The sequence below is a fragment of the Lissotriton vulgaris genome, chromosome 8, assembly GCF_964263255.1.
Source record: "Lissotriton vulgaris chromosome 8, aLisVul1.2, whole genome shotgun sequence".
NCBI classification, from domain to species: Eukaryota; Metazoa; Chordata; class Amphibia; order Caudata; family Salamandridae; genus Lissotriton; species Lissotriton vulgaris.
This window is the reverse complement of record NC_141696.1, coordinates 454,119,798-454,263,976: the sequence shown is the minus strand read 5'-3', so window position 1 is coordinate 454,263,976 and position 144,179 is coordinate 454,119,798. Positions and strand designations below refer to the sequence as shown.

General features: G+C 45.4%; 1 protein-coding gene across 1 annotated transcript; it reads left to right on the top strand.

The window, feature by feature from the left end:
* Positions 1-56,551: 56,551 nt before the first annotated feature.
* Positions 56,552-138,609, top strand: LOC147697172 (lysozyme g-like). Its single transcript, XM_086936114.1, has 4 exons — positions 56,552-56,636; positions 93,991-94,187; positions 94,317-94,455; positions 138,479-138,609. Exons 1-4 carry the CDS (start codon positions 56,552-56,554, stop codon positions 138,607-138,609), a joined length of 552 nt encoding a protein of 183 aa, XP_086792240.1.
* Positions 138,610-144,179: the final 5,570 nt, after the last annotated feature.

Below are 144,179 nucleotides of genomic sequence, written 5' to 3'. Positions count from 1 at the left end.
GTTTATCTGCGATAAAAATCGCCGATGTGCAGCGATAATTTTTGTCTCTAAACAAGTTAGAGACAAAAATTATCGCTAGTTGTTGATAATATGCCCCTAAACATTTACCGCAGCGCTGCAGCGATTTCTTCCGCAAATAAACCTTGGTATTAATGAGGTTTAACGCAAATGCGGTAAAAAACGTTGCAAAGCATAAGTATCACAAAAAAATCAGGATTATTCATAGATAGCGACCTAATGCTATTAGCCATGTTATCCACCCCCCATTGGATAACATAGCTAAGAACTACTCAGGGCAAGTCTTAGCTTTTAGAAATATTCCTGCTTAGCGCAAATATCTCCAAAAGCTAGTAATAAAATATAACGATGTTAAAGACTATTTTTAGTCGCTAACATCTTGGCAAGCCCACTTTGTATCTCATTAGATATAAATGCAACTGACATGCAAAGTGCGGCCCAAAATGTTCACTATCTTCTACTAAGTGTTGCTAACTGGTGTTAGCAGCAGCTAGGTAATAGAGAGATAATTTTATCTCTGCTTTCTTGACGTTTAAAGTTAAAAAAACACAGATAAACACCTTTCATAATATACCTCTATATTCAAATTGAAGTAGGCGTAGGTCTTCACGCAGCAATCACATGTACAGTTTTGAAAGAATATGGCCCAGAAAGTCACTGAGTAAAATCTCATAAATGACAGTCAACCAATTTCAATACGTATTAGTTCAGAAGAACAGTTCTTTATGATACAGGGCTCTAGAATGACAGACATATCTCGTCTTTATAAAAACCCTTCAGGTTTTTTTAACAGCTGTTAAATGGTTCCATACTCATCACAAACCTGCTCCATCGTGAACATTGCCTGATCTGTCCTCAGGACGAACAACATTTGTGATGAACTTGCCGCTATACATGCAAAACACTAACATTGTGCTTCCTTAACACGTTCTATTCACTAAGCAGAACCATGACGAAACCACTCTATCATAAACATATCTGAACCATGGCTCATAAAAGGAGTACCTCAATCATGACCATGCAAGTCCCACTAAGCCCCCCAGCCCCCTAATCTTGAGTCAAAATTGGAACTACAACACAGGATTTAAAGTCCTCCAAAGAACACCATGTAACATTTAATACCATATACACCATCGTTTTCATATATCACTTTTCCTAAACTCACTCAGTGAAATATCGCTCATTTTATTTAATCACTTTTAAACCATACCTTCTAACAATGCACCCAATCCTATGTGGAAGTGTTCAATATAAAAGATGACATTTTTTTAAGAAGGATAGAGAAATAAATAACACAATGTTGTAAAAATTTCTTTATTATATATACTTACCTAATAAAAAGAAAAAAAAATGAAATGTCTTATAAAAACGTAGCACCTGTGGAACGAAATTAAAAATAAAATTATAAAGTATATTATTTATAGAAAAAACAATACGAAACAATAAGACAGATGCAAACAAAACTGTCAGATACTATTAATTAAACTTATCTTATAAATATAATATCTGTGGAGGAGAGTAAAAAAAATCTGTTATAATACATATTTCTGAATGCAATGTAGCAAAATAAGTAAACAAACTATATTAAATGATTTATTTTTGCTGTCCTCAGAAAACATTGATTTTCACTATCAAGAGTGATTTCAACATTAATCATCATATAACAGCGGGAAAAAAAACCACAATCAAAATGATTGTGTTTAAAAAACCCATACAAAATCTTCATACATATTATAAATACTTGAAAAAAACATGTCTTTAATGTTTTCCTCAAATTCGCAATTTCTTGAGTAAGCACACTACATCTTCCACAGTTACAACCTAATTAAAATATACCACTTATTTTTCAAGATATCTCAACAAAATCCTGTGCAGCAATCTCCTATAAAAAATGTATTTGAAAGACACAGTTTCTTCTCTCATACCTTTCCGCGTGGCCAAATTGTATAAGCTAACTCATTATCTTTTAAATACCTCTCCCAAACACTTACGTCCATATAAGTTTCTAAATAATTCTCAAAAGTACTCATTTTCTTCTCTCATATTTTTCCACGTGGCCAAATACTATGAGTTAAGTAGTTTTTTTCTGAAATTTTGTAATCTTAGTCTCATCTATTATTTTCTGTACTTTTACAATCAAAATTTGTACCATATTTTATACCATCAAACATTAAGTAAATTTGTACCTGATGTTATCAATATGCAAAACACAAATTTCATGTATAGATTTGTACACCCTTATTTACATGATATTTCTAAACTAGTAAGTTTCAGATCTTGATAGTATACATATTCATACAGCAAACCACTCTACTGAAATTTGGGTTCCAAAAATAACAAATAAGAGTTACTTAAGGCAAAAGGCAAACGTTTTTTAAAAGTCAATTGGCTATCATTGCAAAATGTCCAGCCAGTAGCACACTTCAAATAAGCAGTATAATCTCCTGATGATGTAGAATGCCCTTCATGATAAATAATGGCTACAGTTACAAATGTTCTTCTAGAAATAGAAACTTGAGAAGCCACAACATTTTTAATTAAAGTGGATAATTTACTCCCATCAGCTCTGCATCGTTGAAACATTAAAATTACATATTGTCCGTATCTATGGATAAATAAAGTTGATAACATTTCAGACTTGCATTGAGAACAGACCATATTTTGATGCGCATCTTTAACTAGTTTATTAAAAGGCACTTCTTTGCAGTCTGGTAATGTCAAATATAAAAATCTTTCACTGGGTATCTCAGTACTACTTAAAAATGAGCAATTATCACACTTATGTTCCCATTTATAAGAAAGCCCAAAAAGACTATCAATATCTACACCTTCATCTTCCAAAGCTGTAAACATATACATAATAAATTCCTGACAATCTTGCTGTATATTCTGAGAAAACTTATTTACTTCTACACATATATCTAAAACATTCCTTAATTCCGAAACACTTCCTATTTCATTATCACCACTACTACACGTTTCAAATATAGAATTTAAAGAATGACAAAAGGTATGCTCCTGATTTTCTATAATCTGTTCCTTAACATTTTTCAAAAAGAAAACAACATTAACTACTACATTTGCATAGCAGTTGACACCACACCTATTTTCCAACTTAAATCCAACACTCTTCAATACTAACAGTTTTCCTAGAGCTACCAACAACAGCTACATCTTTTTTTCGTCGTTTCTGGACTACTTCAGCACATTTGTCCTCATTTTTCCTTTTCTGACCAACTATATGCCTTTCAATTAAAGGATATTGAGGTAAACTTGGAGCATATTCTCTTCTTAACCTATTGTACTCCTTCACACAATTTAAATCTGCACTAATCTTTGTCTCATCATAATCAATTAGATAAAGTCCACATAAAGTTCTAACACGCGACAGAGCAACATACACCATACCCTCTTTGAATACAGTACTTCCAATATTTACCAAAGCACAATCTACACTTAAACCTTGAGATTTATGTATAGTCACTGCATATGCCAAATAAATTGGAAATTGCTTATGACGGACATATAAGTCTTTCACAAGCAAAAAACGAGTTGAACATCGACTAATTTGTTGAACTTCATCAATCCCATCAAATATTATCCTCAAAAATTCAATCTCATCTCTATTGGTATAATTCACAAAACCAACAACATTACCCATTGCTCCATTTACCAATCCTCTTTCTACATGTAAATTTCTTCTTAAAATTATCCGACAATTTAAACATACATACAGATTTTTCTCTAAACCAGCAGTTTTAGATATAGTTTTTTGAATAGAATCCAATTTCAATTTCAACTTTTCAGACAAAACAATAGTACTACCTTCATGCTCTATTCTATCTTTAGCTTCCAGTTTCTTAATTTCTTGCTTTTCTAAATTCAACATTTTCTCATTAAAAACTGAACATTCTTTCAGAGTTGGCATCAAGCATATCACTGACTTATCTACAACCTCTTTACTATATATTCTCTCAGGAACATTATCTTCATTAGGAAACAGCTTGGAAAGTAATCGCGTTCGTAGAGTCTGTTTCGCATCTTCAGTTAATTTTCCAATCCTAATATCTTGAAGAATACTTCCATATTTAGTATCCTTTGCCTGTCGCATATTTTGAATCAGTTCAGTATATTTGAAATGTGACCATATATTTACATTTCCAATACTGCCCAGGCACTTTCTGGTCTCCTCATGTGTAACAGTTTCAAATACAGGTTGTCCTTTGACAGGAGTCAGCTGGAGTAGATCTCCAAAAACTATGACATGTTTACCTCCAAATAACACATCATACTCTGTCTTTAGTGTCTGTTGCATTCTTAAATGCACAAAAGCAAGCATTAAATTAGAGACCATGCTTACTTCATCAATAATAAGAAGTTTCATTTTTTTAAGGACTCTAGAAACTTCAAAACAAGCTTCTCCAGAAAGCTTCTGATATTGTAATTTATGTTCATGTTCAACTGGCAGCATCAGCAAACGATGTAGAGTTACACCTTTTATATTATGTGCTGCCAATCCAGTTGGAGCAGTAACAACACACGACAGTGTTGACTGAGTTGTTTGCTGTAAATATGTAGTAATTCCTTTAAATAGGAAACTTTTACCAGTCCCAGCTTCTCCACTTACATATAATCGAATAGGCTCAAATGGCATACATGAGCAATCTTTTCTCTCATGACGAAAGCCATGCTCAATGTGCTCTGTCACTTCATCATATATCTGTCTTTGCTCAACATTAAACTGCTTCTTTAATTCTTCTAAGTCGATTACTTCCTCTTGACCTTGCTGCATTGCGCTTTCCACCTCATCCATGGCGGTGGCTGCTTCATTTTGAATAATTGGTTGTCCCAGTGGATCTTGACTTAATGATGCCGAACTTTGACTATCTTGTAAACTATCTCTAGCAATCTCTGCTGCAATTGTTGCTTCTTGCTCTATTTCGTCATTCAACATTTGGAGATAATTGCTGAAAACAGGACATTCAATACTACTTTTAGATGCGTTGAATGATTCTTCATAACTATCAAAGTCTCCAAGTAGTTCCTCTTCTCTACGCCATGGTTTAAAGAGTTGCCAAAGAGCAAAATAGTAAAATTTCACAACTCAGTTTCCGATGATTTATCAAGTGTCTTTTTCTTTGTTTTACTAGACATCCTTCATGTCCAATTACAGCATGTACACCTTTATCAATATTCTCGGTAACATTTCTCTTAAAAGTATAATTTTGAAGTATTTCATACAGACAAATGTTTTCAAGCAGAGTACTTCTATTTGGATAGTATGTATCCAACATATTTGTTTTCAAAATGTCTGTACTGTTTGGTTCTTTCTGGGCTAAGTACTCAATTTCTTGCACAGGTTTTAGAACACGGTTTCGTGTTTCTGCTAGGCCCAAACTCACCCAGAGAATAGTCCTTGACTTCGCATAAAGACTTGCTGATGATATTCTATCACAACATTCATATGCTCCAATTTCTCGATGAGACAGCATCTTCAAACTGTACGTATATAATTTCTTGCTCAGGCTCTTTTCATGAGAAATGTCTTCCCACATCTCCTTCAGTTCTGTCTTTTCAGATTTCGTGATGTAAGACGTTACATATCGAGCCACAGCAATAGAGTTGTCTGCAACATATTGTATGTCCATGTTAGCATTCCACATGGACAAAATGACTGGATTATAGTCATTAATATATTTCGATTCTTCACCTCTTCTTAAATTGTACGTATTTTTAGGTGACCTCCTTCTGATATTATGTCGCAAACATGACATCAAATTGTTGACTCTTCCTTTTGAAAGTACCGGTCGTGCAAATCCAAAGCGACATTTGGTATAAAATTTGCTCTTTGATTTGAATTTTCGCCGACAATATTTTCCACAGCGATGACTTTGGAAACGTAACACTTTTCCTCTCAAGTCCTTATCAGTGGTACTGTTAGGTATGTCACAAGTGGCATACTGTTCAATAAAAGACAGTACAGTCTTATCCGAGTCTATTCCAAATTTAGGAGCATCCTTGATCCATAGTAGCATATGGATATGAGGAGCACCTCTTGCTTGATATTCTTTTCTCCAAAAGAAATCCAATACTTCACCAAGAGGCGGATTTTTCTTGTTAGTAATAAAAGACATCATAGCTTCAAATCTATGATTAAAATACCTGCAAACATTAACTGGATCTAATGAACACAGTTCTACAGGTGTCTTGTAGTTTATATTTTCTATATTTGCATTCGCCTCCCGAAGAAATTCAATTAAATCTTCCCAAGCATACTCTGCACAGCTTAGAGTTAAAAACCATGTTGGTGCTCCTAAGTTTCTAAGCATACACTTTAAATCGCCATGACGACGGTACCAATACTCATTAGTACCCCGCTGACAAGCCATTAAATTAATTAAATGAGAATCCAAAACACTATCTTTCTGATGCACTCTATCCATAAATTCCTTTGCTGAAATATTTTGCAGATGTACACCACTTTTTAAGATATGATTTACTGCATAAGACAGACCAGATAAGTCACTCTCAAACAAAAGATGAAACAGATATGGAATACATTGCCGAAACCTTGGATCTTCTGCATATAATCTAGTTGTCCGGTACTCAGATGCAGGAATCTGCATAGGTCGATCATCATATCGTGTACCTTCACCTGTAGGAAATAACTGTGGGAAACAACGACCTTCCAAACTTTCTTCCCAGACACTAATAGGATTTCCTTTCGCCTTTCTCATCTGAAATAATTCAATAGCATTCCCTATTGCTTCTTTGGAATGCAGTGGATGAACACTGTAATGTTCATAAATTTCTTCAGATCTAGATACATCAACTTTTTCAATTTGTCCACTACACAAATCACTATCCTCTTCTTCACTTACATCTTCTTGTTCTACGTATACATCTTTATAGTGCTTATTATTTTCCACTAAATACAACGGTGCCTTTTTCACTTTCCCAACATCCACTAAATCTTGCCAGATTTTCTTACTCTTTGTGGGTACACCATTCACTAGAATAACTAGAGGTTCCTCTTCTACATTTTCAACACCAATTGTTTCCATATTTTTTTTAAGATCAAGAGGCAAATACACAACTCTACCCTTTAATCCTCTTAGTAAATCTGAAGGATTTAATTTACCAGTCTTAGGCTCCATTCGAACAATAGCCTGAAAAGGATGTACACATTGAATCAGAATCGTCTCATAAGTATTTAAATTCATCAATTCAGATGGAATATTTACCAACTCTAAATTATTGTGAACAGCTCTAGCAGGCATTCTATTTTCATCTAATTTATTATAACAATATTTACAAACACGTTGCTCAAAACCCAAATCAAAATAGTTTTCCACCAACAAATAAGTCATTCCATTGACCATTATTTTCATCTTCACTTTTTAAATATAAATCAACTAACCTCGTTTGACTTTTGTAATGAATTCGTCGACAACAGACCCAAGAAAAATTTGGTTTCTCACCTGCAATTACCTTAAACTTTATTATTTCTTGTTCAAAGTTTTCAATATTTACATTCCTAACATTTTCTAACACATTTCCTTCTATAATTATATCACCTTCTGCATTATCTTCCTCGGGACCAAAATAACTTACCTCAATTTCTGCACAAATCTTCTTAACATCTAATTCACATCCATACAAAAGAGCACTATTTAACTGTTTAAGTTTAAGTGCTGGACTTTTTGCATAGTACAACTTTCTCACTAATTTTCTCATTTTAGTGTGATGCACTGCTAACATCCGGAAGTGATGAAATACACTCTGACATATTTTTTTAGAGAGACAAGCCAGAGAATGGCCTTGCAGACCTATTTTCTCACGCACTCTGCATTCATCTAATTCTTGCAACATTTTAATTTTTTTCTTTAGACTTTCTTTAGTGTACTTACGTAAGAAATTGCGAAAGAAATCAATTGAATCCTGTCGTACACTACAAATGCTACTACAATTCCAACTGTAAACAGGAGCATTAGGACGTCCCTGTAAAGCTTCTCTAACCATAACATCTTCTGCATTTCTAACCACAATTTTCTCTTTCTCAATAACACAACCATCCTTCACCTCATACGCTCGACCAGTGGTGTCAACTGCATGCAACAGATCGTTACTTTGAAAGTAACTCTCGTCATTAAAAAATGGCTCAGAAGTTGAAGTATGCATCCACTTCCCAGAAAACACTTTACAAAAATTACTCCTATTTATATGTCTCTTCCATTTACTTTTACTTTTGAAAACTCGAATCGCCTTATTTAAAATATTTATTCTATTAAGTATTAAAATAAATAACTTTCGTTTTTTCTCAAATGCGCGCTCAACAAAAGCCTCTATATATCGTTTTTTTTTAAGAAAAACAGATCTTTTTTTAGAAACTTTTTCCTTTTGTAATAAATTCGCAACAACTCTGTTGTAAAACATACGCTTCCTGATTTGGCTAAATTGATTGGTCCGAGTTTTACTGTACTGACTTTCATCTTTCCTAATTGCAGTAATACTAGTTTGTTTAACTCCAGATGTCTTTTTAGATGATGAAATCGTTTTCTCCTTCTGAACTTCAACAGTTACATTTTTCCTCCCCAAAATACTTTTCACAAACTTTTTAGTTTGCTTACCAGGAGTACTCTTCTTTGTAACCGTCCTCTCAGTCTTTGAAAATAATTCTGTAGATTTCTTCTATAAACTGTACGTCCGCTTGTAGAGTTTCTTTTTTTCAATTCTGGTCGGCATCTTAATTTAAAATTTTGATGAGATTGTGAACCTGTAAGACACAAAAATAACAAATATTATAGTTCAGTACTACCATATACCGTACAAATTAAAACCACACATTAATTTTCTAATAAAATACACTTAATAACAGAAAATCTCTGAACAAAGTTGTAAATCCTGTAGTGAATTTTCCTTCTAAATTTATCACACTGTATATGTCTTTAAACTTCATAGACAATTTAAAAAAAAAAAATTTAAAGCATACAAACAGTACACTTTTTTCAAAAACTATCGATCATCATAACTGTTTTAATCTTTTTTTCTACAATCTCTTTTACACTTCATGAGAACATATCTTATCACTCTCATGAAGCACTTCATCGACGAATATATCAAGAAAACTATCATCACGAATGGTATGCTATCACTTTTTTTTATTTATTTAAAAGTTCATAATTTAAAAGAACTTCTAACATCAGTTCATCAGAGACTTCGTCAAGTCCATTGTCCTCCTCTTCTATCAGCTCTAAATATGCTGAATCTAATGAAATGTCCATAAAATAGTCATTTTCATCTTCTTCCTCTCCAACAACCGCGTCTAATATTTCCTCCATCAGTTCATTTATAATTTCAAAATGCACTTCATTTTCTTCGAAAAAAAATTCCATTGCATTTTTTTCTATAAATTCTTCTTTTTCCTTTTAAAAAAATATAAAGACTAAATTATATCTTTGTCCACTAGTGTACAATTGAAAACTACTTTTACTAATTTTTAAACTACAGAAAATTTTATAATCTCTAACTTATTAACTCTATAATTTGTAAGATACCACATTCCTCTTGTTTTGAAAAATAAATTGGCAATAAACTCTAACCATTGACACTGTTTTTTTTTTTAATTAAATAATTACTGTTGATAAAATACATTTCACTGTAAAATTTATTTTTATATTTTCTACACATTTGAAATATTTATTACCTGTATAATAATTTTTAGAGACCCATTTCTTTTATTTCATCACTACAAAGTGCAATATAAATATATGCACTCTAAACAAAAGGATGACACTATACAAACCATTTCATTCACTTTACAGATGACTACTTCCCACAGAGACAGTTCCATTTATATTACAACAGTATACTCACCATATTAATGTCTTAGCATATTCAAAATGTCATACTTACCATGAACAACCACCTCATAATAAAACTCTACATTAATATTTAAAAAAGTGCCTATACATAGTATATTCACAGATATGCAGGAAAATGAGCATTAAATTTAGATCCATATCATAATACCTCTCTCTAATTAAAAATGGAACACTGCCAAACATAATACAACAAGATTTTAAAAATAATGAGCACTTCACAAGTATTACTAAAACAAACCTGAAAGAATTATAGTCCAATGATTTCTAAATCTCAACTCCTTGTAAAACATCACATATCCCAAACTCATTAAAACCTAATTTGAACTGTCAATGGAGAACATCTCAAAAAACATATGTACTATAAGCAGATAGAACCACATGTAAAAAATTTGAGATAAAATCATATTCAAAACATTTACAAATTACTCTTTATTATTTTCATCACCACCCACAGAAATTGCCAAACCATAAAAAGAAACTCACCTGAAAAAAAGAATATATATTCTCAATATATAACTTCGACAGGTTAATCCTTACAGGCACCAAACACTCTAAAAATAGAAAAAATAAAATTTTATTAACTTATAACAAACTTATTTCCTACACAATATACAATCATTATAGCATTGAACAAGCATAAGTAATAAGATTCCCAAAATACTCTCCATTAAAAATAAATACAAAATTTCTCATTTATAAAAGCATTCTGCCACAGATATGTCACTTTTTTCTTATGTTAAAATTCATGCACCTACAACAGTAGGCTTTGAAAAGTAAAAGGCCAACTCACAAAACAAAAAAAGCCTTATTAATGAAACATTGCGTCGCCACTGCATCACTTTTAGCATGGGAAAAGTGACGCACTAGTAACGCAAGGCCGTCATAAATAAAGCCACATATCCATACAGAAAAACTACAGGGCCAGCATTATACACATGCAAGCAATACACTTGCACAGAACCACAAAACACCAGGAGCCACCATGTTAATATATATCCTTAATATAATAAACCTCTGAGAATGGATATATATTTCCGTGGAAAATTCCTTAGCAATATATAAGTGACTAGACTCCTAGAAAATTTATCAAGTCATTATGCTCCTCTCCACTGCATAGCCGGCGACCTAATTCTGTGGAGTTCCTATACGACCGGCAATACTGCGCCATTTCCTTTACCACCTTGGTAAATTCAAAATGGATATGCCTCCTGCCTTCGCAAACGAGTAAGACCACATACAACTATTTTGACAGAGAATGCTTCTGTACTACGGCACCTTAACACTCTCATCTTTGAATACTTCATATCGATTATCATTTCCATATTCGTATTTCACTTGTGTGCACCCTGTATTTCATTGCTTCAGCTGTGATTTCACATGGGCCCTGCATTTATGTCTCAGCAATTTGTGAGCATATTATCAAGCCTGTGCGCTAAAATTATCGCCGCTTTATCGGCCGAAAACGGCCGATAAAGCGGCGATAATGGGCTTGATAATATGCTCTGTGGAATTCCAATCGAAGCCCATGTTAGATGTCTTCACATCTAACATGTGCTTCGATTGGAATTCCATAGAGCATATTATCAAGCCCATTATCGCCGCTTTATCGGCCGTTTTCGGCCGATAAAGCGGCGATAATTTTAGCGCACAGGCTTGATAATATGCCCCTAAGTTCCTCCTGAACCGAATTACAATCACCTCATAAATCCATTACTTGATCATGAACAGCTTTGTTACAACGGAGGGTTTATGGCCTTTGCAGCGATACAAGGAATTCTGGGTCATTGGAATATATTCGCAGCGGCGCAAGATTTCCTAACAGAGAGCTACATCGAAAACCCCCCGAGCTGCCCTATGATGGTAAAAGACGCTCCAATAATGACAGATCATGAATACTCCTTTCATCTTCTCAATTGGATGGCTGACATGTTTTCAGATGATAACAGTGATTTCTTGTTACAACCACTTGCTGCCTATTTTGCCTACACAATGGACGGTTAACTCTTTCCGAACAGCGAGCTACATCGAAAACCCACCAACCTGCCCTCTGAAAATATAAGAGGCTCCGATTTTAACAGATCATGAGTACTGCTTTATTCTTTTCCATTGGATAGCTGACATACTTTCAAATGATAAAACTGATTTCCTATTACAAGCAGAAGCTACCTATTTTGCCTAAACAATGCTTCAATAACTCAAATATAAGCCATTGACGTCCTCATTTCCTTTTGGCTCCCTATATTCTTCATGTTCTTTTCCATATTTTCTTTTAAAGAACAGACCTATTGGCTTTACTGACAGTAGGCATTATGATTTCGTACTGGCTAAATTTTGATCTTTTATATGAACTACATTTGTTTCTTCACCTACTCGATTTTCAACTTTATTTTTTTACAGTGTAATCTCAATAATTCTATTGCATATCTTATCTAACGTTATTTCAAACATACTCGATGCAAAACTCGCTAATATATGCTACATGTGCCCTAATTAATGTGTACATTTTAAACGAGTTTTTTATAACTGTAAACGCCATTTCGCATCTCAACTACTTATTTCCGCCTTACATGCCTCTGCTCCTTTAATTTCCTATAAAATTATATTTTTAAAAAACTTTACAGAAAAATATGTTCTTTCAACAAAATTTCCATTATTACTAGTGCTGTATTTTAAATGCAATACTGCAACCTTCAAAAGATATCTCAATACAGTAGTTCTCCTCAATAGTGATTTCCGCAGCATCCAACAGATTACAAACATGCACCTCTCGCCATTTTGTCGCTTTTGGCGCCTTTTTTTCCCCCCTCACATACATTCACCTCTTGCCATTTTGTCGCTTTTGGCGCCTTTTTTACCCCTCACATACATGCACCTCTCGCCATTTTGTCGCTTTTGGCGCCTTTTTTTCACCTCACACAGTAACATAACACAAACTTGATAGTGCTTCGTATGTAGACATCTGATTCATAAAGTAATGATGTATAACAACTTGCATTTTCATATATCCTTCCTAAACTAAAAGACCAGAGACCTTCTTCCGCTTATTAAAATATAATATACTTCCTTATTAGAGTGTACAATGTTTTTTTCCAACTATATTCATTTTTCTTCAACTATAGCGTTTGTATTCCATGTACTACTGACAACACCAATTACTGTGTTTTTTGCAATTTCTGTACTCATGTTACATAATGATTTACCTTTAAAACAGTACATTTCCAAATAAACATTTCAAATATTCACGGTTTCTCTTTTAATCCATAATCTCAACTGAAATGATTTCATATTGAAAAACTATTCATGGGTTCCACATAACCTTAACTGTAGACACTGAGGACCTTATTTATGAAGACCTTCCGCCGCCGGTGCCTCATTTTTTAAAATGGGAAACAGTGACGCACCGGTGGCGCAAAGCCTTCATAAATAAAGTCCTGAATGTTTTCTTTTCTCGACCTCACTTACTGATACTAGAACCTGCAAGCCAATTACGGCCCGTGAACTCTTTCTTAGTAGGTCGCGCACCGTAAAGACAGTTATACCACTGTTAACATTTTTTTTTTACTGTTACCAAGCACCGACACAGTTCCGCTTCACTCAGAGTTAATCACTGCTCCCACGCTTCTACAGGCCAGACGCTATGTCGTATTTCTCTCCTTATCACCCTTTCATCTCCACAATAACAAACAGATCTCCGCCACCCACCAGAGAACAGACTCAGATGCAGAGGCACCAAAGAGTGAAATACGACATACCCTCTGCTCTGAGAAAGCAACCAAGCGGTACTTGAGAACGAAAACATTCAATAGCGCTTTAAAAATACCAATGCGATGATATAATTATTTTTTTTAAAACGTTCCAATCACTTTAATAGGACTATCTGTGTGTGCCTCCACAGCAAACTTCCTCAGGCCGGATTGAAGGCAAACACACAGACAATAAGATAACACAGGGCAACGGAGATGCAAAACAAAAGGGACATGAAGATGGAGTCAAACAGCAGAACTGAGAGAGATATTTTTATGCTCCGTTTCCAACCTCAATGTACGAACACATTTACTACACAAATCTCTATACAACCTCATGGTCAAAACTTTTCATTTTATTTCACTCGACCACCTCCCTCACCCCACCAGTGCAAACGACGACCAGAAACCACACTATAATTTTGACGTCTAACAGAAACTTTGTGAATACCTTAATCATTACCACTTTAGCCCCCTTCCCCGTCCCTCTCGCCCCACCCCCACCAGTGCAGGCCACGGCCACCAACCAGCCTGAAATGTTCTCGATTGACAAAAAGTTTACGAATTCATTAACCATTAGCATTTTTTGATGACGGTATCACTAGTAATTTACCATTTCTCTCTCTTTCTGCATTGTCTGTGTCTCTGCTAATATAATTTCTTCATATCCTCAACAACTTCTCTCATTATATATAAACGCTTCAAAATTACAAAAATAATTACTCTATATTAAAAATATTTTTTACTGCGTATTCAACATTTAAATGGAAGAAATTACTATTACAAATACAACACATTACGACAGCCATAAATTGGTTTTCACATGGAAAATCAATGATTGTTTCTGATTAAACTATATTATAGGGTACATGACAAAACAAACAGTTACGCACTTACCTTTACCAATGCGTTGAACGATGTAGAACAGTGAAAGTCACAAAACAGATATTCGTTAGCGGAACTCTGAATATTGCTTCTATCACTGCAACCAAAATTCAATGGCACAGATATCCAGTCAATACACACTCATATAACTCTCTTCAACCAATCACATTTCCTGACACAAAATTGTAAAATCAAATTTACATTTCAATTGGTTGTCCTTCACAATATTTTCAGACTCACGTGAGAGACACCCATCACCAACTGCCATCTCCGGCTGTTTCCATGGTAACACCTCATTCTGCACCTTGCTGAAGGCACAGGTCAAAAGTTCATATCTCAACGTTCTACAACAAACTAAGAAGACTGTTTTCCCTCCAGAAACACCTGCCAATCCACAACTCAGTTACATGTCTTTTTTTCACACCCAATAATACTTTTCGTTTAACATAAACATTAACATGCAACATACTCTTCAATCTCCACTTATTATAATCAACCAATCATTTTTATTTTATTAACCACACCCAGCCTCTTCCTTTTTTTTTATTTAGAATTTCAACTTGTAACTACCATTCCACTTCCAGAACCGATCGGACGACGACTACAAATCCATTAAAAATGAAGGTCTGGCTAATAGGACACAGTTATATTCACTAGAGTGAAAAAAATGCAGTAAGCAGATACCACATGCAAGACGTCTATAGGAGAGACGGTGTTCATTTCACGAATAAGGGAAACACAATCTTCCTCTGCAACATCAGGCTCTGCATTGATACTTACTTATAAATGCAGAAAACACTCAATTAACACAAGGGCTCTTTTCAGAGCCACTTTATATCTAAGCACTCAAACTTCTAATTTATCTCCATTTTCACACTCTTGTGAATAGGTGTGCGCGACCAGGTACGCGCACCCCGTTATTTTTTTCCGGAAAAAAAAATATTTTTTCGCGTTTAAGGGCCTTACTACACAGCCCGAGAAAACCTACGCAGCAAGACAATCTCTGCCTTCTCCCCTTTCCATGTTTCAACGCTTTGAAATGAACAATATATTTACTCGCAGTGACAAAATGGCGGACAAAACTTCCTGATTTCCTTCGAATCGAACGTTAACAGACGTCACGCAGCAAAAAATAATTCCGCTCACGCGCAGCCGCTTGGGTGCGCACACGTGTGCGCGCCTATAGATATATAATTGACTTTAACTTTAATTTTCTTAACAACTACTGAACGGATTTACACCATTCCAAAAAAAGCGTAATCTGCGAACAGGACTCTACAGTTTTGCCAAATTTCTTATAAATCCATTCAGCCGTTCAACCTGTAGCCGAGTCTAAAGGTCCTATAAAAAATAACATGGAGAAAACACGTTTTGGGACCCCCTTTTATCTCAGCCCCCACTTGACCAATCCCCCCCAAACTTTCAGGAAATGAGCGCAGCGGACCGAGCCATCTTCTTTGAGAAATTCACAAAAATTCATCCACCAGGGCCAAAGTTATTACAAATAGAATGTTGAGGATTTCCTATGGAAAACAATCCTAACTATAACTACCTACTGGCGACCGCCAGTAGGTAATATATATATATATATATATATATATATATATATTTATGTATATATATATATATATTCACTGAAAAAACCATAGGTTTCACACCAGTTATGGGCAGCTGGAAATTTTACTGACATAAAACCATTGAAATTCCCACGTTATAGTTAGTTGGACTCACTACAACTCGTGCGCCTGCAATGCACTGCTGATGATGTCACATATTACATCACTCATGGCATGGTCAGTGACATCACTCATGACATCACTGATGATTCCATCCTTGTGAGAAAGTGACAGACATCCTTTCAGTGTAATGTAACCCTTGAAACACATATTCAAAAATAGAAACTAACATAGTCAAATAAAATGGAGATACCCATACCAGTTACAAGAAGCAATTCAGTAATTCCACCATCTATATACACATCCACTCATTCACCAACAGTTCTATATAGTCACTCATACATATACTCACTCATCATATGTAGTGATACACCAATACATCCTGTTACACACCGACAGTCATCCAAAGGTTACTCACACATGCAAATAAACTATTGAACATCCATTTATTTGCATATACAACTATACACACACTACCACCTTACTTCTAAGGAAACTTACACATACTTACTCTCTTAAACAATCACTTATAGAAACACATACTTATTTAAACAGGAACTCCTACAATCTCTCACTCTCATAAATGCTCACTTATATACATCAATACCCACATATACTAGATCAAAACATATCTTGTTACTGATAAAGACAGTGTGAGACAGTCATTCACTGACTAACACACACAAATACACACTCATCCACCCATACAGTCCTGCACATATGCTGTCTTCAAAACACATACAAACAGTGAGTCAGTCACCAACCTATGCAGCCACTTATACACAAAGTGAAATACTGATACATATATTTCAATATTTAAAAGTTACTCGCTAATATATGTATTCACTAAGATACACTTAATAAGGCAGTAAACCAATCAATTTATTTTTAAAAAAACATCCATTTACACACTTATTTAACCATTTATTCTTCCATCGACCTTTACAAATACATACATAAAATATATTTATTTTTCAGAAAGACACACATTCACTGGATGGTGTCATCAATGATGTCATGAGTGATGTCACTGACCATGTCATGAGTGATGTAATATGTGACGTCATCAGCAGTGCATTGCAGGCGCGCAAGTTATAGTGAGTCAAACTAACTATAACGCGGGAATTTCAATGGTTTTATGTCAGTAAAATTTCCAGCTAACTATAACTGGTGTGAAACCTATGGTTTTTTTCAGTGAATTTAATAAGTTTTTTTATGCTAATTCCTAACTATAACTGGTGTGAAACCTCTGTTTTTTTCAGTGAATTTCAAAGGTTTTTTAATAGCAAATCTCTATAGGTATGAAATGTAATATTTTTTATAACGAATTTTATATTGTATAATTATGTAATATTTTTTTTGCCCGGAGCGCTCCCGGGGTGTGTACCGATGCGCTCACCGGTAAGCGCAGTGCTTCGGCGCGCCCCGGGGCGCGTACCGGTGAGCGTCCCGTTAGCACTATTCCCGCGAACAGAAACAACATCGTGACGTATCGCGTAGCCGAGTGAAGCACCCGAGCGCATACGATCGCGCAACGTAAGCGCCGCCGGGCGCGCCCCGGGGCACGACTACGGGCACGCACCGGGGCGCGTAGCGTAAGCGCGTCCGGTCATGTGACCTGAAAATAACACTTTTGATTGGTTCAGAACATTTTTAGTTTCCAAATAATGAGAAAGCCCAGGTCATGAGACCTGAAATTAACACTTTTGATTGGTTCACAACAGTTTAGTTTTCCAAATGATGAAAGACCCCACCTTTTTCCCTCATTTTCACTTTGTTGTTTAAGTGAAGAAGACCTGCATTCATTCTGTGAGAAATGGCTTCACTAGTAGCAGCTGCAGGTGCATCTGCACCACCACCACAAGGACCACCACAAGACCACATTGGTGGTCAGGAAGAAGAGGAGGATGAAGCGGAGCAGGAGGAGAGGCAAAATCTGCCTGAGGACAATCCCCCATACAGACCCAAGGAACATTTTATTTGGGAGTTTTTCAAAATGCCAAGGGGTGCCAAAAAAGTGAATGCAGCTAAGTCACCAAGAACTGTCAAGAGGGAACCCAAACAAAAAATATTCTTTTGGGAACCACACTATGATTATGCATATGCAGAGAGAGCACCCGAACAATTATTCGAGAGCAGAGGTCGGGAAACTGACCAAGAACCCTCCCCATCCTTCTTCTTTAAGCACCTCCAATCAACCCACTCCATCGGGTGCAGAGGCTAGGGAGATGGTCCCTAATGTCCAAACCAAGTTTGCAAAATTTAAATTTGTTTGCATATATTGCAACAAAACAATATCATATGGTGAGCGAGCATCACTTTACTCAATCGAGCTGCAGACAACCATCACTGCAGCAAGCAACTTTAATTTTTTTCTATTTTTTTTGCTCCAGTTGAGAAGTTTGCAGTTCCCTGTGTTTTGTTTGACCCCAGAAAAACTACAAAAAATATATAAAATTGTTCAGAAAATCCCCAAAAAATAAAAAATGTTTAAAAAAAACCAATAAAAACAATTAAAAAAATATAAAACAACAAAAAGAATAAAAAAACAGTTCTTTTCAGAACTACCTCCAATTTATATAAAAATGCTACATTTTTAAAAAACTGTCTTTCTTTTTTTCTCATGGTACGCTCCCCGGTGCGCTTCCCGGTGCGCGTACCGGGCGCACCGCCAGCAAAAATCCCAAAATTGGGCCCTTTTCTGGCCCCCACATCAAACCTGGGGGGTCAGGGGGGTCTACCCTGCCCCCTTTTGGTCATTTCCCCCTTTGTTTTTGCCACCTCTTGTGTCTCAATCCTACCGAGACACAAGATGATGGCCGCTACGGACTGTTTCGAATGTTTACAGACACCAGAGAGCCAATCAGCTTTACGTGCGCAAGTCGCGTAGCGCGCCCGGTGCGCTCCCCGGTGCGCGTCCCGGGGCGCGGCCATAGATATATATATATTTTTGAACCTAAATTACTCAAAATCCACTGGAGCATATATCTTGAGACATAGCAAAGGCAAATCGGGCTACCAGTCCCTACAATTTTGCCAAGTTTGGTGAAAATCCATTTAGCCGTTCAGGCTAAAAGTGAGGTCGACTGCCCTATGGAAATTAACATGGGGAAAACATGTTTTGGGACCCCCCTTTTATATCGGCCCCCGCTTGACGAATCACCCCCAAACTTTAAAGGAAGGACCGGAGCTCCGCGAGGCAAATTTGAGGAAAGTTTCAAGCTGATTCGTCAACCGGCGCCAAAGTTAGTCACAATAGAATTTTGAGATTTTGCATTGAAAAAAATCCTAACTTTAACTACCTACTGGCGACCGCCAGTAGGTAATATATGTATATATATATATATATATATATATATATATATATATATATATATATATATATATATATATATATATATATATATATATATATATATATATATTTCAGCACCCTCTCAAAAGAGAAAATGAGTCGCAAACTCAACGCGGTCAGTTTCAGCTGATTTATTTACCAATTTGCTCCGTTGTACTTCCTAATGCATTTCAACCGATCCTTCGGTCTTCTTCAGAGGAGGAGCAGACACATCGTTAGGCAACGTCTCAAACTAGCAGGGCCATATCGGTGCTTCATTTTAATAGTCCAGCCCATCATGGGCGTTTCATTTGACAGCGAGCATCCTGGTTCCTGTAGTCGGTCTGATGCCAGCAATGTTTTCCCTTAGTTGGGTAATTTTTCTGCATAATCATTTTAGTTGCTCCTCGTTGCCCTCGCAATTCTTTTCCGAGATTGTAATGGCCAATCCACAATCCTGTCCGTGGCGGCAGCCACTGCCCTATGCCTTACGGCGGAGTTCATTGACGGTCTGATTCGGGCAGATGCGGCGCTCGTTGTTTGGAGGTGCGTCGTTCCACGGCAAGACCACGCCGTCTCATATTCCAGCACCCTCTCAAAAGAGAAAATGAGTCGCACACTCCACATATATATATATATATATATATATATATATATATATATATATATATATATATATATACGCAATATTCACACCTCCTTCGGCGCAGAAATCAAGCTCTCCAGCCGAACGTTTAGAGGAAACCAATTTTAATCAGCAGGTAAATGCATGACCGGTTTCGACCCCATCGGGTTTTTATCATATGCAGCATGGGGGACTCAGACACGCCGGGTTTAAGTGCATTTAATTTTCAAAAAACAGTGAGGAAGGACTAAAAAGCGGTTGCACATATTAGTCTGTTAAGTGAGTTCATGTATCTTTGCTCCTTCGTGTTGTAATTGAAAACCCTTTGCCTTTCACGACCTTTCTTGTGTTATTCTTGGCAACTGTTCCGATATTGAAGAAAATATTCGAAGGTCTCATTCAGGTTTAATTACACGCATTCCTGGACTGCAAGGTCCATCATCCATTGCAAGTTTTAATAAAATGCCCCGCATGTCGCTTCTTTCACTGAAATTATTTTGGCTTTTAGCTAACCTTAGGCGCTCTGTTCCTCCAAGTCCTCACTGTCTTGATAAACAGTGTGGCGCCCGCTGATTCTTTGTCCTCGACGCCCGGCCGTGTGGGAATACACTCTCCCACAAATCTTGACTGCTCACAAATGCAGCAGGATACCATTGGCCCGCGGACCTTCCAAAGACCGGTGGCCGTGCCTCCCGCATTCCTCAGTCGAGCTGCTCGGCTCTGTATATCCAACCAACTCTGTATGCAGCTGTATATATATATAAACATAATATTAATAAAAAATGTACAATATTTTTACTGTAGGATAACGGGAGGGTAACATTTACTATTACCACTTCAGTGAGTGCAACAGTAGGGAAAACGTTGGATAGCGTAGGGTAAAAATTACTATTCCCACTCCAGTGAGTGAAACAGTAGGCAAAGCGTTGGATAGCGTAGGGGTAAAAATTACTATTCCCACTCTAGTGAGTGCAACAGTAGAGAAAGTGTTGGATAGCGGGAGGGTTAAAATTACTATTCCAACTTCAGTGAGGGCAACTTTAGGGAAAGCGTTGGATAGCGGGAGGGTAAAAATTACTATTCCCACTCTAGCGTATTTAACAGTAGGGAAAGTATTAATTTAATATATTAATAAAAATAAATTAAATATCAATACCAATTAAACATTAATTAAAATTAATTGCCAATTTAATATTATGTCATAATTAATCAATTATAAATACAAATAAATATTAGTTATTAACATTAATTACCTATTAATAATTAATTAACAACTAATTATTTTCAATAACAAAAAATTTATTAATAATATGAATTAATACCAATTATTAAAATTAATGACCTATTCATAATTAATTTTCAATAACAACAACTAATTAATAATACAAATGAATACCAATTAATAAATATTAACAGTAAATTAATTATCAATACACAAAAAGTATTTTTAATACGTAATTAATTACAATTAAATTAATTCCCGCCATATTCCCTTATAAACCCACAACCCGCTACAGAAAATAAATTGATATAATTATCATAATTATCAATTAATGAATAATACAAATTAATTACCAATTGATACAAACTAATTACCGATTAACTATTAATTAACAACAAATAAAAAATCAATACCAATAAATAAATACAAATTATTTACTTAATTACAATTAAATTACTTCCCACCCTATTCCCCTATAAACCCACAACCCGCTACAGAAAATAAATTAATACTATTAACATAATTATCAATTAATCAGTTTTAAAAATATTTACCAATTAAAAATTAACATTTAATTTAAAATGAATACCAATAAATAAATAAAATATTTAATTAATTACAATTAAATTACTTCCCACCCTATTCCCCTATAAACTCACAAACCGCTACAGAACTAAAACGCTAAATTTAATTAAAAATAATTCGTAATTTCTAAAACGTAATATTTAATTTAATATATTTAAATTACTTCCCACCCTATTCCCCTATAAACCCACAACCTGCTACAGAATTAAAATATGCAAAAATTAAATAACATAAAATGCATTACTAAAATGAATAACAAAAATAATATACACTTTTCACTTCTATACTAACATACAAAACACTTTAAAAAATTCGATATTAATAAAAATTCGATATATTTTAAAAACTATAATATATACTTCGATATTTTGAAAAAAAATGATATTATATTACTTACCTACAATTGAATTTTTTTCATCACTATATTCTATCCATTCAATATTTTGACTTCGATATTTTGGTGATTCTATATTTTGAATTCGATATTTAATCTTGTTACCATAAACAATATATGTATTTATTTGAAACACATCCCTCTAGTCTCTTTATGAGTCTAAAGGCAAAAGTACATTCAGTAAACTTATTTAGCACATAATAAATTAGCACAATATATCAGCCCGAGGGGCTTCACAAACCATATACCAAGAAAGTGGTATAAGAACCACGACTGACAAATATACAAGGCCTAGACCTTTAGAACCGCTGGGGCCACCAGGAACCACCCAAGGTAGTGACACAGGGGACCCACGGGGGCGCGTACAGTGTTTAAACACAGCCACGAATCACCATTAACTTCTATGAGGAAAGTCGCGTTTTTCTAATTCCTATATTTATATCCCCTCCCTCCTACGAATTCTCGCTACGAATTCTCGCAACATTGTTTTTGTGTACTGTACCTTACTATGCTCTTATAACTGATGTAACTTTTAATGCAACGATCCTAAATGTAAATCGCTCTGATACCCTCATGGGTCAAGTTTGCGCTATATAAAACTTTATGAATAAATAAAAGGCTGCTGGGTTTTCTGTGAGAGGGTGCCCATGCATGAGCAGAGCCCCTCTGCAGCCTTCAGAATCTACTCTCTGGGGTTGTTCTGTGATGCAGCCATACCATATACTCTTAAGTGCATTATAACCTCGCGTAAATGCAAATTTTAAAATGGCTGCACAGAAACCTGTCATGTTTGGTGTCAAACACCTCGGAATCATACCTCCACACCAGAAACTGGTGTGGGAGGTATGATTCCTCCTTCCTAGAGTGAGAAATATGATTACACCAGTACACCCGGTACCAGCTTTATAGAACTCTGGCATCCCAAGATGGATACTGCCAGCCACAAACATGAGTCTGCCCTCCAACTGATGGATGACACTCTGGCAGGGGAGGCTGGTGTTCTGACATACGGAGGTGTAACCACATCCCAGACATGCTTTAGTGTACTGGGGATGGGTGGGTGCATTTTGAGAGTGCTTTGATGTCTGCACTGGGGGCACATTTTAGGGCCAATTCAGGTAAAATCCCCCACAAATCGCTGTACGGTCCATTTTTCGCATACGGTTCATACACCTACAACATCCCTGTACGTACGATGAAGTACGATCCTAACCCAAAGCATATCAACATACAAATTGTACCAAACACCATACAAACAAAAAATACATACGATACATATCCGGGTCGCGCTCTACGCGCCGTCCGTACGTAAACAGGCAGCAGTTTTCGCACAGCAAGTAAGATTCATCCAGGCTTTCGGGATAATCCACGCCGGACTGCACAGCTCATGAGCAAACTGTCCGGATTCAGGGACAACGCTTTTGTTCTATTTGAGGGACTTATATATTTCCTTCGAGCTGAAAGGGGACTTGACGACGCAACACACCATTGGCTACACTTTGTCCACCAACAGTACGAGGTTCACTGCGCGATTACGTGTATCTTTGTCCTAAGTTGATCCAGCCTTAAGATCCGAATATTGAAAAACCAGGCAGTCGCTTTATTGACATTTGAATCCTGGTTATTAAAAGGAGTTTTGAAGTAACGGTGAATACTGATTGGTTTCCCCATCACTGCATATACATCAAAAGACTATCTACTCTTGGAATTTAGTTCTACCTATACACTGCCCTGAGGAAGCTCTCCGCATGGGAGAGAAACGCGTTGGCTGATCCTGTTTACAACGATGAACTTTTCTATGAATTTCAACAAATAAAGAAGAAATATTTTGAACACAAACCATATTCGTTTTGACTTTGTTTTTGTGCGCCCCCACCGAATCTAAAAAGCAAGCTGAAAACTACCGTAAAAGCAGAGTCCGGCCCGAACCGCACCCCAGTATGCGACAGACTCACCATGAACCCTGTTGACCGTGTCATCCCAGTCCTGTATGCCTACGAATTGGTGCACAGAAACCGAAAATGGCGCATACGGAGAGAACAACGTACCGCAACAACGGAAGTTTACATGTACGGTGCATCACACGCTCGCGTATATTACCATTGCAAAAGTGATACGAGCCGCACAGACGCCGTGAATGTTGGGGTACGGTGCGTCACACGCTCGCGTATATCACAATTGCAATAGTGATATGAGCCGCACACATGCCGTGAATGTTGGGTTACGGTGCGTAACACGCTCGCGTATACCATCATTACAATAGTGATACGAGCCGTATAGACGCCGTGAATGTTGGGGTACGGTGCGTCACACGCTCACGTATATCACCATTGCAATAGTGATACGAGCCACACACATGCCGTGAATGTTGGGGTACGGTGAGTAACACGCTCGTGTATACCATCATTGCAATAGTGATACGAGCCAGCCGCACAGACATCGTGAATGTTGGGGTACGGTGCGTCACAGGCTCGCGTATATCACCATTGCAATAGTGATATGAGCGGCACACACACCATTTATGTTGGGGTAGGGTGCGTCACATCTGAGGGGTCTTTGGATATCACTCCGAGCAGTGCCCAGACATTGGAAGGGGGTGTGAATATGACTCCCAGCAGTGCCCAGACATAGGAGGGGGGTGTGCACAGGACTCTCAGCAGTGCCCAGACATATGAGGGGTGGGTGTATAAGACTCCCAGCATAGGCCAACAGTATGGGGGTGGGTGGATATGACTCCCAGCAGTGGCCAACACTATGGGGGTAGGTGGATATGACTCCCAGCAGTGGCCAACAGTATGGGGTGGGTATGACTCCCAGCAGTGGCCAACAGTATGGGGGTGGGTGTATATGACTCCCAGCATAGGCCAACAGTATGGGGGTGGGTTGATATGACTCCCAGCATAGGCCAACAGTATGGGGGTGGGTGGATATGACTCCCAGCAGTGTCCAGACATATGAGGGGTGGGTGTATATGTAGAGGTGGGTGTAGAGGGCTCTGAGTCTTGCGGACTGTGTCGGTGGCTGCTTGTTTGCCGTCTGACCCCAGTCCCTGTTGGTGTGTCTGCATCCCGCTTGAGATTGGGTGCCTGGAGATCTGCGCCTAGACTTCTGTGGTGGTGTGCTGGTTGGCTCTGTTGGTGTGCGTGATCTAGTGTGACTGTGTGTTCTGTGGACAGGTATGGGAGAGGGGTTTGTGGATGGGTCTGAAGGAGTGGGGGGGACGATCCGCTGCAGGAGGGCAAGTGCTGCCGTCAGTGAGGAGTCTATGGACAATAGACTCCGACGTTGGTCAGACATGTTAGCTGACATGCCCTCGATGAATGACAACAACTGTGTCAGTATCTGAGTTTGGCCTTGGAGGACAGTCATCATTCATGCCTGACCAACATGAATCTGCCGGAGTAGGTCCAGAGACTCAGCACTGAGGGCAGCAGGGGAGACAGGGGCAGGTGTTGCGGTGCCGGGGACAAAGGAGGCATGGGGGAAGCACGGACAGAAGGGACCCTAGCAACTGGGAGGGTGGAGATGGGTCTGGAGGAGGTGGGGACAGACACAGTGGTGGAAGAAGCTGTTGCTGCGTATTCCCCCTCCTCCTGGGAGTCAGAAGCTGATCCGTCCGCATGATACAAAGTGTTGCCTTCCATAGGTCCGGCCGACTGACTCCCCTCACCCTCAGTGCCACTGGCTCCATCCAACTCCTCAGTGCTGGTGGCACTGCGGCTGGGTCCCCCCTCATGGTCCGTTCTTATGTCTCCTCCTGTGTCGGTTGATGATGCTGTTGGCAAGGAGAATAAACAAAAATGCATCAGTCGCCTGTACACATCTGACACATGAACAAAAATGTATTTGGGCACATTGCAAATCATGGCATGCATCATGAGTGACAGCAGCATAACTCAGCACATATTAAAGACTAGTACGGCACAGTTGGTATAGACACAATGCTACTTGAGCATAAGGTTCCAAATAACAGACCAGGCCACAACTTGAGTGAGAGTCACACAGAGGAGGTTCTGTTTGTTTACATCAGATCCGATCTATACAATGAAGTTATGTCACCTCAAGTTCACAAAGAAATAAACAGTTGTGTTTCCCCTCAGGGCAAAGTAACACACCTCACTCCACAGGTTACACCACTCCCAGAGCCCAGGAAGTAGTGTTTGGTGAAAAGTAATGGCTTAAAATCTTAGCATCTTCGGACTCTGCATACTTCACAAACTCAACTTGTATAGTATCTGCAAAATATCCATCTTGTGAACATAACACGTATGTGCCTGCATGAAAGATCTCTCACAAGGAAATGCACACAAACAACATAGACACATTTATTGAGACAGATTTCACACTTCAAGATGAAACACAGTTAGTAACAAATGGTGTGGACCTTATACCATATACATGGTCCAACAGAGGTCTTGATGGATTGACACACATTAGTATGTACAATTGACAGCAAAGGAGTCTCAAGCACTCAAGACCACTGTGGGGACATGTCTATGTCGATCAAGGCACACCATTAACCACTAACACTGGCCTCATTCAAAACCTGCCTGCTTACTCAAAAACATTGCACATGTTGTGTGGTGTGTACTACCTTGTGAGACAACTATAATGCAGACACATAAGTGTAACCTACACATTTTGTCATATGAACACATTCCAAACATTAACAACTCTCAACAAGTATTGGGAGTGCCTAGGGACAATCACAATGTGACATCACTTCAAATGTGTCACTCCTCACAGGGGCATCTATCACCATATCATACAGTTGTTAGCACATAACTCACACTGTCATGTGAAGTGGCCCACATGTCCCAAATCAGGACAATGCTTAAGCTAATGTGCCTGCAATTGTGAAGATGAACATCATTGCTGCATAGAAAGACACACCATTAACCACATGGGAAATGTGAACACTGTAGTGTGCGCACTAGGACAAAACAGCGTAGCACCACAACTACATACATTTTGTAAAAATCTTTGAGGCACAATATTCTCTGTAAGTAAACAACATAGCCTGTAAAGCCCCCAATGGCAGCACTGTCCAGCATCACAGGGGAAGTGCATGGTGATAACTCTAACTCACAAATGACATCCACATTTTACAACTGAGAAGGCCAAACAGGCAGGCCCATCACACCTCTCCTGCACAAGACCCCCATCACTCCATTACTGTGATTGAAACAGCTCAAGAAGGTAAAAATCAGAATCAGGGTATCAAAAACTGTGCAGCAGCTTTGGAAAATGTACAGCAAGGTCACCTCCTGTGGCTGGCAATCCATATTAGTCACAAACAATCAGCAAAAGATTCTTGAGATTAGGCACACAGGCAATGCCCAGTGTGAGTATTAAGCATGGGCTGAAAATTCGTTCCGCTCGCGGAATTTGCGGATTTTCTGCGATTTCGCGATCCCCGAATCTCGCAAAATCGCGGTAAAATCCGCGAATTAGCGGGGATGAATTTTCAGCCAAGCACTTACAGGGTTACAGCAGCAGGTGCAAAAGTTGTAGCTAATTTTTTGTAACCTTTTACAAAAGGGTTACAAAGAAATTAACTTCAACTTGGGCATCTGCTGCTGTAAGCTTGTAAGTGCTTCCTGGCGCCTCGCTGCCTACTTGCAACTGTTCTCTGACCCTGCTCTGACCCTTGAAGCAGGATCAGAGAATAGTTACAAGTAGACAATGAGGCGCCTGTCACGAAAATTAAACCTCAACAGGAAGCACTGACAGATATAAAAACAAGCATTTGCAATGCAATAGGTCTCGCATTAGGAAAGTTAGAGCTATTGGTCTTGTAAATGACAATTTTCTTTATTTATGTGTTGGTTTTGAAAATAGCTAAATTAATAGCTTTGTCATTTACAATGCCAACATGTTTTGTATTTACGTGACTTAGAAGTATTGATATTACAAATTACAATGGCTTTTAATTTTTTTAAATAATTAATACTTAAATAAAAGTGATTTTAATTTATAATGGCAACAGCTTAAACTTTTGTAAATAACTTTTGTGAAGATTATGTTCAGTGTATTTTATTGTGACGAAAATCCAAGAACAGAAGTAAAATATTAACATCTTTTTGCAACATTTGTAATAAAGCTTGAAACATTGAGAGAACATATTTGAACCAGTTGTTGTTGATTGGTTGTGCCGATTGATGCTCCTGGGTGGCGCTGAGTGGTGCTGTGGTGGTGCTGAGTGGTGCTGTAGTGGTGCTGAGTGATAATGTGGTGGCGCTGAGTGATGCTGTGGTGGCGCTGAGTGATGCTGTGGTGGCGCTGAGTGGTGCTGTGGTGGTGCTGAGTGGTGCTGTGGTGGTGCTGAGTGATGCTGTGGTGATGCTGAGTGGTGCTGTGGTGTTGTTGAGTGATGCTGTGGTGGTGCTGAGTGATGCTGTGGTGGTGCTGAGTGATGATGTGGTGGCACTGAGTGGTGCTGTGGTGGTGCTGAGTGATGCTGTGGTGGTGCTGAGTGGTGCTGTGGTGGTGCTGAGTGATGCTGTGCTGGTTCTGAGTGGTGCTGTGGTGGTGCTGAGTGATGATGTGGTGGTGCTGATTGATAATGTGTGGTTCTGAGTGATGCTGGGGTAGCGCTGAGTGATGATGTGGTGATGCAGAGGGCAGAAAGGCACAAAAAGCAGTCTAACAAAGGGTAGAAGGGCAGAAAAACAAGGGAAAAACGAGTCTAACAGAGGGCAGAAGGGCACAAAAAACCAGACTAACAGAGGACAGAAGGGCAGAAAAACAAGGGAAAAACGAGTCTAACAGAGGGCAGAAGGGCACAAAAAACGAGTCTAACAGGGGACAGAAAGGCACAAAAACGAGTCTAACATAGAGCTGAAGGGCAAAAAAACAATTCTAACAGAGGACATAAGGGCACAAAACCAAGGGAATAGCAGAGGGCAGAAGGGCACAAAAAACGAGTCTAACAGAGGGCAGAAGAGCACAAAAACAAGGAAAAATGCGTCTAACAGAGGGCAGAAGGGCACAAAAAACGAGTCTAACATGGGGAAGAAGGGCAAAAAAACAAGGGAAAAACGAGTTTAACAGAGGGCAGAAGGGCAGAAAAACAAGTGAAAAATGAGTCTAACAGAGGGCAGAAGGGAACAAAAAATGAGTCTAACAGGGGGCAGAATGAATCCCGCCCTGCGTGTTTGTCCACGAAGAAGCCACTTTTTTGTGCAATAACTCTACTCAGCTGGAGTACTTTCTACTGTCTAATCAGTAAGTGCTACCTCGTTGGCTAAATGCATAGGGGCAGATTTATAATAACTGGCGCATCCCCAGGGATGCTCCAGTTATTGTGCGCCGCAGCTCCGCCACCCATGGTGCACCGCATTTACAATGTGGGGCACCATGTGGCAAAAACAGCACAGATGCCGTAAAAGCAGCGCATTGCTGGAGCTACGTCGCAAGAACGACGCAGCTCCAGCAATGCTCTGGGGGGCCCTATCTCCCCAATGCTGCGTCAAGCCTTGCGCCTGCTTCAAGCAGGCGCAGGGTTTTGACGCAGCATTGGCCTAAAAGTGACTGAGTGAAATCTTGTAGATTTCACTCAGCCACTTTTAGGAGGCGTTCCTGCGCAGGAACGCCCTCCCCTGCGCCGGAACGCCTCCTGATGGCGCAGGGCTTTACAATGTGACGCTTCTCTCAGTTGCGTCACGTTGTTAATACCCAGCCCCATGGCGCATCTTTTGTGCGGCGCAAAAGAGGCGCAAGCGGCTTGTAAATCTGCCCCATAGTGCTTTTACTGCACTGTAGCTGCGAAAAGGGCCAGAAGATGTTTCTCCAGTGACCATGTGTGCCTGTGCCTGTTTTACAGGCACACATGGTCACTGGAGACACATCTTCTGGCCCTTTACGCAGCTGCAGTTTAGTAAAAGCACTATACATTCTGGATTAGTCAGTAGAAAGTACTCCAGGGCAAATCGCAAAAAAATCTGCGATTTCGCAGTAAAATTCGCAAATTCGCTGATTTTTTTTGTGATTTCGCAGGGAAATCCGCAAATTCACGAAACACGAATTTGCAAATTTCGCCCATGCTTAGTGAGTATGCACAAGCTAAATCTTGTATCCATGGACAGTGTGAAAATGTAGCTAACACATGATAAATACAAAGTATGGCGGGACCGATGCCACTGAGGCACACCCATGCTGAACCCACATAGAATGGGCACAGTGTTGGATGACACACATGATTAGGAGGCCAGGGTGTTTCAGGGTACTGTGGTGGGCACACAGATCTGTGGGTCAAGAAATTGCTGACTGTCTAATGAATAACCGTCATGTCACTATGCTTATATTGCAAATGATGTACTTCATGTATGAGCATGCAACATGGCTCATGCATGCTGGTAGGTTGTGAATCATATAAATTGCACTCCTATGTTGATGCTCATGATCAGTGCAAACAAATATGAATGCCAAACACAGTGCACAGGTCGTGGCACAGGCAAGGTAACAACACATGTCACAGACCTCCCTCCCACATGATGCGCAAATCAATGTGCTGTCTAATTACCTTGCACCCTAGAAGTACATGTGCAAAATTGGAAAAACACAAACCAGGGGTCACATGTGGAAGAGGGGAAGGGATGGAAAAGAGCAGCAGATGAATATGGTGAATTTAAACTACAATGCACAAATAGCCTGTCTGACCAGACCCCCCAACTGTGGGAGTGTTCACAGGTTTCAGAGCACCTCAAGTGCCATGTGACACACAACACTACAAACAGACATATACCTACCCCCTCCTTGCTGCTGTCCGTCCTTCAACTGCCTATGGAGGTCTGGAAAGACCACTTCCAGGACCCGGAGCATGTGGGGGGTGAGGTGACGGCTGTTGCCATGCCGCGTGGAGCTTCCAGGTTCAGCTGGACCCGGGCAATACACCGGGTCCAGCACCGGATGTCCTGCCACCTCTTCCTGATGTTGATCAGCCGACAGCGAGGGCCCCCCACAGACCTGACAGCCCTGACAATGTCGGACCAGATCTCCCCCTTCTCATAGGCAGTTACCTGTCAGGAAGACAAAGTGAATCAACATCACTACACCTGCTCCATGTCCCAGAAACACACACTTGCACTACATTGCACGACATTGATGATGTGAACAGGGCATAGGATGCTGACAGGATTTACATCATTGTCCATCTGAATTTTCCCAGTGGGGAAACACAAATGCACAAAACATAAGAGTGTCAGAGGGTCTACAAAAACTATGTGTGGTTCATTAAACTAACATAACAGTGTCAACTCATCTAACAGTTGTAGAAAAGCATTGGTGGATACCAGTGATCACTAACAGGATATCCATCAGGCACCACTCAGAACCGCCCTTCATCATTTGGTATTCCTGTTGGCCACAAAAATTGGTACACCACTGGTTCAGATGGGGGGTCAGATGGTATAACCTCCTGAGAACCTAGTAGTGGCCAATGGTGGTAGAGTGTCACAAACTACCAATCAATTGAATTAGTCGGTGACTGATTTGCAGTGCTGTGAAAAAGGGGTGTGATAAGTGAGTGAAAAAATGTATACATTTGGGTGAGGGAGCAGAAATAAGACTAACTTTATTCGGTTATATGCTCGCTCCACCAACATTAAAAGAGCAGCATAAGTAGATTTAACAAATATCTACTTAGATGGAGAATTGGTCAACATGTTTCAGCAATATACTAGGGACTGTAGAGTCCATTGCTTTCATCAGGACCGGATTATATCAAAATGCTACTGCAAAAAGTGAGGTGACAGATTAAAACAGTGACAGAATATTGACATTGCTGCAACATGAAAAAACATCACCTGGTTTTATAGGTGTATTCTTTTGTTCGCAGAAGATGTGTTTGTCACATTATAGTTGGAGAAAATGGCCCCACCCCGCCTGGCAACGGCTCAGGACACGAGGGAAGCACCACTCTCTCCGTCGTTACTCCGTCACCACCATCTGAGCCAGTTGGCCTCCCCAACCGGCTCAGATGGTGGTGAAGGAGTACCGACGGAGAGAGCGGTGCTTCCCTCGTGTCCTGAGCCATTGCCAGGCAGGGTGGGGCCATTTGCTCCAACTATAATGTGACAAATACATCTTCTGCGAACAAAAGAATACACCTATAAAACCAGGTGATCTTTTTTCATGTTGCACTTGCAGCAATGTCAATATTCTGTCACTGTTTTAATCTGTCACCTCACTTTTTGCAGTAGCATTGTGATATAATCCGGTCCTGATGAAAGCAATGGACTCTACAGTCCCTAGTATATTGCTGAAACATGTTGACCAATTCTCCATCTAAGTAGATATTTGTTAAATCTACTTATGCTGCTCTTTTAATGTTGGTGGAGCGAGCATAGAACCGAATAAAGTTAGTCATATGGTTTATACCAGAGAAGGCAAAATAATTTTTTTGTCCTAATCCAAATAGTGCTACCACAAACAGACCAATATATGTATTTTTCGAAGCTCAAAAAGGCACATATCACAGCGTACCTTTGACTCAGAATCAAAGAAGGATACAGGAATTCAAACGTAATCTTGAGATCTATTCTTCTGGTTGAATCAATAAAAATGACTCTGTCTACTGACAGGAGCGGCTAACTAGGGAAACAAGATAACACTATGCTATAAAGGGAGACCACTTGTTGGTGAGTCTTCAATGCAAAGCGTATACTGAACTGGAAAAGAAATTTAAATAAACGCTCCTTCGGTTATATTTTAGTCAAGATGTATCATAGATTCAGCATGTCGTTATGGGGAACTCGTCTCCCGACGTTGCAGTTTTAAAATCCGCCTTATCACGAAAATCACTGTGTACGGACCCCTTAATATGTAGTAAATATATAATTAAATAAATAACCAATGGTATTTATTTAATTATATATATTTAAACAGAAAATGACTTGTTTCTGTTTCTTCCTTTATTTTTAAGTTACGGACATGTACTCGGCTTGAATACGCTAGCCCGCTGAAGTTTTTTGGTTTGGCCCATTGCGACAGCAAACACGGCCTTTTCACCGCCTTAATAATAGACACTACGAGATTCTAAGTAAGTCCTTTTTCACATTTAACCACTAATTTGGGGCATTTATGAATACTGATAACTAATACGATGTATTACTACATATTTAGGGGTCCATACACAGTGATTTTCGTGATAAGGCGGATTTTAAAACTGCAACGTCGGGAGACGAGTTCCTCGTAAAGACATGCTGAATCTATGATACATCTTGACTAAAATATAACCGAAGGTGCGTTTATTTAAATTTCCTTTCCAGTTCGGTATACGCTTTGCATTGAAGACTCACCAACAAGTGGTCTCCCTTTACAGCATAGTGTTATCTTGTTTCCCTAGTTAGCCGCTCCTGTCATTAGACAGAGTCGTTTTTATTGATTCGACCAGAAGAATAGATCTCAAGATTACGTTTGAATTCCTGTATCCTTCTTTGATTCTGATTCAAAGGTACGTTGTGGTGTGTGCCTTTTTGAGCTTCGAAAAATACATATATTGGTCTGTTTATGGTAGCACTATTTGGATTAGGACAAAAAAATGTTTTTGCCTTCTCTGGTATAAACCATATGATACTTGATCTAGGGTGTCATTTATCTCTATGGAACAGTGTGTGTAAAGCAAAGAGGTCATTATCCTGTTAGCCTTAAATATTCAAAAAAAGCTCCATATATTATGTACCTATCTGAAACACGATCATTTAAGAGCTTTCTTTTGCCTTATTCAAATGTATTATTCAGTATGAATGCACTGATTTATGAACTGTAAATAATGATGAAGTAAGGAATGTACTGTATTTGTATTTATATCTGTCTGGTTAAATGTGACAATGAATTGTATATATTTGTTTGTTAAATTGTAGCCATGCAATAATGGGATCTGATATGAGATCTTGGGCCACGTAACAGTATATACTGTTTAGTAGTCCAATGTCTGTGATATATGTGTGATATATTTGTTGTGAATAAGGATGTGTAGCAATGATACTTAGGCCCTGATTAAAGTAAATTAACTATGCTTGTCTGGCTTAATGTATAAACATATTTTATATGTATATATTTATTAATATTACAGATTTTAATGGGATGGTTATATATTTCTTGAAGAAGGTGACGATATCTTTGTGGCTCACCGAAACACGTCGATGCTAAAAGGAAAAACACAAAACATCTTGAGAGATAACAGTTTTTTGACACTAAGCTTAACTGTGCTCATCAATCTGCTGTGCTTCCTTCTTTACCAATAGGAACTAGACTTTTCCTTATATTTCTGTCCCGTTCTAATGCGTTTTTATGATTAAATTGTATTTTTTAATGGAATATATTTCCATATTTCCAATTTCCATATTGGTCATTTTTATTGTCTGCCTTGTTTAATAAATGTGTGACACACATTGTTTGTATTTTACCTTTTTGCATGGCCTTATTGTGATTGCTGCATATATATCTAGTGATTTGTGTTGTGTAAGTTGTTTGGGTATTTTTCCTTGATAGTTATATGCCCAAGGGGACTTCTATTTTTTGGCAGTACGGTTAACACAAGGATGTCTATCAAGTTCTTGTCATTGCATACTTACATGAGCATGCCCTACCATATGCGCAACTCCTGCAGATAAAAGGCATAGTTTCTAACAAAGATGAATGCAAGATACAAATGAAAAACACCCTTGACAGACTGAAAGCAAGAGGACATCCTACACCCATATTGGATCTCGCCATGGCAAGATGTGATAAAAAAAGCAGGTCTGCCTTGTTGCAACCAAAACCTAAAGACAAAACAGAACGTTTGGTTGTTGTATCCAAATATTCTAAAACATCTAACCGCTTTCAGGCCATTATCCGAAAACACTGGTCCATCCTTACCCTGGAACCAGATTTCAGGGGCTTGTTCAACAGACCTCCCATCTTCGCATTCACACGGGGCAGGAATTTAAAAGAAATCCTATCGAAACCCAACAAGGACGATATACAGATGGCATACAAAGGACTCAGACCTTGTTCCAACTGTTCCAACTGTAACAACTGCATCACTGGCAATGTCATTAGCCACCCTATGAAAGGGCATCCCATCAAACTTAAAGTGAATGCCACATGCAACTCGAACAACGTCATTTATCTTCTGAAGTGTCCGTGTGGCAAATGTTATGTGGGGCACACTGAAAGAAAAATCCGCACTCGGATTTTAGAACATAAAAGCAACATTCGTACTAACAATATGAAATCCACCGTAGCTTCCCACTTTGCTGAATCCAGACATACTGTAGCCCAACTCAAATTCCAGATTTTGGAACAAGTACCAGTAACCCACAACAACAAGAACACTTTACTGAAACGCGAGAACTTTTGGATCCGTTTCCTATCCACGATGGCGCCCAACGGGCTGAACGATCGAATTGAATTTCTCTGTTACTTATGATTATGTTTTGTCTTTATATGCATATATCTCCTTCCTATCCACCCTCATGCACTGTTTTTGTCTCTTTCACCATGGCGATTTATTTTCCACTCATTTGCCATCAGCTTATCTTTCACGTCTTGGTCCCTTTTCACTGTTCACTAATCCTCCACACGGAGTCCCTTGTCTGTTTCCTGTAATGTTTGTATACCCGCGTTAGACTCTCCCGTCACTGTATCTACATTCTGGCATGCCGCGAGGCACCCGGTAAACCTCTTCACGTGAGTAATTGCGGGAGCACCATCCATGGCACTGTGGCACGCTCGCGTGTCTCTTTACTTCAACACGGGCTTGAAACGGCTTAAGACGCCTCATTCTTAACGCTGGTTATCACTGTTTGTTTTTCGCTACACCTTGACTCCGTTTTTTACTTTGGATTCTTTGTCCCACTTTCTTAGTTACCGCCGCATGGTGTATTGCAATTCACTACACGGTTTCAGTTTTAGTTTATCATGCCCTAGGTGTGCCAGGCACTAATATAGCACAGGATATCAGTTCATGTTGCACAATTGATGTGTGATGACCTGTTGACACATGTGATGTGTGATGGGGCACTATGTGGTACACATCACCTTTCCCCTTGTCCCGTTGGTATCATCAGCACATGTTGTCATGCACATAAACACTGGGATGGCACAGTCATCACTTCCGGAACCTGTCTCATGATGCCAGGAACCGCTGCACTTTCTCACTTGACAATTTGATGCTAATCAGGTCCCTATGTAACAATGTAATGTGTGTGTAATTTTGAAGATTAAATTTGCAGTTTGGGTTCCGTATAATGCATCTGCTGTTGGTGCATCTATAATGGGTCTGTGTTGTGACTGAAATGGTTTTGCATGTACGCACACCATGGCACATGTGCTTTTTCAATGGCTTTTGGGTCTGATGGCATCATACACCATTGATTCCCATGCATACATGTCTGCATCGTGACAATTGCTGTGGTGTTGCGTTGTCACATACACACCTCATTAGCAAGTTGTATGATATGTCCAATAGATATTCCATGTGACCTGGGTCTGTGCCTTGCAGTCAGCTGTCTGTATGGGATGACAACCTTCTAATGCAGGTCTGGTGATGTGTTTCACTCCAGTGATATTTTGCTCTGCTCACTCAGAGCAGCCCAGCAGTTTTTTTGTGTGCCTGTAATGTTTTTTTTAAAAACTACGGATGTATCTTTTTTTTTTGAAGTGCCAGGAAGCTGGCATATGTGTCCCGGATGTATTGCTTACACTAGAGCCCATAATGCCTTGATGTGTAGTAGCAGTGTTGCATGTGCTATGTACATTGGAATAGTTTTTGGCTGACAGTTGTTCTCCATTCTTCCTAAATGTGTCCTGCAGGGCACCACCTCTACGAAGGCCTTTTCCTGACTTGGAGACCATGAGGGAACGTGATTGCATCCGACGTTACAGATTCACTCGAGATTTGATTCAGAACTTGACGGACAGGCTGGAACCACATCTCCAACCACGACACAGGTATCCAACTGCGCTGAAACCAAATCTAAAGGTGATGGCAGCCCTACATTATTTTGCCACAGGTACGTTCAATTTACCATTGCAGATGTGGGGGGTATGTCCGAAACCATGTTCAGCTGTGTCCTACGTGATGTCTTAGCTGCCATGTTAGAGCACACTGATGAATTAACCAAATTTCAGAAACCTGAAGAGTTGAGAGATGTCAAGGGTGAATTCTTTGCCCTGGGAGGGATGCCATATGTCATTGGGTCCATTGATAGTGCATATGTGGCTTTGGTACCACCAAATGCTCAGGAGCAGGCCTACTGCGATAGGAAACATTATCACTCAATAAATGCCCTTGTGGTGTGTCTTGCTAACATGCTGATTTCCCATGTTTGTGCACGTTTTCCAGGATCATGCCATGATGCATTCTTCACGAGGCGTAGCAGGGTACCACAGATGATGCTGCAGCTCCGCAACGATCGGGCATGTCTTGTTGGTGGGTATACTCTGTTTGTCCTGTATGTTAAATTTTTTGTTTGCTCTGACGGAATTGCATTACCCAAATTTCAACACGCTGTATATTTGTAGGAGACGCAGGATATCCCAACATGCCGTGGCTCATGACAGCGCTCCGCAACCCAAGGACAGCTTCAGACCAGTACAACAATGCACACGGGCAGACCAGGAGTGTGATTAGGCAAACGTTTGGACTCCTGAAGAGCCGATTCCAGTGCCTTGATAAGACCGGCGGATCCCTCCCATACACCCCGGTCAAGGTGTATAACATCGTCATTGTGTGCTGCATGCTGCACAACATGGCAGTTGAGAAGGCCGTGCCACTCATCCTGGATCCTGATGAGCTGGAACATCCACCCGTTGAGGATGAAGGGCCTGGGCATGATGAAAGTGATGAGGAGGAGGAGGATGATATCTGGAGTCAGCTCATTCGCAACTTCTTCTCTGAATGTTGCGTGTCTGGGTAGTCGTGTGCAAGCTTGTGGCATGAAGTGGCATGTGTTGCATACTGTGTGCCCAGCTGACTGTATGCGAAAACAATTTGATGTTTGTTGTGATGTGTGACACAAGTGATGATGTCATGACACACGCATATGTGCAATGAGTGAAATTGTAATTTACATGTGTACTACATTGTGATGCATTTTCACATGCCCATGTCTGTATGCAATTCTTATTAATGTGTCCCCTTGTGTGCCTGTCTTTCCCAGTTCGCTCCGCCAGTTGTCTGTTTGTGTCATCTTGGTACTCCTGCTATTGATCCTGATGATTGCAACGTGTGTCGAATCAGCGTTCCATGCACAGACATGTGGAAATGTCAGTTTGGGTAAGATATCTAAACATGCTTTTTTGAGTTGGTATGCTTTGGGAATGTGTGGGAACTATTTCTGTGCATGTTGTTGAAGCATACATACATGTGTCATTAACATGGATCAAGACCTGTTGCAACACTCCCATGACTGTACAGTCACCCTTCTTGTCAGTCATCTGTTGTTTATTGATGACTCTGGTGAAAGCATCAATGTGTGTAAACCTTGGTCCAGACACATTGCGGATGTCACCGGTTATATTGTGTGTGACATCACAACCACAGGCTCTGTGTGGAATTGCAAACTCACTGTGTGCAGCAGGATTTGTTTGGCTCATCACATTTATGTTTTGGGCCAGTACAGTTTGGTTTACCTAATGACATGTTGTGAAGGTGTGGACCAGCGTATGTCTCACATGTTATGACACCTGTCCAGTGAGTCTGTTCGTACGGATGCATTGCCCCCTGTGCCAGTATGTAATGTCACTGTCAGGTCGCTACATCAGTGCAGGTGGAAAACACTGCTTTGCAAGTCTTCTTGGTAACTTTATGTCAACTTTCTATTCCCATGATTCCAGGAATTTTGCACTGATGGCATAGCAACGTAGTGGTGTTGCTAATGTAAACACTTCTGTTACACCAGTCCGTTGACGGTAATCGCAGCAAACTCTTGTGCCGTGCTGCATATCCTGGTCACGGTAGGGGTGGTTTACTGGCTTTGTTCCTCATTACTCTCTGTAGAATTTAGTCACACCTGCTTTTCATGTTTGACATTGTAAGGCAAAGTTTGAAGAGCCAATGAGTGGCTCTTGCTAGGCTTCCTTGTGTTTAAATAATCCCCTTCCTCGTTGCATTAGCTAAGTATGGCTCTAGCGGAAGATGTGTATCTTACATTCATGACCCTCACTGATTCCCAGGGCTGACTACAGTTATTTTATTTGTGTGAGTAGCATTGCTACACATTCAATTCACTGTATTTTTTTTAGCCACATTCATACACTGTGAGTAACTTTGTGAGTGCATGATTCTAATTGCATTGAAGCAGCCTGGTGAGCGTTAGACCCCCTTCATTTAGGAGACAAACTCTGCTACCTTTTATGTGTCCCTGTTAAAAACTCAGATGTAGTATCATTTCAAAACCTGTGCTGACAAATTGGAAACAGTGGTTGTGGTTAAAGTACACAGGTGTAACTGTTACAGTGTACGTCATGAGTATAATGTGATTCAGTGCCATGAAGTGTTGAATAGTTATGCTTGTTTACCTTTGTTTCAGATCTCCCTCCATGCTGTTCCCATCCTCTCCTTCCCTCGCCTGATCACCCTTTAGAGTCTGTCATTCATACTCAGACCAAGGGGCTATCTGGACATGGACCCCTTTCAGCATCACACAAATCTTAGGATCAAAGGTACAAACAGACCCTGGCAGTCGTGTGGAGATAGTTTCAGCAGCATTACAGGTACCCTCATTGTATGACAGTTATTTCCTTCTGAGCAATGCCACTGGCTAAAGCAGCATGGCCTCAGAACAAACTTGAACCATTTCTGTTGTAAAAGTATTCCTAAGTGTACATTGTGCCCCATTACTGTCACCGCAGATGTCTTTCCAGTGTGCATGCCTCATCTATGGCATACTATACAATGATTGTGTTTATATGGTTATGTGTACTGGGTGAACATGCATGGTGTTTGTAATACGTCATGGTCCATTATGTGATTGACATACATGCTTGTGTATGTATTGTTTTAGCTTAATACCCACAACAGTCATGCAACATATGCTGACGCTGTTTGTCCTCTGCCCCGCTTGGCCTTTTGGTGCCTGATCCTGTGGCCGTCATATTTTGTGATTGTTCACCGATTTTCTAGCTGTGACCCATGAGTAACCAGACACTCCTTTCTTTCCATACACATGCAACATGCTGCTATGCAAATATCCTTATCTTTGTGTGCCACTTTTCCATGGTGTCTCACACCTTCTGCCATCATGTGTTCAGACATTCTTGACGCTGCATCCCCAGTGACACCGCAACACCCAGTGGCCAGATTCTGCGACACACACGCCTCCAATATGCTCCACCATCCATCAGTCCATTCTTTTTTTTTTTTTTATATCCTCATATGCCACCTAGGTTCTGATTGTGCATCTTGCCGATATACAAACACCCTGCTGGCTCAGTTCTTTTGACTGGTGGGGAGTATAAGGACGGAACGGGGCCTTCATCCCACAGCAATAGTGTATAGACCAGCTTTGCACACACAGAAAACCATATGGAGATCCCAGGAGTGCAGCCAAGAAAAAATGCTAGGGTAACATTAGTGTCCGGCTATGCCCAGTGATGGGGTTGATGGCTTAATCATTGGTCCTGGGGAAAAAAAAATAAAACCCAGGCTGTCAATGGTCCCACCTCAGAAGATACCAAAATGATCTTTTGTCGCTGTTCCCAGCTATAGCCAAGTCTAACCTGGAGACCTGTAGTACAGAAGTGTACCAATCATTAACTGAGGGAGGAAGAGAGTCTTTCCACTTCTTACAAATCTCTCTCCTAGCAAGCAGAATAGTGTAAATCAACTTCCTTGCCGCTGCCGGAACACTGTCCACAATGCCAAAGATTACAGAGGTGAAGTCTAGAACAATGTTAGTGCCAAGTGATATTAAGAGGGTCTTACTTATGTCTTCCCAAAACAAAGAAAGATGAGGACACTCGAAAAACAAATGTATGTCTGCTGCGGCTAACAACCCACATCTTGCACAAGTCACCCTATTTCCCTGATTGAATTTGGAAAGTCGTTTGGGCGAAAAATAAGCTCGATGGATGGTGAAGATATGGTTTCTACGTAGCCATGCTGGTTTGACAATGTCCCACATCATACCGCATGATGTAGTCCAAAGGTCTTGGAAGTTGGGGGTAGTTAAATGCGGTAACCAAAGCTTTTCCGGAAGCGAGAATTCACCATTCAGTTCTTCCAGGATTAGTTTATACCAAAATGAAACCTCTTTCTTAGTGGGAGATTTGTCAACTAGAAGAGTGAGAAGGTTACTATGTTTACCTAGTGGAAACATAGTTCCTCGAGATGGTAAAGCTTTATATGCACTGGACCAATTTGATATTTGCGTGTATTTAAATCTAGACAAGTTTGGGCCAATTTTGTTTCTTAAACAGTCCCAGGGTAGCAGAGTGCCATCATCGAATAGTTCTCCCCATACCAGAAGTCCAGCATCTCTAATACATTGAGCCAGTGTATCTCCCAACCACGCCGGACATTCTGGAAGCCCCCACAGAGGCGTTCTACTACCATAGTACCCTATTTTGATACCTTTTGATAACTGGGCCCAAATTCTTGCCATACCCCGTAAAACTTTCAGTTTGACTTTTTTTAAAAACGTAGGATCTCCAAATTTAAAAAGAAAACCTGACAGGCTCACCCCCTCTGCCTCCAATAAAGTAGTAAAAATAGAACCAACTCCATGATCTGATGGATTCTTTAATAAAATCCTAGCATGAGACAGCTGGAAAGCCCAAGCATAGATCTGCAGGTCCGGGGCTACCAGCCCACCCTTATCTCTGCGTCTCCTGATTTTCTTCCAAGAAATTCTCACAAGGTGATTATTCCAAATGAAAGTATTAATGTCAGCCTGTAATTTTTTAATAGGAAGAGGTTCAAAGAATAAAGGAATAATATTAAATAAGAAAGTAATCTTCGGTAGAATAGACATCTTAACAAGATTATTTCTACCTAACAAAGACAGCGGGAGATGGGACCAATTCTGGAACAACTTGCGACATTCTTTAGCTACTTTCGAGAAATTTTTAGTAGCAATCTGGTCTATATCACCAACAACATCAAGGCCTAGGTATCTCATCTCCTTACCTGGCCGAATACCTGCAGTAAAGGAGCTCTGATCAATGTTCCAGGTCATCATCTCAGTTTTTAATGTGTTGATCTCGTATCCGGACATCTCCCCAAACTCCGATGCCAGTTTAAAAATTGCAGGAAGGGCCAGGTGAGGTGCGGATGTAAAGATGAGGATATCGTCCGCATATAGGGCCACCTTTCTCTCCCAACCCCCACATGTGAACCCTTTGATATCAACACTATCCCTCAAACTCTGGGCAAATGGTTCAGCATATAAGTCAAAAGGAAGTGGGGAGAGAGTGCAGCCCTGCTGAGTTCCCCAAGAAATGTCAATAGGGTCAGATAATACCCCATTTACCAGAACACTGGCCTTAGGATTCCTGTATAAAAGCTCGATAGCACGACGGAATCTACCTCCCACGTTCAACTTTGCCAAGGCCTCCGACAGGTACAACCAGTTGACCCTGTCGAAGGCCTTGGTGGCATCCAACGTTAGAGCCGCGAGTGGAAGAGACTTCATAAGCGCCAGATCTATAGCTCCTATTAAGTCGTGTGTCAGTTGGAATAGTTGACACCCCTTGACGAACCCCTTCTGATCCGGATGTAAAATGAAGGGTGCAACTACGGCTAATCTATTTGCAAGTATGGATGAGAATATCTTGTAATCTCCGTTTAAAATAGAGATTGGTCTATAAGAGCCACAAGCCGTTGATGGCTTCCCAGGTTTTAATATTACAGTGATAGAGGCGTTGTCCCATGACACCGGAGGAGGCGCCCCATACATAGGAATCTGGTTAAACAGGGTTGCCAAAAAGGGGGCAAGCTCCTGCTCCAATGATCTATAAATTTCTGCTGACAGGCCATCTGGGCCAGATGCCTTTCCTTTCTTAGCATTCTGGAGAGCTCTCCTCACTTCATCTACTGAAATTTCGGTCTCTAACTTCTCACTCTGGCTTGTGGATAGACATGGGAGGGAAATTTTACCAAGCCAATCCCTAATGGTAACAGGATCCAATATTTTGTCCTCCCGATATATGGCTTGGAAGTTTTCTTTGAACGCTGCTCTAATATCAGCATCCAATGTTAAGGGGCGGTCATTAATTTTAATCAGGTCAATGTTGTTACGTGCCTGATCCGTTTTTGCTTTCCATGCCAGTCATTTTCCTCCCCATACTGGAAATGTGCCAGCTTACTGGCCTCCCATCTTTCTTGTAATCTCAGGTTGAGAGTTGAGGCTAATTGGCCCTTTAAGGAGAGTAATCTCTCACGCAAAGGTATCAAGACATCATCCGAGGAACTAGCCTTGGAATCAATCTCCAGCTGGACCATGGCTATATTCGCCTCCACAGAGGCGACGGCCTCTCTATACTCCTTTCTTCTATAGGCCACTTTAGCTGTAATTAGGCCTCTCAGAAATGCTTTAAGAGAGTCCCAGACAACTCCAATATCAGCAGAGCCAACATTTGCACTCAAGAAATGCACTACCTCAGTTTTTATAAATAGTATATCATCAGAATGGGAAACCTTTGGCGTTGCAGACTGTTGCTGCCTGCATCTGCATCGGATCTTTGGCCCCTGCAAATCACTCCACGACTGGCGGAACCCGCTTCGCGGGTCCCGCTGCGCCCCAGAGGACAAGGGCAATTTGTGTGACACCTGTGTGGGAGGACCAGGGCTGCGAGCAAGCGGGGCAGGACTTCCATTCCCAGAAGTCCCTGCGCACCGCGCCTCTGACCAGCTGGCCGCTCTCCCTGGCCATCACCGCGCCCCGCCTTCAATCCCTTAAAGGGCGGATTTTGACTCCTCGACGTGGGAAACCTTTGGCGTTGCAGACTGTTGCTGCCTGCATCTGCATCGGATCTTTGGCCCCTGCAAATCACTCCACGACTGGCGGAACCCGCTTCGCGGGTCCCGCTGCGCCCCAGAGGACAAGGGCAATTTGTGTGACACCTGTGTGGGAGGACCAGGGCTGCGAGCAAGCGGGGCAGGACTTCCATTCCCAGAAGTCCCTGCGCACCGCGCCTCTGACCAGCTGGCCGCTCTCCCTGGCCATCACCGCGCCCCGCCTTCAATCCCTTAAAGGGCGGATTTTGACTCCTCGACGTGGGAAACCTTTGGCGTTGCAGACTGTTGCTGCCTGCATCTGCATCGGATCTTTGGCCCCTGCAAATCACTCCACGACTGGCGGAACCCGCTTCGCGGGTCCCGCTGCGCCCCAGAGGACAAGGGCAATTTGTGTGACACCTGTGTGGGAGGACCAGGGCTGCGAGCAAGCGGGGCAGGACTTCCATTCCCAGAAGTCCCTGCGCACCGCGCCTCTGACCAGCTGGCCGCTCTCCCTGGCCATCACCGCGCCCCGCCTTCAATCCCTTAAAGGGCGGATTTTGACTCCTCGACGTGGGAAACCTTTGGCGTTGCAGACTGTTGCTGCCTGCATCTGCATCGGATCTTTGGCCCCTGCAAATCACTCCACGACTGGCGGAACCCGCTTCGCGGGTCCCGCTGCGCCCCAGAGGACAAGGGCAATTTGTGTGACACCTGTGTGGGAGGACCAGGGCTGCGAGCAAGCGGGGCAGGACTTCCATTCCCAGAAGTCCCTGCGCACCGCGCCTCTGACCAGCTGGCCGCTCTCCCTGGCCATCACCGCGCCCCGCCTTCAATCCCTTAAAGGGCGGATTTTGACTCCTCGACGTGGGAAACCTTTGGCGTTGCAGACTGTTGCTGCCTGCATCTGCATCGGATCTTTGGCCCCTGCAAATCACTCCACGACTGGCGGAACCCGCTTCGCGGGTCCCGCTGCGCCCCAGAGGACAAGGGCAATTTGTGTGACACCTGTGTGGGAGGACCAGGGCTGCGAGCAAGCGGGGCAGGACTTCCATTCCCAGAAGTCCCTGCGCACCGCGCCTCTGACCAGCTGGCCGCTCTCCCTGGCCATCACCGCGCCCCGCCTTCAATCCCTTAAAGGGCGGATTTTGACTCCTCGACGTGGGAAACCTTTGGCGTTGCAGACTGTTGCTGCCTGCATCTGCATCGGATCTTTGGCCCCTGCAAATCACTCCACGACTGGCGGAACCCGCTTCGCGGGTCCCGCTGCGCCCCAGAGGACAAGGGCAATTTGTGTGACACCTGTGTGGGAGGACCAGGGCTGCGAGCAAGCGGGGCAGGACTTCCATTCCCAGAAGTCCCTGCGCACCGCGCCTCTGACCAGCTGGCCGCTCTCCCTGGCCATCACCGCGCCCCGCCTTCAATCCCTTAAAGGGCGGATTTTGACTCCTCGACGTGGGAAACCTTTGGCGTTGCAGACTGTTGCTGCCTGCATCTGCATCGGATCTTTGGCCCCTGCAAATCACTCCACGACTGGCGGAACCCGCTTCGCGGGTCCCGCTGCGCCCCAGAGGACAAGGGCAATTTGTGTGACACCTGTGTGGGAGGACCAGGGCTGCGAGCAAGCGGGGCAGGACTTCCATTCCCAGAAGTCCCTGCGCACCGCGCCTCTGACCAGCTGGCCGCTCTCCCTGGCCATCACCGCGCCCCGCCTTCAATCCCTTAAAGGGCGGATTTTGACTCCTCGACGTGGGAAACCTTTGGCGTTGCAGACTGTTGCTGCCTGCATCTGCATCGGATCTTTGGCCCCTGCAAATCACTCCACGACTGGCGGAACCCGCTTCGCGGGTCCCGCTGCGCCCCAGAGGACAAGGGCAATTTGTGTGACACCTGTGTGGGAGGACCAGGGCTGCGAGCAAGCGGGGCAGGACTTCCATTCCCAGAAGTCCCTGCGCACCGCGCCTCTGACCAGCTGGCCGCTCTCCCTGGCCATCACCGCGCCCCGCCTTTAATCCTATGGACTTCCTACATAAACGAAGGTAACTACCCGCTACGCGGGAGCGTGCGGGAGCGTCCCGGGAGAAGCCCGGGACAAGGGCGGGACCGTCTGTGGCCGTCCGGGGCCGGAGGAGGCCGGGCTGGGCCTCACTATTAATATTTCCCTCCTGACATTATTTGTATTGTTAACGTTTATAGTGTCGTTAAAGTCCCTTTTACTGTACATTTAAACTTTTCGTCTTGTGTGGCTTTATCGCCTATTAGGGTTGGTCATATTCATACCTATTATAACCTGGTAAGGTTAACAAAAATGACTTTGCGATCTGGTAAGGAGAGGCAGGTTCAGGTCTCCACCTCTAATGGTACTTTTACTGGTACAATCGACCAATTTTTTAAACGTTCAACAGCCATTTTAGAGAAGGAGATCGCTTTAGTTGAAAAACGCCTCTCGCTTGATATTATCACCGGCAAGCGTTCTTCACTAGGTAAAATAAGCGAGGCTATCTCCCCTGTCCCACTCTCCACGCTGAATATGGATAGCAATGTAGATGTGATGTTAGCTCCTGTTATTGAGACTCAAAACGAGGAGATTACGAATACCAACCAGGAAAATGTTTTTAATACTGCACATGAGAACCTACCCAACAGTGGGACCATCTGTCTAGATCAGACTGGGGATAATTCTGGTCTCTCAGATTCTCCAAAACTTAACATTAGCAATGATCCTATCGATTCTCCTTCTGTATTAGAACTGACACCGACTCAGAATCCTGGGAAACGTAAGAGGGTTGCCTCACCAGACTTGGAGGAACAAACAGAGGGGATGGTTAATGCTACAGTTTCGCCCCCACAGCTACCCAATATTAACGTTTCTAGCCAGCAAGGGGGGGGCGAGACTATGACTATGATTAGCATAACAGAAGAAATATTTTTGGCTAAAATTGAGTTGCTATTCAAATCTCTTCTTTTACCCCTCTTTGAAAGGACAAGGTTGTTAAATACAAAATTGGACACCTTAGACCTGTTAGTAAAGGAAAATATAGCGACTATGGATAGAACTCTCTCCAGCTTAGCAAGAGCTGCTTTGTCCCCACCCGTCCTGTCCAATCCAAAACCCACGGTTGTGACAAATAGTAATAAAGCGGGGGGTAATAATTCACAAGTGGGAGCCTCTTTATCAAAGGCCCCGCAAAAAACAGGACCCGCTCTCAAGAAAATAGCCTCCACAGAGAATCCTGCAAGGCCTAAGCCCATTAAAAACCAGCAGGCACAGAACAATCCAATACCAGCCAGGGACAAAAACACCACTCATCAGCCCATTGGTAAACCTATCCCAAAGAAACAGTGTGTGAACCTTCCACCGGAGTCAGTGCCATATACAATTGTTTTAACTGGCGTGGCTCCACTCGTAGATGGCAAGAGGGAAACACACAAGGATCTTTATAATAAGGTCACATTTTGGCTTAACAAAAATCGGCCACTCCCTCCTAATTTAAACCCTGAAATACTTAACGTTAGGAGGGTGGATTGGATAGGTTATGGTAAGAAAGATCTAGAGGGGGATTGTGTGGTGGTTAGCTTTAGAGAGCCCTGGGTTGCCGAATATATTGGCAGAGAACCAAGATTTGGCAGAGTTGGGGACGTACAAACTTTACTATTGTATTATTTCTATCCAGCATTACATGCCAATAGATCACACACTCCGTTCCAACATTCTAGAAGGGACAGGCACAGAGGGAGATTTCACTTTGACACCCCGCTCTATCCAATGTTCTATCCTCACCTTGCAAACCGGTTTGCTCCCCTCTCCGGTCTGGAAGGAGTGGATTGACTTGATGTAGAACAACAGAATATTGGGAGTGCTAGCGCTATGCCAACTTGTTCTCCAAAAAATATGTGTAACTTAGGGGTAGAGATAGTTTCCATACCTAGTACAAAACCTGAGATGGTGAAAAAAAGGGAAACTCTCATGCCAGGTAACTCCAGGCAGAAAAACACTAAGGCGTTCGCCAACCCATCTGCTTTTATGGCAGAGAAAACATCATACACACTTGTAGTCTTGTCTTGGAACATAGCGGGATTGAAGGGGAAAATGTCAGAGGCCGCTTGGGGTTCCTATGTGGATACACATGATGTAATCATCCTGCAGGAAAGTTGGTCCACAGAAGCTATCTATCGGGTTGGCTATCTTAACTACTATAAACCAGCCACTAAAGGACCGAAGGGCCGCCCGTCAGGGGGTTTAGTCATTTGGATTAGACAATCATTAGCCATTACCATCACTGAACTCCCTACTCTGAGTAATGATATCCTAGCATTGAAATTAACAGACAACAATAATAAGACCTCTTTTCTGTTTAATATATATGCCAGAGGTATGCCAGGTGGGAAGCCTGCGGGAGTGGTAGCTGAACTCGACTCTCTACTGAACGATATTAGCAGAGATAGCTGTGTCATGGTGGCAGGTGATTTCAACTGCTGCTTTGAACCTTTTCCCAACCTTGATGGTGGGGGATATGGGGAAATAGATCAGATCTGGAATATTCCCCCTTTGACTGTCGCCCCTATCAAAAAAGTTACGGAGGCAGTTATGCAATGGTTGGGTTTCTGTCTTGAATGGGACCTACGTGCAGTAAACGGCAGGACTAAATCAGACCCAATGGGAAAAGTTACATTTGATAACTCCATAAACTCAAGTCGCATTGATTATTTTCTACTTAAGATAGACTTCTGGAAAATGATGGTGGACATGGAAGTTGTTAATAGATCTGAGAGTGATCATAATCCCCTGGTGATAACATTATCAGTATCTGAGGGTCTCTGTATGAACCCTGTTACAAACATTGAAACTGCAGATGCTGGCCTTACAAATGACTGCAGAAGGGTAAAATGGGCTGGCCTCCAAGAGAACACTGTTACTATTAGTAAAATTGCCATGGAGGTCTCAGCGGCCACAAAACAGATGGCACACATTCTTGAGGCTGGTACTCCACTGGATCAAATCGGGACAATTCATGAGACTCTTTTTAATAATATTAAGTCTTTTTTTATTAAAACTGTCAAGGGAGGAGGTAAAAAAGCCCAAGCACATCCTAGGTTGAAATGGTACGACAAGACCTGTGGTATTGCCCACAGCTCTTTATTAAGTGCCATCAAATCTAAATCTTGCGAGGATATAAGGTTAGCGAGGGTGAACTACAAGAAGGCTTTAAAAGATGCAAAAAGCAAATGGGATGACCAGCGATGGTTAGATTTATACGAGGCAAGTACCTCATCTAACCAACAAAGATTTTGGGAGGTTGTGAAATGGGGAATCTCGGGGGAATTACACACTCCGGTAAACCATGTTTCAGCAGAACAATGGGTCAAACATTATGAGTCGCAGTTCAGCCACACGGAACGGATCTCCCTTACTATTGTAAGGGAAGATGCCAGTGTGCAGTCTGAACAGTCCTCATTTGATCACGTTGTTTTTACCGAAACTGAAGCTATCTCTGCTCTCAAACTAGTGCAGAATGGCAAAGACCCCGGAATGGATTGCATCCCCGCGGACCTCTTTAAATATGATCAAAAACACTGGGTCCCGTATATATTAATTTTAGCAAACGCCATAGCTAGGGGCACAAGGATACCAAATTCCTGGAAAGGGGCCGAAATTTTGCCAGTGCATAAGAAAGGGGATAAATCTGATGCGGGAAACTACCGCCCCATCAGCCTCATCGACGCCCTCCAAAAAGTAATAGCCAGAATGTTGTTGGGGAAAATTCATTCGTGGATGATAGAAGTAGATATTTTGTCTCCAATGCAGGCTGGGTTCAGGGCACATATTAGTACAGTTGATCAGATCCTAAGATTTGTCATGATCTACTGGAAAACTGTGTCATTGAGAGACGGGAAGATCTTCGCTGCATTTGTGGATCTCAAATCAGCGTTTGACCTGGTCCCTAGGGGGAAGATGTGGGCTGCATTAAAAAGGATGGGGGTTCCTTCTGCACTTTTAGATTTCACCATTAAGATGCATGAGGGTAACTTTGCAAGAGTCAGATGGGGTCGTCAGGGCCAGGTTACTGAATCCTTCCCCGTGACCCGTGGTGTGAGGCAGGGTTGTGTCCTGGCCCCCACCCTATTTGTGCTCTTTATCAATCAGGTGGTAAAGTTCCTTTCAGATACCCCCACTGATGCTCCTTCACTGGGTGGGTCAAAATTCCCTCTTTTAATCTTTGCAGACGATACACTCATATTGGCCAAAACGCAGAAGGGTTTACAGGCTGCAATAAACAAATTTATGGATTTTTGTAACATAAATGATCTTGAGATTAATATTAATAAAACCAAGTTTATGGTCTTTTCCAAGAAAAAGCCTTTGAGGGGCAATATTTTAATGAATGGCTCCAGATTGGAACAGGTCAATGTGATGACTTATCTCGGTGTAACTTTGGATTTCAGGCTAAAATGGAAAGAGCAAATAGAGGCACTTTGTTTGAAATTTGCCCGCTTGACTGGTTGCCTAGTAAAAGAGCAACGGCGCTCGCTGACCAAAAGAGTGCTGCCTGCGCTTAAAATCTATAGTACTAAAATCAGCTCAGCGATATTGTATGGGGCAGATATTTGGGGTTGTGTGGATCTGGCTGTCCTGGATAGGATACAGAATAAATTTCTCCGCAACCTAGTTAGTCTCCCCCCATCAACACCAGTCCTTCCACTTTTGATGGACATGGGCATGCATACCATCAAACATCAGGCACAGTACAGGACGGTGGCTCTATGGAGACGCATATGGTCAACCCCTGAACTGGCCATGTTTGCCCGTGAACTTCAAGATGTGAGATTGCAACAGGGGGCTGGCAGTATACCATGGCTAAAGCAAATTAAGAACACTCTCATTGAAATGGGCCTACCTTTGCTATGGTCAGAACCGGGTTCTCATACCTTTCCTACTAAAGATGAATTTAAAACCCTTTTCTGGTCCATGGTAAAAACGGAACATGTTGCACTCTCTGAGAAAGTGAACCTGACAGGCCAGTTTTTGCTCCACAAAGTAATTCCTAATAAAGAAATATACTGGGATGTTATTCTAAAAACACTTGATAGGAAACTATATCACCAGTTTCGTGTGGGCACGCTGCCAGTGAGGGCCTTTACCAGCGGCTGGCAGAGGCTTGAGTCAAGCCTCTGTCCTTGTTGTGCCGTTTGCGAAGAAACAGTAGGCCATTTCTTATTTGTCTGTACTGCCTATTGTAAACCTCGTAACAAGTGGTTGAAACCTGTATGTATTAGACTAAATACCCGAGTGAGCAGTGAAGCATTGCACATCTTGAAAATGAATACTTCCGAATGGCTAACCATAGGATTGGCGAAATTCCTCGGGTGGGCTTGGCTGATAAGATCTAGGTCAATTAGCTCATAAATCAAGATCTAAACAAACTGTATTCCACGTTTTCTGATTGTTTTATGGTCTATGAATTTGATAGTATTGATGATCTGCTAATTTTAAACATGTCTAAATGATTTTACTAGTACTTTGGACGTCTTTATACGTAGGCTTAATTGCGATCTTACCCTTATATGTTCCTTTTTAATGATTTAGTTTAGTTCTTCATTTTCTCTGTTTTGGTCCTCATATGTATTTAAATATCTTTAATATCATTGTTATGACTTTTTTGTATCAATTGTAGATAATGTATTATTTGTTTTGTATATATGTGTCTTTTATGATGAATAATCGAAATAAAGACGTTAAAAACTGAAACTGAACTGATATCATCAGAATGAGAGAGTAGTGAACGGTCAAAAGACCAGATCCTTGGCGGCGCAGTCAAAGGAGTTGTGAGTTCCAATTGCACGGCCAAATGGTCTGATAGATGTAGTGGAAGGTATTTAATGATCTTAACAGCATCTACCAACGACTGGTTAAATAAAATATAATCTATTCTTGATTGGTGGTGGTGATACTTATAATTCCTAAATGAAATGCTGTTGGCCTACCCTTAACCTCCAGATATCCACATATCCATATTGCTTCATTGCATTTATCAAAAAGGATCTTGACTTCGACGGGACTTTGGACCTGTTATTAGGAGTTTTATCCAATATAGGGTCCAGAACAATGTTAAAGTCCCCTGCCAATATTGCCGGTTCTGGGAAAGACAAAAGATGGAAAAAGATAGTTCTCAAGACAGATGGATCATCTTGATTAGGCCCATAATACCCCACTACTGTTAGTTGGAAGCATAGAATAGATAAAGAAGCAATAACTCATCTACCATCTGGGTCCACTTTTGAGTCTAAGAGCTTAATTTTAAGATGTTTCTTAAAAATAATTGATACACCTCTAGAGGTCAGAGACTGAGAAGTAGAGATCGCAAAGTCAATCCATTTATTAGCCTTGACCAGTTCATCGATTTCAGCCTGAACCAGATGCGTCTCTTGGAGGATGATAATTTGAGTGTCTGTGTCACGAAGATACTGCAGAAGTGTTCTAGCTCTACGTTTAGTACATAAGCCATTAACGTTCCAAGAAATTATCTTTAGTTTAGTCATCATAACTGTTCCAAAGACCTCCCCATCTCAACTCAAAATAAGAGTCAGCACTAAACTGAACCTCCCTTTCAAAGGTTATCAACACATCCCCAAAAAATATATAACTGACTAAATATAATACATCGTAATATCGGCAAATGAGAAATTTTCTAATTATTTTTAACCCCCCTCACCCCTGTGTCCTCTCCACCCTCCACCCTCCCTCCCATGGAGAACCCGTGCTGTATCTAACCGGATCGAGTCCAGTAGATGGCACCCCTACCTCAGGTTGCCGCTCCCCCTACCGCCCCTGGAAAAAACAAAGAAAATCCCTATCTTAAAGTGATTATGTGTGAGTATGTGTGAAAAACAGATACTAAAGAGGAATAAGGCGCTAGACTTTACAGTAATTTCTCTTACCCTCTCATTTCTCCCATTTTCCCCTCCTAGTTTTTTTTTTTTACCCTTTTCCCCTTCTTCCCGTTTTTGTCTTTTTTTTTCCATTCTCTTTATATATTTTATATCTATATACATAAATACATAGATTATTCTACTTTTTTTTTTTTACGTTTTTAGTGTTTAGTATTTAGTGTTTAGTGTTTAGTGTTTTTTTTTTTTTAATATCATGCATTTACTTATTGCATACTTATTGCATATAGACATAAACACCAGATCCTCCTACCAGGGTTAATCTATATCACTAGAAGATCCGGGTCTTATTTATCTGCTCGCTTGTTTCATAAGTCTAAAAGGAGCTCATCAGCAGCTTGGACAGACCTGATGTTCATCATCTTATTGTTATACATAACTCTTAATGAGGCAGGGAATAAAAGCTGAGCTGTTGCACCTAGTTTCTTAAAGGCGTCTAAGCGCTTACCAAACTCCCATTGCTTTTCCAGCGTGACCCTACATAAGTCTGATCTTATAAGAAAGGTAAAGCCTTTACCAGGTAATGATTTTTGCTTTAAAGCCAAATTTAGAATCTGCTCCTTAAGGGCGTAGGTGTGGAAATTGACCAAAATTTTACGAGGTTTCGACCTTTGTGGATTTAGTTTAAAGGGGTCCCTGTGGACCCTCTGAATATCAGTAGCCAAGACCTCTAGAGATTGATCCAAGGAAAGAGATTCTTTTAGTAGAGGAACAATGAACTTCTTAATATCTGATCCTTCTGCTCCTTCTGGAATATTAAGAATGCGGATGTTACCCCTTCTAGTATTGTTCTCCAACACCTCCATTCTGTCTATTAAAGTCTGATCCTCTTTCTTTAGTTTGCCAATATCTTCCATTGCCTTATCCAGGTGTAGCAACATCACCCCAACAGTCTCTTCCAACACACCAGTTCTGGATGTTAGCCAGTCTATTTTGTTGTCCAGGGACACACAATAGTTCCGAATCTCTCGCTGTATAGATGCAGACTCTTCAAAACCCCTTTTAATATCACGAGATAGGGTGGAAAACATTAGTGATAGAGAGGCTGCTGTGATGCCTCCATCCTCCAGGGAAAAAACATTATCAGGGTCTAGGTCTGAAAACTGCCGCTGGTCCAAGTCTAAGTCAGAACCTCTAATTAGCGGGTCTGGCCCTCCTGCTGCCTCCATACCCACATTTGCTGCGGTCACAGTTGCCTCCAAAAGAGAGGGAAAGGGGTCGCTCGGTCTACCTCCTGCCCCCAAATGTGCACCCAAATGTGCACCAGAAGCGTTTTTTAACTCATCGGCCCCCAAGGCGTTAATAGCAATATCTATAGTAGCCTGAGCTAGATTGATCAGAGGGTCGGTTGGAGAAATATGATCTGACTGAGGCATGGCTGTATAGACAGAGGGCTCATCTACACCCAGTGCAGCAATTGGAGTAATAGAGGTCTGCCCATCTGCCTGACTGTCAGCCAGAGGGGACTGGTCGGAAGGGTTTGGGGGAAATGCAAGATTATCAGTAGATGACATATCTGATACTGAAAGTATTGGTTTACCCTGAGACTCAGTTAGGCTCAATACTTGTGATATCGCCTTGAAGTATGAGCGCAGCGAAGGAGTGATTTTAGAACTTAAATCAGACGAAGTGGCGGGATTACGTTTAGTTTGTGCTTTTCTTCTGACTTTCCCTCTATTGCCCTTTGTTTTAATTTCAATTGAAAGGTACGAAGAGGGTTTCTTACCTACGGGGGGCGATGCAGCAGGGTTAGTGCTTATGTTAGTGCTGGTGCTGGAAGGAGGCTCCCCTGATTGTATTTTGGCCGACATCTTGCCCCTTCTATAAGTTTTTTCTCCCCTTACCTTTAGGCTGTAACTGCTGATGCTGGTTGTGCTGTGTACAAAAAGACGAACCTTCATCGAATTTTTTAAACACCCCGGAGATATTTTGCTCTTCAGACTCATTGATAGCGTCGTCTGACTCTCCCATAGCGTCAGAGGCATCCACTTCAGGTCGTGTGCAGGGTCTTGTGGGTCGAGCCGCCAAAACGCCAACCTCGGCGCATGAAGCGCGCAACAAACTGCGAGCCTTTCTCCCGCGCTGCAGCTCCAGGGCTGCCGCAGACCACCTCCGCAAGGTTGGAGGGGTTGTCAGGGGGGTGGAAGCTGTGAGAATAAGCAGCGTGCAGCCTCCGTCTACTCCGCTCGCTCCTTCAGCCCTGGACACGCCGACAAGCAGCCCCGTCATGGAGATTGAAAGCAGACTTTCCTTTTCGGTAAAAAGTATGCCGCACAAAACATCACACAAGTCTTCTCAATTACAATCTAAATTAAAGCAGAGGTTATGCGCCAGAGAGTCCATTAAAATCTGTCAATTTCTCCAGGCTTAGGTAGAGTAAAACGGCAACCTGATTACAGAGCACCGCGGCAGCTCAGCCGTCTGCCGCCATGTTCCATCAGTCCATTCTTAAGGAAGACCGCAGACTGGCAGTGCCACAGTTGCACCACATCCATGACAAAGGCAGGCCTGTCAGTAACTGCAATGTGCACAGTGCAAGGCCCTTTGGTCATTCAATGACACAGGTTACACTACAGACTCATGCTCCTGCCACCCTCAACACAGTGAACACCAGACAATCATGCACCTGGTATCAGGCAACCCCTAAGAGCACACATGAAAGCTTTGCAGGATGTGTGTGCAACTCATACTCTAAACCCCGCACTGCCACACATAACAGTGCATGTCCGTACAAGCAGGTCATGTGCTTCGTTCTGCGCACATGCTACTTACACCAGCACAACATTGGACTCTGTTACTTCATCAACACAACAGCACAACACAAAACCATCATTACTGTGACCTGGTTGTACGTAAGCCCCGCACACTACTTCTACATTGCCATCACAGATGGATACTAGACCACCTGCAAGGACAACACCTACTTTCCAGGAGTATGATTGTCAAAACTTCGTGAGGTACACCCCTAGAGTGACATACAACACCAAGGACCAATTGTGGTGATGCTCAAAAATTGCAGCTCTGACTGGATTTTAGTTGATTAGAATGAGAAGATCCTCAGCATATGATATCATTTAGACTCCAGACATGGCAATCGATTCAGCCAGCGTGGTAAAGTAAATATTTCCAAAGTCTACGTGCTCTGAGCAGAGCCCTGCGGCATACCCCACTTCTGTGTTTTGACTAAGGAGTCGATGTTGTAGGTGCGGACCTGATGTGTGCAATCAGATAGTTAGGACAATATCCAGTTTAGCACTAAGGACCACACACCTATAGTCTTCATGTGGTTCTGAAGAATGTGATGGTCTACGATGTCAAATGCTGTAAACATGTCTAACAGCACCATTGCCGCCTTGGAACCTCCGTCTACCTCCCAGCGTGTAGAGTCTGCCATTTGTATGAGGGCCACCTGTGTACTATGGGTGGAATGGAAGCTGGATTGCGAGTCATGAAGGAGGCTAATATCTTCAACAAAGTGCATCAGTTGCTTCCATGAAAATTTCACATAAATCTTTGCCAGGACTGATAGATAGATCTTGGTGTATGATTGGAAGCTTAACCAGGATCTGTGTTACCTTTACTCAAGATGTGCAGGAGGAACGTGTGTCTCCACACTTCCGGGTTAGAGACCAATCTGAGGTAAGGGTTCCACATGCCGTTTCAGTGTTGATAGTGAATCTTTGCAAGGATGTTGTAGTGGTTTGTGTGCAGGGGGTCAGTTGGGGAAGTGGATTAACATATGCTAATTGAGCTGAGATGCTTCCACATAAATTGTGTCAAAATCTGAAACCACTGGGCTGCTATACCCCTTTCCTGATTGCTCCTCAGACATTGGACTAGTACTTCAGCACACAGGCCCACAGCTAAACAGGAAAAAAATGTGTCAGTTGTAGAGCAACTCCTGCCTGGGGGACAAACACACCACTATCCTGCATTGGTACATCAATGTTTGCATCTAGTTCACAAAATCCATTCCAGCGCTAACTCATGATGCAAGTCCATCCACATGCTGGAACAGACCTTCAGATAGACCCACTCCTAGTCAAGACGGACAGCCACCCAGGTCCACAACAGCAGCCGGCTCAACTACGTCAGCAACCTCTACTGCACTTTCCCCTGTGATTTGTAACTTGTATTTTCTTTCTCCTCCGTGTACGCTGTGCTCTCTTTTTCCATTGTAGCTGCTAAGGCATGCTCATGCAGTTTTTTACCCTCCCCCTTGCTTTTGCGCACCCCTTCCTGCCGCTGCCCATGCGGCAATGCCCCCTCGCCACCACGCTCCATTTCCCAGCTGCGCCTTTCTCCCCGCTTTAAAATGGCGGCTGCACAGCGGCTGCACAGCGGACGTACACAGCAGGTGCACCTCTGGAGCACCGAAGGTGCGCCAAAGGCAAGCCCATCTGCAGCGGTCCACGCATGGACCGTGCCCAGTGCCAGAACCCCTGGACCCCATAGCCACTACAACACCAACCTGCACTACGACTCCAGCACCCTCCATGCACGCAATCCCGGAAACGATAACTCCTTCTATCGGGCTAACCCAAAGCACACCCAAGGGACCTTCACCTGCCGGAACTGCAGCTTCAAAAGCATCCGGCCCGCCAAACCATCAAATAGAGAACCCACTACCTCCAATGCATCCTCCTCAACACCCGCTCCACTTGCAAGGACGCCATCAATTTCTGGGACCTCTTAGACTCAACCACCCCCGACATCGCCTTTCTGACGGAGACCTGGCTGAATGTCACCTCAGCACCAGACATCGCATTTGCCATCCAAGAGGGGTACAAAATCTCCCGCAAAGACCACACCAACAGAGTGGGAGGGGGAAGCGCCATCATCCACAAGGACTCCCCCAGAGTTACAAAAAACACCAAAGACACCCGCACGACCGCCAAGCATATGCACTTCCAAATCCACACTGACCCCAACACCACCCTCAGAGTGACTCTTGTCTACAGACCACCCGGACCCCCACCACAGTTCAGCGACCCCATTGCCAACCTCATCAGCACCCACGCCCTCACATCCACAGACTACATCCTCCTCGGGGACCTGAACTTCCACCTCAAAAACAACAACAACGCCAACTCCACTGCCCTGATCACCAACCTCGCCTACCTCGGACTCAAACAGCTCGTGACAACACCAACACACACCACTGGACACACACTGGACCCCATGTTGTCCGCAAGTCCCCACGTCTCCGTCAACCACACCACCAAACATTACTGGACTGACCACAGATGGGTCCACTTCACCTTCAGGAAGCCCACCAAACACCACCGCACCCAACAGTTGCCACGCCGCTGCTGGGACAAAGTCACCAAGGACCAAGTGACCACCACCCTTGCCCTGGGACCACCCACCACACCCACCGACCCCAACACCACCATCATCAACATCATACAGTGAATCAAAAAACTGTGCCGATACCCTTGCCCCACTCAAGACCTCCACAACCAATCACACCAACAAGAAAGCCACTTGGTTCACCAAAGACCTCCGGGCCTCCAGACGCATCTGTCGGAAACTGGAGAAACACTGGCTCTGCAATTGAAAACCAGACAGCAACACAACCCACAAGAACGCCACCCACAAACACCACCAACTCATCAGGACTACCAAGAGGACCGCCTTCAAGGACCGCCTATAAAACAACGCACACAACACCAAAGAGCTCTTCAATATTGTGAAAGACCTCTACAACCCCAGCTCCAACACTAAGGACATTCCACCATCAAAAGACCTGTGCAAATCACTGGCCATCTTCTTTCACTGCAAGATCACTGGAATCCACGACAGCTTCAACACCGACTCCCCCTCATCCACCACCAAGACCACCACCCCTGCGACCCCCACCCACACCAGTCACCTGACCACCTGGTACAACATCGGCGACGAAGACACAATCAAGACCATGAACTCCATCCATTCCGGATCCCCATCTGACCCATGCCCTCACCACGTTTTCAACAAAGCAAGCACAGCCATCGCACACCATCTCCAAAAAACAATCAACATCTCCTTCAAGACAGCAACCTTTGCGGAGAGCTGGAAGCACGCCGAGATCAACACCCTACTGAAGAAACACAAGGCTGACCCCAATGACCTAAAGAACTTCCGGCCCATCTCCTTGCTCACTTTCCCTTCAAGAGTCACAGAGAAGATTGTCAACAGACAGCTGACCCGCTACCTAGAAGACAACAACATCCTGGACCCATACCAGTCCGGCTTTCGCAGCAACCACAACACTGAGACCGCCCTCATCGCCACCACCAACGACATCTGGATCCTGATGGACAGATGAGAACCAGACACACTCATCCTTCTGGACCTATTAGCAGCCTTCGACTGGGTCTACCACTGCACCCTAACAGCACACCTCCATGATGCTGGAATCCAAGAGATGGCCCTGGCCTGGACCACATCCTTCCTCTCCGGTAGTGCCCCGAGTGTCCACCTCCCACCCTTCCCCTCCTCGACCACCAAGATCATCTACGGCGTCCCTCAGGGATCATCCCTCAGCCCGGCACAGTTCAATATCTACTTGGTACCACTCGCCCACGTCGCTCGACAAAACAGCCTCAACATCATCTCCTACGCCAACGACACCCAACTGATCATATCCCTCACCAGAGACCCCCACACCACCAAAGCAAACTTCCACAGGGGAATGAAGGCCTTTGCAGAATGGATGATGGACAGCAGGCTGAAGCAGAATAAAGACAAGACGCAACTTTAAACCACTCACCATTTGATCTGTGTTCCCCGCGCAGGCGACTTAACGCTGCTGCGGCAGGAAATCTAACAAATCCACCTCTTGACGCCATTCCGGCAAGCGCCGAGGCCATGCCGCTTCTCAGTGTCCACGCCCCCAACCGCTGCCTTGCCCACCATAAATCATGTGCCTCTTTCGGACGCGCAGCGGGCGCGAGGATTGCACGCCGAAGGCGCGCCTAAGGCAAGCCCGTCTGCGCCCGTCCGCGACCGACCGGGCCTAGGGCCACCCCACCATGCCCTAACGAGACAATACTCGTCTGCGCAACTATATGGACTTCAGAGCCCGTGGCCGATCGATGACTCCATGACCAACCACATCGACAGTTTGGGACTGACTGCCTCAAGCCCTTCTCCTTCTCTCCCCTCCCTGCCCCACCCTCCCCCTCTCCCCCTTACATCTCTTTCCGATCCCCCTGCTGCACCCAAACCCACTTCCCTCTCCATTTACTATCTCAACACGCGTTCTGCAGTCAAGCACTGCCACGTACTCTCTGTTCTACTTGACCTGCACACACCTGATCTCTTATTCCTTACAGAGACCTGGTTCCGTGATAGCTCCCTCCCTTCTTTACTAGCAGCTCTTCCTGCCACTTACTATGAGCTGCGCACCGACCGACCCTCCGGCAAATCGGGCTGGGGTGTCGCCTTGATCGCCCGCAAAGAACTTCCCTTTCAGCCTCTTACTTTCCCCCCTATCGGCACATCAGATCTCTTAGTTGTCCGCTCCCTTTCCCTTAAAGTCCCTCTTACCTGCTTACTTATGTATCGTCCCCCCAACCCTCCCAAGTCTTCCTTGCTGGGTTTCAAGAGCTCGTGGCCACCCTGGTGGTTAACAACTCCTCCATCATGGTGCTAGCCGACTTCAACTTTTGGCCCTCTGACCCAGCAGAATGCTCCACCTCCAAAGAATTTTCGGACACCCTTCGTTCTCTCAACTTCGACTCTCATGTCCACACCCCTACTCACATTCAGGCCACATCCTTGACCAGATCTGGCCCTCAACTGTCTTATAGTATCCCTCTCCACCTCCCCCTGCTCTTGGTCCGACCACTCCCTGATTTCTTTTTCCCTACAACTTGGCCCAGCCACCAAGCCCTCGCTTCCCAAAAACATCTGGGCACGCTCTTGGGGCCGGGTGGATGCTGCCTCACTGGCCACCACACTCTCTCCCTCCAGCCCAGATTTACTCGGTCTGCCTATTTTAGCACAAGCAGACTCCATCAACTCCTGGGTACTGTCAGGCTGCGACTCGATCGCCCCTCTCAGACGAGTTTCCTCCAGATGGGCGAACGATTCCAACCGCTGGTTTAACGAGGAACTGAAGGCCCTAAAACTTACAGTCCGCCACGCCGAACGAGCCTGGAGACGACATTACTGTCCCAACCTCAAAGCCCAGTACACCTCCCTCCTGTCGTAATATAAAAAAACTATCTTGAAAACCAAAACGGACTACTTCTCCTCGAAAATCTTAGCCGCCAAGAACCAGCCCAGAGAAATCTTCTCTATAGTCCACAATCTTGCTTACTCCGACAGAACCACCCTCAAACCTCCCTCATCACAGTCTCTATGCAACTCCCTGAACACCTATTTCTTGGACAAGATCGCAAAAATCAAAGCCAATATCCCTCCCCCTTCTCCCTCTTTTCTCAACCCCTCTTGTCCTCCTACAGAGGCTCGTCTTGACTCGTTCCCCCTCCTAACGGAAGAATCCTTTCTCTCCCATCTCCCCAAATCAGGATCCCTCTAGACCCATGCCCTGCTTACATCCTCAGGCACATTTTCACAACCTGTGTGCTACCCCCTCTTACCTTTCTCAACAGCTCCCTCTCTCAGGGCGTTGTTACCCCAACTCATAAAACAGCCATCATTCTTCCCATCCTTAAAAAACCTGGTGCTGACCCCTCTGCTCCCGTCAACTATTGTCCCATCTCTCTACTACCCTTCTTAGGGAGAGTACTGGAACGACATGTGACCAGAGCGCTCACCGCCTACGTGGAAGAAAACCGAGTATTAGCCCCCCATCAGGCCAGATTTCGCCCCGCTCACTCCACCAAGTCTGTGGTGTTATCGGTCCTCGACAACCTTAGAGAAGGCATGGACACCAACCTTCCCCAGGCCTTGGTCCTCCTCGACCTCTCCGCCGCCTTTGACACGGTGGACCACTCCATCTTACTCTCCCGTGTCAGGGCGACTGGGGTCGGCGGTTCGGCCCTGGTCTGGCTGTCCTCCTTCCTGAGGGACCGCACCCAAGCGGTGTGCCTGGGCGACTTCTCCGCTGATCCACCGAAGGTATTATGTGGGGTCTCTCAGGGCTCCTCCCTTTCCCCACTACTGTTCAATCTGTACATAGCCCCCCTCATCTTTGCTCTTCAGCAAATGGAGGTCTCCATATATAACTATGCGGATGACCTCCAGCTTATATTTTCCCTATCTCAATCCCCTGACTCCATGTCTAACTTTCAATCTACTATTATCTTCATCCGGCACTGAATGAATTACAACCACCTGAAATTAAACCCAGACAAAACCGAACTGGTTTTAACAGGTAGTTGCACCAGTCCCTGTTCCCCCCGCTTTTGGCCCCCCTCCCTTGGTCCCTTCCATCCCCCTCTTCCTCCGTCAAAACGCTCGGTATCAAGCTTAACGATCAACTAACTCTGCACTCCCAGGTGAGCTCAGTGGTGTCCTCTTCCTTCCTTTCACTTCGCACTATCCTCAAGGTCTCCCGCTTCTTTTCCTTCTGTGCCCTAAACCTTATTGCACTAGCTATGGTCATCTCTCGATTAGACTACGGCAACGCTCTATACTGCGGCATGCCCGCATACAACGTACGACGACTACAGCTGGTTCAGAACCAGGCCGCCCGTCTAGTCTACAACTTGGCCAAATCCCATCACGTCACCCCACTTCTAAAATCCCTGCACTGGCTCCCTATCCGTGAAAGTTCCCAGTTCAAGATGGGTTGTATCACTTTTCAGGCTCAGCAAGGCTCTGCCCCTGCCTTTATCTCCTCGGAGATTAAAGCCTATGCCCCTGCAAGGGAACTGCGCTCATCTTCCCAACATCTGCTGACAGTTCCCCGCTTTCGGCGTAAAAAGTGGGGAGGCTCAAAATTCTCCACACTAGCCCCCACCTTCTGGAATTCTCTCCCGGCCCACCTCAGATCCTCCACCCAATACTCTCACTTCCGAAAGGCACTTAAAACCTTTCTCTTTCTACAAGCTTTCCCACAATAATTTTCCCTATGCCCCCCGGACCTCCCCGTTCTCTGAGGCTCAGTAAACCACAGCGCCATGAAACCGCCAGGTGTACGCGCGCTTTAGAAATAATTTAAATTCAAAATCAAACTCAACATCGCTAGGAACAGGCCCAGCACAAACCAACCAAAACACACAACCTGGGGTTCATCCTCGACTCCGCCCTCTCCATGACCAAGCAAGTCAACACCGTCTACGCGTCATGCTTCAACACCCTGCGAAAGCTCCGCCGTATCTTCAAATGTATCCCCGCCAACACAAAAAAAACTGTCACCCAGGCCCTCGTCACCAGCAGACTGGACTGCGGGAACACCCTCTATGCAGGAACAACAACCAAGCTCCTGAGATGGCTGCAATGCATTCACAATGCCTCGGCACGACTGAGCCTCAATGCCCCCCAACGCAGTCACATCACACCCCACCTGAGAGGCCTGCATTGGCTCCCCGTCAACAAGAGGATCACCTTCAAACTCATCAATCAAGCACACAAAGCCATACACAACGACGTACCAGCATACCTCAATGATCTACTCGGCTTCTACACCCCCACCCGCAGCCTCCGGTCTGCTAACCTCGCCCTCGCCACTGTTCGACGCATCCAGAAAACCACCGCCGGCGGCAGACCCTTCTCCCACCTCGCCACCAATACCTGGTACACTCTCCCAACCAACCTACGTCAGACCCAGGAGCTGTTGCCCTTTACCAAACTTCTCAATACCTGGCTCTATGATCAGTAGCAGCCCCCTACCCTCCACCCACTGCCTTGAAACCATCACGGGTATGTAGCGCACTTTACAAATATCCTGTTTGATTGATTGTTTTAGAGTCCCACTGTCAACTGCAGGTAGACCTTTATACTCCTCATCCACACTCAGTAGGCACTCCACAACCACAGCCCAAAAATCAAATATGGACGTCTCCCATCTAACACCCCGTTGCCTGTAGTCCGACCGGCCACCCTTGTCCTGGTCAACATTCATCACTTCCACAGTACAAATGCATGCAGGTGATAGTTATCCCACATCAAGAAACAGACCTGCTAGTCCTTCCCTGGACACCGACACATTACCCATGACCTGTACACCTTCATGAGACTCTTCCGTGACTGTCTGTCAGAGCAGTATGGCAACCCACCCCCTCAGTAGATGGCAACCATCACGTGTGAGTATTTACCTCAATGGATGTAGTTGATTATACATTGTGACCTATGTGTGACCACAACCAGACTCAGATCCCAGTGTATGGATGGCTTGAGTTTGTAAAACACTCTGGCATATTTTGACACTTCCCGACACGCATGTTGTTGACTCCGGGAAAAAATACTTCAACATCAATACGTATTGTGTTTTTATTTTTTATTCCCCATCTTGTGAGTCTAATGTGAGTAGGTGTTAGGTGCTGTACCAAAATGTGGGGAATCCAAAGTTCATAGAGGGAGATGTGATGCCTTGCAGTTTTAGTCAACAGAGTCTAGAGCACAGTGTTTGACATCATTGGTGTCACTGCGACCAGCAAGTCCAAGTGGGAGAGTGTGACAGTCAATAAGGTGATGCTGTTGCACACAAAGGCAAGAAGCCAGATCAGGTGACCTAGGAGATGCGCATGGCCCTCTGCCTCTCAACGTCTTCTCCGTGGACGATCTACCTTCCTTGGGGGACCCTCATATGCAGGCCTTGACGATGCCTGGGACTCTCCGTCAGATGATTCCACCTCCTCCTCCCTCCCTGTTCCTGTTGGCAGTCTTTGCCTGGATGTTTCTGGCCTAGTGACACAGGGAGGGTGCTGCATGTTGTCAGCAATCCGACAGACTGAATGGCTTATGTCCCTCTGCACCACCAAGAGCTCAGCCAGTCTTGCCTCCATCCGTCCTTGGTGTCGTCATTGACTGGCGTGTTGCTCGGCCTGCTGTTTTTTTTAAAGCAATGAGGGCCCCTTCTCCCTGGCTGAACTCCCTGGTGTAGTGCCGGTATCCCTCCATGATGTTTCTGAGTTCAGACATACCGGGGCCCGTCAGCTTGCTGGTCAGGTTCTCACCTCCAACTTGTGCCACTCCCACCACCCTTGCACAAACAAGCCCAGCCTGCTGTTGTGGGCACATCGGGTCGACGGGACCCCGAGGGTTGACAGTGGTGGTGTTGCCTGCCTCCTCCTGAGTGTCCGACGAACCTTGTCCCTCATTGTCAGACTGGCTCCATTGTGGATTTTGGGCAGGGCTCCGAGCTGTCTGATGGGATGCGGCAGGAATGGGATTGGTGGTTGGCGCAGATGCCCCTGATCCAGCTGCTGCACGGGATTGGGATCCAGAGGTGGCAGGTTGGTCGGTGTCATCATGGAGTGGTGAGAGGCGTCGCTGTTGGTGGGATCCGGGTCCTGTGGAGCCTGGGACTGTGATCCTTCTCCCCCAGGTTTGGGGTAGATTGTGCACGCTGCCCTGTGGGTGTGAGAGACAGACGATGTTAATGCCATTTGTTGCAAAAACTATTTTTCATATACATTGTTGTTATCACTGTTACACCTGCTTTGGATTTTTCACACTGTTCACTTGTGGTGTCAGATTGATCTGTGTTCAGGACACATTTTAATGTGAGAGTCTATTTACAATGAATTACACAGCCAGGCATATCAGCAGTGACTTGTCAGTAATTGTGCACCACACCTATGCCAGCATGGATGCAACACTTTAACACTGTGGATCACCATAGTGTTATAACAGTACAGCAGCGTCAGGCATCTGTGCCATTGAAGTGGCACATTGCTTGAGTTGTGTCGCTGGTGAAACGCAGATCCAGCAATGCTCTGTGTGGCTCTATCTGCACAATGCTGTGTCAATCTTTACGTCAGCTTCAGGCACGCACAGTGTTTTGAGGCAGCATGCGCATAAAAGTGGCTCAGTGAAATGTTTAAGATTTCACTCAGCCACTTTTGGGAGGTGTTGCTGTGCCGTGACGGGTAGCCACCGCACACCACACCACGACCACACCATGACCAGTCCACATACTTCTGCCGCAGGGCTTTAGAAAGTGACACAACTCCCAGGTGCATCACCTTGTCAATACCCGTCACCATTGCAGTAATATTTGTGCATCCGCTGCGTCAGTAAGGTGTAGCTACGTCATCGTGGTATAAGTGCAAGTGACATGTGAATCAGGCCTGTGCATTTTTTGCTTGAATGCTTCATCAGATCGGTATTTGTAGTGTTACATGACGGTTGTGACAGAGGGCCACTACATTGCCTGTCCCAGCTGGCTATGTTTATGTAAGGGGTATGTGGGATAGGCCGTGCTGGAGGTTGAAGTGTGTGTTGGAACTGGGCCTCACTCATGGTGTGGTTGTCCCCCCATGAGCATACTGCCATGACCGTGGTTGTGAGTTCCGGTTTAAGATATCTGACCTTGTTCTCCTGATGTTAGTGTTTGCACTGGTCACAGGATGACCTTGTGCGGCGTACACCATGGCCCAGTGTCATCTATGTTGTCAGTACTTTCTCAATCCCTGTACATTGCGCATGGCCCATTGGTGTGTACCTGGACCATATGGGATGCTTGTAATTGGGCTTGTGTGTACACAGTAGTGGTGATAGGGTTGTCCAAACTTTAACCTTCTTCACCATCCCCCTTGCACCCTCCTACCATCCCCCTTGCAGCCTTCTGGCCCTAAGACTTGCACCCACCCTCATGCTGTTGACCACTGGTAGGAGTCATATCCACCCAGCCCTCATATGTCTGGCCAGTGCTGGGAGTCCTATCCAAACACCCCTCCTATGTCTGGCCAGTGCTGGGAGTCCTGTGCACCTAACCCTTCTATGTCTGGGCATTGCTGGGAGTGCTGTGCAATCCCTCCTATGTCAGGGCAGTGCTGGGAGTCCTGTGCACCCACCCCTCCTATGTCTTGGCACTGCTGGGAGTGCTGTGCACACACCCCTCCTAAGTCTGAGCACTGCTGGGAGTCCTGTGCACCCACCCCTCCTTTGTCTTGGCACTGCTGGGAGTGCTGTGCACACACCCCTCCTAAGTCTGAGCACTGCTGGGAGTCCTGTGCACCCACCCCTCCTATGTCTGGGCACTGCTGGGAGTAATATCCACACCCCTCCTATGTCTGGGAACTGTTGGGAGTCATATCCACACACCCCTCCTATGTCTGGGCAATGCTGGGAGTCCTGTGCACCCACCCCTCCTATGTCTGGGCACTGCTGTGAGTCATATCCACACACCCCTCCTATGGCTGGGCACTGCTGGGAGTCCTGTGCACCCACCCCTCCTATGTTTGGGCACTGCTGGGAGTCATATCCACACATCCACCTATGTCTGGGCACTGCTGGGAGTCTAGTGCACCCACCCCACCTATGTCTTGGCACTGCTTGGAGTGCTGTGCACCCACCCCTCCTATGTTTGGGCACTGCTGGGAGTCATATCCACACACCCTCCTATGTCTGGGCACTGTTGGGAGTCATATCCACACCCACCTCCTATGTCTGGGCACGGCTAGGAGTCATATCCATACACCCCTCCCATGTCTGGGCACTGCTTGGAGTCCTGTACACCCACCCCTCCTATGTCTGAGCACTGCTGGGAGTCATATCCACACACCGCCTCCTATGTCTGGGAACCGTTAGGAGTCATATCCACACACCCCTCCTATGTCTGGGCATTGCTGGGAGTCATATCCACACACCCCTCCTATGTCTGGGCACTGCTGGGAGTCCTGTGCACCCACCCCACCTATGTCTCGGCACTGCTAGGAGTCATATCCACACACCTCACCTATGTTTAGGCACTGCTGGGAGTCATATCCACATACCCCTCCTATGTCTGGGCACTGCTGGGAGTCCTGTGCACCCACCCCTCCTATGTCTGGGCACTTCTGGAAGTCATTTCCACACACCCCTCCTATTTCTGGACACTGATAGGAGTCATATCCACACACCCCTCCTATGTCTGGGAATTTGTGGGAGCCATACCCATACACCCCACCTATGTTAGGGCACTGCTGGGAGTCCTGTACACCCACCCCACCTAGGTCTGGGCACTGCTGGGAGTCATATCCACACACCCCACCTATGTTTGGGCACTGCTGGGAGTCATATCCATGCACCCCTCCTATGTCTTGGCACTGCTGGGAGTCCTGTGCCCCCACCCCTCCTATGTCTGGCACTGTTGGGAGTCATATCCACACACCCCTCCTATGTCTTGGCACTGCTGAGAGTCATATTCACACACCCCTCCTGTATCTGGGCACTGCTGGGAGTCATATCCATATACTCCTCCTATGTCTTGGCACTGCTGTGTGTCCTGTGCACCCACCCCTTCTATGTCTGGGCACTGCTGGGAGTCATATCCACATACCCCTCCTATGTCTGGGCACCGCTGGGAGTCCTGTGCACCCACCCCTCCTATGTTTGGGCACTGCTGGGAGTCCTATCCACACACCCCTCCTATGTCTGGGCACTGCTGGAAGTCCTGTGCACCCACCCCTCCGATGTTTGGCCAGTGCTGGGAGTCATATCCACACACCCCTCCTATGTCTGGTCACTGCTGGGAGTCCTGTGCACACACCCCTCCTATGTCTGGGCACTGCTGGGAGTCATATCCACACACCCCTCCTATGTCTGGGCACTGCTGAGAGTCCTGTGCACCCCCCACCCCACCTATGTCTGGGCACTGCTAGGAGTCATATCCACACACCCCACCTATGTTTCGGCACTGCTGGGAGTCATATCCACACACCCCTCCTATGTTTCGGCACTGCTAGGAGTCCTGTGCACCCACCCCTCCTATGTCTGGGCACTGCTGGGAATGATATCCACACACCCCTCCTATGTCTGGGCACTGCTAGAAGTCATATCCACACACCCCTCCTATGTCTTGGCATTGCTGGGAGTCATATCCACACACCCCTCCTATGTCTGGGCACTGCTGGGAGTCCTGTGCACCTCCCACCTATGTCTGGGCACTGCTGGGAGTCATATCCACACACACCACCTATGTTTGGGCACTGCTGGGAGTCATATCCACACACCCCTGCTATGTCTGGGCACTGCTGAGAGTCCTGTGCACCCACCCCTCCTATGTCTGGGCACTGCTGGGAGTCATATCCACACACCCCTCCTATGTCTGGACACTGCTAGGAGTCATATCCACACACCCCTCCTATGTCTGGGCATTGCTGGGAGTCCCGTGCACCCACCCCACCTACGTCTGGGCACTGCTTGGAGTCATATCCACATACCCCTCTTATGTCTGGGCACTGCTGGGAGTCCTGTGCACCCACCCCTTCTATGTCTGGGCACTGCTGGGAGTAATATCCACACATCCCTCCTATGTCTGGGCACTGCTGGGAGTCATATCCACACACCCCTCCTATGTCTGGGCACTGTTGGGAGTCATATCCATACACCTCACCTATGTCTGGTCACTGATGGGAGGCATATCAACGCACCCCTCCTATGCCTGGGCACTGCTGGGAGTCCTGTGCACCCACTTCTCCTTTGTCTGGGCACTTCTGTGAGTCCTATCCACACCCCCCTCCTATGTCTGGTCACTGCTGGGAGTCCTGTGCACACACCCCTCCTATGTCTGGGCACTGCTGGGAGTCATATCCACACACCCCTCCTATGTCTGGGCACTGCTGAGAGTCCTGTGCACCCCCCACCCCACCTATGTCTGGGCACTGCTAGGAGTCATATCCACACACCCCACCTATGTTTCGGCACTGCTGGGAGTCATATCCACACACCCCTCCTATGTTTCGGCACTGCTAGGAGTCCTGTGCACCCACCCCTCCTATGTCTGGGCACTGCTGGGAATGATATCCACACACCCCTCCTATGTCTGGGCACTGCTAGAAGTCATATCCACACACCCCTCCTATGTCTTGGCATTGCTGGGAGTCATATCCACACACCCCTCCTATGTCTGGGCACTGCTGGGAGTCCTGTGCACCTCCCACCTATGTCTGGGCACTGCTGGGAGTCATATCCACACACACCACCTATGTTTGGGCACTGCTGGGAGTCATATCCACACACCCCTGCTATGTCTGGGCACTGCTGAGAGTCCTGTGCACCCACCCCTCCTATGTCTGGGAACTGCTGGGAGTCATATCCACACACCCCTCCTATGTCTGGACACTGCTAGGAGTCATATCCACACACCCCTCCTATGTCTGGGCATTGCTGGGAGTCCCGTGCACCCACCCCACCTACGTCTGGGCACTGCTGGGAGTCATATCCACATACCCCTCTTATGTCTGGGCACTGCTGGGAGTCCTGTGCACCCACCCCTTCTATGTCTGGGCACTGCTGGGAGTCATATCCACACACCCCTCCTATGTCTGGGCACTGTTGGGAGTCATATCCATACACCTCACCTATGTCTGGTCACTGATGGGAGGCATATCAACGCACCCCTCCTATGCCTGGGCACTGCTGGGAGTCCTGTGCACCCACTTCTCCTTTGTCTGGGCACTTCTGTGAGTCATATCCGCACACCCCTCCTATGTCTGGGCACTGCTGGGAGTCCTCTGCACCCACCCCTCCTATGTTTAGGCACTGCTGGGAGTCCTATCCACACACCCTCCTATGTCTGGGCACTAATGTGAGTCCAGTGCACCCACCCCTCCTATGTTTGGGCACTGCTGGGATTCATATCCACACACCCCTCCTATGTCTGGGCACTGCTGGGAGTCCCGGGCACCCACTCCACCTAAGTCTGGGCACTGCTGGGAGTCATATCCACACACCCCACCTCTGTTTGGGCACTGCTGGGAGTCATATCCACATACCCCTCCTATGTCTTGGCACTGCTGGGAGTCCTGTTCCCCCACCACTCCTATGACTGGCACTGTTGGGAGTCATATCCACACACCCCTCCTATGTCTTGGCACTGCTGAGAGTCATATTCAAACACCCCTCCTATGTCTGGGCACTGCTGGGAGTCATATCCATATACTCCTCCTATGTCTTGGCACTGCTGGGAGTCATATCCACACACCCCTCCTATGTCTGGGCACTGCTGGGAGTCCTGTGCACCTCCCACCTATGTCTGGGCACTGCTGGGAGTCATATCCACACACACCACCTATGTTTGGGCACTGCTGGGAGTCATATCCACACACCCCTGCTATGTCTGGGCACTGCTGAGAGTCCTGTGCACCCACCCCTCCTATGTCTGGGCACTGCTGGGAGTCATATCCACACACCCCTCCTATGTCTGGACACTGCTAGGAGTCATATCCACACACCCCTCCTATGTCTGGGCATTGCTGGGAGTCCCGTGCACCCACCCCACCTACGTCTGGGCACAGCTGGGAGTCATATCCACATACCCCTCTTATGTCTGGGCACTGCTGGGAGTCCTGTGCACCCACCCCTTCTATGTCTGGGCACTGCTGGGAGTAATATCCACACATCCCTCCTATGTCTGGGCACTGCTGGGAGTTATATCCACACACCCCTCCTATGTCTGGGCACTGTTGGGAGTCATATCCATACACCTCACCTATGTCTGGTCACTGATGGGAGTCATATCAACACACCCCTCCTATGCCTGGGCACTGCTGGGAGTCCTGTGCACCCACTTCTCCTTTGTCTGGGCACTTCTGTGAGTCATATCCGCACACCCCTCCTATGTCTGGGCACTGCTGGGAGTCCTCTGCACCCACCCCTCCTATGTTTAGGCACTGCTGGGAGTCCTATCCACACACCCTCCTATGTCTGGGCACTAATGTGAGTCCAGTGCACCCACCCCTCCTATGTTTGGGCACTGCTGGGAGTCATATCCACACACCCCTCCTATGTCTGGGCACTGCTGGGAGTCCCGGGCACCCACCCCACCTAAGTCTGGGCACTGCTGGGAGTCATATCCACACACCCCACCTCTGTTTGGGCACTGCTGGGAGTCATATCCACACACCCCTCTAATGTCTTGGCACTGCTGGGAGTCCTGTGCCCCCACCACTCCTATGACTGGCACTGTTGGGAGTCATATCCACACACCCCTCCTATGTCTTGGCACTGCTGAGAGTCATATTCACACACCCCTCCTATGTCTGGGCACTGCTGGGAGTCATATCCATATACTCCTCCTATGTCTTGGCACTGCTGGGAGTCCTGTGCACCCACCCCTTCTATGTCTGGGCACTGCTGGGAGTCATATCCACATACCCCTCCTATGTCTGGGCACCGCTGGGAGTCCTGTGCACCCACCCCTCCTATGTTTGGGCACTGCTGGGAGTTCTATCCACACCCCCCTCCTATGTCTGGGCACTGCTGGGAGTCCTGTGCACCCACCCCTCCTATGTTTGGCCAGTGCTGGGAGGCCTATCCACACACCCCTCCTTTGTCTGGCCAGTCCTGGAGTCATATCTACATACCCGTCCTATGTCTGGGCACTGCTGGGAGTCCTGTGCACCCACCCCTGCTATGTCTGGCCAGTGCTGGGAGTCCTATCCACACCCCCCTCCTATGTCTGGTCACTGCTGGGAGTCCTGTGCACACACCCCTCCTATGTCTGGGCACTGCTGGGAGTCATATCCACACACCCCTCCTATGTCTGGGCACTGCTGAGAGTCCTGTGCACCCCCCCACCTATGTCTGGGCACTGCTGGGAGTCATATCCACACACCCCACCTATGTTTGGGCACTGCTGGGAGTCATATCCACACACCCCTCCTATGTCTGGGCACTGCTGGGAGTCCTGTGCACCCACCCCTCCTATGTCTGGGCACTGCTGGGAATGATATCCACACACCCCTCTTATGCCTGGGCACTGCTAGGAGTCATATTCACACACCCCTCCTATGTCTTGGCATTGCTGGGAGTCATATCCACACACCCCTCCTATGTCTGGGCAAGGCGCCTTGATACCTGCGGGTTATTGTTCTGCGCGTTAACATTTTTTATCAAATCAAATCAAATCACTGCTGGGAGTCCTGTGCACCCCCCCACCTATGTCTGGGCACTGCTGGGAGTCATATCCACACCCCCACCTATGTTTGGGCACTGCTGGGAGTCATATCCACAAACCCCTGCTATGTCTGGGCACTGCTGGGAGTCCTGTGCACCCACCCCTCCTATGTCTGGGCACTGCTGGGAGTCATATCCACACACCCCTCCTATGTCTGGACACTGCTAGGAGTCATATCCACACACCCCTCCTATGTCTGGGCATTGCTGGGAGTCCCATGCACCCACCCCACCTACGTTTGGGCACTGCTGGGAGTCATATCCACACACCCCTCCTATGTCTGGGCACTGCTGGGGGTCCTGTGCACCCACCCCTCCTATGTTTGGCCAGTGCTGGGAGGCCTATCCACACACCCCTCTTATGTCTGGCCAGTCCTGGAGTCATATCTAAATACCCGTCCTATGTCTGGGCACTGCTGGGAGTCCTGTGCACCCACCCCTGCTATGTCTGGCCAGTGCTGGGAGTCCTATCCACACCCCCTCCTATGTCTGGTCACTGCTGGGAGTCCTGTGCACCCACCCCTCCTATGTTTGGGCACTGCTGGGAGTCCTATCCACACACCCCTCCTATGTCTGGGAACTGCTGGGAGTCCTGTTCACCCACCCCTCCTATGTTTGGCCAGTGCTGGGAGGCCTATCCACACACCCCTCCTTTGTCTGGCCAGTCCTGGAGTCATATCTACATACCCGTCCTATGTCTGGGCACTGCTGGGAGTCCTGTGCACCCACCCCTGCTATGTCTGGCCAGTGCTGGGAGTCCTATCCACACCCCCCTCCTATGTCTGGTCACTGCTGGGAGTCCTGTGCACACACCCCTCCTATGTCTGGTCACTGCTGGGAGTCATATCCACACACCCCTCCTATGTCTGGGCACTGCTGAGAGTCCTGTGCACCCCCCCCTCACCTATGTCTGGGCACTGCTGGGAGTCATATCCACACACCCCACCTATGTTTGGGCACTGCTGGGAGTCATATCCACACACCCCTCCTATGTCTGGGCACTGCTGGGAGTCCTGTGCACCCACCCCTCCTATGTCTGGGCACTGCTGGGAATGATATCCACACACCCCTACTATGTCTGGGCACTGCTAGGAGTCATATTCACACACCCCTCCTATGTCTTGGCATTGCTGGGAGTCATATCCACACACCCCTCCTATTGTCTGGGCAAGGCGCCTTAATACCTGCGGGTTATTGTTTTGCGCGTTAACATTTTTTATCAAATCAAATCAAATCACTGCTGGGAGTCCTGTGCACCCCCCCCCCACCTATGTCTGGGCACTGCTGGGAGTCATATCCACACCCCCACCTATGTTTGGGCACTGCTGGGAGTCATATCCACACACCCCTGCTATGTCTGGGCACTGCTGGGAGTCCTGTGCACCCACCCCTCCTATGTCTGGGCACTGCTGGGAGTCATATCCACACACCCCTCCTATGTCTGGACACTGCTAGGAGTCATATCCACACACCCCTCCTATGTCTGGGCATTGCTGGGAGTCCCATGCACCCACCCCACCTACGTTTGGGCACTGCTGGGAGTCATATCCACACACCCCTCCTATGTCTGGGCACTGCTGGGGGTCCTGTGCACCCACCCCTCCTATGTTTGGCCAGTGCTGGGAGGCATATCCACACACCCCTCTTATGTCTGGCCAGTCCTGGAGTCATATCTAAATACCCGTCCTATGTCTGGGCACTGCTGGGAGTCCTGTGCACCCACCCCTGCTATGTCTGGCCAGTGCTGGGAGTCCTATCCACACCCCCTCCTATGTCTGGTCACTGCTGGGAGTCCTGTGCACACACCCCTCCTATGTCTGGGCACTGCTGGGAGTCATATCCACACACCCCTCCTATGTCTGGGCACTGCCAAGAGTCCTGTGCACCCACCCCACCTATGTCTGGGCACTGCTGGGAGTCATATCCACACACCCCACCTATGTTTGGGCACTGCTGGGAGTCATATCCACACACCCCTCCTATGTCTGGGCAATGCTGGGAGTCTTGTGCACCCAACCCTCCTATGTCTGGCACTGCTGGGAATGATATCCACACACCCCTCCTATGTCTGGGCACTGCTTGGAATGATATCCACAAACCCCTCCTATGTCTGGGCACTGCTAGGAGTCATATCCACACACCCCTCCTATGTCTTGGCATTGCTGGGAGTCATATCCACACACCCCTCCTATGTCTGGGCACTGCTGGGAGTCCTGTGCACCCCCACCTATGTCTGGGCACTGCTGGGATTCATATCCACACCCCCCACCTATGTTTGGGCACTGCTGGGAGTCATATCCACACACCCCTGCTATGTCTGGGCATTGCTGGGAGTCCCATGCACCCACCCCACCTATGTCTGGGCACTGCTGGGAGTCATATCCACATACCCCTCCTATGTCTGGGCACTGCTGGGAGTCCTGTGCACCCACCCCTTCTATGTCTGGGCACTGCTGGGAGTAATATCCTCACACCCCTCCTATGTCTGGGCACTGTTGGGAGTCATATCCATACACCTCACCTATGTCTGGTCACTGATGGGAGTCATATCTACACACCCCTCCTATGCCTGGATACTGCTGGGAGTCCTGTGCACCCACCCCTCTGTCTGGGCACTTCTGTGAGTCATATCCACACACCCCTCCTTTGTCTGGGCACTGCTGGGAGTCCAGTACACCCACCCCTCCTATGTCTGGGCACTGCTGGGAGTCATATCCACACACCCTCCTATGTCTAGGCACTGATGGGAGTCCAGTACACCCACCCCTCCTATGTCTGGGCACTGCTGGGATCCCGGGCACCCACCCCTCCTACGTTTGGGCACTGCTGGGAGTCATATCCACAAGGCCTCCTGTGTCTGGGCACTGCCGGGAGTCTTGCTCACCCACCCCTCCTATGTCTGGGCACTGCTGGGAGTCATATCCACACACCCCTCCTATGTCTAGGCACTGTGGGATTCATATCCGAACCCCCTTCTATGTCTAGGCACTGCTGGGAGTCCTGTGCACACACCCCTCCTTTGTTTGGGCACTGCTGGAAGTCCGATCCATACACCCCTCCTACGTATGGCCAGTGCTGGGAGCCTTGTTCACCCACCCCTCCTATGCCTGGGCACTGCTGCAAGTCATATCCACACATCCTCCTATGTCTGGGCACTGCTGGGAGTTGTGTGCACACACCCCTCCTATGTCTGGGCACTGCTGGGAGTCATATCCACACACTCCTCCTATGTCTGGGCACTGTTGGGAGTCATATCCACACACCTCTCCTATGTCTGGGCACTGCTGGGAGTCATATCCACACACCCCTCCTATGTCTGGGCACTGCTGGGAGTCATATCCACACACCCATCCTATGTCTGGGCACTGCTGGGAGTCCTGTGCACCCACCCCTCCTATGTCTGGGCACTGCTGTGAGTCATATCCACACACCCCTCCTATGTCTGGGCACTGCTAGGAGTCATATCCACACACCCCTCGTATGTATGGGCACTGCTGGGAGTCATATCCACACACTCCTCCTATGTCTGGGCACTGTTGGGAGTCATATCCACACACCCCTCCTATGTCTGGGCGCTGCTGGGAGTCATATCCACACACCCCTCCTATGTCTGGGCACTGCTGGTAGTCCTGTGCACCCACCCCTCCTATGTCTGGGCTCTGCTGGGAGTCATATCCACACACCCCTCATATGTCTGGGCACTGCTAGAAGTCATATCTGCACACCCCTCCTATATCTTGGCATTGCTGGGAGTCATATCCACACACCCCTCCAATGTCTGGGCACTGCTGGGAGTCCTGTGCACCCACCCCACCTATGTCTGGGCACTGTTGGGAGTCATATCCACACACCTCACCTATGTTTGGCACTGCTGGGAGTCATATCCACATACCCCTCCTATATCTGGGCACTGCTTGGAGTCCTGTGCACCCACCCCTCCTATGTCTGGGCACTGCTGGGAATCATTTCAACACACCCCTCCTATGTCTGGACACTGCTAGGAGTCATATCCACACACCCCTCCTATGTCTGGGCCTTGCTGGGAGCCATATCCATACACACCACCTATGTTTGGGCACTGCTGGGAGTCCTGTGCACCCACCCCACCTAAGTCTGGGCACTGCGGGAGTCATATCTATACACCCCACCTATGTTTGGGCACTGATGGGAGTGATATCCACATACCCCTCCTATGTCTGGGCACTACTGGGAGTCCTGTGCACCCACTCCTCCTATGTTTGGGCACTGCTGGGAGTCATATCCACACCCCCTCCTATGCCTGGGCACTTCTGGGAATCTTGTGCATGCACCCCTCCTTTGTTTGGGCCATGCTGGGAGTCCTATCCACACACACCTCCTATGTCTGGCCAGTGCTGGGAGCCTTGTGCAACCACCCCTCCTATGTCGGGGCACTGCTGGGAGTCCTGTGCACACACCCCTCCTATGTCTGGGCACTGCTTGGAGACCTGTGCACCCACCCCTCCTATGTTTGGGCACTCCTGGGAGTCATATCCACACACCTCTCCTATGTCTGGGCATTGCTGTGAGTCATATCCACACACCCCTCCTATGTCTGGGCACTGCTGGGAGTCATATCCACACACCTCACCTATGTTTGGGCACTGCTGGGAGTCATATCCACATACCCCTCCTATGTTTGGGCACTGCTGGGAGTCCTGTGCACCCACCCCTACTATGTCTGGGCACTGCTAGGAGTCCTCTGCACCCACCCCTCCTATGTTTGGGCACTCCTGTGAGTCATATCCACACACCCTCCTATGTCTAGGCACTGATGGGAGTCCAGTACACCCACCCCTACTATGTCTGGGCACTGCTGGGAGTCCCGGGCACCCACCCCTCCTACGTTTGGGCACTGCTGGGAGTCATATCCACACGACCTCCTGTGTCTGGGCACTGCCGGGAGTCTTGTTCACCCACCACTCCTATGTCTGGGCACTGCTGGGAGTCATATCCACACACCCCTCCTATGTCTGGGCACTGCTGGGATTCATATCCGCACCCCCTTCTATGTCTAGGCACTGCTGGGAGTCCTGTGCACACACCCCTCTTATGTTTGGGCACTGATGGGAGTCATATCCACATACCCCTCCTATGTCTGGGCACTGCAGGGATTCCTGTGCACCCACTCCTCTTATGTTTGGGCACTGCTGGGAGTCATATCCACACCCCTTCCTATGCCTGGGCACTGCTGGGAGTCATGTGCACCCACCCCTCCTTTGTTTGGGCACTGCTGGAAGTCCGATCCATACACCCCTCCTATGTCTGGCCAGTGCTGGGAGCCTTGTTCACCCACCCCTCCTATGTCGGGGCACTGCTGGGAGTCCTGTGCACACACCCTCCTATGCCTGGGCACTGCTGAAAGTCATATCCACACACCCTCCTATGTCTGGGCACTGCTGGGAGTTGTGTGCACACACCCCTCCTATGTCTGGGCACTGCTGGGAGTCATATCCACACACTCCTCCTATGTCTGGGCACTGTTGGGAGTCATATCCACACACCCCTCCTATGTCTGGGCACTGCTGGGAGTCATATCCACACACCCCTCCTATGTCTGGGCACTGCTGGGAGTCCTGTGCACCCACCCCTCCTATGTCTGGGCACTGCTGTGAGACATATCCACACACCCCTCCTATGTCTGGGCACTGCTAGGAGTCATATCCACACACGCCTCCTATGTCTGGGCACTGCTGGGAGTCATATCCACACACTCCTCCTATGTCTGGGCACTGTTGGGAGTCATATCCGCACACCCCTCCTATGTCTGGGCACTGCTGGGAGTCATATCCACACACCCCTCCTATGTCTGGGCACTGCTGGTAGTCCTGTGCACCCACCCCTCCTATGTCTGGGCACTGCTGGGAGTCATATCCACACACCCCTCATATGTTTGGGCACTGCTAGGAGTCATATCCGCACACCCCTCCTATATCTTGGCATTGCTGGGAGTCATATCCACACACCCCTCCAATGTCTGGGCACTGCTGGGAGTCCTGTGCACCCACCCCACATATGTCTGGGCACTGTTGGGAGTCATATCCACACACCTCACCTATGTTTGGCACTGCTGGGAGTCATATCTACATACCCCTCCTATATCTGGGCACTGCTTGGAGTCCTGTGCACCCACCCCTCCTATGTCTGGGCACTGCTGGGAATCACTTCAACACACCCCTCCTATGTCTGGACACTGCTAGGAGTCATATCCACACACCCCTCCTATGCCTGGGCCTTGCTGGGAGCCATATCCATACACACCACCTATGTTTGGGCACTGCTGGGAGTCCTGTGCACCCACCCCACCTAAGTCTGGGCACTGCGGGGAGTCATATCCATACACCCCACCTATGTTTGGGCACTGATGGGAGTCATATCCACATACCCCTCCTATGTCTGGGCACTACTGGGAGTCCTGTGCACCCACTCCTCCTATGTTTGGGCACTGCTGGGAGTCATATCCACACCCCCTCCTATGCCTGGGCACTGCTGGGAGTCATGTGCATGCACCCCTCCTTTGTTTGGGCCATGCTGGGAGTCCTATCCACACACACCTCCTAAGTCTGGCCAGTGCAGGGAGCCTTGTGCAACCACCCCTCCTATGTCGGGGCACTGCTGGGAGTCCTGTGCACCCACCCCTCCTATGTCTGGGCACTGCTGGGAGTCATATCCACACACCCCTCATATGTTTGGGCACTGCTAGGAGTCATATCCGCACACCCCTCCTATATCTTGGCATTGCTGGGAGTCATATCCACACACCCCTCCAATGTCTGGGCACTGCTGGGAGTCCTGTGCACCCACCCCACATATGTCTGGGCACTGTTGGGAGTCATATCCACACACCTCACCTATGTTTGGCACTGCTGGGAGTCATATCTACATACCCCTCCTATATCTGGGCACTGCTTGGAGTCCTGTGCACCCACCCCTCCTATGTCTGGGCACTGCTGGGAATCACTTCAACACACCCCTCCTATGTCTGGACACTGCTAGGAGTCATATCCACACACCCCTCCTATGCCTGGGCCTTGCTGGGAGCCATATCCATACACACCACCTATGTTTGGGCACTGCTGGGAGTCCTGTGCACCCACCCCACCTAAGTCTGGGCACTGCGGGGAGTCATATCCATACACCCCACCTATGTTTGGGCACTGATGGGAGTCATATCCACATACCCCTCCTATGTCTGGGCACTACTGGGAGTCCTGTGCACCCACTCCTCCTATGTTTGGGCACTGCTGGGAGTCATATCCACACCCCCTCCTATGCCTGGGCACTGCTGGGAGTCATGTGCATGCACCCCTCCTTTGTTTGGGCCATGCTGGGAGTCCTATCCACACACACCTCCTAAGTCTGGCCAGTGCAGGGAGCCTTGTGCAACCACCCCTCCTATGTCGGAGCACTGCTGGGAGTCCTGTGCACACACCCCTCCTATGCCTGGGCACTGCTGGGAGTCATATCCACACACCCCTCCTATGTCTGGGCACTGCTGCAAGTCATATCCACACCCCCTCCTATGTCTGGGCACTGCTGGGAGTCGAGTGCACACACCCTCCTATGTCTGGGCACTGCTTGGAGACCTGTGCACCCACCCCTCATAAGTCTGGGCACTGCTGGGAATGATATCCACACACCCCTCCTATGTCTGGGCACTGCTGGGAGTCATATCCACACACCCCTCCTATGTCTGGGCACTGCTGGGAGTCCTGTGCACCCACCCCTCCTATGTCTGGGCACTGCTGGGAGTCATATCCACACACCCCTCCTATGTTTGGGCACTGCTAGGAGTCATATCCACACACCTCTCCTATGTCTGGGCATTGCTGTGAGTCATATCCACACACCCCTCCTATGTCTGGGCACTGCTGGGAGTCATATCCACACACCTCACCTATGTTTGGGCACTGCTGGGAGTCATATCCACATACCCCTCCTATGTTTGGGCACTGCTGGGAGTCCTGTGCACCCACCCCTCCTATGTCTGGGCACTGCTGGGAGTCATTTCCACACACCCCTCCTATGTCTGGACACTGCTAGGAGTCATATCCACACACCCCTCCTATGTCTGGGCATTGCTGGGAGCCATATCCATACACCCCACCTATGTTTGGGCACTGCAGGGAGTCCTTTGCACCCACTCCACCTAAGTCTGGGCACTGCTGGGGATCATATCCACACACCCCACCTATGTTTGGGCACTGCTGGGAGTCATCTCGACACATTCCTCCTATGTCTTGGCACTGCGGGGAATCCTGTGCACCCACCCCTCCTATGTCTGGCACTGTTGGGAGTCATATCCACTCACCCCTCCTATGTCTTGGCACTGCTGAGAGTCATATTCACACACCCCTACTATGTCTGGGCACTGCTGGGAGTCATATCCATATACTCCTCCTAAGTCTTGGCACTGCTGGGAGTCCTGTGCACCCACCCCTTCTATGTCTGGGCACTGCTGGGAGTCAAGTCAAGTCAAGTCAAAAAGGCTTTATTTCGATAAAAATGATCATAAAAGCTTCACTTAAAATACGTGAATTCATTAGAAAAGCAAAAAGAAAACCAGGGTATAAAGAAATTGGATACAGACAATTTAAAAAGTTTCAGTATTCGTTTAAAAGAAGCATTTCATAAATTATTTAAAAAGGAATTAAACAGTTAATTTAAGCCTTTTAGCTCTGATGGACCAAGCCCATGATAAAAACTTAGCGAGAGTGCAAGCATACATGGTGCAACTATCAGACATTAGTATGCGTAATGCCTCCGCATGACTCCTAGTGCCCAACTGACGGCATAAATGTTTAAGCCATTTCTTCCTCGGTAAGGCATACTCTCCACATTCAAACATGAAATGTGCCACTGTCTCTGGTCTGTGTGTGCATACTGGGCAGAACTCTGCAGTTTTTGCAGGTGGTTTCCACCGTGATCAAAAAGCATGCAAAGGGAGAGTTCCTGCTCTAAATTTAAAGTAAAGGGCCCTATCAAAAGGTTTCTCTATGATGTCTAAATAGAGTTCCCGTATTGGTAGGTCCTTAAATTTAAGAAAATCCTATTTTTTTCTGCCCAGTGAACTGTTAGTATTCCGTTGTGTCACAATACAGTTCCAATAAAGCTTCTTGAGGGTTGCCTTTGGTGGGGAGGATCTATTTGTCCAAGCTTCATTTAGACCCAAGTTGGATAGCAAAGTTTTCATGTCTCTCAGCCATTTAATTTTATGCCACCCTGATAGTGACATTATTTCTGAGAGGCCTTGCGCATATTTGCCAAGTTCCTGGACTCGCCACAGACGTGCCCATAGCAAAAGGGGCCGAAGCTTTGCTAGATCATCAATGGGGCGGCATCCTAGATCGAGCATTAGTGGGACCATGGGAGTACCTTGCGGGAGTGACATAATAGCCCTGCAAAATTTCCTCTCGGAACTTGGCAATTCGTTGGTAATACATGAGCCCCATAACTCTGCCCCATAGAGAGCAGAACTAACTCCTTTGGCTGTGTAGATTTCAAGAACAGCAGCTATGGGTCTGGTTACACAAGAGCGTTGTTCTTTCAGGAGGGCTCCTGTTAGTCTCTTGTGGGTTAGCAGCTGTGTGTTGTTAGATGTTAGGTTGGTCTTATATTGCGCACGGCTACTCCAAAGGAGTGTCCCGGCGCTTTAATATGTGACCGGAAAAAGAAATACGTCAACAACATACAACAGAGTCCCTGCAAATAGTAGAACACTCTAACACTGGGGGGGAAACCACTATCGAGCAAAGAGCAGCATTTTGTCAAGATGTGGGGCCCATTGCATTTTATGAGACAGACGAATGCCTAGATAGTCAAATACTTCTACCCTCCCTAGAGGTTCTGCATTCAAAGTGGGGGGGGGCATACTGCTTTTTTTGGCGGGTTCAACACAAGGTATTTCGTCTTATCAATATTAATTACCAGGCCCCGTTCAGAACAAAAGGACTGAAAATTATTCACTGCTGGGAGTCATATCCACATACCCCTCCTATGTCTGGGCACTGCTGGGAGTCCTGTGCACCCACCCCTCCTATGTTTGGCCAGTGCTGGGAGTCCTATCCACACACCCCTCCTATGTCTGGCCAGTGCTGGAGTCATATCTACACACCTGTCCTATGTCTGGGCACTGCTGGGAGTCCTGTGCACCCACCCTTTCTATGCCTGGCCAGTGCTGGGAGTCCTATCCACACACCCCTCCTATGTCTGGGAAACTGCTGGGAGTCCTGTGCACACACCCCTCCTATGTCTTGGCACTGCTAGGAATGATATCCACCCACCCTCCTATGTCTGGGCACTGCTGGGAGTCCTGTGCAGCCACCCCTTCTATGTCTGGGCACTGCTGGGAGTCCCCCCATGTTACATGAGTTGTTTGTATACTCACCAGTCTCCTAAACTTCATCAATTCCATGTACTCCCACCGGTGGAAGCAGGGCCATGACCTTCTCCTCCGAGGGCTGGAACTGTACTCGTCTGCGGGAACCACTACCTCCAGTGTGGTGGCTAGTGGCGTAGTCCTCATCCATCTTGCGTTTGACCATCCACGCAGATCATACCACCTGGCCTGGCAATCCTTCCTGGTGCGCCTGATGCGTGCAACAGCATTGACCCTATTGACAATCCTCTCCCACAGCTGGTTTTGTTAACTATGCTGGTCTGTCTGACCAATGCGCCAAACAGCTGTGGCTCTACTCTTATGACTTAATCTGCAAGGATCTCCATCTCCTGGTTTGTGAACTTTGGATTCTTTGGTGCAGACATGTTGTGGGGCAAATGTGATTGGGGGTGATGGTGTGTATGATTGGGGGTGTGGGTCTGAATTTAAGGGGGTGTGTGGGGGTCAATATGATTGGGGGTATGTGTGAAGGTGGATGTGTGCAGTTGTTGGTATGTTGTCAGTCTCTGTAGGTAAATGGGTGTGTTGCAAAGGATGCTGGTTTGTGTGTTTGGGCCCTTTTTATTGGTCCATTTGTGGGTGTGGCTTAGTTTGAGTTTTTTGGTGGGTGTGTTATAAGGGGTGGGTCTGAGTTGGGCCCTCTGTTTGCCACTTTGGATTTGGCCAGGCCATTGCTTTGCAATGGTTTGTACACAGGATATATGTTTTTTTCATTTTGTGTGACTTTTTTGCACACTCATTGTGCTGTTTTAGGGGTACACGTGTGTTTTTTTGAGGGGGGATTCGATTCTTACTTTATTGTGTGGCTCTCTCATACGCAACGTATTTACGGGCTTCACGTGTGCTTCATTGAGGGGGGTTTGTTTTGTACTTTATTGTGTAGCTCTCTCATACGAGACGTATTTACGGGGTACGCGTGCTCTTCGTTGAGGGGGGTTTGTTTCGTAATGTATTGTGTGGCTGTCATACGTAACGTATTTACGGGGTACGGGTGCGCTTTGTTGAGGGGGTTTTGTTTCGTACTTTATTGTGTAGCTCTTTCGTACACTTCGTTGAGGGGGGGTTCGCTTTTTATTTGATTGTGCGGCTCGCTCATAAGTGATATTTTGCGTACAAATCGCAGTTCATACGCTACGGCGTTTTCCTGTATGAATAGCGTTCACGGTCTCCGATCCGGATCGTACTTTGCGGGTCGTGCGCCATCTTTACAAATCGTAAGGTTCAGTAGCCAAGTCCGTATTGTACTGTTCTTCGCTAGTTTTTTGTACAGTTCGTAAACATTCGGACGGAATCTTTGAAAACGGATCGTACTACGCAATTCAGATGGCTTTGTACGAATCGTACAGAAACGGCTACGAATACGAATCGTAGGATGGTTTTCTTTCCCGAATCTGAATCGACCCCTTGGTGTCCCTATGCATAGTCCAGCTCAAACTGGTTGCAGGAGCCAATTGCTCCTGCTCTGGTATGAAACTGGAGATAGTACATGGGTGTAAACACCCCTCTGTTCTAAACCTCCCATAGGTGGGTCCCCAGAGTTTGTCCCACCCTTTCCTTGAGTATAAAGTAGGAACCACTGACTATAGGACTTTAGATTTACCTGGACGAAACTCTGCTACATAAACCAAGCACTTTGATGATCTACACTGTGCTAGATGACTGAAGAATCTCCCTTGGATTAAAGGAGTTACTCCCCTGCTAAGCAGGCACCAAAGATGCATCTGACTGGTTTGCAACTCTGAAGCTCCTGTGGATTCTGAAGACTTTTGCAACACAGGAGGTGTGTTTCCAAGTGTCCCTGAGGTCAACTAGTGTGCTCAGCAAATCTGAGACCGGTATCCCTCGTGGGGACCGTGCAACCTGAACCCCTGGACACCATTTCAGTTTGCAGAAGCATCTGCTTTCCGGCTACCCTCGAAGCTGTGCTTTGGGCTACTTGTAGTTAAGACCCCAAGTAGTGATTCCACTGAACATTACCAGCCTACACTCCACGAGTGTTCTGTGGGCTAGTATTTTGCGATTCCTCTCAAGGTCCCTTTGCGATCATTGGTCTGTTGGCCTGTGGGTCCTTGTGAATGCAACTTTAACTTTCAGTGGGCTTCCCTGGTTGCTCCATATGTGCCATGACTCTCCATCACTTGGGGAGTCACCAGAACCTTGCTGGTCCTCACCGAAGCATCTTTTCTTTGACCATATGGGTTGCAGTTGCCAAGGCTTGTTGGTGTTTAATATGGACACTAACCTCCCAGCACTCGACATTCTTTATGGGACAGCTCGGCTGCAGACTTTGGTCATCCTTGACTTCTCCTGGTCCCTGTGGCTACGGAGTCAACCATTACCTCTTTTCACCTGAAGCACCCAACATTGGTGGGCATTCATCTACTGAGCCCCTGGTCACTGGTAAGTGACCCAGACTCTGTCCCCTCTGCTTCAGGCTCTTCTCATCTCTGATCTAGGCTTGGAAACTTTTCCTCTTGATGGCAACAGCACTTTTCAGCTTCACGCCATTGAAAACGATGAAGATTCCCGACACCGTTTGGCACCTATGCACCCGGCTTCCCTGGGTTAGGTAACACAAGTACTCCAGAACTCACATGGGTGCTGGCCTTAGAACCTTCTAACTTTGAAAGGGGTTTGAAAGGGTTTGCTCAAAGTCCTCTCCTATGTGTCCCTAAACTTTAAAATTCCATCCGCGACTTTCTCATTGAGTTGTACAGCGCTCGCGGCTGTGTTCTCAAACTGCACTCATCCCCATGGGTCCACTGTGTCACTACCTTGGGTGGTTTCTTGGGGTCCTAGCAATTCTACGTGCTCTATAAACTGTGTCTAGTCAAGTCGTAGTTGTTTTAGCACTTTATCATTATATGGTTTGATCTCCCCCGGAGCCCACTTTGTATTGGGCTATTTTTTTTTTTTTTTGGTGTAAAAACTTTTATTGATGTTCATCATCCATTTTACAACAAGACAATTACACAGTAATCATGACAGGAGAAAAGAACAGGATGTCCCGTAGTAGTACACAGCTATTTAGCCGACAACCCTCCGGTCCGGCAGCAAGGATGAGGATGATACGGCAGACCATAAGGAGAAACATCGGAGTTATGAAGTTTTACTTTTTTAAATAGCATTATCGTTAACTGTTCCATGTATAAAACATTGTAAAACAAACCAAACAAAGTGGCTCAGTAGTAGTGCTTAGATGCGAAGCAATGTAGAACAGAAGACGCTAGTAGAACACACCGACCCCCCACCCCAGGCCCAACCTCTCCACCCCCCGCAGAGCGTGAGCAGGAGTTCCAATTATATGAGTACCGTACTAGTCTCGCCCCGTGGCAGCCCATAGGTTAGCCAATCATCTCCTCCTCATCTTCCGAGTCCTCGTCTTCAGCCTCCTGAAGCGGGTCGCACAGGTCCCCCCTATATCTATTCCAGGCCTCCCACACCCTGTTCCATTTCTTTGGGTTCGCCCTCAACTTGTAGACAGTTTGTTCAGTTAACATCAGTTTGTCCATATTTTGACACCATAGCGACAAGGTAGGTAACTCAGCCACCCCCCACCTCTGTGCCACATCACGCTTAGCCATCATCGTTCCAATTGTAACCCACTGCTGTTGTCTGAGGTTAAGATCAGTGCCCTCCCAAACATTCAGAAGACAGAGGCGCGGCTCGGGTGTGAGGGAGGTGTCAAGGGCCTGGGAAATCATACGCATGACCTGTTGCCAGTACCGGGCAATGAGAGGGCAGCTCCACAACGTGTGCAATAGTGTGCCATCCTCCCCACATCCTCTAAGACAACGAGGGGAGTCAGCCCTGTGCATTTTGTGTAGGGTGGTCCTAGTGTAGTATGTTCTATGCAGTATTTTCAGTTGTATGAGTCTGAACCTGGCGGAAACCCCAGCCTCTCTCGGGGATGCCACAGCAGCGTTCCAGTCCGTCTCATCCATAGCGCCCAACTCATCCTCCCATTTTTCTCGCAGGGTCTGTAGGGGGTCAGAGAGATTGTTCAGTAATTTACGGTAGGTGAGTGAGGTGGCTTTCGTTTGCATGTAATCCGTGAGGAGCCGGTCTTCTAGGGGCGAGGATTCCGGGATTGTGGTTCCCGGCTCCAGCACCGCCAGGAGAGCGTGCCTGATTTGGACGTACCTATATGTTTCCGTGGGGCCCAGCTCACACTGTTGTTGGAGTTGCTCGAATGGTATCACCCCAGTGGACGTCCAGAGGTCCCCCACTGTAGAAATGCCTATATTGTCCCATTGGGTGAACCCTTTACTGGTCCTCAGGCAGCCCAGTTTTTTTGTGTCCCAGAGCGGGGTAAGCTTCGTAATGACTCCCTTCCATTGTAGCTTGGTGAGTGCCCTGTACCATAGGGTAATCGTGTGTTTAGTGGGGCCAATCAGGTCCTTGAGTAGACTGTGGTTATAGAGGGGGGCCAGGAGACTCTGTGTCCCGAGTTGGGCCCTGTCCGCCATGTACGCCGGGTCAGTGTGTGGTGCATGGATCCATTGGTTAAGTACCTTAAGTTGGGATGCCCAATAATAAAGCTGTACGTTCGGCAGTGCAATGCCACCATCGTACCAGCCGCGGTTCAGTTTGAGGTGCGCTATCCTTGGGGGACGCTCACCCCAAAGTAGAGTGGTAACCATCGCGGTAATTTTCTGGAAGTAAGAGGGCGGAATCAGGACAGGCGCATTCTCAAAGACATATAGGAGGCGCGGGAGCGCCATCATTTTGAACAGCGCGGCGCAGCCTAAAAGTGTGAGCGGCAGGGACGACCAGTGCCGCACGTCTGCCTTCAAACGGAGGAGGGGGGGCGCCAGATTTCGGTTGGTGAAGACGGTCACATCGTTAGTGACATGGATTCCCAAATATTTGAAGGAAACATCTGTCACCACCAACGGACAATGTTCCGGGAGGACTGGTCGAGGGCCCTTCAGTACATAAAGGACCGATTTCGTCCAGCTAATGGTGTAACCAGAGGCCGCACCGTGTTTGTCACAAAGCGCCAGTAAAATCGGGACACTCCGTTCGGGTGCTGATACGTACACCAGCATATCATCCGCATACAATGATATTCTATCTTCCCAGGTCTCCGTCCACCTGATGCCCCTCAACAGTGGTGTCGTTCTGAGGACGATCGCGAGGGGTTCAAGGACCAACGCGAACAGCAATGGGGAGAGGGGGCAGCCCTGGCGGGTTCCACGCGCCAAAGAGATCGCACGGGAGATGTGGCCATTAGCCGCTACGTGAGCTACTGGGCCTGTGTAGAGTAGTCGGATCCAGGATAGGAACTACGGACCGAAGCCCATCCGGTGCAGGACTGCGAACAGGTAATGCCACTCCACCATGTCGAAGGCCATCCTGGCGTCCAGCGACAAGATGGCTGCTGGTTCTGTCAAGGAGTGTGCACGCGCCAACGCGCCGTGTACTCTACGGAGATTTAATGCTGTACTCCTGTGAGTCATAAAGCCGGACTGGTCCGGGTGGATCAGTTGGCCAAGGTGTGGGGTCAGTCGATTAGCGATCACCTTCGCCAGGATCTTCGCCTCTGCATTGAGTAGCGAGATCGGGCGGTAGGATGCACAACATTCTGGAGGTTTCTCAGGTTTTGGGATAGCAACTATCGTCGCCAGGCGCTGATCCGGTGGCAGCGTTCCTGACTCACGACAGTTCTCGAACATGGCCAGCAGCGGTGGGCCCAGTGTGTCGGACATCGTTTGGAACCATTCGATCGGGATCCCGTTGGGGCCCAGCGCTCTGCCCGTGTGCAGTGCACCTATCGCCATACGGAGTTCCTCCACTGTGAGATCCGCCTCCAGCTCGGTTTGCGCCTCCGGCGTTAGCCCCTCCACCTCAATCTCTTGGAGCGCCAGTTCCGCCTGTTCCGGCGTGACCACCACTTCTGGGGTGTAAACTGATTGAAAGTGGTCTGCCAGGAGGTCAACTATCTTGGGAGGGTGCGTGTGAAGCGTCCCCGTGTGATCTTGCAACTGCAGGATATGCCTTCCTCCATCCCGCTTTTTGTCCAACCAAGCCAGCAACTTGTTGGCTTTGTCGCCTACATCATAAACTCTGCATGCCGTTGATTCGATCCGCTCTAACACCCTACGGCGGAGAAAGTCGTCATGTTTTTGTTGGCAGAGAGTCAGCGCGTGCCTGGTGGCTTCTGACGGTGTGGCCATGTGAGTCGCATTTGCCTGTTCCAATTGCAGTTCCAGTTCGACCATTTCCAGTTTTTGTTTGCGCTTATGGTCGGCTATGGTCGAAATGGCCTGGCCCCTGAGCACCGTCTTGTATGCTTCCCAGAGAACCGTCGGCGAGGACACTGACCCGGAGTTCTCCTGGAAGTAAAGTTTAGTGGCAGTTTTAAGGGACTTTCGGATCGGGGGAGTTTTAAGATAGCTGGGGTAGATGGGAAAGAGACGCGTGCGGGCCGTGGCAGAGCAGGACAGGGTAGCGAGCAGGGGAGAGTGATCTGAAATACCCCGTGGTGCGATGTGTACTTTGTCAAAAGTGAGTTTGCCGCCCCCCAGTGTGAGGAAATAGTCTATGCGCAACAGGCAAGCATGGGTGGAGGAATAGTATGAATAGTGGCGATCAGTAGGGTGAAGCTGCCTCCAAATGTCTACCAGACCCTGTGCCTCTAAGAAGTCCCTGAATTTCGTTGGGCCAGTAGGGAGGGGGCGAGCCGGGAACCTGTCCATATCAGAATCAGCCAATGCATTGAAATCTCCGCCCACTAACAAATCCCCTTCCGGGAGTTCCAAGAGAAATTTACCCAGGGCCGGAAGTGCCGATGAATGTAGCGCCGGCGGGATGTACGCAGACACCACGTTGATGGGCACGCCCTCCCATTGTCCACACACCGCCGCGAAGCGGCCATGATGATCTGTTTTTGTGGAGTGGTGAATGAATCGTGACGTCCTTTTTACCCATATCCCCGTACCCCGGGATCCCGAAGTAAAGTCTGAGTGTATCAGCATGCGGTATCCTCTCCTATCTAGGGCTTTGGAGGCAACCCCCACTAAATGTGTTTCTTGGAGGAGGGCGATATCACAGTTCAGTCTCTTAATACATTGTAGGACCAGCCCTCTCTTCACTTTATCACCCAACCCCCGCACATTCCAGGATACTACCCGAAGCGGCGGTACCGCCCCCATCCCAGTGTCATGCGTTACTACAGCAGGTCGCGGGGGATCCGCCATATTGTGGTCAGTCGTATAGTTGAGGGCCCTAGAGGGCGGGGCGGAGGCATAACAAATAGGAAAAACCCCAAGCCAGTGCGACTAAGCGTGTGAGTGCACCGATACAGCGATCGAGGAGCAGAGGCAATATACCCGGTGTAAGGAATACGGTCAAGTGTGAACACTAGCAGTTCCAAGACAAGAAGTTGAGCCAAACATTTCAAACTAAACAACCAACACAACCCCCCCATTCCCAACAACCCCAACCTCCCTGCTTCCCTGCTACACGGACTCCAAACTGCCCGCCACCCCAATCTAGCAGAGTGCTTCATCCCACCCCAAAGAAAACACACAGTTACTTGCTCGTTGGGGGTGAGGAGCGCTCCGGAATCAGCGGCCCCTCATTCCCTCCACGGAGGCCCTTGGCCCAGTGTCCATGACGGTTCCAGCCACAGTACCAAACTTTTACAGTGCACACATGTGTTCAAGGGTCCACCTCCAGACTCAAAGCAGTTTCATCTCGTATCGGAGAGCTTCTGCCACTGTTCGTACCCTCGGCCCCTGCAGCGGTGGAATCAGAGTGAGGCGAGCCGGTCTTAGTCCGTCCAGGGCGACGAGAGTGAGAAGCCGGACGCCAGCCGTCCAGCCAGTCTCGCGCAGTGCTTGGGTCATCAAAAAACCATGTCCTGTTTTCCGCCACCACCCGTAGCCTGGCTGGGAAGATCATAGAATACGGGAGTTCCCGTTTCCTAAGTTCTCTTTTAATATCCAAGAATGTCTTTCGCCGCCTGGCCACTTCCGCTGTGTAATCCGGGAAGAAAGCTACCGTCGAGTTTAGGATTTTCACCGGCGGCGAGACACGTGCCGCCTGCAGGATGATGTCCCGGTCACGGAAGTTGAAAAGTCTCGCTAGGATCGGTCGCGGCGTGGCCCCTGGTTTCGGTTGACCACCCGGGACTCTATGGGCTCGCTCCACAGAAAAGAAGGCCGACAGGCCCTTGGGTTGGAGATGAGTCTTAATGAGTTCCTCCACATAAAGATCCGTAGCCCTCACACCTTCTGACTCCGGAACGCCAAGAATGCGTACATTGTTCCGCCTGGAGCGGCCCTCCTGGTCGTCGAGCTTGTCCTTAAGGTGCTTGTTTTCGGCCATGACCGCTTCCATGGCCGTCTGCAGTTCTGAGACATCCTCCACCAGCGACTTCGTGACGAGCTCCAGAGAGCCTACCTTTTCCGCCATTTTATGAAAGTCAGCGCGGATTAGGGTGATTTCTGTTGAGATGCAGCCCACCGTTGCCTGGACCTGTGTGAGAGCCTTCATGATATCGTCCAGTGTCGCCTTCTTCGGCCCCCCGGATTCGCCTGGTTTCACAGGGGGAGTTTTTCCCTCCGCCGGAGGGGAAGCGGTCCTGTCGTTGGTGAAGCGGTCAATACGAGTCTGGGTTGTGCCGCCTTTCACACCTTTCCCGGCCATCGTTCGGTCACGGAGGGAATACAGTTCGTCGGTCCGGTGGGGTGCCAGGTATACGGGCAGTTGCCGCGCTGCTCCCGGTGCCGGATGAAGGACCTCCGTCGTTAAAAGGTAGACTCCTGCACGGTCTGTCGGGCAAATTATGGGCGGTGGCTTCGGTAGTGTGCGGCCACCCTTCCAATGAGACGTCGCTGGAGAGAGCGAGTCGAATGACGCAGGACAGGACCGTTACTGGGCGTGGGGCTCCTGCACCGACCACTTCCTGTCTGAGGCTGCCAGGCCGGCTGCACTTCCGGTCGGATTCAGAGAGCACTTGAGGGCCCGGAGGTGGGCCTAGGCTCCGGTCGATTCAACTTTCGACGATAACTCCGGCATAAAATGTTCGATTATCGTCTGGAGACCCGCCGCCAGTCCCGCCCGGTCCCGGGCGTCCGGTGCCGCCGTTGGAGGTAACAAATAGTGACGGATTATCGTGCGGATAGATGGAGAGGTCGCTTCCCCGCCGGAGCTAGTCCTCTATGCTGCCGCCATGTTCGGCCGCCAGCCACGCCCCCTGTATTGGGCTATTTATTATTGTTCTAGTAATTTAATATTGTGAACTTTGTGCTCTAATCTCATAAAGAAATTAGTAGAGAGTGTTTAGTTATAAATACATATTCTTATAATAACACCTGTGTTGTTCTTTAATTTGGTCATTCTGGAAGTTATAGACTGGTAAAAGAAGCTGCTTTACATTTCTTCAAGACTTTAGCCTGAAGGCTGCGCTCCATAGTTACCACTAGGATAGCTTTCATAAAAGGTTGTCTTTAACCTAATCATCAATAAGGGTTGTTTGGACTGGTACAAGGTGCCCACTATAACTAGTGGTCAGCATATACCAGCCCAACTTCTCAAGGATAGCACAATAGGTGCTGCCGTCCACAGGGGCCATTTAACTTCCAAGTCCTGAGCACATTTCTACACCATATACTAGGGACCTGTCGGCAAGTTAAATAAGTGATAAGCCAATTTAATCATGTTTAAAGGGGGAGCACCAGTACAGCAGGTGTACAGTGGACAGAGTTCAATAAAAAGGAAAAATAAGTTCCAGAAAAAAGCAAAAAATCTGGGGTGAGCATGCAGAAAAGACAGATTTACTATATTTTCACATCACCCATGCTACATTGTGAATGAGTTGTCATGTTTCTAAGGGCCAGATGTACAATGCAACAAAAAAAAAAAAAAAAAAGCATTTTTCGACATACAACCCTCTATTTTGTAACCTTTTAACTAATTGAAAAATGGGTTTGCAATTCGGTATTATTAAGGGGCGTCTCTACCTAATAGTGACAGTAGTATGTGTGAAGGTTTTTCTACTCAAATGCGGTCCCAAAACATTTGCATTTTACCTCCTAATTCAAGTAGGTGGTAACCCATGTACAAACAGGAAAGATCTCCAACGGACCCCTTTCCCTTTGTGAATGTTTCTAAAATGTGTTTTAAGCACAGGCAGCCCTACAGTTGTACTATGTTGTTTTGCTGTTAGCAAATGGTGTTGCAGCATCTATAAAAGGGTATTGACCGTTTTTGTTTTTATGCTTTGCCTGTGCCTGTGCCATTGGATATTTGACTGGGACAAATGTCAATGATCAAATAACAGTGGTAACAATAATCTTTACTACTTTACCATTTTCAATACAGGGGTCAATGCATCCCACCAGATGGCAGAGGCTGACATCCATGACTTAGCCAAATACAAAACAGTGATTTTGGAAGCTGGCAGCAAATTTTGCATTGAACCAGCCTTGATTGCTGGAATAATTTCTCGAGGAGGCTGTGCCGGTGCCGACGATACAAATTCATGGTGTGTGGATGGAAGCGCCTTTGGTTTGATGCAGGTAAGCACCATACTCAACACAGCAGTGGCATGGCATTCCATATATAATCCTCTTCGAACATTGTGTCTCCAAATGTGTGTCTAAACTGGTCATATGGAAACATAATACTAATGTTGCTTTGTATTTTAGATTGACAAAAGCTGGTACAGTGTCAGAGGTACTTGGAACAGTAAAGAACACATAACCCAGGGCGCAGAGATTATATTCGACATGATCAATAGAATCAAGAAAAAGTTTCCGAGTTGGTCTCAGATTCAGCTCTTGAAAGGTCTGTATCAGCACACAAACTGCTATTTCCTACTGCTCGTCTTCAGTCTCACTCCCAATCCTTAAACTCCTTAGGCCTCTAGGGGTGACGATTTTCCCAAGAATTGAGTTTCCTAAGGAGTGAGGTCTGCACTTACTTCTGTAAAGGAACCTAAGTGGGTTGTGACATCAGTGATTTATGGGCAGTGCACTAGAAGGAACTATTACAGGGTGGATGGGATTTGCAGCGGTACAGATCGTTGTTGAAAACTCAAGTACAAACTGCCTTCCAGCAGAAGAACCTTTAGTCCCGGACTGAGGCTTGACTTAATAAATCAAAAAAAAACATCAATTACAGTGAAGCAATTCGACCCCAAAATGATAACATAGGGTAGTAGATTTGCAAACCATGATGGTTTAGTAGCATATTTACAAAGATACAAACTCAAATAATTTAATTTTGTCACAAATCAGTAGTGAGTACATGAATATATATATCAGTATGATTCAAATAATAATAGCAAATACACAGACAAAATGCTCAAGATTTTTGTGAGAAATTGAGTTGTTGGTCGACTCAGATGTTGGCTCAGGTCAAGCAACAGCCACAATATATGGCAGGGTGAACCACAAAAAGTCACTAGATTAACTTGTGCTTAACCATGGGTGCCCCGCAGTGCCCCGGGGCTCTGCCCGCCCTCCCCCGGCATCCCTCGCCACCCTCCCTGCCGCTGTTGTCCCTGCGGCTCCCCCCCGCTGCTCCCATTCGCCGCCCCGCTCCAACCTCCCAGCTGCTCCGCCCTCCCTCTCCCCCTCATATGGAGACCGCGCAGCGGTGAAGGGAGAGAACTTTGAACCTGTTCTCAGGCAGGTCGCTCCCCAGCCGCCGCACGGTCCTCCTGTGACGCTGCTCCTGTGCCCCTTGTCGCCTGCCCCTGCCGCTGCCTAGTGCGGTGTGTGACTCCTGGTTCCGCCTTGGTTTGTGTCCATCGCTCTCATCTATAATTGATGTCCTTGCTGTATTGTACTCTGTGCTTGATTTTTGTACTTTTGCCTTTTTCACTATGTGTCTTGATTGTGCCCCTTCCCCTTCTGTGCCCCCGGTGCCCCGCAGTGCCCCGGGCCTCTCCCCGCCCTCCCCCGGCATTCCTCGCCACCCTCCCCGCCGCTGTTGAACCTGCGGCCCCGCCCCCGCTGCTCCCATTCGCCACCCCCCTCCCGCCTCCCAGCTGCTCCGCCCTCCCTCTTCCCCTTATATGGAGGCCGAGCAGCGGCCGCGCTTCGGCCGCGCGCAACGGGCGCGCCGCTGGCGCGCCAAAGGCAAGCCCGTCTGCGTCCGTCCGTGCCTGTACCGCGTCCAGCACCAGAATCCCTGGACCCCAGCACCCTCCACGCACTCAACACCGGACAAGACCACCCTTGCTACCGGGCCACCCCAAAGTGCACCCAAGGCCCCTTTACCTGCCGGAACTGCAGATTCACCAGCATCCATCCAATCAAACCACCAACCGGAGAACCCAACCACCTCCGCTGCATCCTCCTCAACACCTACTCCGCTTGCAAGCACGCCATCGAACGCTGGGACCTCCTTGACTCCACCGCCCGACGTCGCCTTCCTAGCGGAGACCTGGCTAAACGCCACCTCAGCACCAGACATCGCCATAGCCATCCCACAGCGCTACAAGATCTCCTGCAGAGACCGCACCAATGGAGTTGGAGGGGGAATCGCCATCATCCACAAGGAAACCATCAGAGTCTCGACCAACACCGACGACACCCTCACGACTGCCGAGCACATGCAGTTCCAGATCCACATCGACCCTAACACCACCCTCAGAGGAACACTCGTCTACAGACCACCCGGACACGACCACAGTTCAGCGACACCATTGACCCACACCCTCGCCTCTCGGACTACATCCTCCTCGGGGACCTGAACTTCCACCTCGAGAACAACAACGACGCAAACTCCACCGCCTTGATCGACAACCTCGCCAACCTCGGACTCAAACAGCTCATGACGACACCCACTCATGCCACTGGACACACGCTGGACCCCATCTTCCTCACAAGCCCACATGTCTCCTTCAACCACACCACTGAACCCCACTGCACTGACCACAGATGCGCCCACTTCACCTTCCGGAAACCCACCACACACCACCACACCCAACAGCTGCCAGAACGCTGAAGGGGCAAGGTCACCAAGGATCAACTGACTACAACCCTCGCCCTGAAACCACCAGCCGACCCCACCGACCCCGACACCTCCGCGACCAACCTCAAACAGTGGATCAACGACTGCACCAACACCCTCATCCCTCTCAAGACCTCCACAACCAACCACACCAAAGAGAAAGCCGCCTGGTTCACCGAAAGACCTCCGGATCTCCAAGAGCACCTGTCGGAAGCTGGAAAAGAAATGGCTCCACTACCCAACCCCAGACAGCCACACAGCCCACAAGAGCGTCACCCGCAGACACCACCAACTCATCAGGATCGCCAAAAGGACCGCCTTCAAGGACCGCCTAGACAACAACGCACCCAACACCAAAGAGCTCTTCAGCATCATGAAGGAATTCTCCAAACCCAGCTCCAACACCAGCGACATCCTACCATCACAGGAACTGTGTGACTCCCTGGCCACCTTCTTTCACCGCAAGATCACCAACATCCATGACAGCTTCAACTCCGACAACCCCGCACCCACCACCGAGTACACCACCCCTGCGACCACCACCCGCACCAGTCGCCTGACCGCCTGGTCCAACATCAGCGACGAAGACACCATCAAAACAATGAACTCCATCCACTCCGGATCCCCATCCGACCCCTGCCATCACCACGTCTTCAACAAAGCCAGAACAACCGTCGCGCCCCACCTCCGGAAAACAATCAACAATTCCTTCGAGACAGCAACCCTCCCGGAAAGCTGGAAGCACGCCGAGATCAACGCCCTTCTGAAGAAGCCCAAGGTGGACCCCAAGGACCTCAAGAACCTCCGGCCCATCTCCCTGCTCCACTTCCCGGCAAAAGTGACAGAGAAGATTGTCAACAAACAGCTAACCCGTTACCTTGAAGACAACAACATCCTGGCCCCCTCCCAATCCGGTTTTCGCAGCAACCACAGCACCGAGACCGCCCTCATCGCTGCCACTGACGACATCAGGATCCTGATGGACAAAGGAGAAACAGCCGCCCTCATCCTCCTGGACCTTTGACACAGTCTGCCACCCCACCCTATCAACACACCTCCATGACGCCGGAATCCAAGAGAAGGCCCTGGCCTGGACCACATCCTTCCTCTCCAGCAGAACCCAGAGTGTCCGCCTCCCACCCTTCCGCTCAAAAACCAGAGAGATCATCTGCGGCGTCCCACAGGGATACTCACTTAGCCCAACGCTGTTCAACATGTACATGGCACCGCTCGCCCACTTCGCACGACAACACAACCTCAACATCATTTCCTACACCGAGGACACCCAGCTGATCATATCCCTTACCGAAGACCCCCACACCGCCAAAGCCAACATCCACAGAGGAATGAAGGCCGTAGCCGACTGGATGAAGGACAGCAGACTGAAGCTGAATTCAGACAAAACGGGGGTCCTCATCCTCGGACCCACCACATCAGCCTGGGACAACACCTGGTGGCCCACATCGCTAGGCACAGCCCGGGAATCCACAGACCACGCCAGCAACCTGGGGGTCATCCTCGACTCCACCCTCTTCATGACCAGGCAAGTCAACGCCGTCTCCGCATATTGCTTCAACACCCTCCGAATGCTCCACAGAATCTTCAAATGGATCCCTCCCGACACAAGAAAAACCCTCACCCAGGCCCTCTTCACCAGCAGACTCGACTACGGGAACGCCCTCTACTCGGGAACAACAACCAAGCTCCAGAGACGACTACAAAGAATCCAGAATTCCTCGGCCCGACTGATCCTCGACGTCCCCTGACGCAGCCACATCACACCCCACCTGAGAAGCCTGCACTGGCTCCCCGTCAGCAAGAGGATCACCTTCAAGGTCCTCATCCACGCGCACAAATCACTACACAACACCAAACCTACATACCTCAACAACCGGCTCAGCTTCCATACCCCCACCCGAAACCTCCGCTCAGCCAACCTCGCCCTCGCCACTCCCCCGTATCCGGAAGACCAGCGCTGGCAGCAGATCATTCTCCTACCTCGCTGCCAAGACCTGGAACGCCCTCCCCACCAGCCTACGACAGACTCAGGACCTGCTGGCCTTCAGAAGACTCCTCAAGACCTGGCTCTTTGACCAGTAGCGGCCCCTTCTCCCCCCCCAGCGCCTTGAGACCCTCACGGGTATGTAGCGCGCTTTAGAAATTCAATAATTGATTAAATGCCTGTAGCTGTGAAGAGGAGGCCAGCAAACTAGCCTTTGGAGTCACTCTGGTAGTCTTGGGTTCAAGTGATAAAGCAGGGCTCAAGCAGCAATGCAGGCCTCTGAGGGTTCAAGGCAGGATCTAGGCAGCAAAGTAGTCTTTCCACATACAGCAAAGCAGTCTTGTGGAGTACACAGAAAGCCACCACAGCAGGCATTCCTCTGAGAGTTCTTCCACATATCCTAAAGGTGAACTGAAGAGTGGTTTGTTTTTGTTGATTTGAATGCTTATTGTTTAGTTAATTAAAACCATAACAATTTACATATTGATGAAAAAAGTGCAATAAAATGTCTTTGTGCTTTTAAGATAACATTTCACATTTTAGAGTATACACCTTTGGTAGATACGATCAATAGTATTCGTGTACATCCAATTAAGTTCCTAACCTGTACAATAAAATTTCTTAATAATGCAGAACATTTTCAATCAATCAATCAATCAATCAGGGATTCGGGAAGCACACTACCCACTGTGAGGTTCTCAAGACCCTGGGGGGGGACATGCAGCTCGGAGTTACCCGAAGAGCCAGGCCTTGGCAAAGCGTTGAACATACTGAAGATCGGGGAGGAGAGTAAACCGCTGCTGGAAATTCCACTGAACGCTTGGAAAAAAACTATAAATAGATAAGTGGTGCATAGGGTCGAAGTAGTGTCGGGTTTCGTCACGCTGGTCGATGGTGCTTGGAGCTGAAGATGCTCCAGGCGGCTCGATGTGAGGAGTTCCGGTGGATTCAAGGGTGGCTCTGAAGTGGTGAAGACCTGAAATCAGAGGGTACAATGTTCAAAGTCACTAGCCAGTGACTAACGTGGAACCAGATTGGAACCAGGCGATGTCGGGGGCAAACAGGTGATGAGGTGTAGCTTCTCTCTGCAGCCACGTGGACACGAAGAGGTCAAGGACATCCAGGAATCAATCACGAGTTGTCCCACGGAGGCTTCTCGCTGTTGGCGGTGTCGGCAACTTGATTGGAGCAAACAGGCCTTGGCTAATGCAAGCCATGCAGGAATCAAAAAAAGCTTATCACTCGGACCAGCAAGGTCAGAGCGGGTGCTCCCTTTTACAGGAGCGAGGGCAAGTCTATAGCAACCAGACCCGCAGTGTAGTTTGTAGGTTTCGTTGCCAAGATGGCCGCTGACCACGTGGCAAGTGGCCGGGATGGCGCGTCGAGTGGCACAATGCAAAAGGGCCCCACGCAGATTGTGGAGATGCTGGGGGGCTGATCTTCAGTGCAAGGGCTGCTCGGTTGTGCGGCTTCTCAAACTACAAAGCACAGCATCGAGGGTGCCTCGGGTGCTGCGCAGTCAGTGTCTCGGGGGTCTTTCAAGAGGTCCGGTCCCACGTCTCTCGGTGCCTCCACGGGTCCCTTCTTTGCAGGGACTGTGTATCGGGCTGTGATAAGACTGGGAGTCTGGGTCTTGTCAGACTCTGGGCTTGGGCTCTGGCAGGAGGCGGCGGCAAAGCAGACGTCGAGTTGCTGGATGGTGCCTGTGTACACAGAATGGCCACTCCTAGGCCCCAAGGGAGATGCTCTTCAGTCTTCTGTGCAGCAGAATGTCAAAGTCCAGTCGTCTTCTTAGTTTCAAGTTGATTCACGATGATCTGAGGTGCTATGGCACTGCTCCCACTCTTATTCCCAATCTGAGGGGTGGATCACCTGCTAGGTCCCTCCTCTGGGTGGGACCAGGAAGGGGGGCGGTTACACCCCCTTTCCTTTGTCCAGCTCCTCGCTAGGCCTGGGTCTGGAAAGTCCCAGGACCGGTTTGGACTGGCTTATGCACGGGGACACCTTGTGTGCCCTTGGCATGTCTGATTCTATTCAGCCCTGTTCTACCCAATACACAAAATCCTGTCTGGGGTGGTGCTCGCACCTCCCAAGGCAGGAAACCCTTTGTCCAAGCCTCCCTCGCTGGAAGGACTCCCAGCAGCAGGAGGTCAGACTTGTGTCTGTGGTGGCAGCATCCATTTTGTGATACTGAGGCTCTGGTAAACTTTAACCGGGGTTAAGGCTATGTACATGTCGTGTCCCTCTAGAAGGGTGGAATGCTATCCTCGTCGACAGAACTGTCGAGGGGATAGTATTCCAAATCGTATGACACCTTACTCGACATGTTTTGATGAAGCCAAACCAAAGTTAGCATATAACCGCAAGGATTATAATGCACTTAAGAGTATATGGTATGGCAATATCCCGACAGCTGCAGACAGGCTCAGCTCATGCAGAGCACCATCTCACATGTAACCAGGCACTCTGCCCCCAGGATTGCAGGGGCCTCCCATAGGAATGGCTTATAGGTTAACATGTGCCCAGTTAAGGTTAGATATAGGGATACTATATCTAAGCAAGATTACACCAACTTACCCCAGCTGAGTGATCAGCAGTTGTGTCAAATATGGAGGCCAGGCCAGGGGTGGCACAATACATGCTGCAGCCCCTGGTAGGCCTTGGAAACACCTATGCCCTGAATACCTAGGGTACACTGTTACAGGGGCCAATAAGGTGAACCAGTTCCAATTGTGAATGCACCTAGGGTACATGGAGTCCATTTTAAGGAGAGAGCAACTAGCCTGGGGCCCTGAATAGCAGGATCCTAGGCCAACTATGTCAAAAACCAGCTAAACACCCGGTAAAAAGTTTGGGGGTAACCATAGTCAGATATCCACCTTCCTACAGTAAACATTAAAAAATGTATCAGCATTAACAAAAAAGGCCATTGCCGTCATTATACACTGCAGTCCCTGAATAACCCAAGTGCATACATTCCCTACATGTTCCAGAGTCCTGCTCCACTTTTATTTTACCAATTTTTTACCTCCACCAGGCGTAGAGCAGATATCTAGACTGTGTAAAGACAAGCCAACTTGTTGTATTATTCTGAATACCCGTAGTGTGTCTGAGGGATGTGAGAACGACAGCAACCAACAAGCCGGGATAATCCCTGCTTTTCTTAGGGTAGCCTATATAGGACAGAAGAAAACAAAATGTTTAATAGTTTCTGGGGAAGTACTACAGGAAGGACACAAAGGGTTACAGTGGCATTCGCCCAACTACTTTTCATGACATTCAGTGGGAGAACCCCAATACTAAACTGTATGTAAAGTGCTCGTGCCTGTGGGGGTTCAACATCATCCAAGTAAAAATCAAACTTAAAACAACTTTTACATTTAGGAATCTGGTGGTTAAAGTTCCAAGTGACCTAATATCAGTGCAAGAAGAATCAATAAAATTCCCATACCTTTTTTTAAGCTGGGGAATCATGTGTTTTAATTGCATGTGGATCATCCCACAGAGTCCCCAGAACCAATTTAAAAAAAGCAATTCTTAACATTTTCAAACCAAACCAATTGCCCGAACTTATATGAGTAATTAATAATTCCTAAACAGCATCTCTTACTGGATCTGGATATTACTAGTCCAGAGTCTTTTCCAAAACATAAGCACCCTGACGACAGCAATGTAGGTAACATACCTTAATCCAAGATCAAGACGCAGAGTTAATAAAGGCATAATCACTGGAAGATTAAGGATCGATCTTAAAAAAAATGTGTTTTCCATGACCTCTAGCTGATTAAGATGCTCCTACCCCCACATCTCGTCACCATAAAGGGCCGCTCCCAACCCTTTGGCCCGATGTATTTCCAAAGTGGGAGAAAATGGGTGAAATGCTGAACGTTTCACTCTCTTAACTATTGCACAGTCCACATGCTGAAGTGTCAGCATGCTCTTCTGGATTTGGGGAGTCCATACCATATTCTCGCTACTTCTAATACCCAAGTAACAAAAGACATTGACCTGCACTTTGCCCTTGGTGGATTCATAGGGATTAAAAAACCATAAACCTTGTTTTTGAGCAGTTTATTTCAAGGTCCGGTCTTTGCATGCTGTCACAAATTTAGTTAATATGTTCTGGATGCCCATTGGTGTTTTAGAAATGAGCAGCATGTTGTCTGCGGATAACAAAGAGGGTATCAGCTTGCCTGCTAATTTTGGTGGGTCACTGCCACAGTCATAAAGAACCCTTATGAGCCCGTTCATGTACAAGGTAAACAGGGTTGGGGCCAGCACACAGCCCAGGTGCACCCTATTGGAAACCAGTATGTTATTGGTTAGACAAACATCAGAGTTCCGCCTGACTTTGGCATATTTATCTTGATGTAAACAAACCAAAGGTTGGAGCAGGCCACAGTGGAGTCCAAGGTCTATAAGGGCAGCCCAGAGCCTGGTGCGATCAATGGAATCAAATGCTGTTTTAAAGTCCACAAACACAACAGACAGATGGCCCCTCCAGATTTTGACTTCCTCCAGATAAGCAGAACAAATCAGAACACATGATCTAAGGTGCTCCTGGAGGCCCTAAAGCCCACATGCAAGTGAGAGAGTATGCTGTTGTCCTCTATTCAGCTATGGAGATGTGACAGGATCACTTTGCTGAAGACTTTCTGAGATACATCTATAAGGCTAATGAGCCTGTAATTTGCCGGCTCTCCTTTATCCCCTTTTTTAAATATGGGGATTATTTTTTATCCCTTCCAGGTTGTAGGAATGTCCTCCCCTCGTGTGATGGCATTAAAGCTATATGTAACAAAGGGCCCTATATGTTAGCATCAGATTTGTACAGATCACCCAATAGTCTATCTAGCCCTGGAGCTTTCCCTGTCTGAAGTGAACTAATTGCACTCATAATTTCCTCTGAGGTAAAGCTGACAACATCTTTCACTACAAACTCTGAGTTACTATCTCCAACAAACCCTGTTGCCTCCCCATGGACTCACAGTCCTTTCCAGAATATAATTCCTGGAAGTAAGCTTCCCAGACATGTGGCTGTATGTGAAATTCGTGTTCATTAATCAGCTGGATTTCCCCTTTAGAGAGAAGGTGCCAGAATAACGGGCTGTCCTTTGTTTTGGATGCCTCGAGTGATATATGCCCGTCCTCTACCTCACAGCTCCTTTTCGTTTCATCCTGGATTCTCTTATAGAATCTACTTCTGTTTTTTATGTCAGACCTTTTTTCTTTCTTTACTGTCATGATTAGCTCAGTTCTAGCTTGCCTGCATTCCTCATTGTACCATGGGGTTGTATTTCACTTAGTCATGTTTCGGCTACACTGTCTACTTAAGTAGGGCTTTATGCTGTTCATTAAATGCTGAAAGGCAGTCATAATGCTGTTATTGTTAATATTAGAATTACCCAGTACCATAGAGTCTGAGTTACCTCTTTGTAAATAAGAGAGAGCAACTTTGCATCAGTATTTACTTGGGGCCATTTGAATCTCCTATTGTTATTAGTAGTGACAACAGGAGCCACGCCTGAGTAGCCTGGGGGTACAAAATAAGAATGCCATATAACCTCAGAAATAAAGCAATATGGTCATTATCCACACAGTTTAGGACAAACATGTCATTTATTTGTGGCTTAAGCCCAAGGTCCACCATAATAAAGTCAATTCTACTTTTAACGTTCCCCCTTTTAAATGTAAAATTTGCCTCAACATCTGAGGCTGTCCCCCCATTATAAGTGTGTACCCCAAAAGCAAGGATGAACGCTTATACTTGCTGTCATACCTTAGTACATCTTTTAAGGGCTGGTATCTGAAACCTTTTAAAACCTCTGACTTGCTCTTCCTCCTATAAAGTCACCAGCTACGAGAAGATAATACTCTTTATGTGAAGTATCAAGGACATTTGAGACCATTGTCATAGTTTTTGAGGGCTTGTGGTGGCTCCTAAATTGATTTTAAATGTTAATTAATCTGACATAGGTATTACCTTTAAGAGATATCAGATCTAAGCCAAGGATCTCCTGTGAACCTATGTCTAGCTGTTTGATTTTGAAAGCCAATATAGCCTTAACCCAGATCAGCAAGCCACCAGCAGCTCTACCTGATGTTGAATGTCTAGCTTCAACACTATACGTGGTATACCCCACCCTATGTGTTTGGCGGGTGTCCTATTATAGAGTTTTCTTTCATTAAGCCCTGACTAGGTAAATGGTGATCAAGCATGCCAACTGAGGTATGGTTCTCTGTGCTATTTAGGATGTTCTTTGTAATATCCCCTAAACATCTGATAGCCAAAGCCATGTCATGGGCTCTCATCTGTTTAACAAACCTTAGCTTTAGTCAGTCTGGGTTGTCCAGGTCTGTAAGTGCTTGATATGTATTACTGATGTCAAGGGAGACTTGCTCCTTGCTCATCTGCAAAGACTGGTCTGTATGGGAGTTTGATGAGATAACTAGACACGTGAGATTAAGATGTCTGTAAATGAAAAATGAAGCTAAATTGCATAATGCCAATCCCATGATCAACCCCCCCCCCCCCCCCACCCGAGTTGATTTCCTCGTGCTTCTGAGCAATTTTCTTGCAAGGGCTTGGGACAATTTACTTTTCTAACATACAAGATGTAATGGTAACTGGAGTATGTAAAACAGTGTTTCGGGATAGCCAATGACACACTCTATTTTTCAATTGGCATGTGGTTTCTTTTAAATTGCCCTGGAGCCCTTAATCTCATTGCACAGAGGTACTTTACCTGTAGGCGACATCCAGGGGACTCCATTCCCCATAAACCTCAGCGGCCGGAGCGCCTAGTGTCACTGTGTTTGCGCCAGGAGGTGCATTAAGGCAGCTCGGGCTCCTGCGGCCCGGGAGCCCTTAATCCTTTTGCACAGAGGCACTTTACCTGCAGGTGACGTCAGGCGAACTCCATTCCCCATAATCCTCAGCAGCCGGAGCCACCAGTGTCTCTGTGTTTGTGCTAGGAGGCTGGGCTGGCCCTGTCTCTTGGCCTAGCAACACAGCCTCGTCCCCTTGTAGGCTCTTGCTACCACAGGTAAGAGGATAGGGAAACGCAAACTAACTATGCCTTCTGCTAAGGCCCACCCACTAACTTCTACTATTACTAGTTTCCTCACCACAGGCATGGGGGCCATCAATAGGGAGATCAAATATGTAGAAGGGAGACTGGGGACTACAAAGCGGGCTCTACACACAAGCTCACTGGCAGAATCAGTTATCCCATCACAGAGTCAACAACTTAGGGGCTCTAACTCCCCCAAGGCTGCTATAATAATCATTGACCCTGACGCTCCTAATACTAATACCATTCAGCAAGGTTGCCCTCTTAACACCTTATGCCTCTCCCTTCTAAAAAGGGAAAAGCATGTAGCAAATCAAAGAGAGTGGTATTGCCACCTGTAACATGGAAAAAAACATTGGTGCCAGGCTCGAGGAAGAGGGTGAGGGTACCTGATTTGGAACCTGATTCAGGTCCCAAGGACAATGGAGTCTCACTGCTGCACGCACAGTTTGTCAATTACCTTCATGACCCTTTTTACGTATTCTTAATAGCATTGACAATGCACTGAAAATTTTTATCAGCTCTAGTCTTTCCAGCTTAATCACTGGGGCCAACATTGCAACAGACTTAGGATCTCTGCCCATGCATTGCACTGCTTTGCCCCTCCAGAGGCCCGGTAACTAACATTAACACCTTGCATTGTCATTCTCAATCTCAAACACATGCTGCATCAGTTGCAGCTGGAGGTCACTCAACAATCTTGAATGGGGCAAACAATGCCAAAGCATCTAGACCAGTTGTCAACCGCCATGTCGCATCAAGGAAAAATCATGATAGAATCCTTCACCTTCCACTGGCAGCAACTCCTTTGGCAATAGTCCTTAAAAATGTACAACCCTTGTCAATCAACAAGGAGGAAGACCTGCTGCAGTTAAGGAATACAACTACGCTGGCTAGCAAAAGCCACAGCATGGCCGAATAGAGATGTATTCTGGAACATAAATAATGTTGAACGGGGACCTTGGGTGGGCACACAACCTAAAACGGATCTAGGCGATTGTGCTGTTGTTAATTTAAAAAATTGGTCATTGGTCCACTCTCCTATGGAGTATAAATGCTGGAGCCCCTATTTTGGAGGCCCCCCTTGGATATTTTTATATACCAAGTTCACATGCACAGCAGAGGTCACATCACAAATTTGCAATGCTTTGCATAATTATGTTATACCAATTTTTAATCATTTCTCTCCTCTCGATCATGTGGATTGACATCACTATAGGATCCTGGGAACTCTACCAATCGTTAACTGTGACTCAGACATGATAGACCATGAGGGTAGTAACCGGCGGAACTGCTAAACCAGTGAATAATGGTCCAGCACATGAAGGCAGCCCTGACCTCACTGATTCAGCAAGGATAGCATTTGTGGAATCCGATAATATCTCGCTAGCTGAGAAGGCCCAATACTCGTTGTCCCCAAGTATAGCCCAGGAATCTCAGGGTGACTGCACGATAACTGCTCAAACAAATAATGAAGGAGCTCCTCTCAGTCACAATTGTTCATGGAGGCCTGTTCTGGAACATTGCAGGCTTGTCAAAATAGTTGACGTCCGAATCATGGCTTGTTTTCCCAAAAAGACTACAGCATCATATACCTCCAAGAAACCTGGATGAGAGAGACAGTTGATATTACCGGTTATGCTTCCATGCACACTCCAGCTAACACAGCTCTTGGTGGCTTACTACCTTTGATAGAGATAACACTATCAGACAGAAGAGGTAAGAACCAGGTTCATTCACCATATTTCCAAATCATTATTATTCTTTTTAATCAGAATGTGACGCTGATCTTTGCAAATTTTTATTATGATAAATTTGTACCCAATATTACTGCTTTCGCTGAAGACTTTGAGAATTCACTGAGCAGACACATACAGGAGCTAAATACAGATTGTATTGTTCTCTTGGGGGGTGATTTTAATTATAAGTTATGTCCCATATCAAAGCAGTCTGTGTGTTGTCTACTAGATGGGGCTAAAGAAGGCTGTTGCCATTTATACCATAATCCATGTGGGAACATCCTTAATTTGTTGCTCTCAAATTTTTCTCTTTTTCTTAAGGATAGATCTCATTCAATCACTTGGCTCAGGCCATGTTTCTTTTCCGGGCAGAGGTCAAGGCACTATCATTGACTTGATTGCCCTTTCTGAATATTTAAAATCTCAATCTGTGGCTTTTTGCATTTTCAGGGTTTGTTTCAGTGACAACTTTCCATTGGTCATTTATTTAGACACCCAAATAGGCTTTTTTCTGGGAAAATTAATCAACATCCCATAATTCATAATTAATATCAAGATCTATTGTTCAAGTGGTCTACCATTGAACCAGATTCCATTCTTCAATGGATCTTGAACACTAATATTAGACAAATTTTAGAGTGTCTAGAATACAGCATAAACCCCCATCCATGTTAAAGGCTTTTGTCATAATAACTGAGACCATTAATGCTGCTTTACGAAATGACAACAGACTATGACCCCAAAAGTAATCTAAATGGTTTAACAGTGACTGTTCACAATCTCATAATATTCTTGTGAAGGCACTGAAAACAAACGGATAACTCAGTGGTAAAACACCTTCGAAATAAATATAAATGGGCTTTGGAGAAACATAAAATGAACATAGGAAAAGAGGCCTGGGAACAACTGCATGTAGCATGTCAAAATAAAGATCCCAGACTCTTTTGGAAAAATGTGAATTCTGATTTCTTCTAAAGTTCCCACAATATTAGTATTGATGCCACAATTAAACCTGATGCTTGAGTACAGCACTTCTCCAGTCTATATAGTACCATTGGTGAGCACTGTCCCATCCTAAATTATGGGACCTTAAAGCTGGCTCACCCAACTCTCGATGAAGTTGAAAGGGCATTAAATCAAACAGTGAAGAATAAGGCACATGGCCCTGTTGGCATCCTTGCCGATTTGTTTCTGGCCAACCCCGTCCTATGGTTCCCACTGTTGACCAACATTTTAAGTTGCATGGCTTCCCAGGGCCCACCAGAATCTTGGGGTTACATGATCATAGTTCCCATTTTTAAAAAATAAGACAGGTCAGACCCAAAATGCTGTCAGCCTATCTCATTAATTGTTTGTACTTGTAAATTGATAGATAGGGTCTTATTAGAACGGTTGGAGGCCTGGGTAGGCAAAAGCGGGAAGTTTTAGGATGTACAATATGGCTCCAGTAGGGGCCTGGAAACCTTCAAACAGTATCTTAATCTGCACCTGGTCATAAGCAAGTACACAATAGCCGAATCCGGATCTCTTTACCTTGGGTTAATGGATCTTACGTCAGCTTTTGACTGGGTGCATTGAGGGACATTATAGGAAAAAAGACTGGGTTTGGGAATTGAACCCTCTTTAGTCCATTTTTTAGCCAAGATGCATAAAGATGTGACTGGGAGGGTGAGGTATGGAGTGGGTGGGGAACTCACAGGTCCCATCAAAGTGAACTGTGGGGTTCGTCAAGGCTGTGTCCTTGCCCGCTTTTTATTCTGTCTGTATCTTAATGATGTAGAAAGTTACATTAACCAAGGGAATGGGGATATACCCAAGATAGACACCAGAAATCTTCCAGCATTACTTTATGCAAATGCCTGTGTTCTAATGTCTAGAACCAGAGTGGGTCTACATAAGTTAGTGACCAGGTTTAATGATTTTATGACTGCATTGGGTTTAAGGACCAACACAGCAAAAGCTTACACCACGGTCACATGTAAATCCTCCACCAATTTAAAATCATGTTTTATTAACAATGAAAGGCTCTCCTATGTCACAACTTTTTCGTACTTGGGAATCCTGTTTGATCAGAAAAGCACCTGGCACCATCTAGTTAAAACAAGTGTCAGTAGTTTTAATCAAAAACTGGAGGCGGTATTTAGGTTCATTAAGAATCTGGGCTCAAGACAGATTGATGCAATGATTAATATTTATAAGGCTCGTTTGTGTTGTTACCTTGTATGGGGCTGGAATATTGGGCTATTGTAATCCGGCGTGCCTCAAAGCAGTTGACAACAATTTTATGAGACGTTTGTTGAGGGTCCCCAATAGTCTCCCTGCCACCATCTCTCACAGTGAACTTAGTTTGACCCCTTTGAACTTTAGCATACAAATTGCACCAACTGTGTCATTCAGTTTGGATGAAGGAAGAGCCAGCCTTTAATTGTGCAAATATTCTAGACTGTCTTAACCCCTTCGAGGCTGATGACGAGCTGGGCTCGTCATGGTGTAGCCTCCTCAAACACTGATGACGAGCCCAGCTCGTCATGAACAATGGGTTTTTTAAAATCTCAGCATAGCACCAAAATAACCCTAGCGCGCATGTGGTTAAACTTGAATACATTTTGAAGATACCTTAATTTAGCTATATAAAATAACAGTTGGCATTATTTGGGCTGGCGAATTGTTTCTATAGTCCAGCCAATGATGCAAAGATCCCAAAAACTAAATTGAAAAAGGACTTTTGTGCCTGTTTAAATCTGTCTAGTGAGCGTCTAGAAATGGTAAAAAAGAGAGTTTGGGAACACTAGCTGCCAGTACATTCATGAGGTGTTAAGCATTATCTCTCTTTTTATTTCTGTGATACAAAATTGTTTTATCTAATTAGATTCCAGTTTGGCATCTCACACCTTCTGGTTTATTACCCCTGCAAGGCTTATTGTGATGCTAAACTAGATCTTTGTCCTTGTGACTCCAAGTCTATACAGAGCACGCTTCACTTTCTGTTTTTCTGTCGACTTCATATTAAGCCGATGAGCAATTGTATTATTCATCTTTTAAAATGTTTAACTATCAGGAAGTGTCGGCCAGCTCTATATCATCTCCAGCTCTTAAATGATGAATTCACTTGTTTGATGGTCTACAGATACATCTCCACAGCTGTCTGCTTATGCAATATTGGTGGAAAATGATCTCCTTTGTCCTTTTTTTTTTAAATGAAATACTTTTGGGTTCTATGGTCCACCGGACAGGGGTTCTTCATGAAGTTTATCATACACTGTTTCTGGTTTATGCTGCTATTTTGTAGTAATATTAATTTATTGATTTACTACTACTACACCTTGATTATGAATTACTACCATCATGAAGCACATTATCCATTGTCTGTATTACATTTTTAATTTGGGTTTTAAATGTTTTTTATGATGTATTCTTCTATGGCTGCAAGCCAGCTGAAAACATATATTTGACTGACTGCCCTGGAGCAGGGGGACATTAGTTAAAATCACTACATATGGACTGCATTCCGGTGGGAGATCCAAATTCACCTCATTTGGAACTTCATACGTGTCAACAATAGTATCTATTAGTGAAACTGGCTGCCTAGTTAATTCATTTCCATTTGCATTGTGTAAAGAACTGAGAGCATTAGGCCTAAGGTAGTTACCAGTACGTCCACCCCCATTATATAGTTGACTGGCTTTAGTGCTCTGTCTTTGAATGGGTCTTTCCCCAAGTCATGGCCTTTTTATAGAGGTAACCACAGGTGAGGGTTGTACGGATTTGCTACAATGGTTTTCTGCCATGATCTCCTACAGATTCCTGAACCCCCCACCCCCAAAGCAGGGCATTCAAGTTCTGTTGGACAGCTTTTCCCACCCCTGCCATTAGACAATTGATAGGGTTTTGGATATTTCCCCTCGAGTTTGCCAAGTCTGTCCAATATTGGGAAAGATTTTTTGCTAATACATCGTCAAAGCAGTTGATTAGGGTCTCTATGTCTTGAGGAGATAAGACTGTGGAATTTTGTAGCATGAAATAGAATCTGGTGCAGTTGTCAGTACTATATGGGTACTTTTGAGTCCCCCATATGCTAACTCCAGGGATTTTTTCTTTTACCTGGATTTAGCTCCCCGTGAAGGCTCCAGTGGCCAGATGTAGGTAATTCCGATTTACCTACTCTTAAATACCGAATCATACCGATTCGGTATTTAAGAGTAGGTAAATTGGAAGTAGGCAGATGTAGGCAATTTTACTTTTTCAGGATTCGGTATTTACTGAATCGGCAAATACCGAATCGGTATTTCCCATTGATTCCTATGGGCCTTAAAGCCCATAGGAATCTATGGGAAATACAGAATCCGATTCAGTAAATACCGAATCCTGGCAGGGGGAACAGGGTGTCACTATGGCCCCCTGTAGCACCCCAATTGCAGGCTTGTGTGCCATGTGGCACACACACATGCCCTAAGGGCATGTCTGTGTGTCACATGGCATAGGTGTACATGCACAGATGTGCATGTACACTGGAATTCGGTATTTTACCACCCAATAGGATTGGGTGGTAAAATATGATTTTGCTAAGGGCCTGTGGCACTGCAAACTGTGCCACCTACATATGGATTTACAGAATCAGTATATTTACCGATTCGGAAAAATACCGAAGCAGTAAATTTACCGAATCGGTAAATATAAGGATTCTGTAAATTCAGAGACACCTACATGTCAAATGCCAAATATCGGTAGATAACGGCCGAAATCGCCCGTTACCGACCGGTATTGGACGACCTACATCGGGCCCCAGATGTTTTGATTTTTTCCTCCTTTTGACTAAAGGTCCAGACATCGGAGAGGCTAGGTGATGAATAGGAGACCTCAAAGGGGAGGCTAATTCCATTATAGTTTGTGCACTAGCAACATTTTCAGATTCAAAGTCCCCAGTCAGTGGTCCTCCCTCCACAGACAACCGTTGTTCTACTTCTAAAATTTCCTTGTCAAGGGCTTTGGCGGCCCATGCAGGAAACAGTCAAGAGTAGAGTTATGAAGACCCTTAGATGTCCCCTCCCTATTGTAGTGTAGTTCCTAGTTTCCCACTAGGCCCTGCGCATTGGAATAACATAAACAGTAGTATCGACGTGGAACTGCGGGTATTCCAGGCCTCCACTGACTATGCTAAACTTAATTGGGTTGTGTTACCAACTAGCTCAGAGGTCACTGGAAACTTTCTTCTCTGCATAGGAAGTGATCAGCTTCCTTGGCACAGACAAGAAGGGATTCAGCTTTCCAACAACCGTGCAACATGACAACTTTGCTCCTCAGATCAAGAGTCAATCTCTAGGGTCGTGTGAAACAATAGACATGTATTTCACTCAGTCAGTCTAGTGCAGTTTACTTTCACGAGATGTAGAGAATAGAGGGACGGGCGTTTGTCAATAAAGGGTTAACATTTATTGAACAGTCTTTCTTCTCGTACAAGAGAAATATATTGCCACAATTGCAATGATTGTTATTATAAAAAGTACGTACAGTAAGATAAGTATTGCGAAATAGAACTGTAAAAGCATTGATATGGTTTCTTAGCCATACAATGGTTTAAAAGTAATAAAACATATATACAGTCATATATACATTAGGCTTACATACTCAACTGGTGCTTCTAACTATGCCTACCCCAGTGTGCCTGACCTAAGCCTAACACGTGAAAAGGGGAGTAAGTATGTAGCTTTAAGTTAAGTTGGTTTTGCCAAGGTTTGTTTCAAGAATTCTCGTCTAAGGGTTTAGTCAACACCATACCTCTGAATAGAATGATGGAGGATTGGTATCTCCTTCAGGGGTCTCTCTCGATATCCCAGTCACCCGCGAGGGTAGACCGGAAACGCCGGAGCAGGATTTCTCTGCACGAGAAAGGCAGCGGCTTCTCTTCAGCGCGTCGAGGAAGGAGGGGGGACAGCGTCCGCGGGCAGCTGGAATCTGCTGGATGTCTTCGCAGAGGACGGCTGTTCAGCTCCTTAAGCGTACTGCACCATAGTTCGCGCTTTAGCAGCGATAATGGTATCAGCAGCTTCACCACCACAGGGACAGCAGGCTGCAGCGACAGAGTGCTAGATTTACCAACACGGGGTCTTGCAGGCAGCTGGCATCAGCAACAGTAGCTCGCATTGCTTAAGGCAACGTTGGTAATATTTATACCTGACAGGTGCCGGGTTTGACGCAAGTTTGCTGGACATAAGACGTCAATTAAAGATGTCACTAGGAAGTGATAGTTATCAGTTGCTCATTAGAGTTCCATTACTAATCAAAACACAGCAAGCGGGGATTTCCAGGATTGCTGAGTTTTTATCTTGTTGAAGAACTCGGAGTGTTATCTAGGAATATCAGGTAGTGACTACTGCTCTGTCATTGCACTAATTGGTCGCAAAGGAAGTGGCAGAGAGAACTATGCTGGAATGTGGCTCTGTTCGTGTGAGGCCAGAGATGACTTTTCAGAAAATCGCACTTGAACGGTTATGCCAATATAGGGAATAAATGGATTTATAGCCGAATAGGGGCATAAGGTCACAGTATCGATCAGGAACCTAGATAAACACGCAACACCCACTCCACGGGTTAATGTCCATCAAAATTACTAAAACTAAAGCAATTAGATGTATGTGTAACATTGCCCACCCCAAAATACATAAATGCATTTGAAATAGGCGTACTTGTAATACATGAATTTAGGTGCTGTACGTTTTTTTAAAAGCATAATAATCATTCAAAAAATTATTGCATATGAAATCAATGAACGATTATGTAAACGGAATTACACATGAAGTATCTCTGACAGAAGAAAAGCGAGATAAATCATCACATAAAAATGCATTGTAATAACATGTGTGCTAGAGGCTGGTGTAATGTTGTTATGTCTCTAGATGTGTTTAGAAATAGAAGTGTGAAGCTTCTGTTCTCTAAGAATAGTTTTTACATTAAGCAAAGAATTGTTCGTGCCAAAAAAGGGTCAATATTAAAAAAATTGTCCAATTCAAAGAATTATTGCTTGAACGGGGAAAAATATATTTCCAAAGCTCTTGGCAGTTTTTGTTGATCAAAACTGAAGGGCAAATTCAGAGTTCATGGGAACGCTGTGTGTCGGAAAGCTTCTAAAAGTTATTGTTTCTGTACGGGTGAGAACATCATATCAGACAGGCTCTCAAAGAATTGGTCTACAAATTCAGGTGATAGTTCAACCAAATTAGATAGCGCTGTAACTTGGCAGGTGTGAGAATGATTGCTGTCATCATAGTCGGGACCAGCAATGCTCACAGAACGTTGTACCTGGATGATGTTGCTTTTGTCACTCGCTCCACTGTTACCACTTGGCTGTAGTACAGGAGTCTCCACGAATGCCGTCATCAGGATTGGTAGCCGCTGGGGACAACACAATGCGTGAGCCGTTATTGGACTGAGCAAAGTATCGACGTCCATTGGTACTGCTGATGGAAGTGAAAGACAGATGTCCAACATGCATTCATCGCCGCAAAGCATGCACCGTAGCACAGGTAAAATGCAATTTTGCCATATCGGTCTGAATGAAAGGAACCAGGTCATGTTTAGATCTCTCAGCCTGGCCAATCCAAGGACGTTAGTTATCCTGTCCCGGTAGCGCATTGCTAGGATTGTCTCTTCCATTCCCATGGGAGCTATGCCTGAGCCGAGGTTTGCCATAACGTAGCAGGAGGGTCAAAAATAGAATCCCTGCGACGAGTCCCAAAAATAATGGTATGCCGCCAAAAATGGAGTGCACAAAATTAGGAACGATTCCCAAAATTGCCTGGAAGGGTGTTAGCAGTCCCGTAAAGACTGTCTTAAATATGCCTGGGATGCTTGTTGCACTAGACATGTTAAGGAGTTGGCTGAACATTTCTACGAAATGCACGGGGCAATTTGTTGATAAAAGGTCATGAACTTCAGTAGCTGTCCTTGCAACTAGAAGATCATACGTCTCTTTAGATGACGTTATAGGCACTGTTGTCTGTAAAAGTACAGATTTCATTTTGCTTAATGTATCAATTCGTATAGAATAGAGATTCAGACGAGGCCAGATGGGAGTCACTATGTCTGCAGGCCCACTCGGAAACAATGCTTGCATACAGCATTTGACCATGGATGTTACTTCTACTAGATAACTTTTCCCTGGCACGAGGCCACAACATCTGTGATCCGTTCTAAGAATGTAACTCCCGTTCGCGAGTTGCATAAAGAAGGGCTCTATCTGAGTTGCAGGTGTGACTAGCTGGTGGCATGAAAGGTTGTTTGAATTTCCATCACATGCTCCGTGTAAATTAATACCCTGACACAAAAGTATACCGCTTAGTGAATGTTTACAATTCTCACCACTAAGAAATACATTTTTGTCGCTGTCACTATAGCAAGAATGAGTGTATGGTAATTTCCATTCGGATTTTACATATCCTTTACCCAATTGTTCATATTGGCCAGCAGGTATGTACTCAAGGCACTTTTTAAATCGGAGAGTTGTTATCGGAATTGTGATAATTCCGTGTATTATCCATTCAATGACAGGACTCTCTGACATTGTCAATGGTAATCTCTCAAGTTTTTCGATGCTCAGGATTGTATAGTCTGCTCCTCTCTGTGCCAAACTGATCTGTTTATCAGTAAGGTTAAAACTGGAAAATAATGACGTTGTGTTGATTAAACGCCAAGGCACATAGCCTGAACGAAGATTTTGCAGCGTCCAGCCTAATTCTATAATAGAGCGTAATTGAGACTGGCCATGTTGTAACATTAGCAAATCTCTGTCTATCACATCAAAGGCAGAGGATACAATATTGTCCAACGAATATATTCTGGAAGACAGAGTCATTAACCCATTGTCTACTACGGAAAGTGATTTCTCCAAATTAATACGATCAATTTCTCGTATTTTTTCAGCAGTTTCAATTTGCTTTACTTTCCAAGCCTCGTTGTAAGCAGCATAGATACTGGTCGCTATGAAACGCTTTTGACGCTGTTTGCGTGGTCCAAGAATGAAATCGCGCAAATCAGCACCATCTTTTAGTAAAGACAAGTGTTGCTTAATTTCAGCCAGTGTGGACGAGGTTAGCCATTCAAGGCAGAGTTTCCCTACACTGTATGTTGTTATAATCCCTGGATGTTGTCTCTGGGAATATCTCGGGTCTAATCTGGTCATTTTTAACCCCTGTGTTTTATTCAGGAATCTATCTTGACAGCTATTTGTGTCTGTAGGCCAGATTAACCACTTTTTCCAATCAGGATGTGTTCTGTTGAAATGCAAAATTTGTGACACGTCTAACTCAATATCTGTGGTTGTATTCTCAGGTATTGGCGTTGGTATAGACGGTGTTTTAAGGTCTTTGATCTTAGCTAGGCCAAGACAAGATGTTTGGTGTATTGTGTCATTTAAAAATAACATTTGTTCTGGTATCATGCAGGTTTTAAACAGTGCTTCAATGCCTTGTGAAGTAGTGAAGTAGTGAAGTAGTGTGGCTCACTGGTTAGAGGCGGCAGACCCGAGAGCAGAGGACGGCCCGGGACCAGGGTTCTATTCCCGGTGCGGCAGGTTTCTGGACCAGGGTCAGCAGGACTCGATAATTCTCTCGCCTCGGTGCCCACTCTGATCAGCGATCACACTCGGCAACTCTGGGCATTAGCTTGCCTCATCTTCACTAACGGCCCCACCAGACCGCCGGGGATGCCTGGTCTCACCCTGGAGATACCCATTAAGGGACCATCTCTCAGGGAAGCCAGGAAGGGTTTCGCAGCGGTCGAAGCGCCTTAGGACCCTACGGGTAAGTAGTGCGCTATATGAATGCCAATACATTTACATACATGCAGGTTCTAAACAGTGCTTCAATGCCTTGCACCTGCCAATCTTTTGTACCCCAAATTGTTTTCGTTTCAATATTATTTTTCCAATAATCAAAACCAAATGTCATCATTTTGTCATAAAATGCTTCTGAATATATCAATTTAGAATTTGTCAGCATTGTTTTCATTCTGCAACACGACGTCGCCACGGGTGTTCTTCCGGGTCGAGGGCTGTGGATGGGTGCCGGCCGATATATTAAGAACGGCCTACTGGGACACAGTGCCCACTCCCTCTCCCAATGGACGAATAGGACCCCCAGTCCCAAACCAGTTCTTTCTCAGACTCAGCCTAGAAACCTAATTAAATACTCAGCCTCGGAGCAATATAATAGAGAACAGGATCACACAAGCCTGGAAGGTTACCCCAGGACCACGCTGCTTCACAAGTTTACTCCCACATGCGACGTCCAACCAATTCATAAGCCCTGAAGAAGTCCCATGTTGGGACGAAACGCGTCGGCTGTTTGTGCTTTTATACTGATTGAAAAATAAAGATTGAAAGAAGAACTCTAAATATCTCTGAGGAATTTTCTTCTGATGGTTACTTTAATATCGTTTATACCAACTGATTCATTTTTTGTGGTGCACCTTTGCTGTTGTTTGTTTTGCATTGTTTTCATTCCTGTTTTATCTAACAGTTTGTAATAAAACGTTTCTGCATCACTGGTGTTAAACCCTGAGAAGTATTTGAATTTCTCAAAAAATGCTTTAGAACTGCTTTTAGGAGGTGTAGAACAATGTTCCCATTGATTATACATAAAAACATTTCTAGGCTGTGCAGATTTATGCAAGTAATGATCCCCATAGTGGGTGTAACAGAATAACGGCTCATAACTAGATGAACCTTGTAAATAATCATGATCTGTGAATCTAGCTGACATTACTAAATCAGACATCATGTCGTTAATACTGTTAAAGTCCCAATCATCAGAGAATGTACTAGGTGTCACAAAGTCACTTAAGGAAACCTTTAGTTGATGAGGATACTTCAGGATTTCGACCGGACCATATATCTCATAGTCTGTTTTCTCCCATACTACCCCACCAGGTATTGGAGTTGCTGTGACATTTACTGTTGACAGTTCTCTTTTCTTCACGTGGGATGATCTGTGTGGTTTCAGGACTAGGTTGATATTCTGACTTGCTGTGTCCATTCAATTGTAATAAACTTTCCTAAAATTAAAACTAAAATTAGGCATAGTAGGAGTATGAATACCCCTGAGATAATCCAATGCTCAATCAACGGTGAATCCAGATATAGTTCTTTGATTTGTTGAAGGAGTCCTGTTGTATTTTCTTTAGAATACTTTTTTGTTTCTGGCATCACTTCGGGGTCATTTAAATCTTCAGAGAAGTTGTTGAAGTTGATGAAATAACCAGAGGCAGTTCTGTCAATTGATGGGATTGTTCTTTCAATCTGTCTTTCGGTAGCACTTTCTGATGCCACATCATTGTAGACTGGTGTTGTTTCTTGACGAACTATTTCAATCTGTGTTCCAAGAGGCACGAGTTCCATGGCATTATTGCATAGTCCTTCATTGTGCACTGCAGGCTCATCGAATGTGATTAGTCTTTCAGTTTGAACCTCTTGGATTGTTGCAAGTTTGGGTATTCTGTTGTTTCTTGGGAGTCCACTGGGCCTACTGTTGATTATAGGCCACATGCTTGTGGTTTTACCAGATCGATAGACACGACTCTGCTCTCCTTTTTACCAGCAAGGGGCGGTAGCACAACTGATCTTGTTCCGGTGACTGCCAAGACAGGTACTGCTTTTCTGTAAGAAGGCCCAAATTCCTTCTTCACCGCGATCTTTTCTCTGACTAGATCCCCAATCTTTGGAATCCAGACAGGCCTTGCTGGGGCTGTTGGTGGTGGTGCCTCGTCAGTGGTACTTGGCTGTTGCTTTAACTTTACGTTGCTTAAGGATTTTCTTGTTTCATTCAGTTCCTGTAAAACAGCCAAACGATCCTTTACATCAAAGTGCGTTGTTTCTTCTTGTACCACTGACATCTGACTATCGAGGTCCTGAACTCGCATTCTAATTCCGAACAATAGTTCGTATGGGCTGAAACCTTTTAGAGAATTTCTTGGCATGTTGTTAAGACTAGTCTGGACACTTATTAAATGTTTGACCCACCCAGCGCCTGAACCTAATACCTTCGCTGTTATAGATTGCTTTATGTCACGGTTTTTTCTTTCTACCACACTATTCCCTTCCGGGGTATGACGGACAAGAATACCGCAACCCAATTCCCATGCTGGCCATGGCCTCCTTATAGGCTCGAGAGCTGAAAGCAGGACCCTGGTCAGAATGGAACGTGGTAATTGCGTATGTGCCGACTCGCAAATCTTTTATAACCGTTCTAGCGTCAGCCGAGCGCTGGGGGCCTCATTTTTTAAGTGCTGTTCGTCTTAACTGTTAATAGGACGCAGGATGGGGTGTAGACAGCGTTACGCTCTTTCTGACTGGTTGCCGGTAGCAAGGTTCGCTACTGCGATCCCTATTACAGTTTTCACAGTTGTTTGCATATATTTGGTGTTCTACACTCATTCCCGGCCACCAGAATACTGATTGTAATTCAGTCAGTGATTCCTTGATCTCTCTGTGCCTTAGACCCAAACCCATATGTGCGTCTGCTATTAAAAATATTCTCCTGTTCGTGTTTGGAATTACTCTGTCCCCCACTCCAGGGATTCGAGCAAAAGGAACGGAGTTTGCATCGATTCTGTATGCATAATTGAGTGGATAGTTCATGGGTAGTGCTGCACAGTCGCCTTTTACGGTCGTTTTTACTGCCAGCATGGTTTCCCCGTCTATGTATTTATCTGTACGCTTTTTTGTGGCTACGGAAGCCGGTTTAGTTGCTTCCGTTATGGCTGTATTAGCCAATGAATTCCCTGCAACGTGAACGCCATCACGTCGAAGACTCTGTGCGTGAATCACGTGAGTCTGTTGTAGTTCTTTGTGTAAAAGAGCTACCTCGTTCCAGAGCAATTTATGCTTTATTGTGGCACCTGTGTCATCTTTGTAGTCGTTTTCGATCCAACTCTGTAGTTTATTGTTGTAAGAGTTAACGCAAAAATGAGAATCGCACACTATAAGTGTCGGGAATTCACGTTCTGCATTTTCGAGCGCCATCTTTAAAGATCTGATTTCAATTCTCTGAACCGAACAGTTTCTTACAGATTCAGTTTTTGTTACTTTCGGTCTGAATTTACCGCACAGCCAACGACCTTTAATGATCGCACACGCTGCATTGTAGGATTTGCTCTCTACGTTGAAATGCTGTACAAAGCTATCTGTATAGATTATACAGGCGTATTGTGGGAGAGGCAGAATTTCGATTGGCAGAGGATATTCTTCTTCATACTCTAAATCATTCAGTTCTTCAAATTGCGGGGCGAAATAGTATTTCACGTCTTCCGCTCCTAGAGAATCTATGCACTGTATCCATTTCGGATCCAGTGACACTGTAGGCAGGTTTACTGGGCTGAATAGCGCTTCAAAGGCGGATTCCGCTGTAAGGATATTAATCCGTTTGCCGTGTGCTAGTTCTCGTTCATTTGCTAATGCGATTTGCACTGCTTTCACAGTTCTTTCTGTGTGACTGAATGCTTTTTCTGCTTGTGTGTACAAGTGAGATTTAATTGAAATAGGTACCTTTTCTCCCTCATTAGAGGTGAGGTATGTGAATCCGCATCTTCCTGGGATGACTCGGATTACAAGATCACGTGTGTTGTCACGTGTATCTAATTTTGTTTTTGCTAACATGTCTGTTTGCAGTGATCTCAAAATTTCTGTGTGTTTTTGAGTCCAATTGATTTGTTTAAAATCAGGTTTAATTAGTTCGTAGAGTGGTTTAACCCTCTCTGCGTAATTTAAGATGTAAGTTCTTCCGAAATTCAGAAAACCTAGTATGGATTGTAAATTCTTCAGCGTTTTTGGAGCTTGGAGTACAGCGCACTTCTCTAAGAAGTTGTCCGCTAGGCTTTTCCCTTCACTTGATAATTCGTACCCTAAAAATAGTACTGTCAGATGGGCAATTCGGGACTTTTTAAAGTTGAATTTGTAACCCTCTGCTGCGAACCCAAGTATAATGGTGTTCACTCTTTTCAAGTGAGTATCCAAGTCGTCGTCTGTGAGATAAATATCATCTACGTAAGACAATGCTTCATCATCATAGATTTGTAGCAACTCTGTTACCCTAGCTGAGAATAGTCCTGGGCTGTTCTTGAACCCCTGTGGGAGTCGACAGAATTTTTTCTGTGACCCAAATGCAGAGAAAGCGGTCAAATATCTGCTTTCTGGTGCAATGTTTTGACAAAAGAAACCATTAGAAATGTCTAATGTCGTTTTATATTTTTTCCTAACTATGTTATTCATTAGGGCTGCACTATGCGAGTTTTGTACTGCAAAAGTTTTGCAACATGTATTAAGGTGTCTGTAGTCCAAAACTAGACGATATGAATTGTCTGGCTTGGAGACAGGAAACAAAGGATTGTTCATTTGAGAGGTGCATGTTTCAATCACCCCCTGGTATTCAAGTTGATCTAAGATCTCCCTGACTTGTTTTTTAGCTTCTTGCTTTATGGGATACTGCCGTTGGGCAGTTGGTTCACTTTTTAATTGGATTTTGTGAGGAGGTGAATCCTCATCCCATCCTACATGATTTTTATATAATGCAGGTGCCTGGGCTACTGCCAATTTCCTTGCATATGTATATTTTTTGTGAATCGGAATGTGATTCGAGAAGGCAGGCATAATCACTTCTTCGCCACGAGGGCACTCCCTGACAAACTCCGGGGGCCAATCTTTTTCAGCTAACAGAATATCATAGCCTTTTGAGAGCTTATCCCAAAATAGACCCTTAATTTTCCTAGTCTTATCACCCTCTATACGCAATGTTATTTCGTATATTTTATGGGGCTCGCTAAGTCTGGCGTCGGCAGTTTCAACCTGAATGTATTCATTCGTGTCCACTGTCTCCAGATGACTCATCAAGATCTTGCGCGCTATACTGATTTCTGCTGCACTGTCCAACATTGTCAATGCCCACTCCCCGTTTTTCAACTGTGTCCTCAGTATTCTCGGCATAGTTGATTACTCTAATACTGGCTACCTTCTTTTTCTGAAATTGAGATTTCTTATTTTGAGCAGGTTCCTTGTCTTTGGACTTGGTGTGCTCTCCTGGGTCTGACCGTCCTCTTCTTTCCGAATTCTGTGGAAAAGATCGAGAGGGACGTGTATCAATACTTTGATATCTATCAGGTTTTTTCAGATTATCCCTATTTCTAAGGTTATATCTTTTCTCAGAGGGCTCCCTCTGGGGAGACTGGCGTTCTCGAGTCGGAGTTTTTTCCCTCCGTCGAGGAGACCTTCCTCTGGACTGGAAAACTTTTTCCTTGGGAGTGGATTGTTTATTTCCATCCCAGCTCTTTCTAGGAGTGTTTGAATTATTTTTAATAAATAAATTTTCAGGATTTTCGAGCAGTTGGGGCTTTACCGGTTTCCCACCCAAGCTGTCTCTACCTAATTCTTCATAGCATTTTTCTATGATTTTGGCAAGCTCAACAGGATCTTTTATATCTGTTTCCTTCAACTTCTGGCGGATCGCCACAGATGCTGCTTCTCCTCTTATATTGGCTAATAATATAGCCGAGACCTGCTTGAAGTCTTTCAGTAATTCCATACCTAGATTTAAAGCGGGCTCTGGACCGAATTCATTTTGAATCTGTTTTAGCACTTCTGGTATTACCGCCATAGACGGAACACCGTGTGTTTTTGTGTAAATGGAAGCAAAGACTGTACCCCAAGTGTCGCAGTCCTCCACGTGTGGTGCGATTCCCATAGGAAGGCAGATGGTCAAGATTCTGTGTTTCTCTATAGGGGTAGTATCAGGAAATACTGCCTCTATTTGAGTGATTTTCTGTGCTAACCAGAAAGGAATTTGTTCCCGTTTTACGGGTGTTTTACCAAGACATGACTGTATGTTCTGTGGTGTAATTTTATTTGTGTTCCCCTGATGAGGGGTCAGCTGTGGTGTATTAACAGCTGGTTGGACTGTTGCAGTCCGCATTACATATTGGACTAATTGCCTATGTATTTTTATTAATGTGTTTAGCTGTACTAACAGCTCTTCTCTAGACATTTTTTCAATGTCAGGATGTGGTGTGTAGCTGGCTAGAACCGGCCACGTGGCTCCTGGTCTACCTAGTGGACTGAGCCTGGTTATGTGATCATTATGTTTTAGGGCGCCATTAAACCAGAGCAGGTGCTCTTGAAATTTAAGTGGAATTTCAATCTCCTCGAAAGGAGCGTACTCTTCCGGAAGTTTCTCTATTTTGTAATAGTGAAACTCTTTTGTTCTAGTGTTTACCGCTGGAAAGTTTATCCATGAATAGAATACCTCTGTCTGCCGATACTCGTGAGCCTCTATCACGAAAATTACTGTACCACCTTGAGGTGTCAGTCCGTTCTCTATAAGTTTTAAAGTTATAGATCTTCTTAAGTGGACCGGGATGATAATAGCATCCGGGTCTGTGTGTTCGGGACCTTGCTGAGTCGCATCTGCTGCGCCCCCAGTGGTTCCGTTATTTTCTGGCATTGTAAAAATGCAAGGTTTGCAGAGTAGGTCTCCAAGGAGGCAAAGATTAGATGCACAATATTTTGGAACACTGTATCCTTCAACGTTGAATAAACCAGAGCTTTACATAGGAATCTCTTCCTACTGAGTTCGGGCGGATTTTAACCTTTCACCCACTCCAGACGTCTATTGGAGTATTTACGGGAGAAAGGGGTCTGTGTGAAATATGCACGACTGAGTTACTCTAACTGTCTTGCGTTAGTTTATCGCCTTACCAAACGTTGGGCGCCATGTAGTGTAGTTCCTAGTTTCCCACTAGGCCCTGCGCATTGGAATAACATAAACAGTAGTATCGACGTGGAACTGCGGGTATTCCAGGCCTCCACTGACTATGCTAAACTTAATTGGGTTGTGTTACCAACTAGCTCAGAGGTCACTGGAAACTTTCTTCTCTGCATAGGAAGTGATCAGCTTCCTTGGCACAGACAAGAAGGGATTCAGCTTTCCAACAACTGTGCAACATGACAACTTTGCTCCTCAGATCAAGAGTCAATCTCTAGGGTCGTGTGAAACAATAGACATGTATTTCACTCAGTCAGTCTAGTGCAGTTTACTTTCACGAGATGTAGAGAATAGAGAGACGGGCGTTTGTTAATAAAGGGTTAACATTTATTGAACCGTCTTTCTTCTCGTACAAGAGAAATGTATTGCCACAATTGCAATGATTGTTATTATAAAAAGTACGTACAGTAAGATAAGTATTGCGAAATAGAACTGTAAAAGCATTGATATGGTTTCTTAGCCATACAATGGTTTAAAAGTAATAAAACATATATACAGTCATATATACATTAGGCTAACATACTCAACTGGTGCTTCTAACTATGCCTACCCCAGTGTGCCTGACCTAAGCCTAACACGTGAAAAGGGGAGTAAGTAAGTAGCTTTAAATTAAGTTGGTTTTGCCAAGGTTTGTTTCAAGAATTCTCATCTAAGGGTTTAGTCAACACCATACCTCTGAATAGAATGATGGAGGATTGGTATCTCCTTCAGGGGTCTCTCTCGATATCCCAGTCACCCGCGAGGGTAGACCGAAAACGCCGGAGCTGGATTTCTCTGCACGAGAAAGGCAGCGGCTTCTCTTCAGCGCGTCGAGGAAGGAGGGGGGACAGCGTCCGCGGGCAGCTGAAATCTGCTGGATGTCTTCGCAGAGGACGGCTGTTCAGCTCCTTAAGCGTACTGCACCATAGTTCGCGCTTTAGCAGCGATAATGGTATCAGCAGCTTCACCACCACAGGGACAGCAGGCTGCAGCGACAGAGTGCTAGATTTACCAACGCGGGGTCTTGCAGGCAGCTGGCATCAGCAACAGTAGCTCGCATTGCTTAAGGCAACGTTGGTAATATTTATACCTGACAGGTGCCGGGTTTGACGCAAGTTTGCTGGACAAAAGACGTCAATTAAAGATGTCACTAGGAAGTGATAGTTATCAGTTGCTCATTAGAGTTCCATTACTAATCAAAACACAGCAAGCGGGGATTTCCAGGTTTGCTGAGTTTTTATCTTGTTGAAGAACTCGGAGTGTTATCTAGGAATATCAGATAGTGACTACTGCTCTGTCATTGCACTAATTGGTCGCAAAGGAAGTGGCAAAGAGAACTATGCTGGAATGTGGCTCTGTTCGTGTGAGGCCAGAGATGACTTTTCAGAAAATCGCACTTGAACGGTTATGCCAATATAGGGAATAAATGGATTTATAGCCGAATAGGGGCATAAGGTCACAGTATCGATCAGGAACCTAGATAAACACGCAACACTATCACCCATTTGCTTTCATTTAGCCATTTTTCAAAGGATCGCAGACACTCTAGAGAAAATTTTAGACCAGTGATAACAAAAAAGAATAAGGGTGGTATTAAGCTTTATTGTTCAATTACTTAAAATCGTTACAATATACTATTTTTACAAAAAAAACTTCCAAAGAAGAGAAAAAAAGAAGAAGAAAAGAAGAAAAAAGAAAAAAAAAGAACAGTTAAAATCTCAGGCAACTTGCTACAAACTGTAGAGAAGTTTAAAACATTAAAAACGATTATCAAAAAATAGCAGTAAAGTGCAAGTACATAAAGCTTTGTGGAGAGTATTGTTATAGACTCTCTTGCTTGAAGCCTGACTGGTTTTGTTTTAGTGACTCAGTTTTCTGTGACAAGGCTGCCCGGATTGCTTCTATGAATTTCCCTAGCCGTGCGGCTATTTGAGGTGTTTTAGCAGAAAAACACAGGTCTGAGACTTCTCTACATCGTACTAGGGCATGAGACCTGCAGATAGGAACAACCAGCTGGTGCCGCTCGCTAGCCAGTTTAAGACAGCAGCACTGCAAGTGGAGCCAGGATTCCCGTTGATAGCTGCAAAGACTACATGCTGCTAAATAAATGAAAAACAACATTACTAGACAGGAATCTAAAGGTCCTCGTGAGGCTGAATTACAACACCAGATATCTCAAAGTCAAAGAAGAGAGAACCAACCAAGAGGGTAGGCCCAGCCCAGCCTCCTCTGTGCTCCGATGGAGGTGGAGGGGCCCACCCTTGGCCCGTGCTTCGCCCACGCGCGTCCCATGTTTACGGGGATCTACATTGTTTTCAAGCACCTGCTGGCGCATCGCATTGCGGCATGCAGACGTAGTGGTGCTTGGGGGCTGAAGTCCCCTGGTCCCCAGGTGGCAGCAGCGGAAGACAAGACATGGGCTCCCACGCTGCGGGGTCCCTATGTTGTTTTCAAGCATCTTCTGGCATATTGCGTTGGTGGCGTGCAGCCACAGTGGTGCTTGGGGGCTGAAGTCCCCGGGTCCCCGGGTGAATATTGTTTGTCTTTTTCTGCCCTTTTCTGTTTCATTGAAATATTTGTGATGCTAATTGTATATTTTAATAATGTCTATGGGTTTTAATGTCTTATAAACACATTTCAATCCCTAATAATAGTAATGCAACACATTTGATATAAACAAAACTTCAGCAATAGCTTGATGTAAAAAATGAGAATTTCTGTTCTTTTTCTAAAAGCTTTTGCTTAAATTGTAATTTCTATTTACTTCACATTGCTTAACTGTATTTTGGTTACTTAATCTACAAAGTCCTGCAAAAGTAAGACTTAAATCCTTGTCCTCGCCACTCCCCGGAAGTTGAAGCTCAAAAACAAGATTCTTGCATTCAAGTAATCTGCACAGTCCCTGCAGTTAACAGTTAACAGGAAATGATTTACCCTTACACATTAAACCACTGAAACCTGGAGAACTAACCTGAAAATTAAACAAAGAGCTGCAGGCACATTTGATTGCTCTTATATCTTACTTTAGCGCAGTAGGGTGTGAAGCCTAAAGATGTATATTACTACTCATTTTGTGCTATTCATGTGTACCGGCGTGTGATGTTCATGTGCCTGGTTGTTCTGCTTGGCACTGAACAAAACAAATAAGTTGCTGGCTTGTAAAGAAAGCATTGAATGCAATGCTTCTTAATCGCACCCTCTTCTAAAAAGGCAAATTACCAGGAATATGCTATAAAGTTAATCATTGGTTAAAAAAGGGTTAGGGACCTCATCTGTCTGGTGAAAGAACTCAGGTTAGGTTGTTGAGGGGTGACTAGTCACAAACTAGCCAAACCTGCTCACACTTCCATAAAAAGCATTGTTCCGTATTTACATGACTTTTTTTGAATGTGCTCAGAGCTTGAGGTATTGAATCACTCTCTGCTTAGCTATCAACTGTATGTGCTCAAAATTAATCTTTGAAGAACTCTCACAATAAGCCAAATACCAGAAGCCTTCCTTTTCCTGCCCCTTTTTCTCCCTTTCAACACCTGTATTAAAATACTCTGCTGCTTTGGTGTAACCCCTAGCACACTCATTCAAGGCCTAAACTCATAATTGAGGCTGTTTGTCTGAACCATAATATTTTTATTTTTGGAGAGAGGCAAAGAATATTATACACAAAACTTTAATAACAATAGACAGCTAAATACCATCTTCCGCTGCATAGGAACGTGGCTTTAATTCCCGGAAATATTCATATTAAAGGATAGAAAGTTTAGGTTCTCTCACGTAGCTAAATGGTATTTGAATCACTGCGGGGAACTCGTTTTTGAAAAAGTTTAAACATTTCAACAGCCATTTCAATATATCAATTATGTCGCATCTGGCTTACACTTATATTCACAGGAGGGCATATAGGACTGTAAATGGTGGGACGTTGTAGGAAGGTAGGATACTTCTAGCATAGTTTTTTCCAGGTGTCAGTGTGGTTTTTACCTTGTGTGACAGGGATCCTGCTAATCAGGACCCCAGTTTCTGTGCTTTCTCCCTAAATTGACAATGGCAAGTACGTTTGCACATCCACAATTAGCTTCTGGTTCACACTTGTAAGTTCCTAGTATATGGTAACTAAGGTACTTAGAGCATAGGTATACCAGGGGTCTACCATAGGCTGCAGCATGTAATGTGCCGCCCATGGGAGTCCACTCAAACTGTGACTACATGCCTGTCATTACAGCTTGTGTGAGTTGGTGCTTGCATCTCTCACAACAGATACAGGTTTCTTTATTTCTGAGATCACCACACTTAAAACCTATAATTCACCCCTAAGTCACCAGTTCAGAAGGCAGGGTGCTAGGTTATAAGTGTGAGGGTACCAATGCATTAGCAGGACATCCCTACAATCCTCTGAGTTGATTCTCCAGGCTTTGTAAGTGAGGTCTGCCATTTTAATACATATATGGACATCAGTCATTACGAGATGTCTAACTATATAGTGGCTGCACTGAACCTGGTCATGTTTGGTATCAAACATATTGGAATCATACCCCAAAACTGATTTCAGTGTTAGAAGTATGATCCCATGTACTGGGGGCACTCTTGAGTATCCCCATGTACTCATGGTCACAGCCTTTCAGGGTCTGCCAGCAAGCGAGCATTGCTGCCGACCACAGATATGATTCTGCCCTCCTGCTGCTGAGCCAAGCTTGAGCAAGGGAAGTTAGAACAATAGGTTTCCTGTCACAGGGAGGTGTGACCACCTCCCAGACTGGAGTTATTGAATGGGGCTGGGGTGGGGGCACTTGCCAGCACCACCAGATGTGCCAGATGTGCCAGATGTGCCCTCCTTTCATGCTAGACACTTGGACTTCATTGGATTTTGACTGGAAGAAAGACTCCTGCTGCTCCTGGTCTCACTGTTCTTCAAGTCTTCTTTCTCGTCTGTGTATGTGCTTTATCCAAGTTCTTCGAAGGACTTGTGGGCATCAAGGACACCCAAAGAAATCTCCCTTGGAGTGAAGAAGTTACTCCCCTGCATCTACAGCCACCTTAACAACGCAAACCAATCTGCTGCTACTGTCCTATGGACATACTGAGGCTCAGCAACACAGGTGGTGGTTCTGCAATTCCCTCGAATCTAACCTGTCCGCTCTGCAAATTATAGGACAGAATCCCTTGTCGGAACCACTGGGACCAAAACCCTGTGCACCACGTCAACTTGCCGTTGCCAAGGCTTGCTGGCTCTGCACTTCAGAGATCTTCGGGCTACAAGAACCTCCAGCCTACGGTATCTCTTCCTTCCAAGATCATTGTCCTCACAACATCCTCTACACCAGGGGTCTCCAAACCGGTCCTGGAGGGCCGGATTCATTCCAGATTTTTGGGATATCCCCATTGAGATACATGTAGTAATTTTAAAAATCTGGCATGGATCCGGCCCTCCAGGATCGGTTTGGAGACCCCTGCTCTACACCGTGGAGCTTACTCCTTGGTGAGCTGCTCAAGGTCCTCTTGCGACTCCTGCGAATTTGGCCTTTGGGTTAACCTGAATGTCTTCTACTGCTTAGGTGGGATCCCCTGCTTTCTCAGTCCTCCTTTCACTGTTGGTGAGTCCCTAGGACCTTACTGGTCCCAACATTGCTCCTTCTTCATTCTACACACCAGTTGTGGCTACCAAGGCTTCTTGGTACCCCGCCAGACACCAACCACTTAGTAACTGACCTCCAACATGGGACAGCTTGTGCACAGCAATGTGCCTCCTGGTCACCTCTGAGTGGCATAGACTCTGTCCCCTCTGCTTGCAGGTTCTTCAATTCCAGAATCCTCCCTTGGATTCCACCATACTTTTTCACCCTCTTCTCCAAAGGCATTTTCTTCCAAGTCTTCCATTGTCGTCTAGGGAGGTTTTTGATTGCTCTTCTCCCCAATGCACATGGTTTCCCTGGGTTAGGTAACCTGGTTCCCGGGAAATCCAAAGGTGGGATGGCTTTCTAACCTTCCGTCCTCAAACTCAATTCTTCAGGGTCATCTGGGAAGGGTCCTTGGTACCCCCCCAGACACCAACCACTTAGTATCTGACCTCCAACATGGGACAGCTTGTGCACAGCAATGTGCCTCCTGGTCACCTCTGAGTGGCATAAACTCTGTCCCCTCTGCTTTCAGGTTCTTCAGTTCCAAATATTCCCTTGGATTCCACCATACTTTTTCACCTTCTTCTACAAAGGCATTTTCTTCCAAGTCTACCATCGTCGTCTAGGGAGGTTTTTGATTCCTCTTCGCCTCAATGCACATGGTTTGCCTGGGTTAGGTAACCTGGTTCCCGGGAAATCCAAAGGTGGAATGGCCTTCCAACCTTCCGTCCTCAAACTCAATTCTTCGGGGTTTTCTGGGAAGGGTCCTTCATCTTCTATTGGACATATGGCTGTGTTTCCACTCTGCACACAGCCTCTGTGGGGTTCCTGGAAACTTACCTTGGGTAGTTCCTTGTGTCCCTGACTTCTCTGGGTCTGTTGGTCCAAGGCCCATCCCCAGTTGCAGTTTGCATTCCACTTTCTTATTATATGGTTTGGTCTCCCTCTTGAGACCACTGTCTTTTCTGCTAATTGCCTAAATACATTTGAGGTATTTTTGAGTATTGGGTTGATATCTCCAGGTAGGAGATATACAATGTGTTAGTAAGTGTTGTGCAATAAATTGAAGTATTTTTATATAAACATTTTGCAGTTCTTTTTTGATTTAACACACACTATTGATTAAACTGGTAAAACAAGCAGCTTTATGCTCCTTCAAGATAAGCCTGAAGGCTGCTCTCAATAGCTACCAATTTGAGAGCATTAAAAAACCACTAAAATCACCACAGGGGTTGTCTGGATTAGTGCAAGGTGCAACACTTAGATAAGTGTGCACCATATGCAAAGCCAGCCTCCTACATTTGTGGCAGCAGTGTGAGTAATTCCTGCACTGTTTTGCCATTTAATCTAGATGAGGGTTACATGAAAAAAACATCACTAGCTGAGCACATGGTATACTTTTGTGCTTTAGTAAGTTCAACTGAATGTTTTGGATTGGTAATTAAGGGTCTAGCACAACCCTTTCTCCAATCTTCAGAAGTTTAGTTTTCACTAGGGTAGGTAGGTGCAACACATCATTATACCTAGTTATCATGTCTTTAATTGGTGGATCCAGTAAGGCCCTGCCCTCTAGATACATTGGTCTTAAGTTTCAGGACCTTAGGACCCCGCCTGCATCCGAAGAATAAAGACAGTTAGCAACCCTAACACACAGCAACACTTAGAGCCGCTCCTGCAGGATGACCTACAGAGTCCTGATAGGTCCGAAGGGCAGGACAATGTGAGTATGGGTGGTGGGTCTCAAGAAGAAGAGTCAGGGGTGTCTCACCCCAGTGACCCCCATTCTGAGCTTGACCTGGAGGTATCTAAAGACCCCACACTTGTAAACTATAATCCCCCAGGGAATAGTACACAAGGTAAAGAGGGAGTCCCTACAGTTAGGTCCCACTTTATGTCTCCTGGGAGGGTGCAAAGAGTCCAGGGCAGGTCCAGGTCCTCCTCTGTCAATTCAACCTTCTCTAAGCACTTAATAGGGACCTCCATCTCGAGCAGGAGAGAGGACTTCTTATAGAGGGAATACCACCTGTTCAAACTTGAGAGAGCCAAGCTCAGAATCAAGAAGGAACACTTGGCATTTGATAAGGAGATCCTGGAAGTTCAGAGGGCTAGGAACAATTTGGGATTAGGATCCCATGGTGTCAACACTAGCGAACCTAAGCTCACAGAACTCTCCTTTTACACTAAGAACCTGGGCAGGGTAGTTCCTCCTTACCAGGAAAGGGATGATATCCATAAATGGATCACTACTTTAGAGAGGGCCCTCAAGGGCAGCATGCAGCTATCCTTTGGCTCACCTTTGCAAACAAAGGTCGAGACAAACATCTCCCTTTTTGGGAGGAAGATGCACATAATTACTCAGTCTTGAAGAGTGGCCTCATAGATGGTTTTGGTTTAACCTCCGAACAGTACAGGGTTCAGTTTAGGGACACTCAGAAGGCACACACCCAAGACTGAGTAGGTTTTGTAGACAGCGCTATTAAGGCTCTGGAAGGCTGGCTTCATGGAAGTAGTGTGCATGATTATACAGGACTGTACAAGAACCAGTAAGGGAGCACATCCTTAATAATTTAACACACTCTGTTCTTTAGTCTGAGTCTTTTAGAGTATTTGTTTCTAATGCCTCAACCCAGCTAATCAGTTCTGGTAGTTGTAGTATTGCCCTATCCCCTTGTGATTTAGGTGTGAAACAGGGACCATATCTTGTCAAATTTGGGCAATGTATCTCTCAGGGTGGCTGTGAGGCACTCCATTGCATATATTGTCCATCCCTTCACCACTAGTTTATTGTTGGTAAAGAAGAGTTGTACAATTTCTAGGCTATCACTAGGCGGGCTGCAAATAAGGGTGAGGCTATTTAAATTTTCTCAGCTCAAGATAGCGGGTGAAGTTTTTTCACCTCCATATGGCCTAAGATAGGTATTTGTGGCAATCAAGGTAGCTCAATGTTTGTGATTCCCTTTATGAGTTCCTAACTTTGGCCCCAAAATGGCTGGATTTTTCAGCATTGCGACCACATGCGGATAGAAGTCCTCATGAATCAAAAACCATAGAGCAACTGTCAGGATCGGTACACATGACCTCCAGACAAACTGGGGTCAGATACAACTGTAACATTAATTTGAAAACATGTGCCCTGTGTTAGAGACATAGGGAGAATGTCTTCTCTCTGCGACAGATTTGGATCCTGTTAGCCTTGGAAAATTTGAGGGCAAGGTCCGTTGACCATTGTCCTGTGTACGTTAATTGTGTTAGGTCAGTAGATCTGTCTAGGGAGTGATAAAGATGCAAGAAGGGTTTGCTAGTGTCCCTATCTGTGATCATATCCACCACTCCCGTCTTCTCCCTTCGCCAGATTCTCTCCCTCTAGAGCAGAGTTCTTCAATCTGTGGGGCGCGCCCCACTGGGGGGGCACAATACCATCCCAGGGGGGGCGTGCACCACTCTCTAAAATGTTCCCTTTGTTTGAATTGTAATGTCCGATGATCGCAAGTTGTCACCCATTTAAAATGGGGGCTTTTGAAAGGAATACTCGAGCAGCAGCAGCTAATCAGCAGGTAGGAACGTCACCACTGACGTTCCACCAATGATGGGCCTGCAGCAGAGATTGCTGGAAGTACCGTGAAATGTGCATGCCTAAAGTTCCTGCATTCCGCTGCTTGCTGCCTTTTCTTCTTCGATTCCTGACGTTGCCTGGCTATGAAGGACGTTTCTGAAATAAAATCTACATAGAAATAAGAGGGCTTTTTGGAAGAGGGGTGGAAGCGGGATGGCCAGGGGTTTGGCAGTAATGGAGGGCTGGAGGGAGGGGGGGAGGGTTAATCGATGGGGCATGACGTGCTCCTTTTCTAATTCTAATCGTCCTAAAGCAGTGTAATCATCTTCCAGATGTTAGACTGGCAAAGGTGTGTAGTAAAACGTCACAACATGTGGGCACAACCAAAGCAATTACGGCACTGAATGTAAAATAATAATTTCAAACACCAGATATGTGTCACTGATGTACATTCCGGTATATTGTCTTTGCATAGTAACCTGCAATGAGACACAAGCTTTAGAGATCTTTTTTTCTGGAAAACATATAAAAACAGCAACAACTTATCACTGTCTGAGCACAGCATAACAATTTGTCAACAGCATGCAGGAAGAATTTTACAAATTTATAATAAAACACAATTGCAGGAGGTGCCTCTGTCGTTCTCTAAGCACAGCAAACATTGATTCTGATAAAACTCCACAAGTCACAAAGGAGAAATAACCTTCCAGAACAGAGCCCTTGCTCAAACTGCCTAAACAATCTCTTTTCCAATGAGCTAGGTAATTCCTTAATGCTTTAGCTGAAGTGGGAGGCAAGGAGTTTCCTTTGCTAAAACCAAAAGTGAGCGAATAGACAGTCCACTGTGGACTGTCTGTTCCTTCCTGTTTGGTTTCATAGCAGGGAAGACTCCTTGCCTCTCACTACAGCTGAATCATTTCAGACCAAGTAATTTAGCCCCCTCCTGTTCCTAGAAAGGTGACCATGTTTCTGTTAAAATTACACAGGCAGAAGCACAACATCCACAGGGCTAAAATGGCTTCGAGTTACCAAAAGAAAACGCCATGTTTGGTTGAAAGAGCCAGCAAATTACTTGTCTTGACACTAAATACAGTGTTAGAGATAAAGACGTCTGTATTCATTTGTAATGTTACTTTTCTGTCTTTTTTCCCTTTAATTATTAGTCAAGGATCATTCAGGCAGCCCTGGAACAAAATTAAAAGTGCTTTCTATTTATATTTGCTGTTCAGAGTATGCACAGATAAGTACTGAAAATATAGCTTTAGGTGACTGCTTATTTGTGTACCGCCTGGGACATCAAAAAAATGAGCTGGCAAGCCAAATCATAAAACTGAAAGTTTGTTGCAAGATCAGCACATTATTCATTTCCTCTACCCTCAATCCCTGGTTAATGCCATAATAGCAATAATTTAACTTGTATCTGAAACCCTTCACCGCTATCAATAACATACTGAGTTCCCTCAAGTGTCTGGGAATGCACCCAGAATTCAGACAACTCGCTCCTCATTCTTACCCTTCACTTTCACACTCACCATTCACTCACAGCGATCACAATGACCTCACATTGATTACCATTCACTCACAGCATTCACCAGCTCAACCTGCACTCAGTGACCACTCTGCACTCACAATGCACTTGCGCTGTTCGCCTTGTACCTCACCCCGCAGTCACACGAGCACACTACTCAACTTGCACTCATGTGACACTTCACTCACCTGTCTCCTACACTGCTCAATCTGCAATTTCACTCAAGCAAGCCCATCACTAACCATACATTCATTCATCCCCCTCTGCACTTACATCCGCACCCAAATTATATGATCACCTCACTCACCGTGCAGTCACTCCTCTCACCTCACTCTCACACTGATGCTTTGCTCAATGTGTATTCACATGTTCACTCCTGCCACCCACACAGCACAGAGGGATAAGGTGCCTGCTACAAAGTCTGAGTAAACTATTAGCAGTGCTATAAAAAAATGAAATGTTGGTCAGAAAGGTGCTATAGAGAATGAGGTGCACTGTTGTTGAGTGGTGGTGAGGGAAATCATGGAGGAGGAAATGGGAGAGGGGGTGCCAAAAATACTACTCCACTGTAAGCGACCAGTGCTATGGCCATCCCTTGCTGAGAGTGTTAGCCCCCCTTGAAGTTTTTGTCCTAAAGTACAAAAGTACACATTTACATGCACTGCAATCAAACCTTTCAGGTGGCTCCTTCATAGAGACAGCTCTGTTGTTTTTACCCTGATGGCCTGGAATAATTCCCAAACAGATTCTTGTGAATACCGTTTTATCATTTCTTTTGAATGTGATTGATGTGGGAGAGTCTATTACTATTTGCAGAGAAATGTGTTTGTTTCATGAAACAACCATAAAAAGTTTTTTTTAGATCAAAACGGGGCCTCACTAATGAGAAATTGGAGGATTTCACAGATATTATTTGCTGTAAATTTAGTGTATGTGGAGAACAGCCTGAGCATGGCAGTAGCACAAATCCATCCACAGATTAACCGTCTCTGTGGCGAAAAATAGGCACACCTTTCACAGTAATGTTGGGGGTGTTAATATCAATACATGTCTTGTATAAAATAAGGCTTCCTAGTAAAAACAATTTGCACACATTTTATCTTGGAAAATAGTTCTTGGGCTGTGTAAAAAGCCTCTGTCATTTAACCACACCCACGCACAATCCTACAGTTTACTAAACACTCTTATTGTGTTGAACCTTATTTGCCGAATATGGGTCGGGATATGTGGGTGGCAGTCGAATATGTAGAGTACCAGGGTCCAGAAATTTCTGTCAGATGGTGGGGGGTCCCGACTTCTAAAAAAAATTCAGCTTGGGGGACTCAGCCTACAAAAGTTTGAAGACGTCTGCTCTAGAGTGTCTAGCCCAGTGTAGGAGTTGTATGATTTGGTAGAGGTCTTTCGGTCTCAACTTAAAATCGTTGGCATAGTGGTCTCTAGTCTTCAGAGTGCCATTAGAATAGATATGGTCAAGACAGAGTGAGCCATTTCACTGCAGAAAAACTCTTGTAACACCTTGTCTCCCCGGCTATCTCACAGGTTTTGAACAAGGCAAGCCTGATACATCAAAGACCCTTTTGTTAAAAAAAGGTCACTGAAACAAGTACTATCTTTGACCATCAGAGAGAGGGATGTGGGCCTGAGATCATGTGGAATTTCAATGTGAATGTCCAATGCAACATCATATTTAACCAACATACAGGCCAAGTTAAGGCTCGAAATATAGTCTCCATTTTGAGTGGAAACCCATGTGTAATCATATACATGCATGTCTCCCTTAAAACCATTTACATAAACAGTGGAGAGACACCTGTTGGCACTGTGAGGGTATTGCAATAAGTGAGGAGAAATGGCATAGAGGACCAAGCAGGGCATTCAGTCACCTACATTCTTTCCGAATGCCATACCCTCTTATTTTATGATATGTTACTAGAATTTGTTGAGCACACATACACCAGGACGGTTTCTTGGTACTTGGATAAAGGAAGTACTGAGAACTACTCACAGGAATTAGTCATATGCTTGTTTAAAAAGCCATGTTTTTAGTAATTGCCTGAATCTCATGTAGCTAGTTGTATCTCATATTACAGGGGGTAGGGAGTGACAAATGTGAGAGGACAAAACAGAAAATCTGGAACCTCCCATTTTCTTCTTTTTGAATTTGGCAATTGTGAGAAGGTTCATGTGGATGGATCTTGGTTATGGTTAGGAATGTATTTTTGAATTCGGGCTGATATGAATGCTGGGTTTCATCCGTGAAGGGATTTAAAAATGATGCAGCCCGTCTTGAAGACGGTCCTTTGTTCTACAGGAAGTCAGTGTCATTTTCTCAGCAGAAAGGTAATATGACAGTGTCTGGGCTGATAGAAAATTAACCTGGCTGCCTGGTTCTTAACCATTTGGAGTCTGCGATTGAGGCATTTTGGAAGGCCCAGGTAGAGAGAGTTTGCGTAGTCTATCCTAGAGACGACCCGGGCAATGACTATGGGGACAAAGGCCTCAAAGGTAAGGAGTTTCCTGATTTTCTTGATTATTCAATTTTGCAAGAAACAGGAAGAAGTGACCACTCCTAGCTGGGGCTTCATAGTGAGATCCTCATGAATGAGGACCCCAAGACTCTTTACTGATTTCTTTGGCTGTGGGTCCACTTCCATCACTGGCGGCCAAAATAAGGTACTCCAAAAATCATACTTATTTTTGGTAAAGACAATTTCAGCTTTAACAGAATTTAACTTTAAATGATTGCTGTTTATCCAATCACGGATATAAAGCATTATGTTTTGAAAGGCTTCCTAAAATTCAAATGAGTTGTTAAACCTAGAGAGTAGCCGCATGTCATCTGCATAGCTGTAGATTCTGAGGAAGGGATCAATCATCATTTTGCCGAAGGGTGCAATCAGTAAAAAACAAGCTCATATGTTCCACAACACGTTCTCCCACCACAATCTCCATAGATGATTGAGAGAATGGAGAGACCGTCTGGTTGCACCAGAAAGGTCTAAAAGGACCAGGGCGGAAGCACTGCTATTGCCCAGAATCAGTCTGAGGTTATGAAGAAAAGAGAAAGGCCAGAATGGCCGTAACCCCTTGTGCAGACCTGCTTGGGCAGCATCTAGTAGGCCACACTCTTGAATAAACGTGCACAGTTGCAAATGTACCGTGTTTTGGTGAGCTTGGAAATGAAAGGCAAAAGGGATATGAGGAGAAAGTTAACCAGCGGTGGGGGGTCAGCCTTGGATGACAATGGCATGCCCACTCGCACTCTGGATGCCACCATGGCCAAGCAGTACATGGTTCATGCCCCTTTCTTCTAAGGTAAAGAATAAGATCAGGAGAAAGTACAAGACTTTTCTCCATAAACTGTGGCTAGTCAATACTGTCTCAGCAACATTGGAGGAAAGGTCGCTCTCCCCCTGTGTGACCTATACAAGACACAGAGCAGCCTGCACTCTGTAACAGGTGCATTATTTAATGAATGTAAAAAATATTTTGTATTTGTTCAACACATTTGCGGAACATTAATTAAGTTTATTTCTTTGTGTTTCATTTGCTTTTAATTGTAGGTGGAATTGCTGCATATAATGTTGGCGCTGGATACGTCACAAGCACAGATGTGGACCATAATACAATTCACAAAGACTATGCTAATGATATAGTGGCTCGCGCCCAATATTTTAAACAACATGGATATTAAGTATTTATGTGGATCACCTTCCTTTCCAAATCTATACAGCATGACTCTTTTACATAAAAATGTTTTGAGAAATATTTTTTCAGAATTCCATCTAATAGTCATACTTATGATGAATAAAATACTAGACAATGTCATCTTTAATTATTAACTCTCTCCACTAATAAACATTCTAGCTGCATTATTGACGTTGTGGACACATTGAATTCAATGCTATCTCAAGGTTTCAGCTATGTCAGAAAGTTATTTTAAATAATGGCTACAGAAAAAGTTAACATCCTGCGACATGCTTAGAATTCTCACTCTGCAATCTAACCTCAATATTTATTTTTAACAAACACGTTTTGAGCAGAATTGTTTGCAGTGATTCAGACGATTTACTGGAATACATTATCTTTCAATCATACCCTGGAACTGGTTATCCACAAAGGAGCAATAAGAAAAAGGATTATCTGAAGATAAAAAAAAGCGCATTGAGAAAGACTTTTCCACAATGATAACCCCCACGTGTGAGCCACCACTGACACGGTTTCTTTGAAAACTTTGAAAGTGGCATTTATTTAGCTCTTTTGACTTTCCACAATTCCTTCCTCCGTTTCATATTCATGCATATTTTAATTGTAAAATGCATGGTTCGCAACACTTCCAATTGTGGTACAGGGAGAAATTAGAGTCACTTAAATACATGATTGATTGATTGAGTGAGGATTTATAATGCGCAACTTTGCCCGAAGGCGTCAAGGCACAGATGATGGAAAATAGCCAGGTACATATATAAAAGTATAGGGTATAGAAATCTAGGAGTAGGCTTCAGTGAAGAGCAGAGTTTTAAGGCCCTTTCGGAAAAGGACAAGAGATTCTTGGTTTACTTAAAAATACAATAAGAAAATTTAATAATTTTGAATTAATCATACAGGCAGTACTATACTCTCCATGAAAGTCATTCAGAAATCCTTCATATACAACGCCCTCTCAAAACCCACAGGGGTTGGCTAGCATTTGCTGGGAATAGGGCGAATTATATGAAATGTTTTGGTGCTTTTGGGCACATGGGATATCAGGGCACCTTAAGACCATAATCAGGGGTTGGATCAATTGTGGTGACCAATTCTCACACTCCAAAATAGCTCCTATAGAGTCATTATCCCTGATCTGTTTGGAGCATGAAGTAGAAAAAGTCAGAGAGTTTGTCTGGCTGACAGCGAGAGAAAGATAGTCAAAATAAGCGACAGGGATAAAGAACAAGAAAGTGAAAAGCACACTTCAGTTCAATGTATATTTTAAATTGCCAACATCTCTTAGAGTATTTGTATTCTATACTATTAATGGACAATATTATCACTTTTCATTAAATGTTAAGTGATTAGGTAATTGCAAATGTCTCCTATGTACATCACCTGCAATGGCCAATCATGCACAGATACTGCACATCTTTAATATAAAGTTGCATATTCAAAGATGACATGCAAAAGGCCTTCATTGTCAACAGTCATCTGCCTGTGGCAAGATGCATTTATTCATAAGTGACATGTTCTATGAATCTAGAAACTGTAAGACTAATCCTTACAACACCTTTCCCTCTCATTCCCTTTTATCACTTTTCTCCCAGGGATACCCTGCAGATGCTCAAACCACCTAAGCTGGATGTTAGGACTGGCTCACAGATACCCTTGGCTTGATGTTAGATGGCCCCATCCCACCCTGGAACAATTTGAGCCGGCATGCAGAGTTCCACAGCAAAAGACCAATCGCACTCGTCAATTCTGCATTAAGATCAAATAGACCTGAGAGTCCCTTTTACCACCATAAAAGGCACTCAGCCAGCCTTCAGATAGTCAAGCTGGTCAATTAACGCAACATGCTAGCTCTCTCTCAGAGACTTTCAGCCTTCAATCACAGACAAGAAGTTAGTAGAAAAGAAACCCTCATCCCATCCAGTGATATCCCTTTCATGTTTTCTAGCACTACTGGTTGGTCCTCAAACACACCCAGCGTGCCATCATTAGCTCCCAGGTCATCTTCAGACACAACTGGACTGGCCCTCAGAGGTGCTCTTTCTCCTTCTGACCCCGAGTCAGTTTTTACATTTCCCAAGGCAGATCTCAGAGACTATCAGCTTACCTGCAAATACCCACCATCAGATGCCCTCAGATTCCACTAGTTAGTCGATAAACATTCCTATATCTCCCAAGGTACCCGAGTTCTCCTTCACACACAAACCAGATAGTCTTTAGAGACCCTCTCCTAGCCTCCCAGCGTTCAAACAAGGCCCAACTGAAGACTTTACAAAGGAAAATCTACTTTTGGGCCCTTGTGGAACCTCAACAGTCTTACCATTTCAGTTATGAAAGTTGACTAGAAAGGTATGGTCTACATTGATGATAATCACTGCTCCTGTGCCTCCTAAAGACCACTGGATTTGTGGCAGCAGCAGCCATTAGACAGGCCTATGTCTCTGAAAACGTGCTACAGCTGAGTGTCTCATATGCAAATGTGTTCTGAGTCTTTCTTCCTTTCTATTGTTTAACTTACCCTCTGCCCTCCTAGTTCTCTAATTATTACTAGTATTACCCTTAGGTCATTGTCTACTTGTCCAATGACATGAAAGTGAATTTCAGCCTATCCTGATTTTTTAGCCAACAAATTTACTGCACTTTAGGCAGAAAACATGTGACTGGCTGAATGTCATTCTCATGACAAAGGTAGGTTGATCACTGCGCATTTTCAACTAGTACAAAACTACCACTCCTAGAAAGAGTCTTTACAGAGACAAAAGAGGCTGAAAGGCATTTTCCCTATGAAAAAAACCCAAGCCGCTTGATGCATGCAGTGCCTGGAAAAAAGAGACAAGAAGACAAAAGTTGGCTACCTTACGTGCTAAGAACTCGCCTCATGTAGCCAAGACATGCAGTAGCAGCTGCTAAGGGGAAGTAGTGGCGGGCCATCGAGGTAGAGGTTAAAAAAAAAGAAATAAAGGCAGAAAAAATAAAATGTACCTTACCTTCCGGGCAACCGCCTTTACTTCGTCCTTCTGTACACAGCACAGAAAACAGGAAGGACCCAGACTCGAATGTAGCACATTATAACGCGTGCTTGTACTACTTGGTAGGCAGCAACGCAGTTGTTACAACTACTGCATAGTTACAACTGGATGCCATTACTACGCAAGTCATTATGTGGACTTGCAGTAGATGGCACTGTAACATTAGGAATGTATAATTAACTATTCAAACATCAGCCTATGCAACAGAAGGGAAGATGTTGGAATAGTAAAATACAATGGGGCATATTACCAACAACTAGCGATAATTTTTGTCTCTAACTTGTTTAGAGACAAAAATTATCGCCGCACATCAGCGATTTTTATCGCAGATAAACCTTGCTATTAACAAGGTTTATCGCAAATGCGATAAAAAACGGCCGAAATGCACGAATATCGCTGAAAAGTCAGCGATATTCATGCATTATCGAGCAAATGCTCTTAGCCATGTTATCCACCTCCCATTGGATAACATGGCTAAGAACTGCTCAGGGCAGGTGTTAGCTTTTGGAGATATTCCTGCTTAGCGCGAATATCTCCAAAAGTTGGTAATAGGAGATAGCGATGTTAGCGACTGTTTTCAGTCTCTAACATCTTGGCACGCCCACTTTGCATCTCATTAGTGATAAATATCACTGACATGCAAAGTGGGGCCCAAGATGGTCGCTATCTCCTACTAGCTGTCGCTAACTGGTGTTAGCGACAGCTTGGTAATAGGGAGATAATTTTATCTCCGCTTTCTTGGCTTTTAAAGCCAAAAAAGCAGAGATAAACCCCCTTGATAATATGCCCCAATATTCCTTATGTTAGAGTGCCATCTACTGCAAGTCGATGTAATGATTTGCATAGTAATGGCATCACGTTGTAACAATGCTCTCATTGTAACAACCGCGTTGTAAAGGCATCACGGTCTAGTGACCACGATGTAAAGGCTGTTTCTCCCCAGACTCCGCTGGAAAATCATGACGCTGCTGACACCAGCATTGTGATTGCTGTAAGCACCGTAGTTTGGTGCTTAGACAGATGCTGGGATGATGTGCATGTTCTCCACCCAGGCTGTGCAATACAGCCCAGTAGAGAACATGACAAGTGCGCATGACAGTTTGGCTGGCCTAAGACACACTTAGAAAGTGCTCACCACTCCTCCCCCTGCTCTGTGGACAGCCCCTACTCGCTGTCCCAGCACCTACAGAGCTACTAGAAAAAAATAAAGTGATAATAACATGATGTTAATAACATTTTATTTTTGCGGTGGGGCGACGCTCCTCCACCTTAGTGGAGGAGCTGCTGCTGAAGACTTGTAGGCCCAGCTGTGACCTTTGGTCTGCAAGCTGATGCTTACAACTCCAGCACAACAATTATTATCAGTAACAGCAGAGCTATCCCTGGGAGAGGTACAAGAATTATAATTTGAGCAGACCACCAGGTAATCAAGATAAAAGATGTGGTCTGGCAAAGGTATTGCTAGCCTTCTCCTGTGTCCAGCATTTCTTACTTTGTTTTGGGTGCCCAAGGTAAGCAGTTTCCAGCACTTTGACTGGAAATCATTTGGCACCCGATACTGCTGAACTAGCTGGGAACAAAAATGCCAACACCCTGCCTACTGAACCCCCTCTGTTTTGGTGGTGAGTGGCCTCTCTACCTTCCTTGAAGTTCTAATGTGTTCTACTCAATGGCACTTCAAATCTGTTGCTTTCACTGCACACCATCAACATGGGTTGAACATTTAGCTGAATGCTTTGAGATGTGTGCACAGACACACACCATGTTTCGGCTCCATCATACAGATCACACTCCTGTTTCTGTCTTAATTTATGTAGCTAAAATATAGAAATGCAGCTCTTGAACAAGTTCCAGAAGGGACCAAAATGCAGCAAGCTGAGTTTGTGCTATGCTTTCACTGAAATAAAGCACTAAACAACTCCCCAAGGACTGACGGGGCCTTGTTTTTGATATATATGTATAAATCCAACACAGTGCAGAGACCCTTTTGGAAGTAGCCACACACGAACTCAGTAACAAACTCCTTTATTTCAGAAACTTGCCAGCAGGGTTTCAAAGGTGACGCTCTTCAAACTAGTCAGCTGCCAAATGCATTTCGAGAGCAAAGGCTCTCTTCGTCAGTGGCAACATTTCATCACCTGCTGGAGCTCTCCCCCTTTGTACACAGTCCCCACCCCCTGGGCGTGAGCAATCAGTGGCGTTTCTGGGATCTGAAGTCCTGTTATCAGGTAGGGTGTTCCCAGCAAAATGGATGCAAATTTAAACCCAAGTGGGTATGAAGGCACAACGGAGATGTGCCCAGTGGGCGGGGACTGTGTACAAAGGGGGAGAGCTCCAGCAGGTGATGAAATATTGCCACTGACGAAGAGAGCCTTTGCTCTCGAAATGCATTTGGCAGCTGACTAGTTTGAAGAGCTTCACCTTTGAAACCCTGCTGGGAAGTTTCTGAAATAAAGGAGTTTGTTACTGAGTTTGTGTGTGGCTGTTTCCAAAAGGGTCTACTTATAACTTTGGATGTTGAGCAATTGTA

What these genes read in the sequence shown, in the direction of transcription:
- LOC147697172 (XM_086936114.1), top strand. Translation starts at nt 56,552, where the DNA reads ATGTCAAATGCTGTAAACATGTCTAACAGCACCATTGCCGCCTTGGAA. An exon ending in GCGTGTAGAGTCTGCCATTT is followed by an intron (nt 56,637 to 93,990) that starts GTATGAGGGCCA and finishes TTTTCAATACAG; the next exon opens with GGGTCAATGCATCCCACCAG. An exon ending in TCAGATTCAGCTCTTGAAAG is followed by an intron (nt 94,456 to 138,478) that starts GTCTGTATCAGC and finishes TTTTAATTGTAG; the next exon opens with GTGGAATTGCTGCATATAAT.